Source organism: Pteropus medius, unplaced genomic scaffold (assembly GCF_902729225.1).
Source record: "Pteropus medius unplaced genomic scaffold, Ma_sr-lr_union100, whole genome shotgun sequence".
Classification (NCBI taxonomy): domain Eukaryota; kingdom Metazoa; phylum Chordata; class Mammalia; order Chiroptera; family Pteropodidae; genus Pteropus; species Pteropus medius.
Window position 1 is genome coordinate 4,367,528 of NW_024343732.1, and position 144,179 is coordinate 4,511,706.

General features: G+C 42.7%; 3 protein-coding genes and 1 pseudogene across 5 annotated transcripts in view; 2 read left to right on the forward strand and 2 right to left on the reverse strand.

Moving 5' to 3' along the window:
* Positions 1–31,146: 31,146 nt before the first annotated feature.
* Positions 31,147–36,620, reverse strand: DOK2 (docking protein 2). 2 transcript variants are annotated; one of them, XM_039868015.1, is made up of 5 exons: positions 36,352–36,620; positions 35,035–35,316; positions 34,724–34,791; positions 33,591–33,816; positions 31,147–33,040 (listed from the first exon to the last, which is right to left on the reverse strand). In XM_039868015.1, exons 1-5 carry the CDS (start codon positions 36,412–36,414, stop codon positions 32,420–32,422), a joined length of 1,260 nt encoding a protein of 419 aa, XP_039723949.1. In that variant the 5' UTR covers positions 36,415–36,620; the 3' UTR covers positions 31,147–32,419. The 2 variants fall into 2 exon arrangements, with proteins under 2 accessions (XP_039723949.1, XP_039723948.1); XM_039868014.1 differs by lacking the exon at positions 36,352–36,620 and having other exon boundaries at positions 31,153–33,040; positions 33,591–33,775; positions 34,705–34,791; positions 35,035–35,074.
* Positions 36,621–41,593: 4,973 nt separating this feature from the next.
* XPO7 (exportin 7) lies at positions 41,594–120,428 on the forward strand. 2 transcript variants are annotated; one of them, XM_039868012.1, is made up of 28 exons: positions 41,594–41,706; positions 85,897–86,043; positions 87,924–88,017; positions 88,573–88,739; positions 89,730–89,822; positions 92,160–92,264; positions 93,880–94,045; positions 94,639–94,712; positions 96,338–96,457; positions 97,698–97,844; positions 98,636–98,808; positions 101,043–101,236; positions 101,649–101,754; positions 103,811–103,946; positions 104,445–104,518; positions 105,666–105,746; positions 106,688–106,751; positions 107,162–107,270; positions 108,176–108,282; positions 110,259–110,347; positions 111,062–111,169; positions 113,385–113,467; positions 113,668–113,882; positions 114,096–114,234; positions 115,943–116,103; positions 117,044–117,142; positions 117,709–117,836; positions 118,832–120,428. In XM_039868012.1, exons 1-28 carry the CDS (start codon positions 41,689–41,691, stop codon positions 118,923–118,925), a joined length of 3,291 nt encoding a protein of 1,096 aa, XP_039723946.1. In that variant the 5' UTR covers positions 41,594–41,688; the 3' UTR covers positions 118,926–120,428. The 2 variants fall into 2 exon arrangements, with proteins under 2 accessions (XP_039723946.1, XP_039723947.1); XM_039868013.1 differs by having other exon boundaries at positions 89,730–89,795.
* On the reverse strand, positions 74,455–74,864 carry LOC120606455 (60S ribosomal protein L31-like; annotated as a pseudogene).
* An 8,440-nt stretch (positions 120,429–128,868) lies between the features above and the next one.
* The window catches only part of NPM2 (nucleophosmin/nucleoplasmin 2), a 15,427-nt gene continuing 116 nt past the window's right edge, over positions 128,869–144,179 (forward strand). Inside the window, exons 1-7 of the mRNA XM_039867633.1 lie at positions 128,869–128,924; positions 129,067–129,145; positions 129,239–129,324; positions 129,461–129,586; positions 142,036–142,126; positions 143,257–143,291; positions 144,092–144,122. Coding sequence (XP_039723567.1) covers positions 129,091–129,145; positions 129,239–129,324; positions 129,461–129,586; positions 142,036–142,126; positions 143,257–143,291; positions 144,092–144,100 — 402 coding nt within the window. The 5' untranslated portion in view covers positions 128,869–128,924; positions 129,067–129,090 and the 3' untranslated portion in view covers positions 144,101–144,122. The remainder of the gene's footprint in view (positions 128,925–129,066; positions 129,146–129,238; positions 129,325–129,460; positions 129,587–142,035; positions 142,127–143,256; positions 143,292–144,091; positions 144,123–144,179) is intronic.

Genomic DNA, 144,179 nt, shown 5'->3' on the forward strand with positions numbered 1-144,179 from the left:
TGGGGTCGGAGAAAAGCCTCCAGACGAGGAGACTGCAGGACGCGCGTGACACGCGGCAGCATGAAGAGCTTCTGGCTCTCACCAGCTTTGACGCAGTCCCAGCTCAGCCTTGCACAGACTGCTTTGCCTACAGCAAGTAACTTAATCTCCCTGCGCCTCAAGGTTCTTCCTCATAAAATGGAAGGAACAGGAGGTACCTATGTCGAAGGATTTTAGGATTAGACGAGATGACACGTGTAAAGCTTTGGCGGCACAGCGCCCAGCACACAGAAAGTCCTCAACAACTGCTTTATTCTTAGACAAACGCACCCCCACAGACATCCCAGCAGCGGCCCCCACGTTAGGAAACATCCCTACCACATAGCACCCAGGGAGCATCTGTGGGCCTCAGGGAGTGACCACGCCAGACATCTGCACCCCCAGAGCTCTCCTTGTACCTTCGGGGGCTCAGAGAGCAGACTCTTCCAGTGGATCTTCCAGGGGAAGGACCACCCCCAGAGCGTCCACTGCTCAGGCCCCATGGGAGATGTACAGGCTTGCGGGTGCTGTCCACGTCCCCTGGCATGTGAAGGTTTTTATTTTCATCCCTGAGCTGCGCATGTGCAAAGGTCGTGCAGCGTTTCCAGTTATGCTCGTCAGCAGTGTGGCTCCCAGGTGGCCATCAGCTCGGCTCAGGGCACCTGAATCAGCGAGATGCCCTCTCTCCCCAACCCTCCCCACTGCCCTTTGGCACAGATGTTGAGGGCCAGGGTGCTCCCTCAAGACCACAGCACCGAAGGTGCGTCCGTTGCCACAGCGACCTCAGAGACCGCAGGCCAAGCTTCTGAGAAAGGAATCGGAGGCCTAGGTTTGCCTTAGAACAACCCAGCCAAAGGCTAGTGCCAGCGGATTTCATCAAACAGCTTCAGAGAGGTGGGAATGTGTGAGAAAAGTCAGGGCCCAGGCGACTTTGCAAAAGGCACCCGCTTCCTCCCTTCCCTTCCTTTCCACAGTCTCCTCATGCTTCATTGTTGACAGTCTGTCTCCACTACTTGACTGTAAGCTCCACTGGGGAAGGACCATGACAGGCTTGTTCTCTGCTGTACTCCTGGCACCTACCTCCATGTCTGAGGAATAAATGAATAAATATCTTTGAGTACAGAATGCTACAGTGTCTCTGAAAAGACAAAGTACAGGATATCATGACATCAAGTGATTTGGAAACATTTCATGAACTCAGTGAATATTGTTGCTGCTAATTTGCTAAGACTGTGGAGGTCACAGTGTCCTGTGATCAAAGCATTTATTCTAGTAGGACATCTACACACCAGCCCAGCAGTGAGTCGAGTCCTCCTTCTTGCTGGACCTCACCCAAGCCCATAGAAATACTGCCAGGGACCCCCAAATAATTGCCACTCAGTGAGGAACATGGGAGCGAAGCACCTTAAAATGTAGGACAGTGCTGCCCACAGAACTTCCCCACGCATCAAGAAAGCAGGTGGAGAACCATATGTTGTTAGTGCCCTGATCTTGAAATCAACAGAAAATAAACCCCTAAGGGGTTTTCATGAAATCCCACACCCTCTGCACACGTCAGGTGTCCTCAGTGAAGAGAAAAGTGAAATGGGACCTCACTGCCACCCTCTTAGACCACACCTACGGTTGGCCACCCCACTGCGTTTCCCACCACAAGGCAGGGTCCATCCAATCTACGATGTGTTTGTTCTCAAAGCAAAACGATGGCTTCCAGCCTTCATGAGCCAACTTTATTTCTAAGATCTTTTTCTTCCTTGAAAAGCAACCATTGCAAAACCGATTTTGCTGCTGTTATGAAAATGTCCCATGGTGCTGGACTTACCATCATGAGAACACTTCCAGGAATGTCAAGCAATCATGAACCTCTAAGTCCACACCAGAGTATTATAACAAACATAATCCACCATTTCTGACCCGTGACACTTCACCTAACCCTACCCTGGCTGTGCTCAGCCACGAGATGCCAGGGAGAACTGATAAGCCAATTGCTTATAATGTGAAAGCAACATCATCTGGGCAAAAATTGATAGAGAAGCCCTAGAGATTATCACAAAAGTCAAGAAGCCTCAAAACCAATTCTATGTCCTTGCAATTATAAACCCTTTTTGCAAATCTTTTCCAAGGACGAGCCTTCCCTCTTAATTATGCCACAATGTATGCAGCCCTGAAATCAGAGGCTCTGCTCAGCATTTATGACGACACGCTTATCTCTCAGCCTAAAGATCCACTTCCACATGCTGATGTGCTGAACCACCTCCTTCCAGGGTCTGGAAAACTGCCCCTGAGGGCAGCCTGGAGATGGGAGGAAGCGGAGATGGGACGTGGTGAGGATGCAGTTAACACCAGTGCTGCAGAGAGAAATGAGGAAAACACTCTACTCCCCTAAAGCAAAAAGACCCCTCCCCCAACCTGAGCGGTGGAACAGGTTGGGGGACATCCAGTGGGGGGTCAGGTTTAAAGAATCGAGGCTCCACTCCCTCCGTGCCAGATTTAGAAAGGGCTCCCAAGGTCACATGGCTTAGCTCTGTCTTCTGGGATCTGGAAGCCACCCTATCAGAGTCCCAGCACCCTCCCAAGGCCCTGTGTGACTCCAGGGCAGGTCTCTGGGACCCACAGAGACCTACCACCCAACCCCACTGCGGGAAGCTGCCCCTAGGGTTGCGTGTCCCCAATGCCTGCCACCTCGTCAGCTTCCAAAACATCATGAGCTGGGAATAAAAGCCCCTTTAGATGCCGATCCTGACATTTTGTTGAGTTCGAGGGAACGAAACTATTATGGACTTCAGTCTATTCCTCAAAAAATATAAATGCTGAAGCCCTAACCCCCAGTGGAACTGCATTCGGAGAGAGGGCTGTTAAAGAAATGATTAAGGTTAAAGGAAATCACATGGGTGGGGCCCTAATCCAGTATGACTGGTGTCCTCGCAAGAAGAGGAAGAGACACCAGGGACGTGTGTGCACAGAGAAATAAACCATGTGAGGACACAGTCTGCAAACCAAGGAGAGAGGCCTCGGAAGAAACTGACCCCACCATCGCCTGGATCTTGGACAGCCGGCCTCCGGAACTACGAGACGACAAATGTCAGTTGTTTAAGCCGCCCAACCTACGGTGCCTCGTTATGGTGGCCTGGGCAGACTAACATGACAGCTAAGCGTGTGTGAGCTGGGAGCTGCGAGCCTGGAGTGCAGGCAAGGGACATCCCGGCAGCCTGTGCTATGGCCCTCTATTCCTGCTCCGCTTGGCTTTGGGGTCAGGTTGACCCCTTTAGACTGGTATACCCCCAGGGACAGGAGGCGCGGCAGGGCCCAGGGTGGAGTCACTGAGTTTACTAACATGAGAGGAAGGAGAACATGACCACATTTTTACCCCAAGCTGGAAAATTTCACCAGTGATTATCTGGCAGCAAGGGGATTATAAAAAGATTGTACTTTCTTTATTTGATTTATCTGTTTCCCCAACTCTCTAAAATGAACATGTAATTCTTTTGTAATAATAAAAAGAATAAGTGATTAACTTAAAATCTCTACCATTATTCTGGGCCCAGATCCAAAGCCACCTTCTCCATGTGCTGCTCCCCTACAGCCGAAGGTCCGCGGGAGTCAGACTTCCCTGCTGCTTCCTCCATCTGGGCTGCGGTGATTTATGTGTGTGATTTTGCTAGATCACTAGTCATCACCTCTCCGCGGCCCTCAGGTAGCGCCCTGCCCACCTTCGTAGTCACTGCAGAGCTCAGCAGGGCCCTATCCCATACTAAAATGAAGTATTTTGTTCAAACATAATTCTTTTGATTTTTACAACAAAACTGAACAATATCTCTTATCTTCTTTATTTTGTAGATCAGGAAAGTAAAGCACAAAAATTGACTAGAGGCCAAGTCTAGCTGACTGCAGGTCCTCGTGGCGTAACCACAGACACTGCTCGAGGTCTGACCCTGAGAGGGAGAGCCTCTGAACCTCGTCTTCCAGCGGGCCTTCGACTCTCACCTTCGGGGCCAGGCTACCCAGCTGCCACGTTAGGCAAAGAAGAGTTTACGAGCGTGGGGACAGAAACTCTCACGTGTGGCTCAAAGCGGCAAGCACTCTCTTCCTCTCTCTGCCCTGCCAGCCTCTGCACAGAGCCCTGTGTTTTCGAGGGAGATGAATAAAGTCGATGCAGACACGTAGAATTAGCGGCCCTCGGATGACGGACTAACGCCCTGTTCTCCAACAGTTTTCTCGGTAATGCCTTTCTGATGATCTCCTGCCTGATTCACGGTTCAGAACTCGGGCAGGAAAGAGATGTCACATGAAGATCCCCTCAAATGCCAAAGAGTCCTGCTGACCACCGGGAACCAGTTGTCCCTCCTTCAACTAAATGTGTGGGACAAACTCTAGGGCAAGGTGTCTCAGCCTTACACTATCACTATTTTGGGTGAGATAATCTTTGTCTTAGGGGGCTGTCCTGTGCATTGTAGTAGGATCCGGCAGGAGTGCTGGCCTGTCATTGGATTCTAGTGGTACCCCCTCAGTTGTGACAATCAAAAATGTCACCAGACATTGCTGAAAGCCTCCTGGAAGGCAAAGCTGCCACCAGCTGAGGACTCTGCTCTCAAGTTTTGTGCTCCCCGACTTTTCACCCCACGCCGTGTCAGTCTGTGAGCAGGAGTACCACACTGAGCCCTTCAGAACCAGACACAAATAATATAACACAGATAGGAGCTCTGACCCCGAGTCAGGACAAACCTCTGAGCAGTCACAGATACAAACGTTCTAGCAGAATTGGGACCCCATTCATTCAACATTCAGCAAATATGTACCTCTTTATTGATCAGTTATTGTATACTGGGTGCTGTGCTAGATGTTAGGAGCACACAGAACAAGAAGATAATCAGAGTCCTTGCCTTCATATAGCTTGCTCTCTAGCAGGAAAACAGATATTACACGATCAACTACGATAAAATATGTTAAGGTTTATGGTGAAAAAGTACAGAGGGTTCTGTGTGAATTTACAGAAGATGAACTTGGGGACCAGAAAAAGATCCTTTGTATAGTCTCAAACTATTAAATATTGATCTTTTCAACAAATCACTCTCTTCCCACCCCAGGCCCCTCCTCGCCAGGCTCAGAAGTCCCCCCTCAGATCTGGAAACACGATTGTGACAGCAGTCCCCTGGGACCAGGCGGGCCCCAGAGGACTGAGGGTGTACGAGGATCCAGTTGACTTTGCTCCCAGGTGTAAATTCTGATTCCATTTTGAGCCAGCTGAGGCCGTGGAGTAATCGAATTAGGCAAATATTATGGGGAAGAAAATGGGCCTGTAAGTAGCTTAAAGTGATGGAAATGACCTGAAGGTGGCCATGCAAATGGTCTGTATAATATCCTGTAATAACCCTGGCCAGGCAGCCCGAGGAGGCAGGCTTCCAATAATGAGGTGTCTGATTAGAATAATGTTCAGTGGGAGAATGTGTGAATGTCCGCATAAATCAGGCCTGGAGAGCCTCCCCAATTAGCCAGGAAGGAGACAGGCAAGGTAGGTGTCAGTGCCGCACAGGGAGGCTGCTGGGCAAGCTGAAGAGGTGGTGTGGGGGAGGGGTAACGAATCATGCTTCTAACAATCTCTGACATTTTATAGCACTTTACAGTTTATAAACTCTTGTCCTGTGCAATATTTCATCGGTCTTAGCACAGCTCTTCTAAAGATTAAGTGAGATAATAATGCTCTCTTGTGAGATAACTAATGGTCAGTTTGGGTCATGTTTCTACCCCCAGCACCCAGCATAGTGCCTGGCACATAGCGGTTGTTCAATAAACGGAAGCCATTGAGAACCATGTAGCAGAGAGATGACTGTTTTCCGCCCTCTGCTTTTCTTCCTACTGGCACTGGGGACACGAGCAGGCTCTCATAGCTCCTCAGAGAGCTTCCTTTCCCTTCCTCTGCTCCCCAAATGATGGTGGTAGATTAGCATTCTTCTCAGCGGATGCTACTAGAGAAATGTTAATTTTAACTTTATCCCCCCGTCTCCGCACCAGCTGACAACAAGCTAGGTAGAAGGCTCGAACAGGCCCCACAAGACACCTCGTTCCATTCGTAATTGATTATAGAGAGTCCAACCTGCCATTCATTCATTTACGTGTTTGAAAATAATTCTTGACTACCCATCATGGATCAGGGTCAGGCACATGGGAAAAGAAAAAATGAAGGAAACCAGCATTTCTGGGAGCCCAGGCCTGGGGAGGATACCCAGCCTGTGTCCCACCTCCTCCCTAGGTGCCAGAATCAACAAGCCACGGGGAGGAGGCCGTCAGAGAACAGGAGCAGGCCACACAGCCTCAGGGGAGAAGGGCATCTGGACTCTTCGCACCTGTGGGCAGCTGTGCAGTTAACAGGAGTTCCCACGCTCCTGTTCCCTGATACTAACACCTCACCTCTGAGCAAATGTCATTCCCTTGGTTTCACAGAAGGAGATACTGAGGCCCGAAGAAGTTAAGTATCTTGCCTAAGATAACGTAGCTGGTAAGCTTATTTCAACCCAAGGTTTCAGACTCCAAATCCAATTTTTTATATATAAACAAATGTGTGTGGTACTCAAAGTCCAGGGCACACCGTCAGCCTCACGTAGCAGATCTGCACGTGACCTCCCCCTGATAGGAATGGTTGGTGTCCTCGCACACAAGCCCTCACAGGTGCGCTCCCAAGCAACACCCCGGAATGGCATCTGATCTCTTGGGCTTATATCTTTTGATGCCGAAGAGTAGTCATTTGTGGAGGAGCAGTTAAAGGGCCGAAGCGGGTTTGCAATACTGCATTCTGTGCCCTGAAATGTTGGGCTGGATGTGAGACTTGAGGGGAAGTTTGGACCAAGATGAGAAAAATTTAACCCAAAGTGACCTTGTTGTGATCCCCTGAAGCCCAGATTAATTTGAAGTTTCCTTGTACGTAATCCATTATGTATAAATGTACTACCTGCTGGAATGAATGGATAAATGAGTGTTCCCTCATGTATCAGTCTGCTCGGGCTACTGTTGAAAAATATCATAGACGGAATAAATTAAACAACAGACATTTGTTTTCTCACAGGGCTGGAGGCTAGTAGTCTGAGATCAAGGTGTCAGCAGGGTTAGCTTCTGGTGAGAGCTCTCTTCCCGGCTTGAAGACAGCCACATTCTCCCTGCGTCCTCACCTGGCCTTTCCTGTAAGGAAAGGGAGAGAGAGAGAACATGCCCTCATGTCTCTTCCTTTTCTTATAATCCCGTAAGATTAGGGCCCCACCCTTATCACCTCATTTAATGTAAATTACTCTCTTAAAGGGGCTATCTCCAAATATAGTCACATTAGGGGTTAGAGATACGATAGAAATTTGGGGGAAACACAATCAGTCTACAACACCCCCATGCCATGAGCTGGAGACAAGCTCTGGGCTTAGGACCATAAAAACACATGAAGAACTGCATGTCACATTCACCCAGGAGCAGCTCTGCAGGGTCTTGGTTGCTGACCTTGTCAGATACAGCTTCCTGCTGCAGCAGAGGCAGGTACCACGTGCCCCTTGAGGAGGAAGTCTGTCAGAATGCAGGAAGGTCAAGATATAGATCCCCCTGGTACTCAGGAGCCTTCTCTCGTGGCCCTTCCCAAGCACCCGGAGACAAGACTAGGGCAATGTGTGGTCCAGAAAGAGCAAGAAGCACCCTCTGAACCCACAGGTGACCAGATGCAGGTGCACCATCTTCTGAGAAGTAGGCCTGAGCAGAGGAGAAATGGATGTCTACAACTAAAGAACACTCCAAGCAGAGGCAGAGCTATAGATTTCAATCTGCGGAGCTGGAAGAGAACCTAGAGCCCAGCTCGTCCAAAGCCCTCACATTGCAGAGAGGGAAATCGAGCAGAGGGACTTGCTCAAGCTGTAACTGGTCCCGTGCTGTGGGTTACTGGCTTTCTCTTATGAACCCATACTCCAGACTTATTTCAGCCAGTCTCCATAGTGGTATTTCCCAAAGTGCAAGCTAAGGACCCCCATGTCAGAGAACCTGCCCCATAGCTCGAGGGCCTGTTTCGTAATGTCTAAGATGGACCCAGTGTGTTCCTAAGTTCCCAGGTGAAACAGATGCACCCCAAAACTTGAGAACGATGCCCCCAAAGAAATGTGATCTGCTGTAGCAACTCGGAAATTACTAAGCAACACAGTGGAGGCAGCATGCAATGACGACATGGGCAGGGGAGGCAGTTCCCACCTGTAACCAGCGCGGAGCTTACAGAGAGTCTCACATGGAACAGTGAAGGTGGAGGGAGACCCCGCTCATTCATCCAGCAAAGCCAAGTCCACCCTTGTGGTCAGGACAGTACCAGTACCAAAGCCAAACTGTCCTTATATTGGAACTATAAACACCCTTTTCTTTGGACACCACAAGCTTTGGCTCAGAAAATCCTGATTCTTAACTTGGAGATCTTGTGTACGTAGAAGTCTACTGAACATTTGCACGCTGCCTCTCCCAGCCATCTAGAAGTCCCCTCATATAGCAACTGAGCTGTGCTGGGGCTGCGAGGCCAGCTGCTGGCCACGGAAAGAACTGTCTGACCTGAGCCCCTCTCACCCGCCCTCTGCCCGGTTTTTAATGATGATAATGACTCTCCTCCTTTTTCTTTCTTTTATTACCTCTTTCAGTTGACTTCCTCTCAGATCCTCTCTTTCATGCAATCACACTCATATTCTCTTTAATTCCCTTTCCCCTTATTAAATTGCATCACTTGAGGTTTCCAAACTCGAAGGCTTACAGGGGCCAACCAGAAAATATTTTCATTAAGTGGAAGAGGACCTGGTCGGGTAAGCACCGGCCTATAGTCACTCTGTGGAGGTTTAGTGCCATTGACTCAGGTCACTACGGAGCTTTTCATAGACAGAAATCTGGATATTTTTAATGGCATTTTAATAACCCAGTAAGTAACTTTTTAAAGTTTTAAAATGCTATGTGGATACTGTATTGTATACCTGAAGTTTGCTAAGAGGGTAGATCTTACGTGTTCTCCCCACACACATAAAGACACACATAACTATGCAAGGTCAGAGATATGTTTATGTATTAGCTTGATTGTGGCGATTATTGTACAATGTGTAATATATCAAAACATCAAGCCATAAACCTGACATATATACAATTTTCATTTATCAGTTATACCTCAGTAAAGATGGAAAATTAAAGTAAAACTTTTAAAAGTATAAAAATAATTGCTGTGTGGGCCAGCATGACACAGGCCCCACAAAACAGGCCTCAGAGTCGCCAGTCTGCGATGCTGGGATAAATCTCGCCTCTAGTCTCCTGGTTTCCTTCCTTCTCTCTCTCTCCACTTTCCATCGCTAAGCCCAGATAGTTCCAACGGCTGCTGGACATGAGAGAAGGACTTAGATCAATGCTATCTCAAGGAAGAGGTAAAGGGGTATAGGAGGAATCTTTGAATTTTTAACTGAAATCAGACATTGTGCCACCGGTCTCAGTCCGAATCCCTTGAGAGAGCCCAGAGCTGGTGCAGACTCCCCTCTACCCCCCCACCTCCCAACCCCCACCCTACCCCCACTCTCCACCCCCACACACACATTTCCACAGATCTCCTTGCCTTCTAAATTTACCTGCTTCCCTCAAACACCGGATCCTAGATAAATAAAAAAATGAGTTCTTATTCAATGAAATTGTTTTTCTGTTTTGTTTAATTACCAGTACTGTGACAGTATTGTTTTCTATCCTTTTTCAATGCAAATGTGCGGAGTTTCTGCTTCATTGTGGATTAAGCCGCGTTTTATGAGCTGGCCCTGGAAGCTAAGCACCATGTAAAAACTACTCCTGTGGGAAAATATGTGCCAAATTCCAAAGATCCGGATTTTACAGATCGGCCTGGGAAACGGTCTGACCATACACCTAGAGCTGCCTGGAGAAACGCTGTGTTTTGAGTACGTTTTGCTTTCACACCATTCTTCTGAGAATCGCAGACTGCGAGGGCGAGAAGATCCTTAGAAATCACTTAGCCCACCCTCTCATCTCACAGGTGAGGAAAATGTTTACATGTGAGAGTAGCGAGATGAAGTGACATGCCCCAATTCGCATAGCTAGACAGTGACCCAGGTCCCCAGGCACCCACTGCAGAGACAGCAGCCTTTTCAGATGATGGGAAAACCATGCCCATGGGCAGCCAAGGAATAAAACAATATTGTTTATATTGCAATAGCAGCCGGTATTCGTTGAATACCTGTTCTGTGCCAGGCACCATGCTAGGCACTTAAGTGCATTTAACCTCCTCAAAGCCTAATTGGTAATACAAATATCTCCCACCCTGCAGATGAGGCTTCAGAGCTTTAAACCATCAGCCCAAAGTCACACGAGTATCAAAGCTAACTGTTGCAGTTAGTAAGTGACAGGAAATTCAGGCAGCCGGGCTCTTAATCGAAGTGCTGTTCCAAGTTGCCCAATTTACCCCCTGCCCCACCGTACCCTCAGAGGAAGACCTTTGCCACCCAGCCATCTCGTGGATGTCGTGCTTCACAAACCCCAGATCTGCACCCTTCTTTCCCTGCTGTAAGAGAGGTGGCCTCGTGGTGTAGGATTTCTCTGTTGAGAAGCACCAGTCAGACCTTTCATTTCAGGTAATCGATGGTCTAGATATTCAGAAAATTCTTCCAGTAAAAAAAAAAAACAAAAATATGATGAATAAAAATAAATTAATTTCAATTTTTGTCTAGTCAGATAGATAGATGACAGATGATAAACAGATGATAGACAAATAACTTTGCCCAGAAATATACATACAAAATGTGTGCATGTGTATTAGTCAGGGTTCTGCAGAGAAACAGAACAATAAGGGATATATATCTATATATACACAGAGAAAGAGAGAGACAGAGAGAGACAGAGAGGCAGAGAATGAAAAATTGGCTCACCCAATACTAAAGGCTGAGAAGCCTCGAGAGGTGCTGTCCACATGCTGGAGATCCAGGAAAGCTGGTGGCGTAGTTTATTTCTGATCCAAAGGCCTGAGAACCAGGGAAGCCAACGGTGTGAATGCTAGTATGAGATCAGAAGAAGATGCGATGAAATGTCCAGGCTCAAACAGCGAGAAGAAAAATGGTAGATTTCTCTTTCCTCTGCTATTTGTTCTATTCAGGCCTTTGATGGATTGGGTGGTGCCCACATTGGGGAGGGCCATCTTCTGTACTGAGTCCACTTATTCAAATGCTAACCTCATGCAGAAACACCCTCACAGACACCCCCAGAAGTGATGTTTCATCTGGGCAACCCATGGCCAGTCAAGATGACACAGTATATATATCCATCCACATACACACATGCAATATAAATACATACACTGGGTCTCAATGGAGAGTATATTTCTTGCTGCAAATCAAGGTTAGGAAACAGAGCTATAGCCCCAAGCCACCATTTACTGTCATGGGAAGCTGAGGCCCAGAGACGGAGCACCCAAAGTTGCCAGGCGGCTAGAGCAGAGCCCAGAGGAGAGCCAGGTCTCTGTTGCTCTTCAGGGCAAGAAAGTGACGCCAGGAGCCTTCGCCAGCCCTAAGCTGAGCAGCAACCTCAGGGAGGGAAGCACAGAGCAAGTCCGGCTGTGCACTAAACGGAGCATGAGGTCGTCTGCCTTCAATGCCTCTAACTTCCGGTGATGCCTCCTCCTGCCACACCTCTTATGCAGAAACACCTGTGGCCTGTCTGCCATCTCTACTCTCTCACTGTCCAAACCCAATGTCAAAAAATGAGTTAGTAATCATCTTCATTCAAAGCTGTAAATTACTCCCATGCTGCCTTCTTTCTGGTTATTCGCTCTGGTACCGCAGGATTGAAAATTTAAGCCGAAGATGAGAATTTCTCATCCTGGAGTTTCTCCCTGGAGTCAGTAAACCTGCAGAGAAGCACCGAGGGCAGCAGTGGGGGAGGGGAGAACGCGTTCGGCCTCTTTGGTCCCTGGTGACCCACTGTGTCTAGTGCCAGGTAATGAGGTAGCACCAGGAGGCATGGGTGGTCCTAAGGGGTGACCAAGGCGTTGCTAGTATATGTCTCCCCGTGATCCCCTCCTGCTGCTCTTTTTTCTGATGTGGAGCCCTCCATCTCCCTATTTGCAAGGTTGATAAAGAGATTAACGGATAAAATTATAAAGTTATGAATCTGCTTTTTTTCACAGACTTAGCAAAATGTATCATTCTAGATAAAATCTGTCCCTTCAAAGCTGTCACCTTGGGGGACGAATCACATATTTCAATGATGCTTCTATTCATTTCAGGATCTCTGTTTTAGGAATATTAATCATACCAATTATGAAATGCCTGCTGTGGATCAAAAACTACACCAGGCACTTTACATACCCTACCTTATTAAATCCTGTAAAGGAAGTATTGTCTTTTAAACAAGACAAAGCAGGTTTAATTCTATCTGTATCAAACCTCATTGGTGGCCACAAAAAAAAAACTCTAATCCCAATTTTAGTCATCATACTTGGCTCTAAATGACTTTGGGCTGTTTTCAGAATATCAAATCTGCCCTTGAAATGCAAAGAGTGACCCCCACAGAGAACAGTCAGAGAGTGTGTCACAGGCTCAGTTGGATTTTTCTCAAAAAGGAGTTCCAGGAATATTTTATACCATGGCAACATCTTTGCAATAAGTTCATGGCGCAAGATGACGACTTTAAGGTTTGAACGTGTGTGTGTCCATTAGTAATGACCAATGCTTGGCGTGCATGTGTGCGTGTGTGTGTGTGTGTGTGAATTAGCCACGGTACTGTGGAGATACAGACTATCCTCTTAGAAACATCTGCCTAAATATCTGCCTGATATTTTGAGAGGAGAGAGAGCAAGAAGGTGTCGTGAATGTCCTTTCCTGATAGATGAGGGGGTGTGGCCACGATGTCACCTGGTGCCCTCCTCTCTTGTTCTGCACCTTCTTTCTCAGCCCAGTGGCTGCATTTCTGGTGATTTTACACAGCAAGTGACGGAGGGGGTGACTTGGTTCTCAGTTGCATGGCTTAAGCTGCCTAGAAGGCTCTACCTCCTCCTCCCCTACTTATGTAAGACCCACCCTTGGTAGGGGGTTGTCCTAAGAGGTTGTCCTTATTTTTCTTTCCCTTCAGCTCCTCTTCTCTTTGATATGGATGACTAAAGTTTCTCAGCCTTGTGTGGATGTTTTTCAGGTTCATTGTCAAGCTCCCCATCTGATCAAATCTACATCTCTACATCCTTCGAATACAGAAATTCTGGAGTTGCCACCGGTCAAGTGGGCTATAAGTGGTGTTCAGCCATGACCACAATTCCTGAGTCGACTTGTCCACTTTCTCTCCTCTCTTCAAGCTTCCAACACTTCCTCCCCACCCCTCACCCTCAGCCTGTGATTCTTACTTCACTGAGAAAAGAAGCAACCAGTTGAGACCACAGGCTCCCACCACGTGATCCGATGTCCCGCCTCTCTGCCTTTCCTCCTATGACAGTGACCTATCAATAACCTTTAATTAACAGGTTGGATCACCACCCTTAACCCTCAACCTCCTTCCAGCGGCTTCGAGAACAACCACTCACTCTCTCTCCTGGTTCTTCTCTTACGTCACAGCTGCCTCCTCTCTATTGTCTGTACTGATCTGTCTTTAGAAGCTTACTGATTGCTGTGCCCTAGGATCAATCTTTTGACTTCTTACCTTTTTTTACAAATGCGTGCTTTTGAAGTGGGCTTATTCTGTCTCACGGCTTTCATACGCCAGCTAAACTAGAATAACTAACTCATAAAGTTCTACTTCCAGCCCAGAGACTCTCCTAAATTTCAGGCTCGTATGTGCAACTGCCCACCACCACCTTCGCTTGAAAGTCACGTCCTAACCTTAACCTACCCTTCTCGGGGCTCTCAATCTTCCCTCCAGACCTGCCCCTCCTGCAGCCTTCCCCATCTCAGCAAACGGCAACTCCGTTCTAGCTGCTCAAGCTGATCCCTAACACCTTTCTCTCGCAGCTTGTCCAATCAGTAAATCTCATTGGACCTACTTTCGAAGAATATCCAGAATCCAGTCGCTTCTCACCACTACTGTCACCCTGGTCTCGGCCACCATCACCTTGTCTTCATTACTGCGAGAGCCTCTCTCTGCCTCCACTCTGGCCTCTCAAAGTCTGTTCTCAGCACAGCAGTGGTGATCTGTTTAAAAGTAAGTCAGATTACCCATGTCTCTGCCTGAAATCCTGCATTAGCACTTGGGATAAAGTACTGTATCTTTAACCACGTGGAATTCCCGGGTACCCTCTGCCTCTTTACCTCCCTTTCCTGCCTTTCTTCCCCTTGCTCTGCTCCAGCCCCACTGGCCTTTGCTCTTCCGCTGCCATCGTGATGCTGGCAGCTCCCTCTGCTAGGAATGTTCTTCCCTGTCTTCTTAGCCGGCTCTGCTTTTCTCCTTAGCGCTACCATCGCCTGGCCCATCCACTGTCTGCCTCCCCTCCCCCACCCCACAGGGCTTCAAGAGAGCAGGGGCTTTCTCCCCTTCCGGTTGAGGCAGTGCTCAATTAACATGCTCCCACTCACGCCTAAGAAACTCCTCCTGGAGCTGCAGCTGCCCCCCTCCTCCCTTCCTAGAAGCCACCATATCTACAGATTCTCCCCACCCCCACCCACCTCACCTAACTTCTGGCCCTTTCCCCTTGTCCTTCTGCCTAGCACCGCCCACGACATGCCTGTGAAACCAGACTCTCTGGAGCAACACCTGGGAAACACAGTGCTTTGCACCAGAGAGGATCTTGGGAAATGCCTGCTGCTTGGGAAGGAGTCTCTATGATACTGATTTCATGGTCCAAGGGAGCCTGAGTGTCCTCAGTGAGTGTCCCCACCCGACTCTGGGGCTGCCTACTGGCTCCAGAGCTGACTTACCAAAGGCCCATTCAGGCCTCAGGAAATGCCACCTGTTCCTGAGAGTTATGGGGAGCTCCATGCTCCTTGGCCCAGAAGGAAAGGCTGAGCAGGGGGACCTCACAGCCTTCCCACCCTCCCAGAGTCCCCTTAAGTTCTGCCACTGACCTTCAAACAGGCATTCAGTAGCATTGACCACACTACGAAAAAGTTTTCCCTTCTCGATTCTTTTTCAAAGACCCTCTTTGGGGATGAATTGTGCCCCCTCCCCCCACCAAAAAAGATACGTTAAAGTCCTAACCCCCAGGACCTCTGAATGCAGCTTACTTGGAAAGAGGGTTGCTGCAAAGGTCATTAGTTAAGATGAGATTCTACTGGAGTAGGGCGGGCCCCTGATCCAACAAGGCTATTGTTCTTATCAGAAGATGGCCATGCGAGACAGCGACACTGGGAGAAGACCATGTGACGATGAAAGCCAGGATTGGCGTGATGCAGCCACAAACTGAAGAACAGTAGGGGTCACCGGCCAAGCGCCAGAAGCTGTAAGAGGCAAGGAAGGACTCTCCCTCACAGTTTTCAGAGGGAGCGCGGCACTGCTGGCACCTTGACTTCTGACTTCTGGCCTCCAGAACCGTGAGACAAATTTCTGTTGCTTTAAGCCCCCAGTTCGTGGCAGCTTACTGTATTAGAAAACTAATATGAATTCTGATTACCTCAAAAAAGTCTCATTTGGGGGCTAGCAGGTTGTTAATGCCCTTCCAACACTTGCTAATTTTCCTTTTTACAAAGGAAAAAAAAAACAGTCTTCAGGCCAAGAGCTTTTGGCAAGAAAGGCAACTTACAATATTTTAATAACCTTGTTTTGATTTCATTATCTTTATTTTTACGATTACCATCTATTTCTGGCAAGTGATAACTGGTTTTCCTTGCACGATGGTAAAACCAAGTTTCATTTGTAAATAAATTAAGTTAAAAATTAGCTAAAGAAATATTCTGTGTTGTCTTAATAATAGTGGCATAAAAATATGGCAAAAATAGCAAAGCCAAGACCAGCTAGCCGGTATATAGCTGCCTTCTATGTCCTAAATTATAAATGCAAAATAGATAAAATGAAAACGACAACACATATAATTAGAAAATATACCACCCAGGCAAAATCTCTTCACATCAGTCCTACCTTTCTACACTTTTTCTCCATCACACCCCGACCCAACTCCCCTTGTTGACCTTCCATCCTTTGGGGGCTAGGACCTATATACAGTCAGGCTCTTTCTTGTCACCAAAGAAAACTGATCTGATAACTAGATCTCACTGAGCTTGGAGTCAGAGGATCAGGGTGACAGCCACATCCCTGTCACTGAGGTGATGAATGACCTTGGGCAAGTCCCTTGTCTTCCCAGACTTCAGTTTCCTCTCTACAAGAAAAAATAAAGCTATCTTCAGAATCTCTTCCAGCTCTGAATTCTACGCTTCTGGGATGTGAGTGATTTAATGCATTTCCCTTTTAGGGACTCATATTTCACTTTAAAAGAGACCCCAGAAAAAGGATGAATAAATTCATAGGACTGAGTCCCTAGCAGAGGAATTCCAGGCTCAGTGGCACATGGAGGAGAGAGAGATTTTCAGGGTGATGGGGTAAGGCACTTCTAAAAACACACAGCAGTCAACCTCCATCTCTGCATGAGGCTGGCTTCACCCCCAGGTTACAGGCTACTATCACCTCGGACCCCTGCCCCGAGGTTGCTGCCTTCCACTCGGTCAGGAATCAAGAAACAAGATCTCCAATAGGACTGAATGCTACATTTTTAATTTTTAAAAAACAAAACATAGATATTTATTTACATGCATGTCCACACATACACATGCATGCACACACATGCGCGCTCACACACACACACACACTGAGATGGGGGCAGGAAAGGGCCAGAAAGAAAAATCAACTTTGACAACCTAATAAATGTCAATTTCTGAGGGAGACCGAGTTAGAAGATGGATCCTCACAACTTTAATTGGAGACATGATGCTCGTACTTTGCCAGGCAGCCCGCCTCCCCGCAGATCCCTCCACAGATAGGGAGGCCCTTGCCTTGCTCTAATTGACAAGAGGCCTCTGTCTGCTAGGATTTGTTTCTGGGATGTCAGAGATGTAAGGGGAGGGGATGCCCTAAGGCCTCCAGCCCCACCCTAATTCCCCTACAGAAGATTCACAGAAGCAGCGGGACATGCGCTGAGCAGCCACCGAGCCTGCCAGCCTAGATAAGATCCAGGAGAATCAAAGGGGTCTCCCAGAGAGTGATGCTTATCCCCACCTAACAGAAAGCCAGGTCTTCCTCTGCTGACCAGTGATGGCTCTCTAATCCAGGCATGGCGGGAGACGGGGACAGAGAGATGGAGGGACAGCACTGGCAGGCGAGGGAGCCAAGGGCCTTCTCCTAGGGGCAGGGTCCCGGTGGTGGTTGGGAGGACCGATCTGGAGCCAGATGGCCTGGGATGGAGGCCCAGCTCCCTCACCGCTGCACCCCACATAAAGCACTTGATCTTTCTGAGTCTCAGAGGCATCCTCTATATAAGATGGAGACAATCACATGCCTACTCAAAGCCTCATGAAAGGGATGAGTGGGCTGTTACAGGTAGAACACTCACCCTCATGTCGGGCACAGGGTGAGACCTTGCAAGCAAGAGCCTTCTCCAGCACAGCACGGCTCTCTCTGCCAGCGCTCTGGAGCCAGCACTCCTGAGCAAACCGGGGACCCTCGGTGCCGTAACCCACACAACCCCACCCCCACGTCACGATGACCAACCACTTTCCAATAAAACACGGAGGAACACTCTTCCTTCAAGACCCCCCACTTCGACTGCTCTTGCCCTCTCCAGAACCCCAAGAATTCTCTTTTTGCCCCCCTTGACCTTGGTCCTAGCCATGCAATTTAGCTCATTTCTAGATTAGTAAGAGCCCAGGTAACTAGCATCTGCACATAGCGCTTTATAGTGCGCACGGCCATTTTTAATTTACATTTTTGAATTGTCAATACACTCACATGGTTCAACAAACAGAAAATATATATTAAGAGGCAAACAGTAAAGACTCTCCCTACACAAAACGGACCATACTGTACGTACCGTTCTGTACCTTGCTCTTCTTCCCTTGACAAGGTCTCACATATCAGGAGGACAAAGCTTCCTCTCCCTTTCCTTTTTCTTGTTGCATAATATTTCATCGCACGGTGAACCACGGGCTCTTAAAGACACATCTTGGTGGACATTTGCGTTGCTTCGAATCTCTTCCCATTGCAAACGCATTGCAACAAATAGCTGTAAACATAGACCCTTTGCACTTATGCGAACATATTTGTAGGATAAATTCCCAGAAATGGAATGGCTGGGTCAGAAGATACGAGTATTTAGAATGTTGATAACTATGCCAAATTGCCCTCCACGGAGGTTACACACATTTATCTTCCCATGAGAAACACAAAAGGGCCCGTGTCCTCACTACTTCACCATTATAGTGTGTTATGAAATTTCTGGACTCTTGCCAATCTGATAGGTGAAAAAATTATTTATCGGTGTAATTTTAATTTACACTTCTCTTATTTTGAATGAGACTGAACATTGTCGTATACGTTTAAGAGCGATTTGTATTTCCTTCCCTCGGATGTACTTTGCTACCCATCCATCTCCTTTGGTCTTCACTACAATGAGATACTGAAGGAGAGCATTAATAAGTCTGCATTTTAAAATAATCAAACTAAGACTCAAGGCATCTAAGATACTGGCTCTGAGCCACAGGCTGGTGTGTGGCAAAGCCAAATTCCAACCTGCCTTTTTCTCTTATCTGCTCAAATCATGCTGGCTGAATCAGGAACCGGGCTGAGATGCAGCAGTAGGAAGACCCAGGGACTAGAGTCTGACCTAGAGACCTGACTGTGCCTCCAGGCCAGAACCTCCACCCCTGGGGTGGACTTTCCTCATCTGAAAAACCGAGGCTCAAACTAAATCACCAAGGCCCCTTCCACAAAATGATTAGAGTGGGAAGCACTCCATGAATCTTTTATTAGTATTTCTTCTTGAGCAGAGGAAATAAAACAGTTTTCAAACCTCCCAAGTTGAGAACTTTCAAATCACACCCTTTTATGTGAATCTAGTTTCATCAGAGGTGGTGAAAGAGGCGGCAGAGGAAGGGAGAAGGGGGGCCTCGGGCAGTATCGGGGCGCGGGGGCCTGTGGTGGTGGTGCACACAGTGACAGTTGATGGTGAGATTTTCAGGGGTTTTGCAAACCAATCGCCATCTGATATCTTGAAAGCGGCCACAGTGGAAATATTTATACCATGGAAAGTGGCCAGGGGTACAAACAAATGAGAGCACCTCATCTCTCACCCCCAGAGCGAGCTGGTCCACATCTACTGCCATGTCTCTACTGGAGGGTCCACCAAAGCCATAAGCAATGGGGAGCCTGGGCGTCGAGACTTCCCCAAAGTATGGAGGGTTCCGGGACTGCGACGAGCTCACCAGTGCCAGTCCACTACCCACACAGGTATCAGTGAACCCCACCCTCCACTTCACCTCCAGGAGTAAGAGCATGGGCCTGGGAGCACGCTGTGGGGTTTGGATCTCTGCTCCCCAAATACCAGCTATGTAAGTTGCCTCAGGTACCCTATCTGAGAAATAAGGAGGTGATGACCGTGCACCTGCCTCAAGGGGGTTCTGTGAGGATGGACGAGTTAGTTCATAGACAGCCCTCCGGGCCTGGCACCAGGAAAGGCTCAGTGAGGGTGGCTGGCGTCGCTCTTTCACTATAGTACAAGGCGAACACGCCAGAGCGACATCCGGGGAGGAACACGTCCCTGGGTGTAGCTGTGGGACCCTAAACGGCTCTCGCGGCCCCTGGAGCCTCTTTCCATTTCTGTAAAGGAGAACCTTGGATCCACAATCACTAGGACCCCTCAGCCCCGCCCTGCGCCAGTGCCAGTGCCCCTTGATCCTGCTGGGGTCTGCAGAGCTCTCAGGACTGCCCGCTCCAGGCCTCCTGCCTGCCTTGCCCACCGCACCCACTATGTCCTTCCCCAGGTGCCCTCTTGACAGGGCAGCCTGTCAGGTTCTGACCAGCCCTTCCTTCCTTCCCTCACTGCACTCGCAGTGCATTCCATCTAGAGCAGGGGTCCCCAACCCCCGGCTGCGGACCAGAACCGGGCACTGTTAGGAACCAGGCCGCACAGCAGGAGGTGAGCCCCAGGCGAGGGAGAGAAGCTTCATCTGTATTTGCAGCCACTCCCCAGTGCTGGCATCACCGCCTCAGCTCCACCTCAGATCATCAGGCATTAGATTCTCATAGGAGCACTGGTCCCTGGTGCCAAAAATGTTAGGGACCACTGATGTAGAGTGACCAAGGCCTCCATCCCTCAGTTTTGGGTGCTGCACTGTGTCACCTTCCCTGAGAAGCCTTCCCTGAGGCCTAGGTAAAGTGGAGCCTCCTTCCTAGAGCTGGGCACCCACACTCCACGCTGTGTCTGCAGACCCCCAGCACTGAGCACACCACGCCTGGAGCATCTCCTGTCTCCCCAGTAGACTCCTTGAGGTGGGAATTTGTTGTTTTCTTCTCTACTTCCTTGTCTGGCCAGAGAAGACCCTATGGTGGAATGATGGAACGAGGAAGGGAGGGATGCAGGGAGGGAAAAATGGATGGAGAAATGAACAGAGAGAGGGAAGGAAGGAAGGAGGAAGGAAGGAAGGAAGGAAGGAAGGAAGGAAGGAAGGAAGGAAGGAAGGAAGGAAGGAAGGAAGGAAACCAAACACCTTCTGAAACAAGCCCTTGTTCACCACCCTATGCCTTCCCCACCCCTCACCTCCCTCTCACCCTCCTCTCTCTCCTCACACTCCTCCCCTCACACCCTCCTCTCCCCTCACACCCCCCTCTCTCTCCACAACACCATCCCAAGCCTTGACTTTTTGCTGCAGAGTGACCCCTGACACTCCACATGGCTGCACAGCTGCCTGCAAACCTTGGTGTAAAAAAAGAGAGAAATGGCCCAGATTAGGGCTGGGTAATGAGCCATGCGAGGTGAGCAAGCGCCAGGCTCCTCACTAATCTCGGCTGGTCCAGAGCTTGCCAGCTCCACTCACTCCCTCCTCCTGCTGCCCACGGAACATTTCCAGATGGCGGTCTGCCAGGGGGCTGGCTCCCCACATTTCCTCCACGGGACTCAAGGGTTCCCAGCTCAGGAGTGTTGGGTGGAGGAAGAGGCGGGGAAGGACAGAGGGCAAGTCCCAGGGCACTTACTCACTCCTAAGAGCGAGTGCCTTTTTCTAGTCTTTGTGCTTGCAAGAGGTCAAAGGTCATTCTTTACCTCAGAACCAAGGCCCCACCAAGAGGTCTGTCCCTCCTCCAGCCACTATTCCATCCCAGGCCCTGCTTCATTCTTTCCCGTTCCAGGGACTGCTATCTGACGTCCCAGAAATTGTATTTGTTTGTTTGTTTGTTTGTTTCTCTCTCTCTCTTCCCCACCCCCAACAAAATGTAAACTGCACAAGGGCAAAGATTTTTGTCTCTTTTGTTCACTCTGCATCCCCAGAACCAAAAACTCTGTCTGGCACTCCGTGGATGCTTGGTAAATGTTTGCCGAATGAATGGAAAAATGTACCCTCCCTCAACCCAAACACACAAACATCATACACTCGTGCACACCTCTTTCCAGACCAAAACTCTGGCTCTTCTATTTCCTGCTAAAATGATAATATGTGAAGTGTTAGCTGGTGATGAACTTAAGGCATGACCACTTTATGGAGGTATCTGCATTTTATGAGGGAAGCCTTTAGAAATGATAAAATCTTTCGTGAGCAAGTAGGGGGAAGCCATAATAAGCGAATGATATGGGAGAGATATTTGGGGGGCCCCTCCCTGCCCCACTCAAAGTGCCTCAAAGCAGATGAGCACATAGAGGAGAGTCGGGATCCCAAGTCACACAGCCACCAGCTGTGCCCCGCTCCGAAGCCTTCTCCCTGATTCCTGAGGAGGGTGCATCACCCTCCGACCTTGCCCCTTCTCCCACCAGCCCCTCCGTGTGAGGCCTCGTTTTGTCTGTGTCCAGCCCGCTGGGGCCCGGAGTTGGAGTAGAGGGCAACGGGCTCTCTAGGGCAGCATTTTCCAGCCAGGGCTGTGGGGTGATCCAGTCCACAGCTCCCGGAAGCTTCCTAGAATTTTAGGAGCCTCGGGTGCCAAGAGAGCCGGCACGCTGGCAGACCCCACAGCAAAGGCCACAGTGATACGAAGGAAGGGGAGACCACACAAAGTGGAAGGGTCAGTGAGTCGATCATTGAGCCTCCTGACTTTGCATCTCGTGTGTGTAAAGCGCGTGCTTGGGGCCCAGGGAGAGGACCGTCCCACGTTCCAGGTCACTGTCTCCACCCCAGGACCCCCGTCAGCCCTGATCTGGTCTGCCCTTGGGCTGCCTGAGAGGAGCCAACCCAGCACTGAGCCTTGGAGGACCCCCGAAAGTGGAGTGTCATTCCACTTAGGGAGACCGCCTGTGTGGGTGGTTTACGAGCTTTCCTGGCAGGGGACCCCAGCCTACTGAGCCAATTTTATCGCCCCTCCTGGGGCCACTCTGAATGGGGGCCCATCTTGGGTGCAGACCTCCTGGAAGATGAGCTGATAGCATAACAGGACGGCCCCACCCTCTGGAGGCAAGAGGAGGCCCTGAAGGTCCAAGTCAGCGTGACCTAACAGTTCTCACAGACACCGACAATGACAAGCCCGAGACGTTTAGAATGTGACTGCGTCCAGAGGCTGCAGTAGAAGAACACCCCTCACCCCACTTGCTCAGCGTTCTCAGGGCACCCCTCGAACCGCCAGCACACTCACTTAGATGGAGACCACACCTACACCCCCGCCCCCGCAAGACTTGGACAGAGGGGCGGGGTCAGCAGGGAGGGCTTCTGGGCTGTCCTAGAGTGGGGGTGGGCGGGAAAGGGCACTGGGGCTCCCGCCAGGACTGTGCCCTTCTCTGGGGTCGGAGCAGCACGTAACAGGTGCTCACTGCCAGGCCCCTAAGTGCAGCTTTCTCCCCAGATGGTCTCCAATGAGCTGCTCAAGATTTTGTCAGTTCTCCAACCCGGTTCTTCTTGAGGCTCTAAAACCACCCTCCTCAGGCCATCCATCATCTGGCTACCTGCCTGGATCAGCAGAAAGGGGCAGCCTCTATAAGGAACCAGGCCCAATCCCCACGTGCCCTGTCAGCTGCCCACAGGTACCAAAGGCTCCCTCTGCCCCTTTACACTGGTCTGACTCTTTGCACTGCCTCTGGGGAACTTCAAGGGAGCCAGCCAAGCCAAGGACAAGTAGATCTATGAGCTCTCTATCCCCACCCCTTCCCTGGGGCCATCCTGTGTCCTCTTCCCATTGCTCTCAGCCCCAATGCCCTGTGGAAGCTCGGCTGACCCCTGAGACATGAATTTAAGCATTCGTTTGCCATGGAGGGCTCTGGAAGGTGACTATGACTTATAATTGTAAAGAGGTGCACAACATCCATTCACCTTCCCATCATCTTATTTGAGCCACAAGACAAGCCCATGAGGTTGATGGGTGTTACTCACCCTACCTTACAGATGACAAGACCGGGGCCCAGGGAAGTACAGTGACCTGCCCAGGTAGCACAGCTGTCAGGGGCAAGTCCTGGAGCCAGTTCTTCTTCTGCTCTGTCACACCACCCCTTGGACATCTTCAAGCCGCAAAAGGATGACCCTCCTGTAAGGACCGTAATGGGCAGCATTGGCAGGCAGCTGCCTGGTGCTACCTCACTACACAGGTGCTCTGGATTGCTGGCAAGGGCTTGGCTGAGTCCAATATGGCCATTTAGGAGAATGGTGACTTTGAGCGAGCCATCCAATCTCTCTGAACTTCAGTTTCCTCGTCAGGAAAATACGAATAATACCCACTGTTCTGAAAGGAACAGGGAGAACATTCAGGATGCTCTGGATTCTAGAAAACCTGCGCCCAGTAGAGGGGCCATGGTTGGCACACCCAAGCGCTTAAGACAGTATGATCCACTGTGACAAATCAGCCTCCACAGCGGACTGTGACTTCGATAAACAAAAGCCGTCGTCTCCCTTTCATGACCTCCTTTGTGAAAGGAACAAGAGGACCGAGACTGTGGCTGCGGAGAAGCAAGGAAGGAAGCTACATGGAGCAGGGAGGGGGGCAGATCGAGGAAGATCCGGACCCGGAGACGGGCACTCCTCGCAGCTGAAAGAGGGTGCGCCCAGCCGGACCACGGCAGGGAGGAGAGGCAGCTGGGCTGAGCGAGGGACAGCTCTGAGACCAGTTTCGAGGAAGGCGAGGCAGAGTTTCATACCCCCTTGCAGGCCTCTGCTAATGAAGGACCTCGGTCCGTGAAAGTGCCTCTCAGGAGGTTACAGCTGTCCCCAGGTGCCCGTGTTCTGTCTTGGGGCCCTGATGCCATCTCCACCGAGACCGTCATCCTGTGTCTTCCACTTCTGCACTCCTTCGTCCACTGGGCAGCACAAACCCTTAAGGCACTGGGCCCTTAGATCTGCTGACAGTGCTTGGCAACCTGTAGCAAAGCAAGAAAACTCCTCCTTTCCCTTTTCTGTCTCGGCCTTCACCACGGGAATGCCCAAGTGTGCAGCCAGTGTTCTGAGAGAAAGGGCGGAGTCCTACAGATGGCACCCAGCCCCCCTGCGGTCTGTGCGAACAGCGCCCCTGGACTTGTGCAGTGCGCAGCATGTGCCACTGCACGTGATGGCGCTGTGGACACTACGCGGTCCTCACATCGCCCCATCCCTCTGACGTCTTGTGCTTTGTTCCTTGGTCAAGATTGCCATGCTCACCTGAGCCCTCAGTACGGATGGTCTCCTCTCGAGTTGTTCGTTGCTCAAACTGCACAACCAGGCACAGAGATGCCCAATGCCATCCCCGTCCTCTAAGGCAAGAAGCCCCTCTGTCCTTCACGGCATGGGACTCGCCTTTCCAGTTCTCCAGACATGTCCGAATCCCAGCGCTGGGCCCCGCTATGCGTTTAAATTAACATTTTGGCCCCATATTTTCTACATTCCTTCTCGTCAAAGTCATTTCTGCAGCCTTGCTGTCCTGGCAATTTCCCCCAAACAAGGAGCTGTAGAGTTAACAGGCACTTGGAAGGTCTTCTAATCCGGCTCCACCGTTTTGCAGATGGCAGAATGAGAGGTGCAGAGACTGCCCGACATCCCACGGTCAGGTAGTGGCCGAGCAGGGCTCAGAGCTCTTAGCCCAGTGCTCTGTCTGGTATCCCACATTGTCCGTCCTCAGAGACGCATGGAGGTTAAGGGCACAGAGCTGCCGAATGAGCAAAGATGCCCCAAGCACGAGCCTTCTGCACCGCTGCTGCCTCGCCACCTTCACCATCAAAGGAATTAAAAGGCCTCAGCAGTGGGGGCAGCTCTGTCATCCACTGGGGAGCAGGACCCTGTGCTGGGCCAGCTGAGTCAGATACAGGACCAGGAGAACACAGGGCGGCTGTCCGGATCTAATGGAGCCTGAAGGTCCGAATGCGCCTCAGAGAAGTGACCCGGTCTCTGCCTTAGGTTCAGGCTGGGTTTGGCTGGTCCACGAGGCCCAACCAGCCCTGCAGGCCCCAGACACTGGATGCCTGGCTCTGAGCACCGGTTCCTACTTCCTGTGGGCTCGTCTCCAATCTCCCAGGCCTTTGCTCACAAAAGCCTGCGAAGTGCTCCACGCCTATGCTCCACGCCTGTGTTCCACACCCAGCCAGGCCCAGCTGAGCCCACCCAAGTGGCCATGCTCCTTGACCCCTCAACCCCTCCCCCAGAGCCAGCCAGGTTCCCACCCCCTCTCAGCCAACAGTCCTGGAGAAAAGCAAGACTTTTCTCAACTGGTTCTCGGGCATAATCCAGGGTTTGGACAAACTCGCTCCCAGGCCACCTGGTAGCACTGGGGCCTGGCTTCCATGACCAGTTTGCTTCTCACAAGCCACAACCCCCTGAGGCTTCTCCTTCCTCTGCGACCAGGGAGGAGGTCTCATCCCAGTTGAGACGTCTGGAACCTCTGGCCGCTGGCCCAGTCACCATCTCCGGTTGTTCTTTCACGTGTCCACACTCTCCAGGTCAACCAGATCCATCCCGGTCGCCTCTTTACTGGCCCTTCGCCTGCCCCACCTCACACTCTCTCCTGGACCGATTCCTTCCTGTCTGCAGGTGGAAGCAGCTGCTGCATCCTGCCTTGGAGTTGCCTGCTGAGGTCAGCTACCCCAGCATTAGGGTCAAGGACTGGGGTCGGCATGGGGGTTCCTGGGGGGAAGACGGAAATGGAATAGGACGGCATGGTGGTGACCAGCAGAAAAAAAACAGCTCCTCGTAGGCTGCCTGGGCCTCTGCCTCACACCCCCGGGCATTTACTCAGGGGTTCGTGTGGTGACACTGGGGACAGGAAGAAAGTCTTGCTCAGAGATGGTAGAACCCTCCCTCTGTTCCTCCCTCATCCACATAAAAACTCAACAGTTATCTGCCTGTGGACATCACAAGTCTCAACATTAGTGATTTGTTCCTTTGCATTAAGCACAACGGTAAACAAATTCTAATAAAATGCAAATACATCTGAAAGGGATTAGAAATTAACTCGGCCTCAGTTTCCTTCAGTGGAAGATAAGGTCTCAGGCAAGAGCGTGGCTAAGGCCCCGGCTGGCTCAGAGACTCTGCTCCTTGAAAGTTCAGAGGAGAGGGTTTCTCAGCCACCGGGGCACCCAGAGGGCCCTGGCCCACCTAGGAGTGGGGCTGAGGTTCAGAGCTGGACTCAGGAGACAGGCAGCCACCAATAGGGAAACCTGCTAATTCGTAATTCTGTTCAGTTTGTCCTGCTAAGAGGTGTCTCCCATCCAAGTACTAACCAGGCCCGACTCTGCTTAGGTTCCGAGATCAGACGAGACTGGGCACGTTCGGGGTGGCTTGGCCGCACACTCAGAAGTACGCCCTGAGCCAAGGGCCTTGTCTGCACCTCCTGCACCTGCAGGCCTGGCTGCCAGGTTTCAGGATGCACTAGAGGCACAGCACCAGCCAACCTCCTTACCCCTGACCCAGGCCGGGGCCACTCTCACCTTCAGCTGCTCCTTCCTGGCACCTCAGGGACCTCCTGCCTCCAGCAGTTCCTTGACCTGCTTGTTTCACACTAGTTCCTTCCCAAGGATTGTTAGTTGTTCTGCTAAGGCCCTGCCAGGGGTATTCGAGTTTTCAGAGAGACCATGCTAAGGAAGGGATTTCTGGATGCGGGAGTCCTCCCAGGCTCCGCAAGTCATTACACATTGGGGAGCAACTGTGTCCCTCCCCACCTCGAGTAAAGGGGGCTTTGTTTATTCTTTTCACCAAGAGTTATCTGTGCCTACCGTGTGCCAGGCATTGCATTCGCTGCTGGGGGCACAAAAATGAATTATGTAAAGAATAAACCCCGTCCCTAGGATGTCTACAGTCTAGTAGGAGAGAAGGCAAACTGCCTTCAGAACCTCTCTGCTCCTTTCGGCCCCCTCCTTCAGCCTCCTTCTCCAGAGTCCCTCCCTGGCTGCAGGGCAATGGCCCCCGGCTGTGTACTGATCACACCAGTTGACAGGTAATGCCAACTGGACCACCAGGCACTCCTGCCCAGCAAGGAGCCTGCCCCGCCCACCCGGAGGACCAGCTGAGAGTGAGGAGGGGCAATGCAGCAGCTCAGATGAAAGACAAATCTCCCCTGTGGTTTTGGTTTTGCAGCTTTGCCTCAAGCCAAAGTCCTTCTAGTCTAAGGAAGCAGCTTTCCTGTCAAGCTCTCCCATTTCCGGGCGTCATGGGGCAGGTGAGCTGCTCTGCCCAGGTGTGCGGAGTCCCCCAGCCACGAGCCGCCCATCCACCAGCTGAAAGGCCTTTGATGCTGCTTCTCTCCCCTCTCCTGGGAGACTCTTCTCCATTTCTTTCTTCCTAGCAAAATCCTCCCTCCCTTTCCCAATCGGGTCCTTCTACTTTCACAAAGCCTAAGTTCACCCGAAGCCAAGAGACTCCACTTTTCTATGTTTCCATTCCCCTGCCGTTGAAATGGGGACACCTTGCCCTACTGACCTCAAGATAACACCGCAGCTCTGCGTGTGCCAGGCACGGTTCTAGAGGCTGAGTGTGTATTCGCTCAGTCTTCGCAACAGGCCTCTGAGAAACATATTATCTCCGAGTTACAGATGTGGAAACATGCACAGAGCAGATGCCCAAAGACACACAGCCAACAAGCAGCAGAGACGGAATTTGAATGCAGGTAGTCAGGCTACAGTCTGTGCCTAACCGACTGCGCTAACCTGCCCCGGCGCGGCCCATAGGTGAGAAAACGCTGGACAAACTCAAGACTATTGTTATTATCCCAAACGCTATTGCCCCCCAGGCACACTTTCACTCCACGCCCTCACCCCACCCTCTGATCAGACTCCTGAAAGCACAAGGCTGACCCTGCACCGGGGTGCTGGTCCCAGAATTACTTAACCAGCTCTGGGACTCCAGTGTCCCCACAAATCCCTCAGAACTCTGTGCTTCCCCCTGTACTCCTGCTCCCAAATGCACCGGCCACCTCTGGCCCAGGAATCTAGGAGCCAGTGTCAGGAAGAGGGCTCCGGAGTTGGGAGGAGGCAGAAGGAAAGAGGCAGGCCTGGCCAGGGCCTGGACATGGACGGGCCCTGCTCTGTGCTGGCTGGCATCGGGTGGGCCTGGTTGCTGAGGATGGGAGCGGGCAGTGATGTGCAGCCGCCTGCCAGGGGAAGCCAGCCTGATGGCTAATCGCATCAGATGTTCCTCCCAGGCCGCCCCATTCCTCTGCCTCCCCCACCCAGCTCACCAACTTTCTCCTCCCACACACACACCCCGCTTTCCAGCCTCACCCTCCCTGTGGTCTCCGGCTGCCCCAGCTGATTTTATAAATGGCCCTGGCAGGAGGTGGGCACCTTGGCTAATTGAATCAGCGCCCATGAGGCAAGAGGCGGAGGCTGGTTAGCATCACGGCTGAAAGGTGGTGGCAGCAACAGCTTGAGTGCAGCCATCAGGGAGGAGGCTGAGCACGCAGAGGCCCGGGCAATCTGGGTCTTGGTATATTCTGAAGCCCCAAGGAGGGAACTCACAAGGGGGCCCTGGCCGCCCCCACCGGAAGCCTGGGAGCAGTATTATGGGATGGACCACAGTCTAACGCACACGCACACCACTCACATGCTCTGGAAAAAGAAAAGACAAGGGGAGGCAAGAGAGAAGAAAAGGAGGAGGAAGAAGGATGTCGCACGTTAACGTGTGCACGTGCGCAGGTATGTGACTCTGCATAGCTCTGTGCTGGGCACCAGGCACAATGACATTCTCACCTGCCCCGATGTCACCTGATATCACCTCTCCATAATAATTAGCAAATGAAAGCAGTTTTTAAGTGTCCTGGTCACAGCAAAGCTTCTTGCGGTATCAGCAGCGGCTGGGCGGCAGAGCCTGGAGCCGAGGACCCTGTCTCGGCAGAACTACCCCTTGGCCTCACATTGCCCATCCCCCTAGAGACCAGTCTGTCTCATGAATTTGCCCCTTGACAGCCAGGGTGACACAGAAACACTTCAAGGAGGGTTTTACCTCTGTGTTTCTGTTTGAGGACATGGACCCCCTAAGGCTCACGCCTTCACGAATCCATCCAGCCAACACTTCTGCAGACCTACTCTGCCTGTGGGCTCCATGCGGGTGGGGACAAGTCTGCGTCCTTTCCCTCCGGCCCCCCAGCTCCGCGTGGAGCTCATACGAGGCTTGAACTAAGGAATGAGGCATGCGTCACAGGTGATGGTGCAGTTAAGGGCGGCTGCGCTGGTGCTGACACGTGCTACGGCTCCCTGCAGATGACCTACCTGCCGGTTGATGCCTTCTGAGGACCCTGACAGTACGGTCAGCATCCCAAGCAACCGTTTCAAGAACTTTCATTACCCCTCCCAAGTTCCCCAAATGCTCCACTTCCCCTGCCCCAGCAGCCCTCACCCCCCTTTCCCTAGGGCCCCAATCACCACTTCCCCTTTTGAGCAAAGCCAGCATCAGAACAAAGAACTTAGAAGTTCCAGGATCTCGAGGTAAAGGAGAGAAGGATAGAGGGGGGCAATTTTCAGCTCAGAGTCCCACACCTACACCTCCGGGAGGCAGGGTCCCCAGATCTCCAAGTAGGAATCTGAGGGTCTGAAGGAACAAGCTCTGAAATGCAGATTCCTCAAATTATCTCCTATTCTTTTGGGTCATAAATATTAAGGTCCCCTCCGGGGCCAAGCTGGAGCTCCTGGCAGCAGGTTAGCCCCCAGTGGCCTTTTCCACAGGCTAACACTGCCCCCTGCTGGGCTTAACTGGGATGTCCACCTTACGTGCAATTGACTGAAATTAGAAATTGGGAATCCTTGCCTAAGAACCCCCCAAGTCCCACCTCTGGCCTGGAGAGGGGAATAACTGAAACCCTTAGAGGCATTAGGCCCTCCTGCCTCCAATGTATTCTGGGCTAGGATTGGATGGTGGCAGCAAACAAAAGAAGCAGGGCTCCTGGAAGGCCTTCCCCTGTCTCTGCCAGCTCATCCATTGACTCAAATTCCTTTAATAAGGGCAAAAGTGCTGGGAGATACGACTTAGGTCACAACACACCTGGGAGGCTGCTGGCAACCAGTAGCAAAAGTGGCATTTAAATGGAACTCTCAAGGGTGTGCAGGGATTTGATGAAGATGGAGGCAGGGGGAGTGTGAAGACAGAGCCCTGGGTAGAAAAGCCAGCCTGAAGTGGAGGTGGAGGATACGTTTGGATACATCCACATATCCAAATGGTACAAGTAGGTCTCCATCTCTTTCCCCTTCCTGCTCGAGAGCCCCTTTCCAGCTGCTTTTAGGACGCCTCTGGCTGGATAGAGTAAAGCCAACTTCACCTGAACACATCAGAAACGAAGCTCTCCTTCTTGAACCTCTCTAGAAACCCTATTTCTCTGCATTCCACATCCAATACCACTCTGAGATCTGCAGGCCCTGTCTCTACAAAAGACTGAATCCACAGTCTTTTCTGAATTTCTCTTCCAAGTCATTCAGCCCCAGCCCACCCCTATTTCCACAGGGCTGTCAGGGTTATTGTCCTAACATGCAGCTCTTAGGGTTTCTGCTCAGAAGCTTTGTCATTGCTCCCTCTTACCTAAACAGGTACAAATTCCTCTACCTCCACTACATGCTGGCTTTTCTACCCAGTTCTCTCTTCACACTTCTCCCGCCCCCATCTTCATCGAATCCCTTCACACCCTTGAGAGTTCAACTAAAATGCCACTTTCGCTATGTAGCCTTTCTTGACCCTCCAATGAACAGGTATGTCCTCTGACCTCAGAGCGCTGAGTCACCTCTTGTGGCACTTATGTCCCCCTCTTGTGATAGACATCTGTGCCCTTTGCCTTAGCCCCATCTGGACTGTGAGTGTCTCGAGCCCAGGGAAGTCTAGAACCTACAAATGGGGCTCCACAATACTGGCTGATTGGCTGGCAGCAGCAACGTACTGACCCGCCTTTCTAGGAAAACAGGTTTGGATGAGGAGAGAGCACCGGGAAATGGTGCACAAGGGCCTGTGGAGAATCAAAGGGCAAGAAGGGTTCTCGAAGCCCACGTGGTAGAATCCCCTTGTTTTACGAAGAGAGCGAGTCTCAAGGAAGGCAAGAGATGGAATGGGATCGGTCCTATTTCAAGACTAGGCTCAAAACTGCCAACTCTTTCCTGTTTTCCAATCCAGTTCATCACACATACTCCCTGTTTCCTGGCTGTTTTTCTGGTGTTGGCCCCATGCTAGCAAACGATTAGAGATGCTCGAACATCTTTCCCCAGGTGCCCTGACTTCCACAGATCTCCGACTCTGTGACAGATGCTTAGGACCTGCCTAGGCCCAGAGAGGACCTTGCTGCTGGGAGAGGAGGTGTCAGTGGGGGCCAATTGGAGCATCATCCCCCACAGGGCTGTGGCTATCACATCCCCGCCCCACGACACTCATGCCAAACAAAAATATTTCAGAAAGGTTTAATGCCACAGAGCAGTCCAAAACCTGCAGAAAGCTGCAGCCACCCTCTAGAGTGCCTGGAGCCAGAGCTGTCCCCCGAAGGGGACAGCAGCAGGCATGAGACCCACACAAGCCAAAGAAGTGGGCGAGTTGCTGACATTGTTTTGTCCTTTGCCCTGAATGCCCGAGGTTCTGTTAGGGGAAGGGAAGAAGAGGAAGTGGGAAAAGAGTAGGCGGAGGGTGGGTCTCTTCAGGGCACTTTTCCTGCTTTGGGATGCTGACTCACGCAGCAGGCCCCAGGAGGGACAGTTGCTTGGACCAGACTAGGGCAGGCCAAGACTAGGGTTCTGGAAGGAGCAGAAGGAAGTTCCTAGGATGCAGTGGGCAGGAGGAGTCACCGGCAGAAACTGGACGGGAGGCGTGCCTTCCCCTCCCTCTCCGTGACTCCTGTGCACCAGCCTCCGAGCCCTTCCACCGCCACAGGCCCCGCCCAGGGCTGGCATTCACTGGGGTCTACATCTCCTCTGCCCACCGCCCCATCACTTTGGGCCTTTTTTAAGAACAACATTGTCATATTCAGTTCCCTGTGGCCAGCCAGAGGCAGGGAAGTCCTGCCCCGATGGGTAGACGTGCTGGAGGCCACTGGAGTCCCTGTCAGCTGCAGCCTGCCTCCTCCAGGCCTCGCCCTGGGGCTCCTGGGGGCTGTCATACAAGGACAAGGCAGCTACTCCCTCAGGCTCATCATATATGTGGTCGGGCCTCGAGGGCAGCTTCTCCTCAATGCTATCATACAGAGGGTCTACCGGAGGCTGTGGAGAGACCGCCAGAATGCTCCTCAAGCTCTTCTCCAGGTTACGGGCCACCGCATCAAAGGGCACCGCGTACTCCCCCTCCAGGCCCCTTGGCCGGGGGGTGGGCACCGAGGCAGTGGGTGAAGGTGGTGGCAGCGAGTCATGGGGCCGGGAGTAGGGGCTGTCTGGCCGGGGTAGCACAGTGGGGACTGTGGCTGGCTGGGTTTGGGGCCCAGGAGGCATCGAATTCTTCTGGGCGGAGATGGCCTCTCCCAGGGCCAAAAAGATCTCGTTGCCTTGACGAGTTTCAAACTCAAAGCTGCCCTCTCCAGAGACACAGCGCCGGCCCGCCTCGAAGGAAAAGGTTACCTGGGTCGAGGGGGAAAGGGCGGTGATTGGCCAGGCCACAGAGTGGGGCTGCTTCTCCTGGACCCAGCTCCCAAATGCAAACTCACCCCCTCCGGCTTCCCTCCAGGAGGACCTGACCGAGCATCCTCCCCACGGTGTTTCTTTCTCCCTTCCTTCATGTTTCTCCTCACAAACAAAAAGCCATCTCCCACCTCCCTCTCCTCTCCCTTCATCCTTCCTCCCGTCCATGCAGGTGCGGAGCTGGGTACATATTTCATCCCCAGTAATGCGGGCCACTACTTGCCCTCTGATCTCTCCACCTCTTTCTGGTCCCCTTTACTTCTCCGCCCTCCACTACCTTCTCTCTCACCCTCTCAGGCTCGAGCCTCCTCTTCGCTTTCACTCTCCCTCCCCTGGTTCTCTCCCCATCCCCCCTTTCGGGCCTTTATCTTCTCTGTCCTTCCTCCTCCCACTCTCGCTTCTTTTCAAAGCTCCTCGCCTTCTCTGAAAAATCACTTTTCTCCCATCGCTCATCCTTTCCCTCCACCCACCTGCCGTGGCCCCTGCTCACCTTGTCCCGCCCGAAGCGTCGCAGGAACCTGTAGGGCCAGCTGTACAGCTGGGTGCGTGGCTCAGGGCCACCCCACAGCTCCAAGGCACTCTTTCCAGTCCGGAGGGTATAGGATCCCCGGAGCTGGCACCTCTCACTGGCTTCTGTGGGTCTCATGGTCACAGCAAATTCCCTGCAGGGGGCCACTGGGGAGGAGAGGGGAGAGAAGGCAGTTAATGGGAAATAGCTGGCCTGCCTCAACTCTGCCCCACTCTAAATGAGTGGGCCAGAAAGTCTCTAGAGAAAAGTATCGTCCATGTATCCATAACCCCACAGCCTGTGTCTCGAAGGCTGAGCTGCTCTGTGCCGGGTCATAGTCTCCCACATGCCAGGTCCCCCCCCCACCTCACCCTAAGTAGGCATCATGCCCTAGCCACATGCACCCCAACCTTGTGCCCACATCCTTCCTGCCCTGTAGCCAGAGCCACAGCCTTGTCTTTTCCGTCTCATCTCTCCCCCCAATCCAGCTGCCTCCCCAATCCCTACTGTCTCGGGTACAGGTGTGGCCAGCTCTGCCCTCCCAGCTGACGGCCTCCCCATCCATTGCCGATGCCACCCGGCGCCCTCCGTGGGGTGGAGCTCGGATGTCTCATATCCTCCTCCTCCCCACACACACCCACCCAGAGGGCTAGACAGACTGCAAGAGGGTGATTGCCTTGTCAGCAAAACCTCCCTTGCCACAGGACACCTTCAATCCACGGAAAGAAAACCATTCTTTTTTCAGAAGTTGCTCAGATCCCAACGACAGAGGGTTCAAGAGCAGCACCTTCCCTGGACCCCTCAGCCCTGCCCTCTCCCATCAGCAGGGTCTGGGCAAAAGGGAGTGGGCCGAGGGCGAAGGGCTGACAATCAAGGCGGGCCAGGCTCCTTCAACTTGGGCCACACCCGGAAGCGATGCAGAGAGGCTGATAAGGGGCCTGGCCAGGGCTGGGGTCAACCACAAGGCAGGAAGAGTCAGCAGCCGGCCAGCCCACGCCTCCTCCCCACCACGCCCTGGGAAAGCAGCCCACACCTCCTCCCCACCACACCCTGGGGAAAGCAGCCAGGAGAGAAGCGGCACCCCAGACCCCCTCACCTGGTCGTGCTGCTGTGGCTACTCATTCTCTTCCATGCAGGGCCGGCTGCCCTTCCCCTCTGACCCCAACAGCTCCTTCCTCTGGTCCTAGGGAGGAAGCCGGGTTCTCACCGCTGTCACCAAGCCCAAGCCCCACCTCTGAACCAGGCTTTCCTTCAGGGCACACTCAGCCTGCTGCCCCTGTCTGCATCTGGATTGGGGTTACCCGCCAACCAAGGAATCGCCCCCAGCATCCTGACCTTGGCCCTTCTTACACTCGCCCACAGCAAGTATCGGCTGCCCCCACTCCTGCACACCCCCTTGCCTTTTCTGTGTCCCTGGACAACTCACAGGGAAAGCCAGGAGGCAGATGGCCTGCAGCCAGTCGCCACACTCTGCAGTGGGGGCTGCCAGCAGGTACAGGCGCTCCTTGGTCTCCACGAAGAAGGTGCTGGTGTCCCGGGGGCCGCTGGTCTCCCCGCTGGCCTCGGCCACCCGCAGACAGTCACTGAGGCGGATGACCCTCCGGGCGGCCTCTCCCCGGCGCGACTTCTCCGGGCCCTCATGGAGCTCCAGCCGAGCCAAGGCACAGCCCGACTGTTTATACAGCACAGCCACGAACCGGCGCCATTTCTGAACTCAGATGTGTGGTGGGGGGGCGGGAGCCAAGAGGGAGGCACCCAGAGATGGAGAGATGGTGACCAAAAGGGAGTAGAGGAATCATGGGTGAGGGACTGGGGCAGTGACACAGGAATGGGGAGAGAAACAAAGCTCCCGGGAGACCCAAGGAAGCAGAGAAAATAAGCAGAGCCTGAGGAATTAGAGGGCATTGGAGATCCACCACTAGCAATGAAGAAAGAGGCCTGCGGTGACAGCAGAGACAATGCCAAAGGCAGAAAAGGCACAGTGGAAGGTGGACTGCGAGGAGGCCCAGCCCACGAGATCTCTCTAGAGGTGAAAAGCCTGTGAGTCTCTGAAGCCCGGGGAAGGAATGAGGTGGGCAGCGTGAGGGCCCAGACTGGGGACCATCATTCTCGTTCCATCGAAGACCCTATCTCCGGGAACTTCGGTCTACCCTCCTGAATCTTCTCACCTCACACCTCGACAGGACAGGGAGAGAGACAGACAGACAGAGACAGAGACGCCCTGCTGCGGGTCAGCGGAGGGAAAGAGGACTTCCTCATTCAAGGAGTCCAAGGAAAGAGAAGGAGGTTGGACACGCTGGGCCCTGCCTGGCTCCCAGAGACCCCAGCTCAAGCTTAATACCAGCCAAATGCACCCCACTAGAGCAAGAAAGAGGGAAGAAACCTCCACTGGAACTCTGAATTATCCCCTCTGCTGTTCCTTCCACCCCCTTCCATTGTGTCCCCATGAGAACAAGTCACCACAGATCAAGAGAGGCAAGAGAGGTGTTAGAACTCTCCTCTGCCCCTGCCCCCACAGGGAGCGGCACCAGCAAAGGGCACGGTCTGGGGCCTCGTTGGGGGTTGGGGCAGCTGCTAAGGAAAGAGCCCTCCCAAGCTTGAGCTCTGGGTCTAACGTGGTGCATGGTACGGCCCCCACCAACCCATAAGTGTTTGGGGACTTTTAGGGGACCCCCCTCCTCCCCAGGAATTTCTAGAGGCCCAAGCCCCTCCGCCTAGCCCCAGGCAGCCTGGCCCCTCCTACCTTTCCAAAAGTCTGCTGCTGCTGAAGGTACAGGAAGCCCTGCTTCACGACCATGTCCTCCATCCTCCCACCATCGCTGTGCCCTGCGCTGCCGCTCACTCCCTCCACTCGCGCCCGCCTTCTCTCCTCTCAGCCCTACGTGTGTTCCCCCTTCTCTCAAGTTCATTTCCTCTCTGCCTAGAGTTTTCTGCACTATTCTAGTCTGCTCGATGACGACAGGCTGATAGGCTCTGTGGTTTCTTGCTCTGTGTGTGTGAGTGTGTGTGTGTTTTTTTTTTCTTTCTGATGAGCGAGTTTCACACTCCAGCTTCCTGCATTTGCAGGCGCCGAGGGATATTTTCCAAAAAGCCCAATTCCAGCTCTTCGGTGAGCAACAACTCAGGTACAGAAGCTGGTGTGGAGAGTCGCCAACGAAGCGCGGCCGACTCACGGGAACGAAGAGATCCAGAAACCAAATTCGACAGTAAAGGCGACATCCAAAGGCCCCGATGCTCAAGCTGGTGCTTGGTGTGACAGAGCTGGAAAAGAACTTAGAAATCGATGGCCCGGCTCCTTCGTTTAAAAATGAGGAGTCGCGCTCAGGAAGGTCTGAGGGTTGTGTTCGAGGGCTGTGTTCGAGGCCACCAAACCGGAACCCAGGCCTCTCCACTCAGTAAGAGCTGAGCCACACACACCACCAGCCCACCAGACACATGAGAGTTCACCACTTTCACACACAGCTCTGTTTCGCTCCACGGGGAGTGCTCCCTGCCCCCGGCAACAACACACACTTACACCGCCTCCTTAGATTCCAGACACACGAACATCCCCACACTGAGGCGTGTTCTCTGTCCTCCCAGAGCACATCCAAGCCGGTGGAGTTCACCATCTTTCCAGACTGTGAGCATCATAGATACTTGAGTTTCATCTAGAGATTATCTTTTTAACGCACAGTAGCAATCTCATATATTTTTTTAAAAATTCCTTCATAGTCACTGAAACGAAAGTGCTTCATAGTTACCGAAAGCTCCCAGCCACACTACCTGTCCCTGGAAGAAGGAAGGGCAGGTCTGAACGCACCTGTTTGCAACTCTCTTGAGGTCACAGGGCTGCTGGAGGCAGAGAGGAAGTACCAGGGCTCCTGATCTTTAACTCAAATATCTTTTTATTACTGGCCCCTAGGTGGCATCCAGACTCAATGCAAGAATATACACCATTTGGGGGAATCTAAGCTCTCCTGAGAATATTTAACTTAGAGCCAGATGGTTTAGAGAAGCAATCTGATGGAGGCATGGTGCAGAAATGTTGGGGGAACTGGAGAATTAGGCCACTACTCTTGGGGTAACCCCATAATGGGGGGCTTATGTAGCCATTTCCTCTACTTGGGGCTCAGCCCTGCTGCCTTCACTTGAACAGGTTGATCCAGAGACCAAGGAAGGACCAAGGATGCTGACGTGGGGAAAGCTCCTTGGGAAGTAGTTAGGAGTAGGGAAATGGGATGTGGCCTATTCCATCTCTCCGATCCCTAAGGAGAGACATTACTTGGGAGCTAGGTGGTCTTCGGCTCACATCAGCATCTCCTTGTAAAAGGAGAAGGGCTTTTAGGGCCAGCCCAGGGGCTGATGGAGCAGGGCCTTTCAAACGTAAAGGCACAGACCTTGTTACAGTGCAGATTCTGAAACAGTAGGTCTGGAGCGACACCTGAGTTGCTGATACTGCTCGTGGGTGGGCCAGACCTCACTTGGAGTCGCAAGACAATAGAGGGTGTTTCCTTACCACCACCACCCTGATCTCCTTCCCCTAAGGTAAACAGGGCACTTTCCACTCAGAACCACAGGGGGGCACCCGAGCTTCCCAGATGACTGGAAAGCTGTTTACACCTGGAGGCCTAAGCCCCAGGCATTCTAGCCACCTCCACACCCTTCCTTGACTGTGGTAACTGGAGAAGTTCTCCCTGGCTGTCTTCTGCAGAAGGTAGGGCAGCAGGAGTGTACTGAGTAATACCCCCTCAAGGCCCCTCCCACTTTCCCTGGAAGGACTTGTGGGTACTCTGCAGGGGAAATACTAACCCCAGTACCTTCTGTCTGGTCACAGGCAAGTCCTGTGATCAGGGACCCAGAAGACATATAGTTCCAAGACACAGCAGAGGGTAGAGAATTAGAGGCCCTTAGGTTACCCAGGCACCAGTGATGAGAAGAGAAAGCATCACAAAGGAAAGGGTCCCAGTGGTTTATACGGAGGCACAGGTGGGGTTCTTGGCTTCTTTGCTTTTATCGGAGAGGAAGGGACACCCCATATCTCACCTGTGCCTCCATATAAGCCACCAGGATCCTTTCCTTCACAATGGTTTCTCTCAGCAGGGATTAGGAACCATACTAACAAGAGACCTCAACTCAGAGGACTTTGCAACTCTTTGTTATTAATCTCACCAATAATTAGCAATAGAATCCTTAACACAAAAGGGCTGGTGAGCTTGCCTTTGGGGACAACCAGGAGCAGAAGAGACTGTGTCTGATTCCCTGGGCTGGCTTGGAGATTAGGTAACCCCCAAATGATGGACAGGTGGGGGTAGCTATTGAAGGGGTAGCTCTGGAAATAGGAAACAAGGTATAGAATGGGCAGGGAGCTGGCGTGGGCCTGAGGAGGATGGAGGGCTGAGCAAAGAAAGAAGTGAGCAAGGGCCATGAAAAGCCATCCCTGCTTTCCCCCACTCCCAGCATTTTCTGACTGTGGGAAAAGAAGGATAATACCAGTCTCCTGCGTTTCATTCCTAGTCCTCACCCTTTCTCCATTGAGTATATCCTTTCTCTCCCAACCAAGAGAGAAACTCTGAGAGAAAGGGCTTAGAACGTAACATGATAATTATGCCATTTAATACAGACATAACATTTTAAATGCTTTGTTTTCCTCTGAGCCCCACATGCCCCTAGAATGAGACTGGGCTATAAAGAAGTTCACTCAAAAATTATTTATCGAGCATGTGTTCTGTACAGAGGTACTAGGGACACAGCATAAACAGGACAGACAGAATCTCTGCTTTCATCATTGTTACTTTCTAGTTGAAGACTCTAGCGTAAATATGTAAGTAAACAGTTTTGGATGGACAGCGATCGATGCCATAAGTTTGACAGCGATGGGATCAGGAGGACAACTTTCAATAGAGTGGTGAGAAAAGCCACTCTATTGAAAATTGTTATCTGAGGAGATAACAATTGAACTAAGAAGTCAATGACAAGTGCAAAAATATTCCAGGCAGAAGTTACTTCAAGTTCCCTGAGGCCGGAACACCTAGATGTGAGGAACTGCAAGAAGACCAGACTGGCCAGAGCATTGTGAGCCAGACGGGCACAGTAGACATGAGGTCAGATCATGTGGTCTCTTGAAGGGCTACAACAAAGATCTGGAATGTATTCTAAATGTACCGTGGGCCACTTAAGGATTTTAAAGGAGGCATAAATAATCTTATTTATGATTTTAAAAGAATGTTTTGCAGCTCTACGGAAAATGGCTTATAGAAGGACAAGACAAGAAGCAGGGAAACTAGTTTGGAATCTAATACCAGAGCCCAGGAGGAATCTGATGGTGGTCTGGACCAAGGTGCTAGCGGTGGAGAGGAAGAGAAGTAGCCAAATTTGAATATGTGCTGGATATCAACTCAACAGGGCTTGCAAGTGGATTGGATTTAGGGGACTATTAAGACATTAGGGATCAAGATGACACCTTGTCCAGTTTGAGCAACTAGGTGAATGATGGTGCCATTTACTGAGAAGGGTGAGGGATGGATTTGGGCCTGACCCACAGAGAGCAGTTGCTCCTACCCAATCAGGCAGGTCGAGTATTGGAAGGTTGCCATTGCGATTATGACACCAAGAATATACCATTATAGCTGTGATGCCAAGGTCAGGTAGAACCTGACCCACCACTCCTGCTCTCTGTACTCAGGGAGCTTCCAACACTGGAAGGTCGTTGGAAAACGAAACAAAACAAACCAAAACAAAACAAAAAATCTACTACATCTCAGGGGCTGGGCTTGCCAGAAGCAGCAGTCAAAAGCTCTGCCTCTAAAAATCTTCTCTGAGTGAATCTAATTGGCAGAGCCAATCTTACATACAAGGAAGTCTGGGTAATGTAGTTTTTAGGTGCCCTACCTCCGCAAACCAGGAAGACACCACCAAAAGGAAGGCTGAAATGAACGCTGAGCACCAGTCTGCTCCGTCCACAGAGAATGTTATTCATTACCAGCATCGTTTCCATCGCACGTGGTAGCCCCCAGTCAACACAAACTTCAAACAATCAGTACTCTCAGAATGCAGCTAAAATCTAATCTGGGGGCCTTGATCGGAAGCCTGAGTGGAATCCAATGGAAAACAAGGACCCGCATTACCTAACACAGATAATTCCTAGTGGGAAAGACTGGAATTGGTCTCAGCAGGAAGGGACTACCCTGATCTGACCCAGGATAGCTTTCCCACTCAGACTGAGTCCAGGGGTCCTAAAAACCCCTTTATGCCCCCTCCCGTCCGGCACTTCCCAGCATCTGATCCCTCTCAGGAGGCAGCCTAGCATACTGGTTAAGTTAACGATCTATTTGGGAAGATTGGAGTTGTGCCTTCTGCATGTTTCTATCATCACCATTATTTGGAGGCTATTTCCAAGAATGTTTAGGGACAAGAGGACAGAAACGAAAACAAGGAGATCATCATTTGGGTTGCTGGTAAAATCCAGGATCAGAGAGCAATGGCCCTTGTCCACTGTTGCAGAAAGCTAGGAAGACGCGAACACAAACTCGGCCACCGGATTGGAAAGTCGAGAATAAGGCAGGCATCCTAAGTGGTGTTACGGGCGGCGGGCGCCGCGGCCGACCCCTCCGGGGTACGATGCTACCAGCCGTGGCCAGCGGCGGGGGACGTCCAGGGGCAAGTCGAGAGGAGTCACCAGGTGCGGGGTTCCGGGCGGGGACAGGTCCCGGCCTCCCAAGAAGCCCTGACCGCGCCGACCAGCTCGGGCAGCGCCAGCGCCCGCCGGCCCGAGCGCGCGGCCCCTTTAAACCCATGTAAACAAAGCTTTGTTCCCGGCCCCCTCCCTCCGCGCTCCCCGGCCCGCGCCACCGCCCCCACCCCCGGCGGCTCCGGCCGCTGACGTTGCCCGCGCCTTTACGGCGTCCCGGCGGCGCTGCGCATTCTCCAACCACGGGTCGGCCGCCGGGGCCTGCGCAGCCGGGCCGCGCTACGCCGCCAGCGCAGCGACGGGCCCCCAACGCGCAGGCGCAGCGGCGACGGCGGCGGCGGCGGCGGCGGCGGCCGGGCCGAGGTGCGCGCTGGGGGGGAGGGGGCCGGAGAGGAGCATGAATGGAGCAAAATGGCGGATCATGTGCAGGTGAGAGGAGCGGCGGGGGAGGGGGCGGCCGCGCAGAGTGGGGAGTGGGGCGTACGCGGCCCCCCGGGCTCGGCCGGCTCGGGACTCGCCGGGCCCACGCTGCCGCCGCTCGGGGCCCGAGCCGCCGCCCGTCCCGGAGCTCCCGGGCCTTTCCCGCCTCCCGGGCCGGGGGCCTCCTCCATCCCCTCCCACCGGGTCCCGTGCCTCTGGCGCGGGGCTGGGGGTGCGGGAATCAGCGTCCCGGCGCGCACAACCGACAGCGCTCCGCGGTCACTGTCTTCCCGCCCGAGGGAGGCCTCCCGTGAGTCCTCAGTGCCCCCCACGACGGGAGACGAAGGGAGACCCCCATGCCGATTCTGTCCTGAGGAGACTTCCCCATTACACCCGCCGGCCGTAAACGAATAACAAAAAGAGAACCGCGCACTGTTAAACCTCGCTCTCCCGAGTCTTTCCCGCCGCCTTCCTCCTCACACCCCCGAATACAAGAGGACCCCCCCGCCCCGACCTCCCCTCCCGTGGATGTGCCCTTCACTCCCAGACTCCTAATTGCACAACCTATAAGGCCGAGCTTCTCAGTCCTCCAAAATGGGTGCTCAGGCCTGGGCCCGCCCTCCCTCCAGTACCCCTATCAACAGTGAAGGAGTTGAGTGCCCACACCTCCTATGAAACGCGGGGTGGAGGGGGGTGTGTCTGACATGAGAGATGCAATGTTGGGTGCAGACGTTGCTCTGGAGGGGTTCGATCCGGCTCAAGAGCTGCCAGGGGCGAGCTCTGGGCCCAGGCCACTTTTCTTCAAAGACAGGGCACAGGCCCTAGGAAGGGACAGCCCGTATCAAAGCTAATAGTAGCCAGAGGAGTGCAAGGATATTTCTTACAATCTAGATAAAGTTTTTCTTCTCTGTGCCTTAGATTTTATATTTTTATGACCGTTATTGACACAAATCTATTATCAGAAACCTTCGGATTTTCTAGGTAACCGTAAAGGTGTTGAGTTCTGGGAAGCGAAGAGTAAAGAGCGTAACAAAATATTGCTTTATTTTGCGTATAATATAGTGTCATTCCTCAAATGAAAGGAATGGTTTTATTCCTTTCCTAATGTGATGTCCGCAAGAAGCGGGAGAGGTGTGTCTTCTACCAGTTTCTTTGATTGAGAGAGAGGGACTATATAAGAATTCAGACCAGGGATCAGTAGAGTAAATCCTTGGAGTGTGAGGGACAAGTTATTAGGACAGAGTTATATCAAAAATTGTACAGATGGAAGACCACAAGATTTGTGTTTTAAAGCTAGGATTATGGCTTATTCAGAAGTAGCAGTAAAACAAAGTGATAATAATAATAGTGTAGCACCTTGAATTTTATAGCAGCCATTTCTAAGAAGCGTGAAAGATTTTATGTGATTTAAAAAAAAATCTTCCATCCTAAAAGAGTAGGTAGTCAAGAATTACTTCTGTCATTTTAAAGGAACAAACCAAAGCACTGAACTGATAGGAGATTTACTAAAGGTGGCTTTCGACTTTGGGGCCAGTGCTCTTATCTACTGGGGGTGAGATGGGGGGGAGGGTGGAATAGTGTCCTTGAGCTCTCCAGAACATGATTTGAATAGATAGCCTTTCTGAATGATGCTTTGGAAAGCAGAAGTCCATGTACTTTTATGTATATACATCTCTTCTGTCTCCTGTAAAGAAGTTATCTACTAATGTGATCTCTCCCATATTTTGAACTAAAAAGGTCATTCTTCACCAAGGAAAGTCAAGATGCAATCAACACAATCTCCATAGCATTTTGATCTCAAAGGAGGGTCTACCTTATTTTTAGTAAGGTGATGTTTTTCTCCCACCCACCCCCAAATAAAAATCTACCGAAGTAAGTAAGAATTTATTAACTTTCAAAACGAAGAGGTTTGCTAGTCAGTATTGTATTTTACTTTTAAGAGCTGTAGTATGTTACTCTCTAAATGAGTGATCTTTATATCAACAGGATAAGTTTGAGAGAATTTTTTTCTCTTTAAATAAAATAGGGGTGTGTTGTTTTTTGTAGACCACTAATTACTATTATTGGATACTCCCACTTTAACATGGCACGTTAACATTGTAGCAGAAAACCTTCCCAAGAAAAAGATACACCTTTCCTGTATGGAATGAGTAAATAAATGAAAGGATTAAAGACAAATCTGAAGTGCATTGACGGGGCATACTTTTCTCAAAACACTGTTCAAACACAAAGTTTAAAAAGGAATCTGTTCCAAATTCAAGACAGTGTTTATTTGTAAGTTTCATATGTAGTATTAAATAGTTGAGTCATTATATATCTAGTACTTTCTCGAACCACCAGGGTGAGCAATTTTTTTTTAATTGACACTAAGCAAGTGTCATATGATTCTCAGGCTGAAGTCCTGAGCATCTCTTGATATGTGTTTTATGGAAGATTTAAGTATCACAAAATGTTAGTAATGGATTGTAATATTCGATTTGTCTTTTGGCTGTGTTGTCATATCAAGCATCTTTATAGGAGTGGCTGTAAGCAACTCCTTATTATGATGGGTTTCTTATTCTTGATTGTAGGTCTTATCTAACACCCACTAAGGAGGTAGTGGTTACAGAGCATTGACTATTTAAAAAAAAAAAAAATTGTATTTATCTTCATAAAATAAATGTCTCCTTTTAAAAAATATTTTATATCTAACATTAGATGAAGATAGTGAGGATTCAGTATCTTTGCTGGCTAGTTGCAGAAAGGTTAAGACAACAGTGGTAATGAAAAAGATGAAGGATTGGATGTGAGTTTTAATAGTGCTAGCTGGTGATCAGGATCTTAAGAGGAAAAAAGTATATAGTATTCTAATCATATTTAATATATTAATACATAAGTGTCTATAAATATATTAAATATATGTTAACTGTATTATAAATGAAGGATAATTCTGAGGTTTTGTTAGATTTAGTATGTTGTTATACTGGGCCTTACACAGAATCTTAAAGTATTTGCTGGGCTCTGCATTATGACTATGTAATAGAAAATGCTATTTTCAAATGGTCACATTTTGTTTTAAATTTAAAGTACAGTAATTAAATATTGACTACCAATGTAATTCTAGGGAGCTGTGAAGAATCGTTAAAACTAGCAGGTTAAAATTTAACAGAGTGCAAAAGTTTAGCCTGTTTATAGCAAAATTGATAGCTGTCTTTTCAGCTTTTAAAAATATGCAAGGAAATGATAGCTAGGGGTAGTCCATTTTGAGAAGAGGGTTCTGTACAACTTTTGAGAATTTTAAATGGGAAAAAAACTAACTTTTTTGATTTTTTTGACTTTTTTTTTTTCCAGTTAAGCTAATACCATAATGTTTAATGTGTGCAAGGCCCTTTGCTGTGCTGGGCACTGCAGCGCCAACTGACAGCTCGACTGCAAATGTAAGGATTCAGAGCTAAGACAGGCACTGGAGCCAGACTGCTGAAGTGTCAAATTCTGATGCTCTCTTTGAGCAGGCTTCAGAAGTACAAACAGACACAAGAACTAATACATTGATTTTGAAACATGCTGTATTTGTATTGGATGATAGGGGAATAGCTACGTCCCCTCACTCAACCTGTCTACCTCCTCTGTGGATTTATACAAATAATATGTCTGGAGAATATTTATATTTGCTTGTTAACTCGGTTTTTAGTATATTTCCTCTTGTGAGCAAAGCCTTCAGAAAAGTTAAGCAATGTGTATTGCATGTGGTATCATTCAAACACTTATGCAGTGAAACACAAAGCATATTACTCTAATGGAATCTCTAATTTAGATGGAAGTGGAATGAAGCATTGAGAAGCTCCCTGTCTGTATCTTACAGAGAAATTAACTTCCATTTGATCCAGAAATTAATATTCATAATCACCAGCTGTATTTTCTTTTTTCTCTTGTTGAATTTTGAAAGCAACGTTGCACCACAGCCTTTCAAGAAGGGAAAGTTGCCAATTTAAACCAATAAGCTAATGTCACTGCAGGTACAGCTACTGAGATTGCTCACTTCAATATATGTTAAGGAAGATAGTGTTTAGAAATTGCAACTTTTTTTTTTTTAACACCAAACATGTATTATCTCACAGATTTCTCAGTCAGGAATCTGGGAGTGGCTTATCTAGAGAGTTCTAGTTCAGGATCTTTCATTCGCAGTCAAGCTGTTGGCTGGGGCTTCAGTCAGTCTCAAGGCTTAACTGAAGAAGGGGAATCTCCAGTTTACATGGTCATTGGCAGGCCTCAGTTGGTTACTTGCAAACTGTTGGACTGAGGGCCTCAGTGTCTCACTGGCTGTTTCCCAAATGTTTCGGGTCTTCACCACATGGGCCTCTCCTAGTACATTATTTTTTAAGGATTTCTTTTTTACATCTCACAATGATGTCTTCATTGTATAGGTGATCCATCGTTACTGTTTAATCTCTTATTGAAATATACCTTCAAATGCAAAAATCTTAAGTGTTCAGCTTAATGAATTTGCACAAACTGAACACGCCTTTGTAACCACATCCAAAACCACAATATATTTTCAGTGCCTCACAAGTACCTCTGATGCCCCTCTCAAGAACTAACAATACACTCTTCCTCCTAAGGGTAACTACTGTCCTGTATTTGATTTTCAGTATGCTAGAAGTCAGGCTAAGTGAGACTTGAACATGAGAGCTTGAATTTCAAAGCCTGGAGAAGAAGCAGTATAGGGCAGTGGTTCTTCGGCTTTTGGGGGAATTTGGTTTGGTGTTTGTTTATTTGTTTGTTTAGAATGTGATAGAAGCTATATGCTCTCCCGGAAGGAATAATAGTGTACCTACACGAAAATTTGCCAAGAATTTCAGGCCATTCAGAGACTTTAGAACTAGAGTTTAAGGATTTATTCTTTTTAGATGAAAATGCTCACTACATTTTATTCAGAAACTGATTTACAAGTGTTTGTCTTTTGACCCATGTGAAAGGCTAGTTTAGGGTCACCCTGGAGAGTTATATGCAGACTGAATTTTTGAATATTGAATTCTTAAGGATGAATAATAGTGACTATTGAGCATCCACTAATCCTTTTCTTAATATTGTGCCGACACATGGAAGTACAAGATGTGATGTATTATTTTCAGGGGCCTTACCTTTTAATTGGGGAGATAATGACAAGCTTGGGTTATTGAGTTGTAAAGTTGTAATGAGACTACAGTTTAGTCAACATGTTCCTCCCATTGCCTTTTCCCCCTATTCCAGTACATCTGAGTTCATGCCTCACATTTATAGTGACTCATGGCAGCAGGGTATTCTCAGTGGAGTGAGATTGGTACCCGGGGGCATATCAAAATCTTGGGAGAAAGAGGGGAATTGTCAAAAACTGGGTCTTAAGTATGTCTGATATTTGCATCCTTGGCTTTTTACTTCTTCATACACATTCATGTGTGTACACACACGCGTGTGTACACACACTCCTGCTACCGTAAATGGAAAGAATGTGTTTGAGAGAAGGCAGAATTAGAAACCTCATGCTAGCATTTATGGAACTTTTGACTGCTTGCCACTTCACATGAGCTCATTTAATGCTCACAGCAACTCTAGAAGGTTGATATTATTGAGATAATAGTAATGAAATTTTCCGTGAAATAAGCTGATGAAAGGCCTTCATGTCTCTAGAGAACTGGAAGATTTAAGTGATGATTGTGGCGGTGGTTATTGTAAAACTTACTGGTATGGGGCATAGTTGGGACGTAGTTGGGAGTAGGGGAAAGGGAAATACCAACATTTATTGAGCAACTGTTAGCCAGACACTATGCTAAGCCATTTAATTAAGCAACTTACTTAGTCTCTGAAACTGAATTAGGTGATCTGTTGAGTCCCTTATACTTCTAGCATTCAGGTTGGCATTTCCAGTCATCATCCTTACCATTCCCAAATAAGCCTCTGTTCTCAATTCATATATATGTTATCATAAAATTTCCTAAAATATTTATGCTCATACTAATATTTCTATTTTATCTCTCCTAAATTCACCTTCCTCTACCTCACCTCCCAATTTCTTAAGCTCCCAGAGTTTGGGAGTTTTGGTTGGTTGGTTGGTTGGTTGGGGTTTTTTGTTTGTTTTTTTTAGGATTTAGTTATCTGTAGCACTTCTCGCAAATTGAGTTCTGTATACCCCCCAAAATAAGTAGAGGTCTCTTACTTGGACAATATGTAGTGAAAGACATTTCTTGTGGGACAAGAAATTGATGTTATTAGACAGATGTTGATGTGAGTAGACTGAAAAAAATGATTCTCACTTAAAAGTCCCTGGAAACCAAAAAAAGTTCTTTTCTTTAAATACCCACCCTGAAGACAGTTAAATTAATAAAATAACCCTTCTGCTTCTCAGGAAGTTGTGATCTTATAGCTGTGGTGGCCTTTTAATTTGTAAGTACTTGAACTTACGTTAGACACAAATGCTGATCTTGTCTGTATTTTGAATGATAAGAAATTATGATATTTAAAGCGTGTATAGTCTCAGAAAGAAGTTATGCTAGACATTTGCCGTAAAGTTTTAGTCAATTGCATGGTTAAAAGGCATATATTTAAGGTTAGAAAAGGAAAAGCAAGGTTTAAAAAAAAAGAAAGAAAGAAAGAAACCTCCCACTACCACCCAATTCTATTAAAAATTGCTTGCAGAGTTTTGAAAGCATGTGTCATAAGTTTGGCAAAAATCATTTCAAAGCTCAGTATTTTAACCTCATTTACCCCCACTGATTCCTGAATTTTAGTGTTTTATTTCTCTCTTCCAAAAGGACATTGCCTGAAGTCAAGCATGATATTTAATTGGACTCCAGGAACTTGTAACATATAGTTTGCTCTAAAAAGAATCTGGGAAGCCAGATGTGTATTTCATATAACTGTAGCTGGTGGAAAAAAAATCATCATCCTTTTGCCCAATGTATAGCCACAAATTATTTAGACTTACTTGTTTCGTGTTAGTAGGTGATTTTTATCACCAGCTTGTCATTGACCCATCTGAGAAATTCTGTAAGATTTTTGTCAGAAATTCTTGCACATACCCAAGATTTAGAAGAATAATTAAAACTGTCTGGAAAATGGGACCTTGTTTTCCTTACTCTTAATATTTTGAACTGATGATGTTATTCCAGAACTGAGCAACTTTCTCCAAGCGTTCATAAGACCTATAATCAAACATTTTAAAGAAATTGAACCTGAGCAACAGGGTGTGTTTAAAATAATGACATTATCCCAAAGGTGTTACAAATGAAAACTTACTGTAATGTGAAGGATTATTTACTAATTCTTGGAATTCTGCATTGAAGTCTAACTTAAAATCTACATTCCAAACCGGGAGATCACGATGTTGTGAACAGGAAGGCTTTCAGTTCACAGAATTCCTACAACCTGTCTACTCCAAGCTCTGTGATTTGGTCCTAGAGGTCCCAGAGGCACACTTCCTATCAGCAATGATAGTGTGAGACTTCAAACCAACTTCTTTTCTATCCCTCCTTACCCAGCTCCTCAAATTTGAACACCACTTGTAAAAGTAAATTCATAGGAATTGCCGTGGGTAAATCTGATGCCAGCGGAATCATCTTTGAGTGTACAGTAAACTGCATCCATTTAAAGTGTACAGTTGGACAATTGTATACATCTGTGACTCCTTCACGACTATCAGAATACAGAATATTTCCTCCTAACTCTGCAGTCTGTCCCTCCCTCTGCCCCAGGCAACCCCAGCGTACTTTATGTCACCTTGTATTAGTTTGCTTTTCCTGGCATTTTATATAAAGGACTTACTGTGTACTTTTTTGTTTTTGACTTCTTTCATGCAACACAGTGATTTTGAGATTCATTCAGTATTTATTCATAGAGATTCATTCTCTATAACTTGGGGACTTGAGGAAGGTATTAAAACCATGAAATCAGTTAAGGTGCTAAGTCTCTAATTCATATGAGATTCATTCATAGTATCCATAGTTGGTTATTTTTTACTGCTGAGTAGTATTCCATTGTATGAACGTGCCACATTTTTTATGTTTCCATTCACCGCTTGGGGGTATCTGAGTCATTTCTAGTTTTTAGTCATTTTAAATAAAGGGGCTGTAGATACTCATATGCAACTCTTTGTGTGGACATAAATTTTAATTTTTCTTGCGTTAAGGGCCTAGAAATAGAATGGTTGGGTCCTGCAGTATGTTTAACTTTTTAAAGAAACTGTCAATTTTCCAAAGTGATTTTACCATTTTACTTTCTCACTAGCAGTGTATAAGAGTTCCAGGTGTCCAGTCTTCACCAGCCTTTGATATGGCCATTGTTATGGGATCTTATTGTGGTTTTAGATTGTATTTTCTTTACGACTAGTGGTGTTAAGTATCTGCATGTGTTCACTGACCTTTTATGTATTTCAGAGGTTTGCAAACCAGGCTGATAGTTTGGCTCTACAGTCTGTTTTTGTATGGCTTGAGAGCTAAGAACAGTTTTCACATTTTTAAATGGTTGAAAAAAATTAAAGGAGTAATATTCCATGACACATGATACTTATACGAAATTCTAATTTCATTGTTCGTAAATAAAAGTTTTATTAGAACACAGCCACACGAGTTCCCTTTACAGATCATCTCTGGCTACTTTTATGCTACAATGGCAGTGTCGAATAGTTAGAACAGAGACCTTTTGGCCTACTGGCCCGCAAAGCCTAAAATACTATCTGACCCTTTACAGAAGAAGAGTTTGCAGGCTCTTGTGGGTATGTCCCTTCAGATCTTGCCTAGCTTTTGCGTAGGGAAAGGGCTAGCCCAGTATGTCTCTAACTCAAGCCCAGTTGAGCAGGAACCAGGTCAGACTTGATATATTTTGTCGATTGTGGTTTTCTGGGATCTCTCCTGCCCCTGTCCACAATGGTTACCACTAGCCGCATGCCACTATTTAAATTTAATATAAATTAAATTAAAAATTAAGTTCTTCAGACACACTGACAGCATTTAAAGTGTTCAGTAGTGACGTGTGGCTAGTGACCACCATATTGCACAGTGCAAATATAAAATATTTCCATTAACATGGAAATTTCTAATGGACAGTGCTACTCTAGAATAAGAAAAACTTGCCACCAAACCAAAGGGATTGGAAGCAGAAGTGGAACGCAGGTTATAGAATTGCTTTCCTGTGTGCCTAGAAAAATATGCTAGATCCTCACTCTCCCAGGTGTGTGAATGCAAATGAATATATTAAGATTACTTACTGTTCACTCTGAGCCTGTGATATGTTCTGTCCTCTTAGCTAAGTGAGTGAGAAGAAGCAGTTAACTCCTAAAAGAAATTCAGAATTGAACTGATAGGAAGTAGTGTTCTAAAGACTTTTTAAAAATACCCTAAGTGTTTTTTTCCCCAAAGCATTTTGTAAAAACTTTCTAAAATCCCCAAGTATTGGTAATCATTTTAGGGATTTAAGATGGGGACTTGAGGAAGGTATTAAAACCATGAAATCAGTTAAGGTGCTAAGTCTTGATATATGAGCAGCCTGGTTCCCTTCAGCTACTAATTTAAAAATATTGCTTTTAAAGTTTTTCATAATGATAGCATTGGTTTTGAAAATAACCCAGAAATATTCTAAGTTAAACTGGCTTATTTTAAGATTGAATTTAAAGACTTTCTTTCACATCACAGAAAATCGTTTTATGTTATTCTACTTTAGGGGAACAGGCATAGCTGTTTCTAAATCCAGTCGTGTATCACGTAATGATGCTTCTTCAGTCAGTGACCACATATACGACAGTGGTCCCATAAGATTACAGTGGAGCTGAAAAATTCCTATTGCCAAGTGGCATCATAGCCATCATCCCTTCATAGCACAGCGCATTGCTCACTGGTGGTGATGCTTGCGTAAACAAGCCTACTGTGCTGCCAGTCATATAAAAGTATCGCACATACAGTTATGCACAGTACAGAATACACGGTAATAAACGACTGCGTTGTTTATGTATTTACCATTTACCATCATTTTAGAGCGTACTCTTTCTACTTATTTTTTTTAAGGCGCTGTAAAACAATGTGCTGTGTTACACTGGCAGCTTTATACATCTCGTGTTTACCGCATCTCTTAACTACATTTTCTCATAGTTGATTTAATCTCATGTTGTTTTGTTCATCATGGCCCCTAAGTGTATAAAATCCATTGCTAATGTTGCCAGTAAAAGGCCACCTTGAGTGATTGACCTGGAAACAAAATTGAAAGTGATTAAGGACTACAGCAGTGGAAAATCAGTGATGGTTATTGCTCGCCAGTCTGGCACGGCCCATTCCACCGTAGCTACGGTCTTGAAGAACAAGAACAAAATGACAGAAGCTGTTAAAGGATCTGTTCCACTGAAGGCAACAAGACTTAACAAAAATTCAAGAAGGGCCTGTATCAGATGGGGAGAAACATCTAATGACCTGGACTGAAACCCAGGCACAGAAGCATGTCCCTCTCAGCACCATGATAATCATAGCCAAGACAAAAAGTTTGTTTGCAATTTCGAAAGTAAAAGGCTGGACCCTGACTATGATGTTGGATTTACTGCTAGCTCTGGGAGGTGTAAATGATTCAAGATTGTTATTCATTATATAATGTGAAAGTGAGTGGTGAGTTTAAGAGTACTGATGTGTAGGCAGTTGAAGAATTTTTGGAAGCTCTAGATAAGCTGATTGTGGAGGAAAATTACTTGCCAGAGCGAATATCCAATATGGATGAAACCTCTTTATTTGGAAATGGATGCCTCAAAGGACTCTTATCCGTAGGGAGACCAAGTCAGTGCTGGTTTTCAAGACTTTTAAGGACAAGATAGCAGTCTTGGTTGAGGGCTGTAAATTGAAACCCTTTGTGATCTGGCACAGTGAGAGCACAAGAGCATTCAAGCATATCAATAAGTACATGCAGCCAGTGCGCTACAAAAGCAATAAGAAGTCTTGGATGACACAGGTCCTCTTCCAAGGTCCTCCCAAATTGCTATGTCAGTGAAACAGAGAAGTACAGTTTGAAGAATAGCACACCTTTCAAGATTTTGCTTATTGATAATGCTCCTGGACATCTTTCTTTTATTGGTCATCTTCATCACAGCATCAAAGTGGTGTTTCTCCCTCCAAACACCAACTCTTTATTCCAACTATTGGGTCAGAGAGTTACAGCAGCTTTTAAGGCCTACTACCCGAAGAGGACTTTTGCCCAGGCTATTGCTGCAACTGAGAAGACACTGGTGCAGTTCTGGGAGGATGATAACATCTGTGACTGCATCAAGGACCTTGTCTGGGTTTAGGGTGATGTCATCAAGGAATGAGTGTGGGAATGGCATCTGAAAAAAGGCATCCAGGAGGTTCATCCATGACTTCAAAGGATTTTCCAAGGATGAGGAGGCTGCCATACTTAACAAGGCTGTGGTTGAGGTGGCAAACAACTTTAAACAGGGTGTGGGTGAGGATGACATTGAGGAGAGGTGGTTCCTGAGGAACTGAATAATGAGTTGTTGGAACTAGAACAGGAACACATAGCTGAAGAAGAGGCAAGAGAAAAGGAAACTGCAAAAGACAAAGAACCCCCAAGAAAATTCACAGTGGAAGGTTTAGCAGAAACTTTTGGAGACCTCAACAAGCTCCCTGACACTGAAAGGTTTTCATTAATAGGAATCCTCATGATGCATTATCTGCTTACAAGCAAATCTAAGATGAGAAAAACCAAGCAAACCACCATGGGCATATTTCTAAAAAAAGTGAGACCTCTTCAGAAGAGCCTCAGGCTGGTCCTTCAGGAGGTGTTCCAGAAGAAGTCATTGTTATCCTAGGAGGTGACAGCTCCGTGTGCATCGTTGCCCCTGAACACCTTCCAATGGGACGAGATGTGGAGGTGGAAGACAGTGATGCTGATGACCCTGACCCTTTTTATGCGTAGGCTAATGTGTGTGTTTGTGTTTTAGTTTTTAACAAAAAAGCTTAAAAACTATGGGGGAAAAGTTATATAATGCCATAGAGAAAAAATGTTTTTGTACAGCTGTACAGCGTGTTTGTGTTTTAAGCTAAATGTTATTACAGAAGAGTCAAAAAGTTTTTTAAAAATTAGAAAATTTATAAAGTTACAGTAAATATGTTATTGGAGAGAGAAATATTTTTATAACTCTAGTGTAGCCTAAGTGTACAATATGTATAAAGTCTACAGTAATGTACAGTAATGTCCTAGGCCTTCGCATTCACTCTCCACTCGTTCGCTGATTCACGCAGAGCAACTTCCGGTCCTGCAAGCTCCATTCATGGTAAATGTCTTATACAGGTGAATGATTTTTTATCTTTTATTATAGTATTCTTACTGTAGCTTTTTTATATTTTAAATACACAAATACCATTGTGCTACAGTCGCCCACAGTATTCAGTACAGTACCATGTTTGTCACCTAGGAGCAGCAGGCCATACCGTATAACTAAGATGTGTAGTAGGCTGTACCATCTAGGTTTGTGTAAGTCTACTCTGAAGTTTGCACAACAATAAAATTGTCTTACGACCCAGACTACAGTGAAGTGGAGGACAATAAATGTTATAAAATAGTTGTCCTCTTTGGCCAAAAAAATAAACGCAATTATTATACGTCATGAATTATCTTGTTCTCATGTAAAGCTGTTTGTAAGTTTTTCATAATTGATTAGCCATGTCAATATAATCCATGCCAGAAAGAAATGTTTTGCCGAAATAGGAATCTAAATGCACCACCTAACACTGAGAAAGTGGAATATGAGTGTTCTATTGATGTTCTTGTACATGGATATAAAGAAATGTATAATAAATGAGTATTTTAGAGACTTTCAGAAAAGTACATCTTTAAACAACTTCTGTATTTCTGGTTTCACACATAGTCTTGTCACATTCTTGATTTGACCTGATGTACTTCAAATGCACCCTGAATTTGTCACCTATTTGCTTATTTGACAGGATAGTATTGTTTAGTATCATTCTCTTGATGATTTGGTAAGATAGGAGAATGACAACTAAATACACGTATTAGTAAATACCCTTTTATCCAGCTGATAGTTTTTCATTGTGTACTGTGTGCCAGATTGGTATGCAGTGGAAATATAAAGGTGAATAGGTACAGCATCTGTGCTGAAGGACTTTAATAGCTAGAAGTGTACACTAATATGGGATATAGAGATATACCTGATAATGACACATGTATGTATGAACGTAGTAAGACATAAATGCCAGTTTTCCCTTGGAGAGCAGCAAAGATGTCTTAAAGTGGTAAATGCATAAGCCAGACCTTAAGAGATGTGGTGGTGGTCTCCAGGTCAATAAGAGCATACCTGGCAAAGAGAGCACCATAAGCAAAACTGTTTATGTTTATGGAACATTCCAGGAAAGTAAAAGTAATTAAACATCACTGTGTAAGAGCAAGATGAGAAATGAGATTGTAGTAGTAGGAAGGGACCAGAACATGAAGAAGAGCCTATTAAATCTTAATAAAGAATTTGTACTGTAGATGTGTTGTTGAAGGTTTTTAAGTAGAAGTGACAGAATAATCACATCACTGTGGTGATGGTACAGAAAATTGATTAGATGTGGACAAATGTAAGATGAAGCAGTAGTCTGGACAAGAACTAATTGGTACTTGAACCAAAGTAATAGCTGCGAGGATAGAGAACAGGAGAGTGCTGTTGAGGTTACAGTTGGTGGGATTTGGTTGACGATTGAATGTGTAAAGTGAGAAGGTAGGCTCCCATGTTTCTGGGCAGCTAAGTGGAGAGTGAACAATTGACCAGGATGTTGAAAAAACGATAGTAAGGTTGGTCTTGAATATACAGATTTTGAGGTGCTTGTATACATTTGAGTGGAGGTAGCCAGTAGGCAATTATTTACCTGTTATTGGCCTGGGTTAGAACTCACATTTTCATAGTGAAAGCCTAGTTCAGTAGGCTTCAGATGTTGTAAATATGTAAAATGTAAGCTGCTCACAATATATGCCTATCCTATGTCTTAAGTCTTATAACAGCTGCAAAACTTGAGAGAAAATCTGATACTGTATTCTAGTTTGTTTGCTGGAACAACCTCAGATTCTTTTACCAGCAGCAGGAGTAAAATAATGCTCTTGACAATCAGCAATGAAATAGTCATGCATTTGATGCAAAAAAGAAGACGTTCTATTCTCAGGAGTTTGAGTAAACCTTACAATGTTGACTACTGTTGCCACCAATACCTCTTAAAGGTTGTTTTTTATTTTTAAGGCATTTAAAACTAAATCTGTACTTGATGTGCCTTTGGTCTTTTCTGTCTCCCCATTCTACTTTTAACTTTTGGAAAACCAGATTAATTTTTCTTTATCCCCATCATAACTTGTGTTTGAGGGGGTATCCAGAAAATATTTCTTTTTTAAAACTTCCCATTTCCTCTATTAGAATATTCTTCTCAGTCTTCTATTTCGCCACTTGCCTGGTCCTCCTTATTTGCTGACTTGATGAGTTCCTGGAAAGCATTTTCCATAGATCGTATAGTAGTATAAATTTGTAAGGCCAAGTGATATTTTCCAAAACTGTTAAGGGAAAAATTATTCAGAATTCCAGAGAATCAGAAAACCAGCATGAATGGGGCATGTATGCCAAAACTTCTTAAACATTTACTTAATACTCTTTTTTACTTGTTTTGTCAGAGGGTAAATATGGAATTCTGAATTCTTTGCTTCTCTGAATCAAAGTTCAAGGTTCCAAGATTTAGTATTTGTGATTGCTTTTCTCTTTTTTCCTTTAATGTTCTCTTTTGAGTTTCGTGTGCTTTTTGTTGAATCTTCTAAAGGAGTACATACAGTGTTTGGAGTTTTCTCGTGGGAAAAGATAAGGAGAGCTGAGAAGCTTTTTTCTGAATTTTCAGGCCAGTAAAAATCTCACTGTCCTCCTTATGCCTTTATTTCTTAAATTTTCTTTCATTCTTACTAACAGACTTCTAAACGTTTATTATCAATAGACTGTAAGTCAATAGGCCAGAGGATATGCTAGCTTTATATCTCAGAATATTAAATCTAAGCTGGACTCATTCTTGATACCTGTGATATACAGGTGTATACAGACATAAAGAACATACAAAATGGGAATATTCAGAAAGTTGGCTATAATGAGTATTTAATAAACACATTGACTTCTTTCAGAGAATCGAGAATGCATTTCAGTAGGGCAAGAGAATATTGATCGGCCTGAGGTATACTCTGCTACTTTACTGTCATGTTGTAGGTGCACATCACATTCCGATGTTTTAGAAAACAACTGCAGTATCTTCCCCTTTTTGCTGGATTTTATGGTGTTACCATTATCACTGTTATTTAATAGATGAGGTACTACCACATTTCGAAAACTCTAATTCAAGGCTTTGGGGTATATTATAGTTCTTGATCAATCACATATACATGTTCGTTTAAAATTGTAATACTGCCCTGACCCCTGTTTTTAAATAGACAGCTATTCTAATGATGTACAACAGTAGCTTCTTCCTGTTCAATGTTACATTTTATTTATGTGGGTGTATTAAGAAAACATTTAAAGCCGGTTAACATTTCTTCACCAAATGTACTGTTTTTGTTTACCCACAACTGTATATGTAGAATGTTCATTTATGAATGCAATAATAGTATTACATGTCCATGGTAACCAAAATAGTACTATTTTCAGGTTAATGAAATAGCATTAAAATCACGTAATTTTTAAACTAGAAAGAATTTTAGAGTGTGATGATACAATTTAAAAAATTAATACGCCCTCTTTTTGGAGGATAGCTAGCTGTATATAATTGTTTTTTAGAGATAATGTAAGAATTTTAACTTCTCCAACCATTAAAGTCTTAATTTTATTACACAGTCAGCACAATCAAAGAAAAATACAAGTAAACATGCTTACAGAAAGTTAGACAAGAAGAGGTTTAGACAAGAAAATGGTTTTTTGAATTGTATATTTCACTTCTGTGGGGCAGACTGCTAAATACTAGAGATAAGGCAGAGAACAAAATATGCATGGTCCTCGCTTACAGGTATACAGGAAATTGTACCAATAAATATATATTTACAAGTTGTGATAAGTGATATGAATAAAAGGGGTGGGGTGTATTGAAATATTTTGAGAGTGCCAGTTTTTTATCTTTGTTACTGAGTGGGCATATGGAGGGAAGGAAGGGGACTGTGTACCAGACAGAAAGAAATGGCATGTTGAAAGGCCCAGGAGTGAGGAAGACCTCTCCTCACAGAACTGGAAGAGACCGTCTTGGCTGAAGCTTAGTGAGCCAAGGGAGGAGATGAGACTAGAGATTAGCAAGTACTAGAATACGATGAGTGGCTCTGCAGGCATTCAAACCAGATTTTCCGAGATTTGCATAATTTATTAAAATTCTTATTCCTCAAATTAAACAGAAAAAACTAGGAGTGAAACTGTAGTATCAGTCGTAGCGGCAGAGGCTGTGATACCGAAAAGATAGAAGTGCCACAGAATAGATCGTGATTATCTGTGTGGTTTTCTGTTTTTTGTATTTTGTTTTAATTTCCTATGCTTTCAGTTTGGCTATTTGGTAGAATTATGTCACGAGAAATGATATGACTAAAATAAGGATATTTGTATTAATAAGTGGAGACTGTCTTTTGAATGAAATAACCTTTTCCCCAAGGTAATTTATTATCAGTAAGGACAGAATACTTCTATATACATTTAATTTGTGTTTGGTCTATCGTGTACGTGTGTATAGATAGATATACCTTATCGTATTATACATAAGCTTGTAACTTTAGTTCCACCTAGCTGAAACATTAATCTAATATTTATAGAAAATCTATTTTCTGAAAGAATATTTACTGTCTTTTGGTTAAATCATTCTATTCTAAATATGTTGCTATTTATGTGGAAAAGTAAATGCTTAGATTTTATCATACTTTCATCTACTGAAATTCATTTTTGAGTACAGATCTAATATCACTTTCCCACATGGATTCTCCTAACCCTGTTGATTGTGTAGTCCACTCAGCCTTTCTCCACTCATCTGTATTGTCATATCTGTGGTATAAAAGTTTCCTTGTGGGTGCTCTCTCTGTTCCATTGCTCTATTTCTCTATCCCTGTGCCTATATCATACTGTCTTAATTGATGGAGCTTTATAAGCTTTAGTCTCTTGTAAGGCACGTGCTCCCAAATTGTTCTTCTTCAAAATGGTCTCCATTATTCTTGGCCCTTTTTCTCTTCCATATGAATTTTAGGATCAGCTCATCAAATTTATTGTAATGGATTTGGGTTGCTAATATTTTATTTGGAAATTTTTTTAACAGTTCATAAACAAATATTGGCCTATAATTTTCCTTTGTCATTATGTGTTTTCCCCTTGTCTCGTTTTGGTATGAGATTATACTAGCCTCAGACTCGGGTAAGGAGCTTTCCTAATTTTTCTTCTTTCCTTCCTTCCTTTCTTTTCTGGAATAATTAGATGTTTGTGTCAGGGAGGTTTAAAGCTAACTAGTTTGCCATATTGCTGGAACCAGAAGTCTAAGTCTAGTTTACATATAGGTTCAAACATCTTATTTTCAAATACAGTATTTCTTTTGATTATTATTTAAAGGTGCAAGCTTCTTCCAGATGAACAGACTAATTGGAAATTAAGCTTTTCGCCCAAAGTCACACAGTCAGTGAGAGGCAGGATTAAAATTCTAGTGTTAAGCTCTTAAACAGGTCTCTTGCCAATATTCCCTCTTTTCCGCTAAATAGACTTAACTCATATATTTGTTGGTATGTACTTTTATTTTCACTAAGTAGCTTGGCCTTTTCCTAATAGATAGGACTTTAAGAAAATTTTGTTTTTTCAGACAGTATGGTTTAGTGGAAGGTGCATTGGATTTGAAGCAAAATCTAAATTTTAAGCCATTTAGTAGCGATGTGACCTTGGGCAAATAACTTTAACTGCCAAAGCTTTAGTTTTCTTATATGTAAAATGTTGTCTGGGTTATTGGGACTTCCTCCTAATTAAATCATGGCTTCTGTCATGCCCATGCAGAGACCCTGTGAGGACTGTGTATGGGCAAGATCTTTCTTTCTCTCCAATTTCTGCAGATCCCAGGAGCTCAGTCTGCTTTCCTTATTTTTGTTGTCCCATTTCTCCTGTCCCTTGAGGTTTTCTTTTCCAAAACATTTTTACGGACTGTTTCCCCGTGAAACAAGGTCATAAGGCCTTTTTTTCTCCTTGACAGTTTAACTTCTAACCCCTCCTAGAAGACTGACCAGGAATAGCAATAGCGTATATTGAGCTCTAATCACATATCAGGCACTTTGCTAAGTACTCTATATGCATTATCTAATTTAAATCTCACAACAACATAATCAAGTATATGTTATTATTTTCCTGTCATAGATGAGGAAATTGAAGCACAGAGAGGTCAAATAATTTGCCCAATTTCACACAGATAGTAAGTTATGGAGTAGGAATTTAAACCCAAATCTGACCTATTCCAATCATACAATCCTGCATTATACACCAAAAATCCACAGGTTACCAAATTTTAAGGTCGTGGTTCATGACTTATTGTTTCTTGACTTGCTTCTGAGATGGCATCTGGAGGCATCTGCCCTGCTGTTTAGCCTCTTGAAAGCCAAATTCCCAGGCTCTTCCCTCTGTTTTCTAACCCCTCCCTCTGTTAGAATCACCTGGGACCACACCTCGACCTACTGAATCAGAATCTTGTTTGAGGCAATTTGACTATTTTTAAAGAGCACCCTCAGATGAGCAGTCATTTAGGGATCACTGGTAATTATTTCTTTAACCTGACCTTTCTTTATGTCCAGAAGGTGTAATCAACAGAATAATTTTGTCCTTTGTTTCACAGAGGCCATTTGAATCTCAGACCCTGCAGTCCTTCATAACATTCAAGTCTCGAGATTTCTGCCCTGTAGAGAATGATTATGTGCGATGCCTGCCCTAACCAGTGGCCTGTTGTGATTAAATCACATTTATTCTGTGATGGTCACAAAGATTAATCCCAAACTTCCATGAATCTTCAAATTTTGTAAGACTACAATGGCAGCATTTCCTAAGTATTTCATGGCTCATTGGTCTGTCAGCTGTTCCATATACACAAAAGAATTATTTGTTGTTAGAAATTGGGAAACTACTTATTGTATCTCTCTCTTAGAAATTAATGGTGTGTGTTAGCATATTGAAAGACTCTGACAAGTTCTTCCGTATAAAAATGATTTTTGCTTTGTTTAAATTGGCAGTTCCCAATCTGGAATGTCTTTTATTCATGTAATTCTGTTAGTAGCCAATGTGAAACACTCACTGCTCTATAGATAGAATTTTTTTTTTCATTTGAAAAAAAGGATTAAAATCTACTTTATATTGGATGCTTTTGAGGATGAAATGAGAGTTGAGAAGTCAATATTGAGTATATAACTAGGCTAATCACTGCCTATATAAATGCCTTGCCAGCCTCAGCAAAATAATAACTTATTTTGTCATTAACCTTGGAGTCACTGTTGACAGACTCAAGACTTTGACTAACCAAATCCCTGAGTTCCAGAATTGTCCTATATTTTCAGATGTCTATCACAATAACAGTTCAAAAAATTTCAAATCAGCACTTCTTCTAGAATTTTCAACATGGCTAAAAAAAAATTTTAGAGTAACATCTATAATTTACATAATCATTGATAAATTATAAAATACCACCATAACGTATACACAGAACGAATGAGTGAATGAATGAATGAATCTTATTTGGGCTTATTAAACATATTTTCAAAACATGTTTGAGTTCAATCATTAAACTATTTATTTGCTTTTTTTACTTTGTAGATATATTTGCTTTTTAAAACATCTTGATATTTGATGTTTCAGACAGAAGCACTTTTGATCTCTCCACTATCAAGATTAAACCTCTTAGTACTGAAATGTAAAGAAAGACTTGTAGCTGGTTTTTTGCCGGTGGACTCCACAGGAGCTGAGCTTGGTATTCTTTCCAAATTGTGCTTGTCTAGTTCCTTAAAGTTCCGAAGTGGCTCTTAGCTGTTTCCTGCCTGTTCCCATCACTGTTCCTGTCAATAACCAATTATCAGATCAGGAAGGTATTCCTTTTTTGAGGTTATTAATTGCTAAAGGGCTCACTAAAATCACTAGAAGTTATTGACTGGTAACTTTGTTTAACTGTAGAGGATCAAGCAGAAACTGAAGTATCCTGGACCAACATGGAAACCTTCATTTCTGTGTCTTAGCGCCTGATTCTTGGTATCTTTGTTCATCTTTTTTAAAGCAGTGTATATTTGTTGAGCGGCTATGTTCAAATTGGTATACAGTTTTAGCAGGTAGAAATGTTTATGGGTAAATGAGAATCTTCAGAGGTCTTGGAGTAATTTATAAAGATATAAAATTTCTATTAAGTTCTCATTTTTTACTAAACTCTTATTACTGTAGCTTCAGAGAAATAAGATGTGGGTAGTGTTTATGAGTCTTTCATATCAGTTTTTCTCAAGTTTAATGTATAGCCCTTTTTAAAGGGGCAAATGTTGTCTCAGAGATCCCCAGTATTGATTTAAATTATTTTGATTTTAATGGAACAGATATTAACAAACAGAAAACTTGGCATAAATTCCACAGAGTTGTCTCTCTCATGCAACTATAAACAAATTTATAAATTTAAAACAAACCACAAAGCTAATTACATTCAAATTGGCAACATCCATTTACTATCCTAGGTGATGATATCTGTAATACTGACTGCTACGCTCCAGGTTCTTTTCTTTCTTTTTTATTGAGGTAAAATTCACATAACATAAAATTCACTATTTTAAAGTATTTAATTCAGTGGCTTTCAGTATATTTACAGTGTTGCGCAACCATTAGCAGTATCTAATTCTGCAATACTTTCATCACCCCAAAAAGAACCCCTGTACCCATTAAGAAGTTTCTGTAAGCTCTTTTTTGAGTTCAGCATGCCAGTACTACTTTGTGCCATGTGATGACCCAATTCTCCCACCACTATTCTGCATTTAAAGGATTGAGAAACACTCATTCACACTGTAACTTGGCCTTCACTTAATAGAATGCATCATTTACATATTAAGTCCACCTCTGCTCCTTTTTTTATTAGCCTTCAATTATTAAAGTATACATGGCACTAGTATATCCCTAAACAAGTATGTGAGCACCAAAATCATGAGACAGTACTTGATATTAGACAATCAACCAAAGTATGATGTATGATTTTTTTTAAAGTCATTAAATGAAAATGTATCATTATACAATTCTCAAAGAGAACTCATAGAACATTGAGACTATATCTGAGGATCCCAGATTGAGAAGCACCGTTATTTATAATTGTTGAGATCTTGTGTGTACTTAATGAGGACGAGGAGCATGAGCATTTGAATCTCTTATTATACTGTAAAAATTTTAGGATAATTGCCCTGCAGTGTAGAAAATACCTTCTTGAGAAAATCTTATTCCTATCTCAATTTGGTAGAAACAAGATTTTTATCTACATAATTTTTTCCAGTAGGAGCATGAAAAATAATTCTGTTTTAGAAACTTGAAATTGATAATAAAATGAAATTTCATTTTTAGCCTTTTTATTTTCATTTTTATTTTCTTTATATATTCTTTGTAACTTAAAAAGAGGTAGATATAGGCTTTACCTATAGAACATGCCTGTGATTTTCAAGCAATAACTTATTCTGGGATTTTTTTTAAGTTACTTTAGCATAATTATTTCCAACAAATATGTCATTTTTATTTATGCCAAAGTTGAGTCAAATTCTTATAAAATAATAATTGTAGTATGAACTATCTAGATTTTTATGGATAATTTTTTAACATTGTATCAGGAAAACAGCATCACCAAAATAGACAGCTTTTTAAAAAAAATTTTATTGGCACTTATCTTAACATAGATGTTAAGAAAATCACATTTTTTAATCTACCCTGAATTTTATCATACATTTAAGAACTAATTAGTTATCCACCTTTTCCAAAACTAAAATATCTTTGCGTATGGAGATGTACCTTTTCAGGTATATAGGTGATCTTTACACACCTAAATATGAAGTAGTTAAATCTAGCCCTTGGTGGCCAAAATGTGCTGTTTGAAAATTTCGCAGAGAGGTTAATCAGATGTTTAAATCAATTAATTTTTAATAATATTTGAAAAATAATAAGAAGAATGTTTGGTAGGAAGCCAGTGGATGGTAGAAAGCCAGTTAATTATCTTGAAAACTAGTAAAGGAAAAGAATCAATTATTTCCCTGCCCCTTCTGTGTGAATTGAACCAATAGATAACCAGATAGCACATGAGAGGTGGAATCGCTTTATTTATTCCAACAAATAAATGAAAAAGAAATTATAGAATTAAAGTATCACCATTTTACAATCTCCACTGACTTAATAGATTCTAGCAATGAGCATTAGTGGCTCCTAAGATCACAAAAAGAGACAACTGGGTATTTTGTGCCTTGTATAGTCTTGCCAAAGCAGGGGAGACAGAACCTGAGTCTAACCCAGTCTGGATCCATCTGTCAAGGAAATACCAAAAGCAGGAACATGCTGAACCGGTAACAAGAATATGCGGTCCATAAACCCTAAACCTGGGGAACTCTATAGTCAAACACCCTGGGTTCCTCAGTGGATAAATTATAAATTATAGGGAAATGAAAGGGATTCTGGAGAATCCCATTAAAATAGACCTAAAAGACACCAGTTTTTTTTTCAAATAGGCAAAACTAAACTGTAATGTCTAGGGAGGCACAACATAAAAAGAAAATGGCGAGGAAGTAATGTAAAAGTCAGGATAATGGTTGCAGCACGAGAGGAAAGGTGTTATGATTAGGATGGGGCACCTAGAAAGGGCATCTGGGGGAGTTGGCAAAGGTCTGTTTCTGGACTTCTGTTCACCTTATAATTTGTTACATTGCAATATTGGAGAAGATGTACAGAGAGCAAATTCAATTCTTGAATATTTGTTGCTAAATAAGATGAATTACGTAGTTTGTAAGTCCTGTTGTGTGTAAAGTAGAGCAGGGCTCCCCAAAGTGATGTTTTTAATCAACTACAGCAGCAGTTGTCAAACTTTCTGATCTCAGGACCCTTTATAGTCTTTAATATTATTGAGGATACCAAAGAACTTTTATTTATGTGACTTATATCTACAGTATTTACTATTACCAATTAAAGCAAAATTTTTAGAATGTGTTTAATACATTCAAAATAACAATTGTAACCCATTTTAAACATTTTTATGAAAAAGCGTTCCAAGACAAAACACAAAATTTTAGTAAAGTAGCATTGTTTTATATTTTTTTGTAATCTCTTTAATGTTTGGCTTAGTAGAGTACAGCTGGATTCTTTAGTATTTGTGAGGGATTGGTTCTAGGACACACCCCCACCCCCACGAATACCAAAATTTGTGGATGTTCAAGTTTCTTTTATAAAATGGCATAGTATTGGCATGTAACCTATGCACATCCTGCGGAATGTTTTAAATTATTTCTAGATTACTTAATACAATGTAAATGCTAAATAATAATTGTTATACTATATTGTTTAGGGAATAATGGCAAGAGAAAAATATATGTGTTCAGTACAGACACAACTATCATAGGCTTACAAAACATTTGTTCTCTGAATATTTTTGATCCTCTGTAGTAGTTTCCTGAAGGTTAGTTGCAACATGGAATCTGAAACCACATCTGAACTCTCCTTACTCTATTACATGAAAACCCATCGGCATGCAACAGAAGTGTTTTGTGCATACTTCCCATTTGTCACATAGAATATTAAAAAGATGTGTCCTCAAGGTTGAGATTTAACAATAATTTTCATTTCCTTTAGCAAAGACATTAAGTGACACTAGTTCTGTTTCTTTTCTTATATTTGAAAGTCTTTAAAATTTTTATTTTAGTTTATATTAGTTTCAGGTGGACTACACAATGGTTAGACATTTTTTTAACTAAGTGTATGGCAGTGAAGACTGTAATGACTGCTAGTACATTTTAGATGCCACTGCCTTGGTTGTGCTAAGGCACCGGCAGTTCTCTTCACCGTGGCCTTTGTGCCATCGATGCACCGTTTGTGCTAACATCAATACAGTGAAAAAGATAAATAATATCCTGTTATTATCATGAAAAATAGCTTGGATTTTATAGACCTCCTTGAAAGAGTCTCAGTAACACCTAAGGGTCCATTGACCATCCTTTGTGAACCACTGAACTAGAGCTTTTTGGAGTCTCACTGGCTGTTACATTCAGCACTCATCTTGATTACTGTTAATTTATGGAAGTTCCACTTGGATGTCATCGATTATAACATTTAGGACTGTATTGTTAGTATGCCCACAGTGATTGACAGTAAAATACTGTTTCACATCATCTGAGAAGTGAATAGACCTCTTCACTCCTTGGATTGCTGTAACAGTACATTTCTCTCACAAGTATTTGTTGCTCTATTTTGTTTGAAGAAATAATATTTAAGGATATGAAAGCAGATTTTGGTAATATTAAAGGGTGAATAATTTTATTAAACACAACATTCTTTATTTCCTTCCCTTAAGTTTAACTAAATACAGAATCCTATTTCTTTTCCCCATTTTCCCTCCAGTGGAGGTGAGATTAGAGATGAGAGTTCTCATTTTCTTTCCAATTATCCCACATCGAAAGGTATTCTGCTATAATAAAGCAGGCATTTATTGATGAATTACTGTATGGTCAACACTATGTTAAATGTCATGGGAAGATAAGTTATAAGCTCATTCAGAAAGGCAGTATATAGTTAAAGTATAAAAGTGTGTATTTCTGAGTTCAAAGTTGTGCTAAAGAAATCACTATGATCTGAATGTTCAGGAAGATTTCTTGAAGGGTTTAAGATAGCCAACAAGGCCAGTGAAAAAGAGAAGTGCTGTAGATAGATTTCAGCAAAGCATTTGATAACATCTCTCAGAATATCCTCATAGACTTTAGGTAATGGGCTGAAATGTAAAATTTATTACAGTCTCAAATATGTGTTGAATCATTGAATAGTTGAATGGCCATACCCAAGAGTACTAATCAATAGATCTTTGACGGCTAGGAACAAGGTCTCTATTATGGCCCAGGGCCCTGACTGTGGACTTATCCTAGTCAATATTTTTATCAGCAGCTTAGATAAGGGCATTTATTCAATATTATTCCTACATGCCCTCAAAAACCAAAAGTAAGATATATCGTGTCCTCTAATTTCAAAGGGTAATAAGAAACACGATCATATAAACAAGTAACTGCTAGAATGTAAGTTTAATATGCTGCTCATATGCAGGGTAGGAGTGATTTGTGCGTTTGATAATAGGAGCTAAAAAGATCTTAATAGACTAGGAAGGTTCTCTAAATCTGACAAGTAAAATTTATACAGATAAATGCAAGGTCCTACCTGTAGGTATAGAAAAACTACATAGGTATAAAAAGGGAGAGATCTAATTTAACAACATGCTTTAAAAAAAGAGAACGTCTCAGATTTCAAGCAGTATGGCAGAGTACATAACTTGAAAATCCTTCTCTACAACACTCAGAAATGCTTAGTAAAGTGTTAAAATAATTCCTTTTAAATGCATCATCAACCTTACCCAGAAAAAGTAAGGAAAATCTCTTGAGAGAAAAATGAGTAGGAAGATAGTTCTTTTCCTACTGTATGGCAAACTATTTTTCTGAAGTACCCTGTCACTAGAATAAGTAGATCCTGTTAAAATTTGAATAAGCATTGACAAGCTTGCAAGAAATAAGGGAAATCTCCAAGCCTTCCACCCCCATTAATTAATACAAACGAACCCACTCAAACTGGAGTATGGGGATTGAGTAGTGAAGCAAAAGTCACTCTAGGGTCAAATGCCAAGACTGAACTTATGCCTGCTGCAAAGTGAGGAAATTAAAGCTGGAATTTCTACATTAATCCAGGATCCTAGAAAGCATTGAAGTTCTTAGCACTTTCTGGCCACTAGCAGAAACAGGAAAAATACAGGTATTATGAATTTCCACAGATTTATATCAACCAATTATGAGTTTATATTATCCCACACAGAAAAAGGCCCCCATAAATGATATTGAGCAGAAACTATAAGCAGCAGGTGTAGATTACCTCATTCTCCGTGCCACCCCCTTGCCCCCCCTCCCCCACACACATCCCGGATAATTCAGATCCAGGAACATCATTAGGTACAGAATAAAAAATTAAAGTATGTATGAAAGGCTTAACAAAGGAATACATTTTTGAAAGAAAAGGAGCAAGCAAAAAGCAGTTGTCAAAAATGACAAGTCACATTTGAAATAAATGAAATAGAATACATTTAAGATATTGAAATTTTAAACCCAATAAATAGATTAGCATATTAGACACTGAGGAAGAGGGAGAAGTATAGAAGATATGAAGATATTGTTCAGAATACCACACAGGGAGACAAAAACTGGAAAAGTATGCAAGGTTAAGAGACATAGAGTATAGAATATATAACATACCTAGAAAGAGTGGAGGAGAGACAAATGTTTGAAGAATATCGGCTGAGAATTTTCTAGGACTGAAAAAATGTGAATATAAATTAAAGGTGCAAAATTAGATAAATTTTTAAAAATCATATCTAGACACATTGTAGTAAAGCAAAATATAAAGAGAAGGTCTTAAAATCAGAAAGAAAATCATTACCTTCAAATAAAACAGGCTAGTACAGACAACAGAAATCTGGAAGCCAAAAGACAGTACAGAAAAAAATGTCAGCTTAGAGTAGTGTACCCAACAAAAATCTTTCAAGAAGGAAGACACTGTTAGTCACATTATTAGATGTTTTTAGATAAAAACTGATTTTACCTTCTGCAAATCTTAAGAAACTTTTGTAAAGGATATTCTTAAAGAAGAAGAAAAGTACTCTAGAAGAAGGATTTGGTTATGTGAGAAGTAAAGGTGAGCAAAGAACTTGGTACACATAAGTAAACCTAAATATTATATTAAATAATAGTAATGAATAATTTTTAGAGCTAAAAAGATAAAACCAAAATAATGGACAATAACATTGTAACACAGGAGAGAACTGATCATTTACGTTCTAAGGCCATTGTGTTATTTAGGAGGGGAGATAAAATATTGCCTAATTTTGGACTTATTAAGACTGGTGAATAGTATTGGAGAGAAAAATGGAATTCAAAAACTAGCAAACAAAAGTTTTTAAAAATAAGGAGAGAAAAAGAAGAATGAAAAGTAGAACACATATAGCACAAAGGAGTAAGGGCGAATAAGACCAGGGTATAGTAGTAATTACAGATGCTAAGTAACCTCAAAGTTAAAAAACCAATTTGAATGGATTAAAAATAATAATATAGAGGAAAGCTGGACCATTCCCACCCCCACATATACACACACACCATACAAAGTTGTCCATTTTAACTGGCTTTTAGATCTAAAGGTGAAAGTAAAAGAAAACTTTTAAAAGATAATACAGAAGAAATATGACCTTAGGAAAAGATTTCTTAAACAGGACAAGCAAAAAACTAATCATAAAGGAAAATAATGATGTATTGCACTATATTAAAATCAGGAACTTCATCAAAAGACACCATTAACAGAAAGGGTATCTACAAAGTGAGAGGAGAAATTTATAACATAATTGGCGGAAGCTTTTAGAGGCCAAGAGTCACTAAAAAACAGGACTTACTCCAATCTTGGGTGTATTTCATGAAATAGCTTGAGAATATATAAAGTAAAGACTGATAAAAGTATAGGACAAAACTGCAACTCCAGTGTCATAGTAAAAACTCAGTCATGGACAGGGCAAGGAGCCAAAAAGATGAAACTACAGAAGATTTGAACACAATAGGTTGAATTTGATAGACATACACAATTTTGTCAAGCACACATGGACCATCTACAGAAATGAACAAGAAACCAAAAACTAGAGTGGCAAGCAGAGCTTGTAACAAGTCCAGAAGAATGAGTCTGATGGATCTGAAAGCCAGAGACCAGAGGTTTTGTACTGAGGAGGAATGAAAAGTACATTTAGAATAGGTAGATTTGAATTCAGATTGTTTACCTAACTTGTAATGGGTCTCACTGTAATATATTGATCTAAAAATGAAATCTTAATTAGAAGCAGGACACGAATTTCAAAGTACTTTGAAGGAGTTTTAAAGTGTCATTTTTATATACTGGGTTGAACCACATCAAATTTCCATTTTTATAGAACAAGAATGATTGGATATTTGGCACTTTCATATGGCTCAACCTCATACAAAGTGAGGTATTGAGCTTTTCTGGTTTCATCGGAGGTTTTTTGGGTTTTGTTTTTTATTCACCTCCTCCAGAAAAACAAGTATTAGTAGGCCAGACTTTAACATCCTACCAAAAGCATCTGTGCCAGAATCTTCCTGAATTCATTTAATATTTTAGACACCAGAAGACATTGCAAGATTTGGTAATGACACGTTCTCAGACTAGAAGTAGACATGGAATTATTTGAAAGAAACCGTTTGGCTCCTTCAAGGATCCTTAAGAAGCCAGTTAGTACTCTATAAAGAGTACAGGTATTGAATGTGTGGCTTTATCCATAGGTATTTAAGTCATTACTAGGAAATACTTCCCTGGGCCTGGGGACTCCTGGCAGCATACGGGTCCTGAGATAGGAACAGATGCAAGTTCCCACAACTCAGTTTCCTAAAGCTTTGCTAATCTCTGTTCAAAGCTCTAGATGCCCTCTGCTTCTGGTTTCTATTTCACTGTTGAATTGCACTTTTTAGAAAATCTCATAAACTGACACAGTTCCAGAAATTAATATTATAGGCAAAATTAGTTTATTATTTTCACCCTGCGAAGTTTAATTAAGTGACTCTTGTTCCTTGTGTAGCACAGATCTTCCTGACTTCACCAACTTTTGCTCTTTGGGATTTAGTTGTTTCTCCAGCAACCAGCAAAGGCTGACCCAGACGTCATGGTTAGCTTGGTGCCTGCCCAGAGCTAACTACTGGCATAGCGGCCTTTCTCCAGAGCCTACGTGTTAAATAATATGAAACTGACAAGTAACTACTGCCATCATTACCACTCAAATAAAAGTTACTTTTATGCATTGATTATGCCATAATTGGTTAAAAGCAATACGATGAGGTGGGAGTGGGCGAGAAAGTAGTGTGGTGGAAAAGGTAGTGATAACCAGCTTTAAAGACTAAGTGCTTCCTTCATGACTTTCCCCCTTGTAACGACTGAGGTGTTGGCAGCTGCTGCTCATAACTCCGCCAGGAGTCAGGTAGAGCTTAATCATGTCAAGGGCATCGTTTATAAAAGCATTCTCCCTCAGTCTTCAAGCCTCACTTTCATTGATTGTTCAGTTCTAAACTTTACTGAACACTGTTGATTATTTTTGGTAGGGAGATTCAGATAGAACTTAAGTTTATTGCAGTTTGAGAGGTACATTTCTGAATAAAATGTAGATAGTTATGAGCACTCTGCTTTAAACCTAATCACCAAAGTAGGAACAAAGATTTAACTTCCAGAATGTTTTTTAAGGTCATTCTTACTGGGATCTAGGTTTGGTTTGTGGTTTTAAAACAAAATAGCATACATATTAGGTGGGTTTCTTTTTGACTTTACTGATGGCCATACCCTGAAATATATCACTATCCAGTTGGGCGGAGTGGATCTTAAGTTATTTTGTGTCCTTAGAAGTAGTTTCTTTAATCTCATTTGTTTCACAGGCTTTTAAGGACATTTTCAGAGAAACACTTGCCTAAAAACTTACTTGTCATTAGTATCATTCGTTGAAAGACTATTTTTTGTTCCTAAGCTACAGGAGCTGTTTTTTGTGCCCTTAAAGAGAAAACTAAATTCTCCCCATCAAATAAGATTTGTTAGGTTATGTTGAGAGGTGTAGGTCACATGTCTGTTTCTGGAATTATTCCTGTTTTCAGCTGCTAGATTGTCAATAATAGTTTCAAGTTATCTTTATCAGCTTGCAAATGTTACTGGATTCTTTGGATGAATTCAAATTGAAGTATCTTGCAATAAACCACCATTGATTTCAAAAAACAGCATTAGTTCAATGAATTAAACATATTATGTATGTTTATATATGTTTAATATATATACTATATATTACATGTATAGTATATATACATATATTTCTCTTTCTTTTTCAATAGCCTTTAAATAAACTCACGTAAAATTTTTATTTGCCTTTTACATTTTAAAAATGAGAATAACTACCAATGGGATTTTAATATTCTGTCTTAAGTGTGTAGCACATGATTAACACACAGTTGGTTCCCAGCAAAGTGGTAGTCTTTCCCTTGTGAGGACCGCATGTGTGTTGTCTTAGCCATAGAGAGTCCGTGTTAGGAGTCATAAGTAGATGTGCTTAGCTCTTTAGTTAACTCCCTCACTTTCTAAACCTTTTGGCTCATTTTTTTTTTCAGCTCTCTATGAAGCCCACCTTAACTACCCTGTTGAATACTGCACCTCTTCCTACCCCTATCGCCACATGCACTCTTAATCCTTCTCACCTTGCTCTATTATTTCCATAGTATTTATCACCTTCTAACATACCTTATAATTCATTTATGTTTATTATGATGTGTCTTCCCTCACTACAATGTCAGCTCCAAGATGTATCACTGATATATCTCAAGCATTTAGAATGGTGCTTGGCACATAGTAGGCACTCAGATATGTGTTAAATGAATGATTCCCGTTTCCTATGTGATAGAGACGTCTCATTCAAGAATTGAAACTTCCAGTGTCACATAAATAATCTAAAGTAGATCTGCACATAAAAACCACCAGTTAAAAACCCTTCTTTCCTAACTTTCAAATTCATTGTTTTATTTTTCATTAGTCTGCCATTCTGCCCACTGATGCAGCCTGTCACAGTCGGTCGTACTTGGAGAAGCCCATAGCCATAAAAGTGTATCAACTGTTTTGTTATTGAGAGTCTCCAAATGCTGCTGTTTTTTCAGAGCCTCATGTCAGCCCAGTATTTTCAGAAAACTACTTTTGAAGAGTATATGTGTTATTTATGGTACTGGAACTTAAATTAAGATCCTATGTGAATTATGAGTATATAAAGTGTATGTTAATTGAGTCTTATGGCTATGTTGACTGTGAAAGAGAAGATCCTGATACTGTTTGAACAATGAGAATCCCTTGAGGTGATGGAGACACAGCAGTTAATCAAGATAGAGGAGCGATGGCGATAACAGAGCCCAGTCTCGGGAAATTTAAATAAAAATCATCCAGTACCAGTCCCACATTGTTGAAAAGTTCCTCCCTAGCATCAGCTACCTGTTGAGCAGTGTCACTATTCTTTTCTAAAATATCTGTTGGGTTTGCCCTATTTCTTTTGTGAGAACTTGGCTCAAAAAAACACCAGTTTAGGATGTGAGAAATGGTAAAACACCTATAGTCATTTCCTGCAACACGTTTGTAAATGAAAACATTAAAGTTGTTCAAAAATCAGTTTTACTGGTATGTGGTACACATTTTTTTAGTTGTGCTTTTTGTTGCATATGTGGCAACAAATCTGCTAAAATTTACTATAAACTCTGTTCTTTAGGTGATGTGTCGTGCTTTTTTTCCAAGAGAGACATACATCATTAAGATGCAGGAACTTATAGAGTATTTTCAGTTTTCAAAGTGTACCAGAATTATATCATAATTTTGAAAGGAGGGCAGAACATCAGAGATGTTATATAAAAGACCAGTAAGGGAAATAAGTCAGGCCAGTTTTTCTGTAGACGTAAGACTTCAACTCATTTGGATAAATACCAAGGGATTTATCCAGTCCCCTGCTGGACACATGGTAAGGGCACGTTTAGTTTTGTAAACTGCCAAACTGTCTTCCAGTTTGTCCCTCCTGTTTTTCATTTCCACCAGCAATGAATGAGAGAGAGTTCCTATTGCTCCACATCCTTGCCAGCATTTGGTGTTTTCAGTATTTTGGATTTTAACCATTCTAATAGGTATGTAGTAGTATCTTACTGTTGTTTTAATATGCATTCCGCTGATAACGTACAACGTTAAGCATCTTTTCATAAGCTTATCTGCCATCTGTACATCATCTTTGGTGAGATATCTGTCCGGATCTTTTGCCAACTTTTTAATTGGGTCATTATCGTTGAGTTTTAAGAGTTTTTTTTATGTTTTGGATACCAGTCTTTTCTCAGATATATGTTTTGCAAAGATTCCTCTCCCAGTCTGTGGCTGTTCTTTTCATTCTCGTAAGCAAATTAGTTGCTTTTTGTAAATGCAATTTCTATCAGCAGTGGAAATTGTAAGAACTAGTAACATAAAAAGAAGTGGGGAACCCTAAGATTCCTGAAGTTTCTTGAATACTCACCAGGCCAGTTGCATTTATTTGGCTAGCCTATTAATAAAACTATAAGTACATGAATCTGAGATCTTTCTTAGTCGTTGTAAAACATAATAAAGAAGCTTGTGTAATGATTGGTGGCCTCATATAATTGGTGCTGTGTGTTTGAGAACTTCCTTCACTCTCATATACAAATCAGTATTTAAATGGTACTTTTAATATTTTAATATAATTCTGCACAGAATACCTCCAGTATTCTAAAGTTTGAATCTTGTCCCAAATCGATATTAAGAATATAAAATTAAGATGATAAATGCACACTGGCCCAACAGTATGGTATAATTTAAATAATAAAGAACTCAAAAACAAATAGTTCTTGGAAACTGGGACTAAATTAAGTGAAAGTCTGTACAACTCACACATTTTCTTTCCTTTAATACTTAACCAATGGGCTATCACTTTCTGACCTTTATTTTATTTGCAGTTTTATAACTTTATTCAACAGGCAGCAGTTCTCATCCACATTAACTATTTGTAGATTTTTGAAAGTGGTAACCAGTATGTAGGTAACCAGTGTGTAGAGCTTGTTGGATGAATCTTCATCCTCCTTATGTTTTCTGGACAACTGCACCCAATACAGTATGGGATACTCCTTATCCCTTTGGGCCAGACAACTTTGTTGAGTCTGATGTCAGTGCCCATCTGGAGTGCCCATCTCCTTCATGGCAGATTTCCAGATCTCTCTGAGTGCCTGAGGGGGGCATGCTTCTTGAAGCCCACTCCATGGATGTGCTTGTGAATGTCGATGGTGTATTCTCTGGTTGTTGCCTTGTTGATGGCAGAATGGCCCTTCTTCGCACCACCCTTTGAGGGAGCCATTCTGCCAGACCCAGGTTGGAAAGGAAGCACTTTCTGACCTTTAGAAGTCACTTGTTTGACCACAATTGCTATGTGGTAAAAATCATTAGATTTGTAAGGAAAAAATCTAGTTAATATCAATAGACAGTATATTCCAATTTAAATTGTTAGAGATGTGGTTTAACACTTTCAACAGGAGTATTGAACAATTTATAGGATTGTTCTCCCTGTATAGACCTGCTTTTAAAGACAAGGTTATTAGGGAAGTGGTAATATGGCAGAAAAGTTCATGTGATTGTTTCAGACTGCAAATTTGGATTCCCAAATGTCTGGGTGTTGGCTTCCTTTCTTAAGGTGATCTGCTTGGCCTACATAATCTACTCCCTGACTCAGCCATTTTTGTCTTGGTCTTTTAATACTGTCAGCATGGCAGAATCAAGTTTCATAAAAGGCATTTGAGAGGCAACCTTTCTTATAAAGAAAGTGAAGTGGCAAAAACCAAGTGTATTGTTCTTTTTTTTCTTCTTATCGGCACTCCATTTATAAATCATAGAGTACAAAATTTGTATACCTGAAGCCTATTATAGCTTTTAAGTGCTGTAAGTAACTATACCATACGGTATTAAGTTCAAAGCCATCCTTTAATGTTGTACAACTGCCTTTGTCCTTGGAATGTTAGTTTAAAATGATTACACAACTCTGTAGTAAAACTTTCTAAAGTTTAATAGAGAGTGGTTATTTTGTCAGTTGAGGGCTTGTCTGTGAACTAAAATTCAACACAGGTTAAGATGAAATCTTAACATAAGAACTCTCACTCAGGTATTCCGTCCTGGATCTCGATGATGACTTCCTGAACATGACTGTTCCCTCGAGCTGCTTTGCTTAGATAAGGCCTGGTTGCTCTGGGTGGGTAGCACACAGTTGTCATGCTAGGATCTCCCTTCACTCCAAGGGAAAGCTGAAGTGACCCACACTTGGCTCCTTCTCCATCACGGTTTTCCGTCCTTCACTCAGCTTTAGTCACACACAAGCCCCCTCCCGTCGTTGGTCTTTGCACTGGCTGTTCCCTCTGCATGGAATGCTCTTCCCCCAGATAATGACATGGCAACAATTTAATTTGCTTCAAGTGTCAAATGCCACTTTCTCAATGAGAGTTGCCCCTCCCACTCCAAATCTTCCTTACATTGCTTCATTTGTTTATTTTTTTTTCCTTACAGCACTTACCACCTACTATTCTACTATATTAGGTATTTGTTTATCACAAATATGGCTCATTATCTGTCTCTCTGTTATAATGTAATCCCAGGGATCCCTTGATGTCCCCGTTCTGTGTTACAGTTCTGGTTTCCTGCATTCCATGTTTACCTTTTCATAGGATTGCTCCTATTTTGGCGTGAAGCACATTCTTTAATAGAAGCATTCTTGTGGTTTTCTATGCCTGCAGAAGCTTTTTTCTACCCTCACACTTGATTACTTGTTGGACTGTGTATAGCTTTCTATGTTGATCATTTTCTTTCAGAACCTTGCAGGCATCTTTCTGTTGGCTTGTTTCCAGTTTTGCTTTTGTGATGTCCAGAGCCATCTGATACATGCTCGTTCATGCGTTACCTGGGTTGGGTTTTGTTTTTGTTCTTTGTCCCCGACCTCAGAGCAGCTTATAGAACTTCTTGTTGTCCCTCAGGTTTCTGAGGTTTCACAGTAAGGAGCCTTGGGTATGACTTGATTTTCATCTCTAATGCTGGGCATTTGGTAGACCCTTTCATTCTGGTAACCGATCATCTTCAGTTCTAGGAAATTTTCTTGAGTTATTTTGTTGATAATTTCTCTCCTTCACTATTCTCCGTTCTGTCTGGAACTCCTGTTAATTAGATGTTGGACCTCTGGAACTAGGTCTCTGACTTTATCTTTGCTCTCTCATTTCTAGTCTCTGTCCTTTTTCTCTGCTTTCTGAGAGACTTGTTTTCCAATCCTCTGATAGAATATTTGGTCCCTGCTAATGTAGTTTTAATTTCTAAGATCTCTTTTTATGTTTCTGGAATGTTTCTTTTTTTGGAGCACCTTGTTTTTAATCCACAGTTGCAATATATTTTCTTATTTCTTTGATACGCTTAATATGTTCCCCCTCCCCACCTTGATTTCGTTATTAATTTTTTTTAAGTTTCTTCCTGCACAATTTCTGTTTGTTCCAGGTTGTTCTTTATGTGTTGGTTTAGATCGATATTGTTAAAAGGTAAACTGAGGCATGTTAAACAAATTTTTAAGAGTATTTGAGCAAAAATCTATTTGAATTGGGCAGCATCCAACCAAGCAGACAGAAAGGAGCTCCAAAGAGCTGTTCAAAATGAAAGACTTTTAAAGGGAACAGGAACAAGAAATTTAAACTAGGCACACCAGGTTGGTTATTGCAAAGTTACTATCCTTTAGAGAATGACAGGGGTCTGTGCGGTAGATTACCTAACTAGTGCTGATCGGGCAATTCCTGATTGACTGGGTTAAGATTCCATTTCTGGGAGAGCTGAAACTAATTAAACCTCAGTTTGGTGACATGGGGCTTAGCATAAGCGACTCCATTTTGGGTCTTTTGTCTTCCATGTTAAAGGTTTTCTTCACATTTCTGGTAATCCTTAATGATTTGCTCAAAATCAAGGTTAAGAGTCTACAAAGCCAATTGGAAGCTCTTAGTGTGGAGGTAAGGGTTGTCTGCTTGAGACATCGCAGTATGGTAATCTGTGCCTTTTATTGGGTGACCCCTGTATCAGTGCATCTTTAGGTATTTCCTTTGTGACTAACAAGATTTCTGGGGGAAATCTTTCAACTCCTGCCTACAGAGTATGGTCCGGACACTGGCATATCTGGGTAGAAGGAACCCAATAAGGGAAGACACAGAAGCATTAATGTGCATTTGGCCACTTAATCAACCTGTTAACTATATGATACCCACATCTTCAAATGTGCTTTTGACTGGCACGTGACTCCCAGTTCAGAGAAAGAGGGACAGTCATTCAGAGGTATAGAGCAGGGGAAGACATCTGGGAATCTGACTTCTCACAAACACTTTCCCCTTGTTCTTCCTTGCTTTGGCCAGTCCACTCCACCCTAATATCTGAGCACGGAGCGAAAATCAGGCTGGTGTGCAGCTTTTTGCAACCCTGGCAAGGGATTTGACTTTCCTCCGTCAAGTCAGCTGTCACCGATTTTTCTGGATTCCAAAATTTTCTTGATATTGTCCCCTCTCATCATAATTTTTGTGGGATTATGACTTTTTATTTTTAAAAAATCCCTTTAGTGTTGTTTCAGTTAGATTTGGGGAGGGAACAAAATTAGATGTGTGGTCAATCTGCCATTTTAACACAAAGTCCTTTCAGAAGCTTTGAAAAAATTAGACTTGTTCATGTAAGGCAACTTTATGAAGCTCCTACTGTGTACCAGACACTGAGGCACACTCTTGTCCTTTCCATGAAGTGTGTGCATTAGTACTCATTAACTAAAATCGCAATACTTAATTATTATAAATGGCAGTTTAAGCAAACGTTTGAGTCAGTGTGCAAGAATTTGAGTATTATAGACATTAATATGGAAGTTACATAAATTAATAAATACCTCTGAACAAATGCCTGTAACAGTGGCAATATAATCATTTCTGTGGGGAAATAAGTGCTGAACACCACCCAGTGATGCCAGAGATACAATCAGTCCTCATTATTCCTGGTAGTTATATTCTATAAAGTTGCCAAGAACACTGATTTAGCAAATGCTAAACCATCGCTCTTAGAGGAAATACAGGCTGAGGTTCCTGCCATCCCCTGGTCACAGTATTTTCATCAGCCAGTCAGCCTACAACCTTGTTTTATTTGTGTTTCTGTGTAAGAACACCTTGTTTAATAGGCCTCAATGCAGCTTATCTAACACATATTTTCACACAGCCTTCTTGCACTTAGGAACACTGGACAGCACTTCAGCACTATGCTTGGGGGTCATTTTAAACAGCAAAATCATCAGCAAAAAGCACAAAACTGTAAGAAACCTGGCGCTGAATAAAACACAAGCCATATACACTAGTTTATGGTATGAGAGCTGAAACAAGAAGGCGCAGCGTCACTGTGCTCTGCCTCAGCTGGGAATTTGTATGTCAGGCTTCTCACATTTTTCGCCATTCCAAGCATATCCACAAATGACCACAAAATTGCTGTGAGTGCTGATTTGGGGGTTACAAATAAGTTTTAGCAAGTAGGTAAATTTACATATATGGAATTCACAAAGTATGAAGATCACTTGTATGTTGTGTCCCCAGTCCCTTTAGCCCTATAGGGAAAGGCATTTATAACCCCTCTAGAAGAAACATTTCAGTTTTTATATGTATTTATGCATGTGCTTATAAAAGCTCTTCTCCAGAGTTTTTAGTAGCCAACGTAATCGATACTAGCTAGTAATAAACTCTGTAATTAACAATTTACATAGATTATATTACCTCATTGAGTTTTACAACCTTGTGAAGAGGATGTTATTTCTATTTAAAAGAAATGAAAACTAGTTCGAAAGATTTGAGTTACTTATTCATACTCCCACAGTTAGTAATAGAGGAACAAGGATTTGTCTGACATCCTAGGTCTTAACTGTTACTGACCCTGTACTCCAAAAGCATCCTCATTCCTGCTGCTGGGTCACTGAGTTGTTAGTAAGCTCCTATGCTACAGTGAGCAGGATGTGTGGGAGTGTTACCTGATTTATTTTTTAAGTATAATTCTCTCGTAAAAATTTGCCATGACTATTGTTTTCATGATCATTTTAATTTTAATATTTGCTTACTTTTAAAGCTGATTTAGTTATATAATTAAAATAGGAAAACCAGCATATGACAGTCATAGAATTTTAGAATTCTATGGCAGTGTTTTAAAAACAATATAGTAAAATCACTTATTTTACATATTAGAAAATTAAAACTACAGGAGATTAACTTACCCAAAGTCACATAGTTAGTTACTAAAACAAGTATCCAAATTTTGCTTACCTCTCAATCTAACTCTTTTAATTCTCTTTCTGCCTAAGTTTTATTTAGCCCCTTATACTTAGAAGATTGTTTTAACCAAATTTGGCAAAAAGTTAGTACCCAAAGTTAAGCCAAAGTTAGTACCCAAAGTTAAACCATTGCTCTCTACTTTTTAACTTTGACATCCTGGAATGAACCACTGATAGGAGACAAAATTGCATTAAAGCTGGGGGAGAAAACTCAGATGTCTACAGGGGCCAGGTGCCTAGGAACTGCGGTGGCCTAAAGAGTCCCTGCCCAGAGCACCCTCTTGGTGTCATCTGATTACTGACACTTAAAAATGCAGGTCCAGTGTTATCAGATCTTCTAATTTTTAATAGGAAGCTAGAAAAGCAGATATTATTATGAAATATTGGCAACTATGTCAGACTTTAAAACCAAAGTTTTAAAAACCAGACAAAAAACAAAAATGTCTGTGGGCCGGTTTAAGGCTACCAGTGAGAAACCTCGTACTTTGGAAGATTCAGCTTACACTGCAGTTTTCATTCCTCTGCACTATGAGTGACTATGAGAAGGAACCAAAACCAGTTTCTAGTGACGTGTTAAATAAAAACTCTTGAGTTAAATTTTTAAGTCAGTAAACCATTTAGTAACCAGGCATAGTTAGTCTGGCTGTTTATGTCATGAAGTAATTTGTTTACATGTGTTTAGGCTGCATATTACCCACAATGCAAAATCATACGTGTTTATTACGAGTTAGAATTGATTAATATTTTGAAGTTCAGTGTAGCATTTTGCAGTCTCACATCACATGTTAGCAGACTTGCCATCCTTATCTAATGCATGCAAGGCTCTGGCGTAGAGTTATCACTTGCCGAAAATACGTATTTTATCTTGTTTTATGGCAATAGACATTACACAGCATCTGCAACCAGAAAGTTTTACCTACCCTCTTAGTATTGTCAGAAATGAAATGTCCCTAAATGCATCCAAAAGTCTTTATTTATTTACTGAGAAAATAATGCGAGTTATGGTTTTAAAAACATGAATTGATGTAAAACTAAAACATTCTAAATCTAAAGTGCAGTTTGCTGGTTATCGATGAACTTGTTTTCCATTACTATCAGAAAAAGATGAAAGTAAACACCTGAAGAATTTGGGGAGAACTGGCATTCATCCATCTTTTTGAAAAGCTTGTTGCATAACATACAGAAAAATACACAAATTATAAATGTACAATTAAGTGGATTTTCTTAAAATGAATGTGCCTGTGTAACTGGGACGCAGGTTAAAAAAATGAAACATTTATTTATATACTACTATTGATGGATATTTGGCTTTCGTTTTAGGAACTATACATTTATTGCTACCATGAAAATTCTTGTACATGCGTTTTTGGTGAGTTTAGTACACATCTTTGCTGGGTATGTCCTTAGGAGTGGAATAGCTAGGCCGTAGGGTATCATATGTTTAGCTTTCATGGATACTGCCAGGTTTCCAGTGTGTTTGAACCAACTCAGACTGCATGTGTTTCACGTCCGTACCAATGCCTGATCTTTTTAGTCATTCTAATGGATATCTCATTGTTGTCGAGATGAAGCACCTTTCATTTGCTTGTTTACCATTTTGATGTCCTCATATAAAGTACAGATTCAATTTGCCCTGACTTTGTAAACTTTTTCTTGAACTTTTAAAAATAAAGTTTGCATATGTTTGCATATGTAAACATTCTCACCTGGAGACCCAGCTACTTTCCCCCTATTGACTCCACTGCAGTAAGTACCATAATATATGTATAAAACCAAAATGGCTTTGGCCTACAGGAATGCCTTCTACATAACTTTATAAACAAGAAACCTTGCATGTAATGTTCTTTTCAGGCCATTTAAAATACCAACATTCATTACTAGTAAGAAAGAACAAATAAAAGTGATAGATACAGACATACTTTTTTAAAGTTTAGCCTTTGAAATAAATAGCCTTTTGCCTTTTTGGTTTTTGAATTTGTTTATGAATTCTGATTGGAAACAGAATCAGCTGTTAATAGTAATATGTTACTAATTAGAAGAGTTAATTTAGAAAAGAATGTGGCTTAAATTCGCCTTATCTGTACAGTTGTTGGGGTTTATTTTCCTGTTTACAAGTAATATATGATTGCGGTTATAGAAATATGTATAACATAGAAATTCAAAGTCTCCCATAATCTCACCTCCAGAGGTAATTGGTTTGTATTCATCCAGATTTTCTTATATGAATTTTCTAACATACAGCACAAATGATATACTCTACATACTGTTTTGCCGCTTGTTTTTTTAAATCTCACAGTAATTATTGTCACTAAATTTTTAGTTAAAAAAAAAATCTATGATAATTGGATATCCACTGACAATAAGAATGCTTATTGAATACATAAGAAATTAGTGTATCAATTTTATTAACCTTATAGGTCTTTAAAATTGTTCGTTTTCTAGCAGGTTTAGTATGCCTCTTTCAATTTATTTAACAAATGTTTTCCTAGTACACAGAAAAATTCCAACTAAGAAAGATCTAAATTAATGGAGTGTATGAACAGCTTGAAAGTGGCTTGATTTTTTAGCAATTCTTTTTATATTTAAGTCATCCTAAGCATGAAAATTCAGCTACTAAGTTGATATTTCTACTCTGTACTCTTCATGAGAACTTCTCTGGGTTGAGCCAGCCTTTACACCTGTAATAGGATGGTGGCTTCTGATCATGTCGTGGTTCAGTGGCTGTCGGATTAAGGATGTGCTCTTCAGAGCACCTGCAGATCTGACTAGTCATCCAAGGGGTCTGCTTGTTTTCTGGTTCAGTACTTGGCATTTATTGGAAATGTCATCGAACCTTCCCTAAAAGCGAGTCTCAGTCTGTGGTTGGGAAACTCCAGGTGGATTTTGTTTTAAAACAGTGAGTCTATTTTAAAACTCTGTACTGTTAGTTTTTTTTTTAAACATATTTTACAAATTAATGAAAATAAATTTCAAGGTATTCTGCTTTGTGGAGTAGTATAACATCTAATATACAAACAAAATCTTCACTTCCCTCTAAACCAGAGGCATCTCTTCAGATAGATTGTTATCTCCTGAGGTCCATAGTCTCAACTGATGGCACCTTATATTGAAAAGAAAATAATTGAGCTGCATTTTTCTCTATCTAAACATTAAAGAAGATACATTCTTGTAATACCTTCATTGTAACTGTTGATGAAATCAGTGTGGTCTAGATGTGGGGGTTTGATTGCTTTGAGTTTCTTGTCTTAAAGCAGTACTTCATTAGTTGAAGATCACCCTCCAGTTTTGTGAAGTATTTCACCCAGATGCGCTTTTCTGTTGCAGTGGGACCAGGTGGAAGCTCCTATGTGGATTGTGGGTTTAGCAATCTTAGGAATAGAAAATAGACATTCTTCTCTGGAGGCTTCTGTGTGACTCACCTGGCATCACATGATAGATATCCTGAAGGAGAACTGGTGAATAGGAGGAGGTTTCATACAGGTGTGACCGAGCAATGGGGAAAGATGCTGGGATGTGTCGTTGCTACTAACAACAATGTGAAGTACTGTTTTAAATAGGTAATTATAATTGTAGGATAAAAATATTTTATTCTGGGCCCAAAAGTGATTCAAATTAATCTCACTATTAGATTTGCTTTGGGAACATGAGGATCCAAAAGAAAGTAGTGTAAATGTCTCCGCCTCTCTCCCTCCATGGGAGGGCATGGGCAGCCCAAGTGAAATGACTCTTTTAACTCCGTGGTTTTCAGATGCTTCTACTAATTGTTTGGGAAAACAAAATTGTTTCCCATTTGTTCTTCTAGAAACAAAGAAATAGAGCTCTAGTTGTTAAAACTGTTTGTGTAAATGGTCAAATTACTTTTTTTTTTTTTTAACAATCTTGTTTCCTGAGCTGAGAACTCATTACTATGCTTACCCTGCAGTATGTTTTTGTCTGCTAAATTAAAGCAAATCAGAACAAAACAACAACGAAAAAAAGCTTACCATAACCTGCTTATTGGTTTTTAGCAGTAAGGAGCTACTGGTGACAGATGCTTAGCCATTGTCATGTGAACAACTTTGTTGTAATAAACATAAACAAGAGTTGCACTAGAGGTGCTACGGGGAACTGACTGATCAGATTTTAAGGAGAGTCATTATAACTTAAACAGAGTGACTGTTTAGGGAGTGTCTGTTCAGGATATTGGAAAGCTCAAAAGTGCGTGGTGGCTGTGAGGTTATGAGGCTGCTGCTGCTCCTCAGTACCCAACACCAGGTTTTACAGCTGTCTTTCCACTTTAGTTAGGGTGTCTTTCTGTTGATGTCTTCTGTGTTACCTATTTTTAAAATAATTTATATTCTTTTAAGTGAATCAGGAGGGGGGAAAAAAACTTGCCTGCTAGGTTGAAACAAAACCTTGTGAAAGAGATTTAATCTCTTGCTTAAGAATGTGGGGATTTATAATTAAGTTGATTCATTTGTCAGAAGTGTCTTGGGCCAGTATTGGCAAGCAAATCACTGACTTTCACATGCATTTTATGGAATATATGTAAGTAATTAGCCTTACTCTGTATTCTTTATGTTTATAAGCTATGTGAGAAAATCCAGGTACAGCTTATAGAAAACTTCATTACTTGAGATCAGCTTTGCAAGTGCAGTTTTCTCTATGCTTTTGAACTGAAGGTCTTAAGTGGAAGTCAGAGAGGAACCAATTAAACATAAGCCTCATCAGACTCTAAGATGTTGTGAAGGGTGGCTTGTTTGTTTGTTTTGGAGTGGGAGGTTGTGTTTGTTCTTGGGGGGCTCTCTGAAGTGAGACTGATGATGTTAGAGTGTCAGTATTTGTCTTTCTTGTTTCCTTTGGGTTAATATTTGAAATTTATTAATCATGTTGAGTAAAATAGGTATCCTGCCTTAAGGGCTTACCTGCTTAGTGGAAAAGCTGTGATTTATAAAGTCACAGCATAAGGAAATAAAGCGATAATAAAAGCTTTGGGCAGACTAGCTGTGTAATATATTTTAGGCTGTTTACCCAGGTTGGTTTGTTTATTATTTTTTTCGTTGTCAGAATTCTCGTTTCTAAAAGTAGGAACTCTCAAACTATTTAAACCAAATCTTGCTTGCTACTGTAGAAAATAGGCGCAGATTCCTTCTTAAAGTCCAAACCATTCCTTTAAAGACTAACCGATATTTGCCCTCCTCTCCAGTCAGTGAAAGGTGATAGTTAAGTCAACTCTTACTAGTTCTTTCCTCTTTGGTGTTAAGCATCACATTAAGTGGAAGTAGATTTGCAGCCCTTTAGGTTTTTGACCAAAGCACACGCCCATCCCCTTCCTGCCTGCCTGGAACTGGTTCAAGATTTGGAGAGAAGGGTTTGTTTGGGGGTGTTTCCCTTGTCTTATCTCTGTGTGAGCATATGCTAGGGTTGAATTTATTTTGACCCTTCCATTTTAAATTTGGGACCAAAGCAAGAGTTTAAAGTACAACAGGAGAGTCTGCTGAACTTTAGCCATGAGGGACCCAGGGAGGAAGGTGCGTACATGCATTTTGAAGCTTTCTCATAGAGGTTGGCCATCTTCATGCATACACATACTTGTAAGCTAATAACTACTAGGCAAAGGGAAAATATTTAAAACTGTGTAAAGATGTCTGTGATACCTATAGCGTGTGTTTATGTGCTTAGTTTTACAGCAGTGCCTCTAGTATTTATAATTTTGAGGAATAAATAAGTTCTGAATTTTTATTTGAAAACCTTTTGGAAAAGCTTGGGAAGATGGATATTTTCAAGGGAAAAAAATGTATCATTTGTGATTGATCCTTAAGGGAGTGACTGAAAAAGTATATAGATACTTTAGGCATTCTATCATTTTGTCTTCTAAAGCATAAATAAAGAGAGCTATAAATGGAATTTATTATCTAAGGTCACCCAGCTTCTCCTCAGAGTTGAGAAACAAGTCTCTCTTCATTGATTATTTTTATCTTTGTCTAGTAATTTCAAGCATAGTATCTTGTTCATAAACTAGGCTGGACTGATTTCTTTCTTGACTGATCTTTTCCAGAGCCTGGCTCAGCTAGAGAATCTGTGCAAACAGCTGTATGAAACCACAGATACAACCACTCGACTCCAGGCAGAAAAAGCCTTGGTTGAATTCACCAACAGCCCTGATTGCCTGAGCAAGTGCCAGCTACTCCTTGAAAGAGGAAGTGTACGTAAGATTTGAAAGGATAAAGGATGACAGAGGTTTAAGAAACTGTTCTGAGGGGTGGATTGGGATAGCTTCCATTCCTTGATTTTTCTAAGTGCTTCTGCCTTCTTAATTTTACTTTGAAAAAGCACCATACCTGCCACATTGGCAAAAAACAGGCTATACAGCCTCATCAAGAAAATCTCATTGAATATATATATTTTGTTCTGTCCTTTTTCATCTTGAATCAAATTTCTGGGACTCCTTTTCTGTTGTTTACTTTTAAGAACTGCCTCATATCGTCTACCAAGAAGTCAAGGCTGTACATAAATGACCTTTCTTAATTTATCAAGAGGGTAGAATTCTGGATGACTACGTTTTTTAATTTTCATTAGTAGTGTTACAGTATTATGCAGTAAATACAACAAATTACAGTTGTCTAAATAAAAATTATCCTTTAGTAGCTGGGGAAGCTAACTCTTTTTCCAAGTATCTGAAGGTTACAGAGTCATGGTCAGAGATTACGTAGTACTCTGTTCTGTTTTCACACGTAGTATTTTGTATATTTCTTTTCAATCACTCCATCTCAGGATTGATGCGCCTAGATGTGCACTATGGGAGAGATGCACAGCTATTCTTTCCAGCTGACTCCCGCTGGAGCCCCACAGTATCATCTCTAACGCTATTTTAACTCCAGATCCTCATGTTGACAGTCAGCAGGCTGGCATAAGATAGGATTTGTGCAATACTAAAAACAATTATAGTGGATTCTTCCTTTTTAATCTCTACTGACTTCTTAGTGACTTAGCAGATTTATTGGAATTATGTGTAAAGACCATTTACGTGTTATGTATTGTACAGTTATAGTTACACACTGTATTCTATAGTGACAGTAGCCCCTCTTGCATTATTAGTGATTTGACATACCCACTCTAATCAGTTTAACCCATGTTCAGGGGTGTTGAATAGAAAACACATGTCAAAGTCACCTTTATAGATTTTTTGTCTTAAGCTTAAAATTTTTATAACTGTTGTAATACCTGCGGATAGCCTGTTGTCTTAAGGACTTTTAGTTTCATAGAAAATTATCCTTGACCTTTGACTAAATTATTTTAATGGTTGAGTCTGTCCTTGTTATATGGCATTATAAATATACACATGGAGGAATTTGTATATGGCTCCTTCTTATATATTATGATCAGATAAATAATTCTAATTCTCCATAAGGTTAAAATGTATTAAAATCCACATTTAAGAATATAATGCTTTTCTATTGCTACGGGTATCATTTTTTTTCTCATAATTGTTATTAAATTACTTTAAAACATATACATTTCCCAAAGCTGTAGCTGATTGATATAAAGATATAATTTGGGAATTAACAGCATAATGTGGTCTAATACTTTTTTACTAATAAGTATTTTTCTCATACTTTTTTCTTTCTTTCTAATACCATACTATAAGAATATTTCGAAGTGACTTTGGGAATATTTTGAGGTGAAACTTTGAAACATCACTGTAACCAGGCTATTGATGGGAGAATATTTCTGGGTTTAAAAGAAAGAAGAGATTTGTCTTTAAAAGATCCTAATATTTTTCTGAAAAGATCCCTTCGAGCGTGTGCCCTTTTGAAGTGAGGCAGATATCCATATCAGATTCAGTTTGATCAGGCCATTCACATACCCTGCTCCTTGTCCATGATTGAAGTCAGCTAAATGTACATATATGCTATACGAGTCTCTTTTCCTTAGAGTGATAGACCCTCTAAAATCTGGAGGATCGAATGTAGCAAAACTAATTTTTTTTTAATCTAAGCAGAGATCTCCAAATAAAAAACTTTATGACTGATTAACTCAATAAAATTGACTTCTGAGTCCTTTCCCCTCCCCCTCTTTTCACAGTCATCGTATTCCCAGTTACTGGCAGCTACATGCCTTACAAAGCTTGTATCACGCACAAACAACCCTCTACCATTGGAACAACGAATAGATATTCGTAAGTAAAGAATTATCTGTTCTCTTAAAGAAATTAGTTTGTTTAATGATGTGCTAATGACAGTTATGTTTATGGTGTTTGTTTAATAATGTTCTGAAATTGCTAAGCATACAGAATATCTGGAATTCAGGGTTTTTCCAGAATTTGGGCTTATTATGAAAGTGAAAAGGGCCCAAAATAATTACTGCTAGATAAAGCCTAAGTAACCCCTTTAATTGTCAGGTTTCTTTCATTCAGTCTTTACAGCCAGTAATAACTAAGAAAATATTTTTTAAGGGTTTTGAATTCTGTGCAGACCGTGTTATTCAACCATCTAGGTAGGAGTAGATTCAAGGCTGCCATACTTCAGATTCTACATTTTGACAAGTGTAAAATTCACAATGGGAAAGCCTAGTCATCTTAAATTCAAAGTCCCATTTCTTAGTAGTATGAAGAATTAAGGGAGGTTAGGGTTAACAGTGTAAATTTACCATTTCTTGGACATTTGGTACATTTAAAGGTATGCACCCTTCTTTGGCAGAACTTTCTGTTATGTGTATTGTTTTTGTTTTATAGGAAACTATGTGCTCAACTACCTTGCCACTCGGCCAAAGTTGGCTACTTTTGTGACACAAGCACTAATTCAGTTATATGCCAGAATCACAAAACTGGGCTGGTTTGACTGTCAGAAGGATGACTATGTCTTCAGAAATGCAATCACAGATGTCACAAGGTTTTTACAGGTATATATATATTTGATGTAATAGGAATGGGAGAAGCAGCATGTTCATACTTCCTTATATATACTGTTCTACTTTCTGAAAATTACACAAAATAGAATTATTTGGTACATTCTCCTCTGTGTCTTTTTCACCCTTAATATGTCTTGGCTTTGCATGTTTACGTGTCAGCACAAACAAACCCTACTTCATTCTTTCTAATGCCTACGCACTATCCCAATCTAAAACACCATAATTTAACAAATCTCTTATAGGTGGGCATTTAGTTTATTTCTGTATTTTGACCTTTAAATAAATACTTAAGTGAATATCCTAGTCTATATATCTTGTCATACTTTGAATAAGTGTGTTTGTAGGGATTTTGGAATTATTCAAAGGGATATGTGTATTTTAGCTTTCAAAGAGATTTCCAAATCACCCTCAAAATAAGTTGCTTCTTCCAACAATTAAGAGTGCCTCCTTCCCTGTGCCATCACCCCGGGAGTGAAACTTATTTTGTTTTTCCAATTTAATAGGTAAAAAGAATTGATATCTCAGCGTAATGAATGAGACAAAACAAATTTTCATGTTTTCTACTTAATTATTGTTTTTCTGTGAATTTCCTATTTATATCTTATGTACATTTTTTGTAGGATACTTTGCCTTTTTCTTGTATACATTTTTTTTTGTAAATTATGTTATATATTCATTTGCTTTTATCTTAAATGTGTTTTGTCACTTTTTTTAATAATGTGTATGGTATAATGCTTATGGGTATTTTTAAAATACTAAATGTTTCAATTTTGATGTAGTCAGATTTAGCAGTCTTCCTTTATGGCAGTTAGGTTTTATGTCCTGCAAAGCAGCAGTTTTAAACTATAATTTCTTGCTACCTTGTCTAGGCAGTTTTAATAGAAACACATGATTCTGTCATTTCAAAAGTATGACTGCATTCCCAGTGCTGAAATTAAGCTGCACACACCACCTCTTTCTTCCTTACTTTTTTTTTACCAGGATAGTGTTGAATACTGCATCATTGGCGTCACAATTTTATCTCAGCTAACCAATGAAATTAATCAAGTAAGTGCTACAGCCTTCCTCATTGAAGTAAGTGCCATATTTTTTCTTAGTATTGGTGTTTTCTGCTCTGTGTGGGATGATCTTTTTTGGCAGTTGTGTGCTTTTGCGGTAAGTGATTAATGCCTTTTTGAAACAAAACAGTTCCATTGAGCTTTCCTCTGTAAGTGCAGCCTACCTCACTCTTTTTGTCCTTGTTCCCGTCTGTCTCCAGAATATTTCATCCTCCCATCTCAGCTTTCCTTATTGGTATTAAGGTTCATTATTAGAGATGAGAGCAGTGGTCCTAAGTCAAAACCTTAATAAAGTAATTGCTTTGCTAACGAAAAAGAATGAGTCCCAAAAAAAGGATCACAAGGGCGAAACCAGCATCATTAGTGTGCCCCTTCTGCTGTATATACTACTATGTATTTATAACCACTTAAAAATCAATTTCCGTATCCTGTTTAGTTAAAGATTTTGCTGGTAATCTTTTCAGAATGCATGAAACATTCTGATAAATTCCAAATAATTTTTTAAATAGTCATTGATGATACAGATCACTACAGAGGAAACACCAGTGGCTTTCTTTTGCTCTGGCTATTATTTTCTCAGTCATTTACTTTTGTATCCAGCTCAAATTTTATAATTATTGAACAGGCCAGTATATTAGTTGTAACATCTCACCCTTCAGTTGTCAGCTAATAATTACATTGTTATTGCTATTGCTCATATTTATGCAGATATTTTTATTAACCCTTAGAAATTTTAACTGAATTAGTACTATTTTAAATGCACTTGCTTATAGCCTGTTAAAATCTAGAGTCCATACTGTGTTCTCTATCAAATGCAGTCCCCATTGTGGTTGGTAATTATCACAATATTTTGAGTTATTACTTTGTAACAGGCACTTTATTTGAATTAACTAATTTTATTTTCACAATAGTTCTACATAGGTACTGTGGTTATGCCATTTTCTAGATAAGGACACTGAGGCGCATAAAGGTTAAATAATTTGTCTAAGGTGTCACAGTTAGCAAACAACAGTATCTGAGTTGAAACCCACATAGCCTTACTCCAGAGCCTGTGCTCTTAATAACTAACTTCTTACTTAGCTACTATTACCTTTGTAGTAGGAGGGCATGCATTAACTAAGTACAGAGATTGTGGGGTTCATGTTCTCCCCTTTGAAGTTTGGCCCCACAAAATACATCAGTGTTGGTATAAAAAAAAAAACTTCAAAATTTTACTCATCTTTCTTAAGAAAACAATAGAAATGTGTGTAACATAGTTAAATGTAATTCTTCTCTGTATTATGATCAGCAGAACAAATTTATGCGGTATATGATATATAATCTAGCAGTGGCTAATTTACCTAAGACATTTATGATAACACAGTGACACTGAAGCTAGAATAGAGGAATATTTGAACTTCTATATAATTCAATTTTCAAGGGGTTAGGAGATGAGAGTGTCAGATTTAAATCAGAAAGTGTATTTCTGTTACCATTCCTATCTGAATTTAGAAATAAAATCAAAGAAGGTCCATAACTTCATTGTCAGAAATCTTGCTGCATTATTCTTTAATGTGCCAAAAGCAAAATGAGCTTCCTCTTGGATGAATTAGTCAGTATATAGAAGAAGAGATTTAAGCTTTCATTTGGACCAAAAATATTCTTGGGAACCTTGAAATTCCTTTATTCCACTTATTGAGAACCTACTATGTGTCAGAAATAGAGACATACTTAAAGAAGTAAAAAATTTAGTCCTTAACCACAAAAACCCTTAAAATGTGGCCGAAAAGACAAGAAGAGAGGAAGCATTTAATTGAAGTGTTCACTTCTATGGTATAGACTCCATGTGGAAATAGGTTAGAGAAGGGAGAGAGAGTATTACAGGCTGTTGTCATTTATCTTAAGTTCTTGGCGGTTGGTTAAGGAGTGTTTTGGAAATTCTTCAGTAGCCCTGAGGGGATTGTTTACCAAAACCCAAGGCTTGCTACTATCTGTTTTTGAAACTAAGCCACAATGCAAGATAATGTGGTAATTATTGGCAGATATTGCTAAGAATTACTTAACTTTAACAATTTGTTAAATTTTACCTAAATGCAAAAGAAATTAAAACTTTGCAGGGGAGCTATTCATTCATCCCTTTTTTCTGTTTTCCCTCTGTAAGCTCTAGAGGCCTGATATCCTGGCTAGCTGTTAACAGCTTATTGTCCTTTGCATTATCTCAGTTTATATGATTTAACAATTTAAATATTAAATATGTATTTTGTATTTCTGTTGCTTTTATTGGAAATCTTTCTAGTTTATTTGAAATCTACATGAAAAATTTTTCCTTTGAAGGTTAATTCTAAAACTTGCTTTGGTTTATTTTTCTGCACAGGCAGACACCACCCATCCTTTAACCAAGCACAGAAAAATAGCCTCTTCTTTCCGAGATTCATCATTATTTGACATCTTCACACTTTCCTGCAATTTACTAAAACAGGTGAGATTGTAAGTTGGGTCCTGCTTCTCAGTTCCTTTTGAAAGGATGAGAATGAGTGGACACTTGCTAGGTGTCCTCTCTTAACGGACCCCACGAGCAATTATGCATCTCTTTAATCGTCATCATCTCTTACATAATACCTGTCTCCAAGATGTTGAAGAAACTTGCCAGACTGACCACTGACATTACAGAAAAGATTGTGATTTCCCTATTTCAGATCTGTTCCCCTAGGTAACAGCAGTAAGTGAGTATTTATGCCATGCTCCTTTCTTAAAGAATCTAGTTTACCACACAGTTTGAGATTTTGTTGTTTGCTCTTTTAATACTCACATAAAATCTTCCTATACAGAGTAAAAGCATGTTAGCTTTATGGCATTTGGATTCATAGTGCTCTGAATGCTGGCTCCGACAACACTGTTAGCACACTAAAACTAGGCTGAGCCCCGCGTCCCCTGCCGAGCTAAAAGCAGCAAATAAACAAGCAGCATCTGTAAGGAAGAGCAGATTTTGAATTTTTAACATCCATTTGGATTTCATAACCTGAAGGGGTAGATGGTATCACATAAGGAAATTACCTATTTTAAAATAGAAAAGTTGGTGTTTCAGTTCATTTATTGGTAGAGTTGGACTAAGAAAGAAGTGTTGACTAAGAAAGAAGTGTTAACCAAGGGGCGCTGCGCACTTAGGGCTGTGTGGGGCCGCCTTGTCCCTGTGGAGAGCGAAATGGGATTGGCCTCTGGCTCCTCGTTCATTTGGGGAATTTGGGGTTTTTTGTTCTTGTTCTCATTTTCCAGTATGTCCCAGTTTTAGTTTTAGAAACAAGTTCGGATTCTTTCTGTCGTCCCACTTAATGATGTCCATCTTTTTCCTCAGTTACCTAGTCCTGTCTCAGAACTCCCAGGTAGTCTTTAGGTCAGCCACCTGCCTGGGAAAAGCTGTTTTACCCCCTGGGTGGGAGAAGCATTTGAGAAAATAAGAATTGAATCCTCCTCACTGTACTGTCAAAAACAATTAGCCAGCGAGTCACCAAGGTCATAGCTGGTATGAACTTTGCAGTCTGAGAGTCCTGGTAGCTGTGGATCAGTACTGAGCTACAGGCAGGGAAACTGCCAGTGAATACATAAAATTCAGTGCTGATTTTGTTTTACTTTTGGTTTGAAAGATTTTGTTGATGCCGGTGACGGTAATGTTGAAAGAGGAAGGACAGTAGGTCAGCACATAAAACTTCCTAGAACTCCCTCCCAGAGTTAAATCCTCTCCCTGTCTAGGAACAGCTAGGATCTCACATGCAAATGAAGTAACCGCTCACACTGCTTCAGGATTCCTTGTGGCCACTATGTCTACGTGGAAAGAATAAGTGTCAAAAAGGGGGGTTTCTTGAAAGACCAGCTTCACGTTCTATGGGAAATATGTTGTAATAGTAAATAAGGAGCTAGGAGTTTCATAATGACATTAAGGTAATAGAAGTGCAGCATCTTGTAGCAGCGCAAACATCTCTTTGCAGTGTTGAAATGTAGCCTTCCTTTTCTGACTCAACAGCCTGCTCTTGAGACTGGTAGCAAGCTTGGAAGAAAAGAGTGATTGTTTGGGGCTCATTATGTGGTAATTTTTACAGGCTTCGGGAAAGAATCTAAACTTGAATGATGAAAGCCAGCATGGTTTACTCATGCAACTGCTCAAACTCACTCATAACTGCCTAAACTTTGATTTCATCGGCACTTCTACTGATGAGTCCTCAGATGACCTGTGCACAGTACAGATCCCCACCAGCTGGAGATCAGGTAACAGAGTCATACCACCTGAAATACGCTGCTACTCAACTCTACATAGTGTCTATAGGGTGATCTAAAGGACTTCTGGCAATCCGTTGCTTGCTGTTAGAGAACATTTAGAATTTCAGCATCTATCTTTATAAAGTGAGGGAGAGGTTCTTGAAAGATATTATAGATCCCCCCATCCTGGGAGAACTTTTAATTATTGACTGATGTGACTTTGACCTTCTTGCATTCACCACCTAGAGATATCTGTTATCTTACTCATTTGAGGTAATGTCTAGCTCTAAAAAAACAAAATCAAACAAAAGAACATGTGCGTATGTTTTTGTGTTCCTAAGGATAAAAATTCCTGCAATGAACAGAGCCCTGATTGTCTTAAGTTCTCTGAGATTCAAAAACAAATCCGTTTCTTAGAGGAGCTAAACACTAGTGCTTAAAAAGCAGGGGGGACAAAAAGTCCCTATTAGTTTATCACTTTCAAAGGAAATAAGCATTCTGTAAGATAAGGGGAAAGATGTGCTCCCTAATGTAGTGCCAGCAGTCTGCCAGTAGCAATGTGCAAACATACTCAGTAAAGTGCTCTTTTGTCTTTCTTCCAGCATTCTTAGATTCTTCAACTCTGCAGCTGTTTTTTGACCTGTATCATTCCATCCCACCTTCATTTTCACCCCTGGTAAGTCAGTTTCCAAAGCAAACCTACTTCTGCAAAGTGGCAATAGTGGATGTGTCTTACATTCATTTTGTTACACAAAATCATAGAAGTAAAGCATAGAAATACAAAGGTTAGTTAGTTATCTAGTCTTTTGAGATTAGGCTTCTAGCTTTAAAGTTCTTACGATAAAGTCTTAACTTAATTCTTTTTAATTTATTCCTGTCTAGTGACAGGTCGCTACAGATATCAAGCTTTTGGTGTCATTTCGACTTTATACTAAACCTGAGATTGTCACAGGCTAGAGTGTGGGGATTCACCTTGTATTGTCAAGCTGGTGATTGTCCTGACTGAGAAAAGTTTTGACAATCCCTCAGGGATATGTTACATTAGTGATAAATTGGGAGCTGTAATGGGAAGGCATGTTTGCATAGTTATTTCCAAATAACATTTGAAAGCTCTTGGGAATGATGCATTTCTCCTTGTAAACAATAATTAACCTCAAATCTCAGATCCTAAAAGACACTGGTCTGGTATTTCAGATTATCGTAAAATGCTATTATACAAAACATACTAAGAAAACACAGGAAAGTAATGGGTGTCTTGCATCGTGTTTCTGCAGTGGACTACTTTCCTGGTCATTGCAATACTTTTCCAAATCAATACAGACCTTTGCTTTAGCAGAAACATGCATTCCGGGTTGTCGTATCAAGTTTACTGTAGGAAAAGATAATGTGCTCAAGAAAGGTAATTAACGAAAAGACTATTTATAAAGGTGTGGGCAAAATTAAGGGAATCCAACAAAAGGTGGTGACGGTACCCCATGAGGCTAGCTATTGTGGGGCGCTTCAAGGGGCAAGGGAGGGAGCCCTGCAGAGAGCCGAAGCTACGGCCTAGGGAAGGGCTGTAGCGCTGGGAGGGACTGCCAACCGTGGCCCAGCCGGGGGTGGCACCTCTTTCCTCCTGCCCTGATCTCCTGCTGGTACTTTCCAGTGTTCGAAGCCAACTAGAATCAAGAGGGCAAGGGAGTTTGGCTGTGGTTAGTCAGCAGAGGTCAGCCTCCCAGGGAAAGCAGGGTGGAGAAGGGTAGAAAATAGATCTGGTCGGGGAGAGAATATAAATATCTAGCACAGTGGGGATAGGGTAAAATGTTTTCAGCATAAAAACTGTTTTTTTCACAACTCACATCTGACTTGGTTTTTTTATTATAGCACTACCTAGCAAAGCCTGATTAGCCAAAAGGCCTTAATAAAACAGGGAAGAAAAAAAACTAAATCTAAAGCTTTATTTAAACTATGAACTGCTTGGTATTTTTAAGCCTTAAATATATATTTTAACAAGAATCAAAGAAGCCTTTGGGTGGTCAAAGAATAATACCTAAGTGAATTTCCAAAGTGTGTATTTAACTAGTTTTTATGATCAACTTGAATGTGATGCTCTCTTTTTTCTCTTAATAAAGCTGTTTCAGATACCCTACGCTGTGCCCTCCTCGATCTTTCTCTGTCATTGTCATGTAGCAGGGGCTGAAAGAACAGAATTAGTGGCATATGTAAAGAAGGCTTTTAGAGGAGGGGAAAGGATCATGAAAAGAAAATCGCTGTACAACCTTTTTTTTACATCAGTTCTGTTTGGGTCGTGCCCTTTTTTAGGTATTATCCTGCTTAGTACAGATTGCCTCAGTTAGAAGATCCCTGTTTAACAATGCAGAGAGAGCCAAGTTTCTCTCTCATCTTGTTGATGGTGTTAAACGAATACTGGAAAATCCACAGGTAAGATTTGAGGACTTGTTTTTATTTGTATATATATATGCAATATACATTTATATGAGATATATATATAATTGTGTGTATGCCTGTCTGATATGAGTCAGAAGGACATCCATCTAGAAGCCACACAGCAGAAATCTCAGAAAAACAGCTCATTCTCTTATTCTTCAGAAGATTTAAGTGAATCTGTATTTGTAGAAAATTCTCGAGAATGTTTACCCAAAAGAGGAGCTTGTATCCTCAGGAACGCAATAGTTGTGGGAAGGATCGCTTTATACAGAAAAATAAGGATAGAGCCATAGTCATTTTTCCCTAAGAAAGTAAGAATTTAAATTTGTTTTTTTTGTTCTTGTTTCCATCTTTTTGAATGTACACTATTTACCTAAGTGTAAAGGGCTGCTTTTAGGTGGGTAGGAGAGATTTCTCATTATTCGTTCCATAAACTTGATTGCCCTTTTTGTCTTTTTCAGTCTCAAAGATTCAGCAACACCTACCTTTTTTTAAAGTTAACTTCACTACACTAGGAAATAGAAAATCAGTTCATTTTAAAATATACTCAGCTCTGTTCCTCTTTTGAAAATTCATTTATTCAACCAGTTTTATGAAACACCTACCATGTGCCAGGGACACGGTAGTGAACAAAACAAAGTCTGCCCCCCTATGCTAATAGAGGAAGATATATATGAGGAAACAGTCAAATATGCTGGTATAATATACAAACAAATCAAAAGCATGATAAGTATATAATATATAAACAATATAGAAATAGATAAACTTATAGCAATGATGGTATAAATATATAAAACATTTGCATAACTTTGCCAACTTAGTTGTGCCTAATAAATTTGATAGATGTAAAAATGAAAATTTCATTATCTTTCCTTTAATTTATGGGAAGCACAAGACCGGTCACGTCTTAAGATCATGCCCCTTTTCTGCCATCATTCAACTTTAGAACCTGAGTCATGTTTTGTGATCCTTTGCACATCTGTTTTAGACTCTTTCAATTGAGGCTAATAATCCCATCTCACAGAATGGTTATTTCGAACAGACAAGATAATAGATGTGACCATCTTTTTTAAAAAACTATTTTTAAACATTATACAGATGTATCATTCTGACTGATGATCTGCATCTCAGAAGTTAGAGTAGATTTCCCTCTTCCCCCGTGCCATCCCAAATGTCACTCAGAGGTATAGTGAATCACATTTTACATTTTATTTTCCTCCCGTGTTGTCACCAGAGTTTATCAGACCCAAACAATTACCATGAGTTTTGCAGACTACTGGCCCGACTGAAGAGTAACTATCAACTGGGAGAGTTAGTAAAGGTGGAAAACTACCCTGAGGTCATCCGATTGATAGCTAACTTCACAGTGACCAGTCTACAGGTTTGTCCTTGATTGCTTGGTTCTTTCCTCCTAAACACTGGGACCTCTTCTCTTGCTCATTGGTTTTAACCCTATAAGAATATTCTTTTTTTTCTTTTTTTTCTTTTTTTTTGACAAAGGCAAATATAAGTACATATAGGGTCACCCTGCAGAGTAGTTTCTATTGTAGCCCACTTGTGTGTATTACAGAAGTGCAAGGAGTATTGTGAGAGGAACGTGTGGGAAGTGCAAGGATAATTACATTCAAAGCAGAGAGAATCCCCTCAGAATCACCCCCCAAAAAGGCAAGATTGGAACAGAATGCTAGACAGAAGAGTAAAGAGTTAATACCCTCTCTTTCTTAGTCATATAATTTAAGGCTGTGGTTCTCAAATTTTATGGCTTGCATCAAAATCATCTTGGGAGCTTGATGAAAAAGACAGGTGCTTGGGTCTTACCCCCATAAATTCTGGTTTGCTGGGTCCAGGGTGGAGCCCTGGCGTCTCTATCTCTAAAAAGTTCTCTAGGTGATGCTCATGCATACTGTTTGAGAACCACTTACACAAGGTTTTCCCTGCGAGAAGGTTTACTCATCGAGCATAGAACAGCTCTTTTCATTAGGTGCTTGATCTGTGAAATACTAATACATACATTAGGCCAGTTGCCATACACAGAACAAAGCCCATAAAAATTTATCATCTTTTTGGGGTGAGGGGGGTGGGATTCGTTATCCTTTGTGTCGAGTGACATGGGACTAGTATATTGTATACAAAAATGAGAAATATGCCTCATGCTCTTTTGGTTTTCCTTAGCACTGGGAATTTGCCCCAAATAGTGTGCACTATCTCCTGAGCCTATGGCAGCGGCTGGCAGCCTCTGTGCCATACGTGAAAGCCACAGAGCCCCACATGCTGGAAACTTATACTCCTGAAGTCACCAAAGCCTACATCACATCCCGTTTAGAATCTGTGCATATCATATTGAGGTAAGGACACTGGGACAGCCTCCATCATTCACCCACTAGTAGCCTGGTGTCAGACTTGCCAGAGATCAGACACCCAGTGGGCAAAAATGTACTTGATAGGAGTCTTACTGGAGCTAATACTATGAATGATCATTTTTTTTTTTCACGACAGCAGATAGGTAGTATAGTCTGAAAGCAGAGTCTTTCTCTTTAATATCCTGTTCACATCCCCCTCTCACCATACCGCCATCAGTAGCAATATCTTTAAATACAAAGTATGTCAGTATAATGTTTGTCCTTGCCACTGACTTTCTTTAAACAACAAACCTTTATAGGCTGTAGAATTGTACTGCGTGAGCTATAGGTGCTTAATGTGAACTCCTAAGTAGTAAGTAGATGAATAAGATTACACAATCCAGAGCTTACTAGAAGCTGTGAGAATTCTAGGCAGCTGATCGCTGATTGTATCACATTAACACGTGGTTTCTGTCTACCCTAGTTATTAACTGGACCAGAAACCTATAGCTAAAGAAATGTCAGACCCTTTCAAAAATGACGTGTAAAGTTTATTTGTTGGTTTGTTTGTTTGTTTTAGAGACCTTTCTTATTTGTGTTATTTAGAGGGTGGAGGGCTTGACTTAAACCACAGACATTTATTTTCTCACAGTTTTGGAGGCTTTTAAGGCTAAGATCAAGGTGCAAACAGGGTTGCTTTCTAGTGAGGTCTTTTTCCTTGGCTTGCAGATGGCCACGTTCTCGCTGTGTCCTCACATGGCCTTTCCTGTGTGTGCACACAGAGATATATATCTCTGTTGTTTTTTCTCCTTATAAGGACACCAGTCTTATTGGATTAGGGCCCACTGTTGAGACCGTATTGAATCTTTTTTTGAGATATAATTGACATATGACCTTACATTAGTTTCAGATGTACAACTTAATGATTCAATATTCGTATATATTGCAAGGTAATCACCAAAATAAGTCTGGTTAACATCCATCACCATACATGGTTACAGATTTTTTTTTCTTGTATGAGAATTTTTAAGACTACTCTTATATATTTTTTTATTGGCTGTTTTTCAGGAGAATTTACATGAACTCTGAAGGTTGGGGGTTTTTTTAAGCCGGATTCTTAATTTGCTCAGAGTCAAGTGCATTTAATTGTTATAAGAATTATAATCTCAACTGTTTCTGACTTGCATCATTTCAAAATCTGTACTCACGAAGCCCACTAGAAGGAATTGTTTTGTTAGCTGCACAGTTTCTGTTGCTGAGGATTCAGCTGGTTTCAGTGAGACTGTGTTGGGTGGGGAGTGGTTACATGCATGGGCTCTGGGCCCAGATAGTCGGCTTATAGCTGTGTACTCTTCAGCAAGGTTGTCGTGGGGATTAAATTACTGTATCCCAGCCCAGCATGTGGATCATGGTAAACACACACACACAACTATGAACTGCTGGTTGCATTGGTGTTGGTGGTGGCTGCTGCTGGATTGTCATGCTGTGATATAATAATAGCTTGTAATATGACAAGATTTTTAAATGTAGGAACCAGTAGGCAAGACAAGACCTGGTATAGATGCACAGTGCCTCATCGACAGCTCTGAAATCCATGATATGAAAACTAAATTTTCTTACCAATTTGGCACCAAAACTCATTTGGTGGCAAAACTTGACATGCACTGGTATGAGACCATTTATAGCCTTTTAAAAAATTCTACTTGGTATGACTTCATAATTTTTATACATTTCGCCATAGGAATATTATATTTGACATACCACAGAGCCCATTAAGGATTCATATTACATGGCAAAAGCATCGTATTGCCTCCCTAAAATCTGAATATTTCTGAATTGCAAAACACATCTGATCACAGTCGCCTTACTCAAGAAATGGGATACCTGTCTTTCTAAAGTTTAGTATAGTCGAGAATAAGCGAGAAGCTTAGAGCCCAGAACTCCTAGGAGTGAGAAGCATAGGGATGAAGGGATCAAGGCAGACAAATGTTAAGGACTGGAAATTCAAACTGAAAGATTAAAGACCAAAAGCAGAATATTCTTAAGGAAGACTGATGCTAGGGTGAAGTCATCTGCCTTCTAACTTTTTTGACATTCTTTCCTTGGTTAAAAATAGTGTTGGGATATAGGCCTCTACTCTTAGAAATAGTGGCTAAATGAAGAAGAAAGCAAGCTGCTGCAGTGGTGAAATTAATAGGCATATTTTAAGAGAGGTGCCCTCTTTCTTCCCTTGGGAGTAGAGATGGACTGGAAGATCCTCTGGAGGATACAGGTCTGGTCCAGCAGCAGTTGGACCAGCTGTCTACAATTGGACGTTGTGAATACGAGAAGACGTGTGCGCTCCTCGTGCAGTTGTTTGACCAGTCGGCCCAGTCCTATCAGGAGCTGCTACAGAGTGCCAGCGCAAGCCCAATGGATATTGCAGTGCAGGAAGGTAAGTGGACAGTGGACCAGGCGTGCAGGGAGGTGCTCTCAGTACCCTTCCACTCATTGCCACCTCCAAAAGGAGTCTTCCATTATCAGTTACCTCCATATACACAAAATATTATTTGTTAAATGCCACAGAGGACTAGGGAAGAGTAACTGCAATAGGCATGTTTAACTTTAAGAAAGTACTACACTCTAAAAATAATGGCCTTGTCTGATAGGGGAACCTTGGTTAGCTAATGAATTTCCCCCTTGGCATCACAGAAAGGTAACTATACTCCGTAGGAGAAGTAAGACTTTATGGCTTCTCCATAGTGAAGATTAAAGAAGCGCATAGTAAGAAATGAACCTCACAGTGAGGGATTTCTTCATGAAATTATCACTGGAGATGACACTAACGGGTCTTCTTCCTGTTGCAGGGAGGCTGACATGGCTGGTTTACATCATTGGCGCAGTGATAGGTGGCCGGGTCTCTTTTGCCAGCACTGATGAGCAAGATGCTATGGATGGCGAGCTTGTCTGTCGGTAAGTGTTCCCACAGAGCCTTCCCATTTCACTGCTGCAACCCTGCCCCCATCTCCACTGCCTTTTGGTTTCTGGGACCACAGGAACTTGACGTGCTTCTGCTAATGCTTCCCTCCCCATTTATAGAATGTAATCTCATGAAGCCGATTGCCCATGAAAATGAAGGACTGTTACAGGTCCAACTTCAGACCTTTTATAAGTACAGTGAGAATTCTGCCTACAGTCCTTACTAAAAAACAAAAAACATTCGCAGTAATTTAACAAGGAATTGATGGATACAGAATTAGAAAAACCAAAGTGGGGAGTAGCTTTTAGTTCTGTTTAAGAACAGTACCTCAGAGTTAATGAAAGATGGACTGCTTTTGCCAGATCAGAGTAAATCTAATAGGAAGCTGTGGTTCTTCAAATGTCCCCCAAAGACAGAATTATAGTTTCAACAGCCTTTCAAATCTCTTGACCATGCACGCTTTTCCACCTACAGGATTTCAAGTTTTTTGTATCTGTGTGATTCTCATATTATTAAAAACCTATAAATGCACATTCAGTGATTTCTAAAAATATTTACCTAACATACAAATAAAAAGGTGGGATTTTTTTTAATGACCTACAGCAGAAGTTCTCAAACCTTTTCATCAGGACTATTTACTCTCTCAAAAAGTATTGAGGATCTCAAAGAGCCTCTGTTTAATGCAAGACACAGTGCTTATGGTATTAGAAAGTAAAACTGAGAAATTTTAAACATTTATTAATTCATCTTAAAATAACAGTAAGCCCCATTACATGTCAACATAATTTTTTTTAAATAACTATTTTCCAAAAAATGAGAAAAGTGGGTTTGTTCTAATGTCTGGGATAGTAGAAGTCACCTGAATTCTCATACCTGCTTCTTCATTCAGTCTGTCGTGATATCACATACCTTGTAGCCTCTGGAAAACCCCACTGCACCCTCATGTGAGAATGCGAGTGACAGGGTAAATAATGTTTTAGTATTTTTATGAAAAAATGGTTTTGTGGCCTTTCAGAGACCTGCTACCTTGAAGGGTTCTAAACTTGCCGATGCTCTCTTCAGAAATGAACATAGAATTTATGGGTCCCCAGACATTTCAATCCATAGTCCTTATTCTGAAAATCCCTGTTTGTCTCTTTCCACCTCCATTTTGTTTATCAGATGCCTGTCTGCCCTTACGTGCCTTAATCCTGACAAAAGTTTGCACAGCACGTTACACTGGCATTTTTGAAGAGTCAAGCGAAGATTTACTAAGGATGACATCTCATACCTCTTTGATTCTGCAGCCTGGTGTGATACTGTGTGTGTCACAATATAAATTGAGTTTAGACAGTGTCTTGTGTACCAGCTCTCAACTTGAGTGTTGCAGCACAATTACTGAGTTTAATTCGCTCATGATATGTCACAAATAGTTTGTTACCTATTCTCACGATATCAAAATGTCAGATGACTCACTTGTTATAACATTATTCTTATTCATCCAGCATTCACTCACTCGCATTCCAGTGTTTTCTTTTGGAGGGATGGGTGCAGGGAAAAAGGATGAAGTCACAGGTAGCATATCTGCTCTTGGTCCCTGGAAGCGTTACCACCTGTGAACATCGTCCTGCATGTGTCTCCATTCCTTTCATGGCTCTGTGAGAAAGAAGATTGAGAATCACTGGTTTAGTTTAGTCTCCTTCATTTTACAGATGAGGAACTGGGATTCAGAAAATAAATTGCTTTACTCAGGGTTTCACAGAAATATCAAGGATGACCATTATTGTTGTACCTGTATTTTTTCCACTATTTTTAAGCAAATTACAAGTTCTTCTTCAGTGTACAATCTCATTGAATGGAAGTTTTAAACACCTAACTAGTCATTCATATGTATTCCTCAGCTGTGGTTCCTGTGGGGCAGAAGGGGAGAATTTTGTTTTCTCCACAGAGCTTAGAGCCTGCAGAGGATGCCTTTCAGATAGGATAGGAGGGAGAAGAGACATGTACGACTATTTCTAGAGTGACCGGGATATCCTGCTGTTGAGAGAATCATTGCTCTTCTCCCTCTAGGGTGCTCCAGCTGATGAACCTAACAGATTCTCGCTTGGCTCAGGCAGGCAACGAGAAGCTAGAACTGGCCATGCTGAGCTTTTTTGAACAGTTTCGTAAGATCTACATTGGGGACCAGGTGCAAAAATCCTCTAAGGTAACAGACTCTCATTTGGCTCCGTTGGTTCTCCCTTCTGCTTGTGGAATTGCTGATTGAGGGAAATGGCTGGTAACAGTTCACATGCAGCCTCCAGGTTTTATGTATCAGGATCTTAGTCTGTAGAATCTGGGGAGACTCATCAGAGAATTGGGTCCCTGTCTGTAGTGTGCCATATATTTAACAAACGGCCAGTCAGAACATCTGTTGGTGTCCTCAGAATTGGCACTTCTCAGTCTCTGTACCCGAATTGATGTTCAGAACAGCAGAAGGTTTTGACAGCCTTTTTGTAAATTCCGGGTTGGAGGGCACTGGTAAGATGGGTCAGCATCTATCCACTGTTTAGCAACACTTAGAAACTAGCTCATGGCTCCACCAGCATTGTTATCCATTTTCTTCCCACATCTTACCCCTAAATGAAGACAAAAACAGTACCAGGATGTGATTTTTCTAATGTATATTTTCTGGTTACTTTCTCTTCCCTTAACACAACACCAGCTGTACCGCCGACTCTCAGAAGTTCTGGGCTTAAATGATGAGACCATGGTCCTGAGTGTCTTCATTGGAAAAATGTAAGTGTTTTGGCTTGCCATCAGCAAGAGTCCCTTGCAATCCTGTTGCAACTGTAAAATGTGATCTTGGCATTTTGCTGCCAGTGCCTTGGTATTCCAGCATTGATCGTTTGCGTCAGAAAATTGTGCATTTGAGTGTGTGACAAGCTGTGCTTAGAGATATGGCCCGGCCCCAGAGCATTCCAGGCTTCTACAGGCAAGGATTTAATTTTGTTCACGTGAAATCTCATCCATAGCCTCTGGAATCATGGGTGAAATCCTGTCATGGCATTAGTGAAATGGCCCTTCCGCCCCAGTGATTGGTGCTCAGCCTATCACCCAATCAGTCACCCTGCTGCCAGGGTGCCCAGAGTGGGCATTCACTTTCTGCTGATTTCCTCTAGGTGTGCCTCCCAGGAGGAAAGCCCCACTTTAAAACAGGCTTACTCCTTTCAAGTAGCATCACGCTCTTTGAGAGTCTTTAATCTCCAAAATGTAGTGCTATTGTTTGACCTGTCTTCAAAGTTGGAGCTCCTAATTGGCTCTTTTTTCTGTTGTTGTTTTTTTTTTTTAAGTTGTGCCCCTTTGTTTACATTTTTCCCTTTTTAGGAGTTCAATTTATCAAAGCGCACACTAGGAGCCAAATTACCCAGGGCTGTGTGCAAAGTGACATTTTGCCTCCTTCCAGCCATCTCAATCCTAAACACTCATATCCATGAGCTGGTTAATAATTTAATATGAAAAAAAGCAAAGGGGGTCTAAAGGACTCTGCCAGCCAAGAACCCAGAAGCAAGGGCTACTAGAATTCTGCAGCTGACAGTGGATGGTGCAGGTGCAGAATTGCATACGTCTGCATGTTATCACTGCCGCAGAAATCTCTTACCCTTGCTGCAGAAATCAGCCCTGGAGTGCCCCAGAATTCCAAGGGCCTGGGTATGGGCCAGTGTAGCTTTGGAACCAAGTAGTGAAGATTATCTGAAGGCTAATTTTTCTAGTCAACCAAATGTAAGTACGGAGATTTTATACCCATTTTTTGTGGTTGTGATGTCTGTGAATTGGTGATGCAGATGTGTGGTGATTCTTGATGGATGATTTTCTTCTCCCAACCCTCAAGGAAACCAGGCAAATCAAAAGTGTCTTTTCCCTTTTTTTTTTTTTTGTCCTCCAGCATCACCAACCTGAAGTACTGGGGCCGCTGCGAGCCAATCACCTCCAAGACGCTACAGCTTCTCAATGACCTCTCCATTGGATATCCTTTTCTAAGCCAGCTTCTGTGCACGACAGGGACTGTGATGTGCCACCCACCAGCTTAGAAATCATGGCCGCCTGCTGTTTCCACTTTAATTTAGTTTATATGTACTTAAGTATCTTCCTTTCTCCTAAGAGCCAAAGGCAGTGCCCACACAGAATTCAGGAATAATGCCAGACCCCAAAATTGAGCCAGCCCACAAGCTATTAATTTACTACAGATTTGTCCCTGGTTATCTCTAAGACCCAGAAATACCCACTAGATCTGTCCGATATGTACACACTTTTTATGGCCAAGATTTTAGCATCCTCAGTGGTGGCAAAATCCATCTTGATTGGCTATCGGCCTGTTGGCAACAGCACCCTAATTACAAACTTTGCAGTAAAAGTGGCTCTATACTTCCTCTTGGCTTGGACTAGATCTGCTCTAAAGTTTGAATTGCTGTAAGACAGCTTTTCACAACTAGTGGTTTGTAAGAGAAGTAAACCCTAAAAATATTATTTAAGTGACTTTTCTCAGTTCTCCCAAAGACTGTACATAGCTAGTACTATTCTAAATGCATAGGCGAGAAAGTTAATTCCACAAACAGTGGATGCCTTAGGCAGGGCTTTAGGGCTTAGTTTTCTCTTAGAAGTCTTGTTGAGAAAAGTTACTCTAGGATATTCATCATTCTTGGAGGAAACAGCTGGGTTTTTATTTATTTTCTTACAGATAGGAGTTTGGTCTGGATAGTCTTGCATTGATCAGTTAAATACTGCTTAGAAGAGAACACATTTTTTCCTTTTCGGCAGTGTTAATACTCAGGTGGTTAAGAAAAATAAGATTATCTGAGTATGGAATTCATAGTTAAGAAACTATACTTTATCCTAGAAGGTTTCATGCTGCGTTAAAGATTCCTGGTTTGCATCACGCTTTCCTTGACCACCTTCCTTTGCCTTTACATACAGTAGTGTAAGGAAACTAGTGAAGCTTAGTGCGGTACAGTTCATGCTGAACAATCACACGGTGAGTGGTTTTAGCAGCTCTTCCTGCTTCTCCTGTCTAGCCACCCACACACTTTCTCAGCATGCAAAGAAGGTTAAGTTGAGGTCCATGGTGCTGCTACAGCCAAAGACTGTTCCCTGACTCCCATCATACTGCCAGATTACACTGCCTGTCATCAGAGCTGCTCCTAAGGGATCCGGATGGTCTGAGTTATGGCGAAGTCACGTACTGTCATTCATACTAAGATCAATTAGTTGTACATAACAATAACAGTAATCCAAAAAAAATTTTTTGAATACCCCTTATACCCTTTAAGAATGACGATGTAGCCATTCGCTTGAAAGGGCTCAGAAATTCTAAAATTACTGGCTTTCATTCTGCCTCTAACCCATATTTTTATCATTTTAACTTGTGTTCTTTTTTTTCTATAGAGCGAGCACTTTTCATTTTTGGGTATTAACAATCAGTCCAACCTGACAGACATGCGGTGTCGGACGACCTTCTACACAGCACTTGGGCGTCTCCTCATGGTGGATTTAGGTACTGCATCAAATCCTAGAGGCTCATGAAGTAACCTGGTGCTGTTCTAGATTTTTACTTGAGGACAGAAAATTAGATGTGGGGGAGGTCTTTTCTGTTGTTTCAACAGTAACAAAACTATCTAAAATAACAGTCTGATTTCACCCAAGAATAGGTAACACTATTGTGGTCCCTGTAACTGGAAGAGAATTAAATATGTGCCTAAAGTTTTCAGCTAATGTGCCGTGGTTTTAAAATTCTATTCATATTTCTCATCTGTAAAATAAGATAATTGGAAATTGAGTTTCCTAAATGCATCTTGTTGGCCAGATAACCCCTCCACCCTACAGAGGTGCAACCCACCTGAGACAGCCAACACAACTTTTTATTTCCCAGTTCGGTAGCACTATGAACCGGAGGGCGTAGCACCCACTGTGTAGCTCTAGTTGTGATATTAGCAGTTTGGAGTGAACTAATAAATGAAGCAGAATGGCTTCATCATAACTTTGAGCTATTTAAATTTAATCCTAAAATGACTTTATGAAAAAGTATGAATAAAGCCTCCACACACACCTGATTCAAGTTCAGGTCTCACCTAGTTTGCATATACAGTCCTTTCTCAGCTGACTGTAGTTCTCACCTAAGGAAAAATAAATACATAACATAGTACCTTATACACATATCAATCGCTAATATTTTAGCTCGGTATCGAAAAAATTTGAACATTTCCAGAGGAGATGTTATCTAGTTTAAAAATTGTTTCTATATAGACATTTTATTCTGAAATTACTAATACCTATTTGGGTGATAAAGAGCCCTTTGAGTTACCCTTGGATCTGCTCATCTTTCAAACCATCTTGTTTTCCATGCACACACAACTTTTAACTTGGTATATTGGGGTCACACCCTGGTTGTTTCCTTTACAGGAGAGGATGAAGATCAGTATGAACAATTCATGCTTCCACTCACAGCAGCGTTTGAGGCTGTAGCCCAGATGTTTAGCACGAATAGTTTCAATGAGCAAGAGGCGAAGGTGAGTCCTTCACCCGCTGATTGATCAGCTTCTGGTTGAGGGCAGTTCCTGATAGAGACTGGCTTAGCTAGCAGTACAGAAAACAGTGCTTACCCAGAAATTTTCCGCTGATTTAGCTTTTTCTGTAATCTCCTAGACTCTTGGGATTTTGAAATAGAAGAGCTAGTATAGATTTGTAAACTCTGTTTTTATGATAAAGTGTGTTCTTAAGCAGCCCCTAGAATTTTTTTTGCCCGAGTTTCCAAATGTAGTAACAAAGTTATTTTAAGTTTTTGCATTGCTCTTTTAATCTCTGTTGTATCTTTATTCTATGTCCTCTCTTCATTTTTAATACTCCTTATTAGTGTCTCCTCTTTTTTCTAGATGTCTTGCCAGAGATTTCTTAGTTTTATTAGTCTTTACAAAAGGAAAAAAATTTTTTTTTACTTTATTTTAGCCCTGTTTTATCTATATTTTCTATTTTGTTAATCTTTGCTCTTAATCTTTATTTTCAGTATATTTTCCTTGGGGTTATTCTGTTGTTCTAACTTAACTTTTCAGCCCTTCTTCTTTCTTAATGTAATCATTTAAAACTATAAATGTCCCTTTAGGTATATTATTCCAGAAGTTGGGTTTTTTAAATTGTGATTTAAAAAAAAATTTACCATCTTAACCATATTTAAGTGTTCAGTTCAGTAGCGTTAAGTATATTCACATTGTTGTGAAACAGGTCTCCAAAATCCATAAGTTTTGATATGTAACATTTTTATTATCATTCAGTTCTTTATATTTTCTAATTTCCATTTAGATTTCTTCTTTGACACATGAGTCATTTGGAAGAGCTTATGAATTTCCATATATATGGAATTTTAAAGTTACCTTTAGTTATTGATTTCTGGCTCTCAGAATTGTCATTTTTAGATTTTTGCTTTCCTCATCTTTTTACTTCATGCATACCTGCTCTCCTTACCTCTAGCTCTCTGTCCCAAAACCAGAAGACACTATGCTGTTAATATTTATAGGACATTTTTGCAGTGTTCATAATGACACAGGCTGAATTCTTAGAGCCACCAAATAGTTAGGGATATCGCCCCTCCAAAATGCAAGATTTTATCTGACATTCTAAAATTCTTTTTCATCTTTAGAAAGCCTCTTAGTTTTCTGTCTCCAAGTCAGCAGGGAAGTCAGAACTATTTACTTAAAGCAGGCTGTTAGCAGAAGTGTGGTCATTTTTGACAAATGAGTCAGGATCCCAAATGTGATATCTCCTTGAGCCCCCTAGTGATTATTAGCTTGTAAGAGCAGTCTTATACTGTTCAGGGCCCACAAGTAAAAGTTCTGCTGAGAAAGACAGCATTGGATTTGGAGTCTTCGTTCTGTTAGTACTAACCCTGGCCCTCCTGCCACCCAGCGGCATGACCGAAGGCACATTATTTGACCTCTCTTGGCTTCAGTCTCTTTTTCCGTACAAGCATAGTGTAGACTTTATAACTCCGAGATTGAACACATCCATCTTATTCCAGGCACTACGTGGTCTCCATTGCCTTCCTCTGGCAGGGTCTGCATCTGAGGTCCTGTAGTGCTGCTGGCACCTTCCTGTCATTAGATGTGTTACTAGACCTTCAGGATATGTGGCTCTTCTACCTCTTCTTGTATGGACTTTTTTTTCTTTTTTTCTACCTCTTAAAAAGGTTTTTTGCTTTTCCACTTTTTACGTATGATTTCTCACAATGTCTTAAAAGTTTATCAGCCTCTATTTTTGCTGAGATGAGCCAGGAAACATCCCTTTTTCTTAGTATAGCAACATTCCAAAACTAACTTTCCAAATGAAAAGATTTCGTTCTAGTATGGAAGAGATCGATTCCGAATATTTGGGAAGGAGCATTTGTAGAACGATAGGAGGAAGAATTTTATTACAGATATGTGATAAGTCCCCATCGGGTGGTTATAGGTTTGCTTTTTCTTCTATTTTAACATACTTTTGCCTTCTACTACAGCGAACTCTAGTTGGCCTAGTAAGAGACCTGAGAGGAATAGCTTTCGCCTTCAATGCCAAGACCAGCTTCATGATGCTGTTTGAATGGATGTATCCTAACACGGGTCACAGCAAGCCTTAACTGAAGTGTGAATAGGTGATGGAGTCATCAGGAAGGAGGGGTTGGGCGGCAGGGAGAAGTGAAGCTTCAAAGGAGATGAAGGGTTACCCAGAATGCCTACTGCATATCTTATAAGCTGCCATTCCAGGGTGGTCTGACGACATAATGCTGTCTACTCTGGTCATTAAGATCAGAAAATGAATGAGGTGGTTTCCCAGCTTCTCTTTGTGTCCCAGACATAAATGCCTGTGGAACTATTGCACGTAAATTTTGCTACATTTGGAAAATAGAGGCATTTCAATCCACTAAAAAAAAAGACAGCTCTACTAGGAATTAGAAAGTCTGTCCTTACTGACTTTATAACCCTGAACAGATCATTTCAAATCTGAGTGCTTCTGTTTCTCCAGTCATTATGTAACAAATAGCTGATTCCCTGTCATATCATAGAAGTGATAAGAGGATAAATAACTATATGAAATGCATTGTCATGTAAATTACAATGTATTATTAGACATCTATTACACGTTAAAGGACACACAGTCACTATAGCACCACCTGGTAGAAAGACTCCACGATCAGCAAGCAAGAGACAGGAATTAGAAAACATTGTAATTTGGCAGTTTGTGCCTGGCCAGTGCTGAGAAATTATTTTAAATTCTGTACCTCTGTGGATTTAGAATTCGTCCTTAGCTTTTCATTTACAGATACCCATCCTACATGCCAATTCTCCAGCGTGCAATTGAGCTATGGTACCATGATCCAGCCTGTACCACACCCGTGCTCAAGCTGATGGCTGAATTAGTTCATAATAGGTAAGCAGGAGGATGATTTTCAAAGGGCATAATTGCCCTTTTATTTGAGACAGCCCTGAGAGAATTTGCTTTCTAGTGTTTTAGGTAGATTGCGGAAGATAGATAATAAGGTTCACTGCTATCAAAATTTGAAAAACTCTAAAAGTTTGCTTTTGTTTATTTGAAAGAAAAGTGTCCTAGCCATACAAAGCCATAGCTGCTTACAGGAAATAAGAGTCTCAAGGTATACATTCCTCAGAGGAGTGAATTTGGTAACCAAGATTCTGATTTCCCTGTCCACACACATAAAAGTCAACGTTTGGTAATGGTGCCATGTCCATCAGATTTCATAGAGACAATTGAAAGGATACAGTATGCATTAGAATACCCTTTATTAAGCAGGGTATTTGTTAGGCAAATTACAGCAGGATCAGTAAAGATTTACTTAAAAAGAAAGAGAACACTTTCCAAAATACCAAATTTTAGATTTGCCCAACAATTTAGGGATGGAGAAAAAGAAAACTAATTTAGGATGTAGGAAAAGAAAAGTTCAGCACTTTGACTTCATTAGAATTTCAGGTCTGTGTATCTGCCTCTCGTGGCACTCCTAAGAGGAATAATTTTTAAAACTACCTCAGTGAGGGAGTAGGTAACATTCAAAGAGTCTATTGTGTCCCATGAGGCTTATAGTCAAGAGTTACTCATTTATGAAATAGATGTCTGAGAGCCTCTACTCTTTGTCGGGCAGTTTCTTAGCTATTGTGCCAGACAAACCTCTGCCCTCTTAGATGTTTGTTACATTCTGGGGGGACGACAGTAAAACAAGTATGGACGATCACTTTAGAAAGTAGTAAGGGCTATGAAAAAAATAAGGTAAGAAGAGGGGAATTGAAGGAGAAGAGGGTCAGAGAAGGCCTCTCAGAGAATGTGATATTTAAGCTGGGATATGAATGACAGGAGAGAGTGTGGTGGCCCTGCAGAGAGAAGGGGAAAGAGCTTTCTAAACAGAAAACAGTTGCAAAAGTCCTAATATGGGATGCGCTTGCTGGGACTTGAGACAGAAAAATGCCACTGCTGGGAGCGTGGTGATGAGGGGAGGCCATGGCAGGCGGAGTCGAGAAGGTGAGCAGAGGCCTGATGGACCAGTGACATGGTACTGCAATAGTGGAGGATGGGCGCTTGTTCTTATTACACTGGGAAGCTGCTGAAGTGTTCTAAGCAAGGGGTTAAAGTGATCTCATTTATATTATTTAAAGGTATCGTTTTAGGGCGTGGTTCCATAGTGTAGCAGTTAACACTTCTGCTTTACACACAGAAGTCCTGGGTTCACATCCCAGTGGAGCCACGGTCCATGATCTATGGCCATGTCTGATCTTGGAAGCTAATCCCGATTCTGATCTTGGAAGCTAAGCAGGGTCGGGCCTGGTTAGTACTTGGATGGGAGACAACCTAGGAAGACCAGGTGCTGTAGGCATAAATAATAAATAATTTTTTTTTTTTTGAAGTATCATTTTGGCTACTACATGAAAAATAGGACTGTAAGGGGGCAAGAGTAGACCACAGAGGAAGTAGATGGATTCAGGGCATATTGCAGAGCTAGATCTTGATGGAATCAGCATGGAGAGGGAAGGAAAGAAGAATCAAGGACTCTTGGGTGTGAGGCCTCACAACTAGAGCCAGTAAAGCTCATTAAAAGGTACAGCCAACCAAAGAAGAGTTGCTCTGGTCTAGGGAAATCAGGAACTCAAAACTCAGGTCGTTTAAAATGTCTGCCGTCCCTGCCTGACGTGTGTTGTAGCACGCCCATGCCCTTTACATCGTCTCTTCTGATAAAGTGGTATCCTTCCCTCAGTTGCCACTGAAGCTGTAAAGGTTAATGTACATTAATGTCTAAAGGCTACATGTTAGTACTACCAAGAAGTGATGGTGATAGAAGCTCTGTCTTCATCAAATAAAATTGAGAATTTTAGAATAATTTTATCCGCTGCCTCATTTTTTGTTTCCTTTAAATATATTCAATTTGAGCAGCAGAACTTGAATCTAGCATGTTGGGTCTTCAGGATAAAAGCTGTTTCACTATTTCTATGTTTTTGATTAACCTGGTTATTTCACATTAGGACAGGTAATCTGCACATTAGTGCAAAAAGAATCACCCAAGGTACCCAGATGAGAGCCTGAAGTACCACGGTCTCAGCAATGTACTTCTGACTTCTCTCCTTCTGTGTTTTCTGCTCAGATCCCAGCGGCTCCAGTTTGATGTCTCTTCCCCCAATGGCATCTTACTCTTTAGAGAAACCAGCAAGATGATAACAATGTATGGTAAGTGCCTTAGGAGAACATGCCCCTTGAAGTGAATTCTAGCTCTGTCACTACACTCTACGCAGTGTGGGCTTCATGCAGAAGCCAGGACGGCACTGCCAGGGTGCTGGCACCAAGGACCTTTGGAGGAGGAGGGTTGAATTGGTATATAAACTACCACTTATAGTGTGATTGAATGTATATATCACATGTCTTCTCAGGCAATCGCATCCTGACACTAGGAGAGGTCCCAAAGGATCAGGTCTATGCACTGAAGCTCAAGGGCATCTCCATCTGCTTCTCTATGCTGAAGGCTGCTCTCAGTGGGAGTTATGTCAACTTTGGAGTCTTCCGTCTCTATGGAGACGATGCCCTGGACAACGCTCTCCAGACCTTCATCAAGCTGCTCCTCTCCATTCCCCACAGCGACCTCCTGGTAAACCTTAAGCTTCATTGACGGGCTCCTCATCATGTCATCTTTACTTGGCCTGAGACCATGATTGAATGTTTCTCTGGAGAACTATAAGCTAGCTCCAACTGAGTCTTTTGTTTTCCCACCTGCTGGGACTGAGCCATTTTATTTAAGACCTTGCTCACTTCGTGCTGGGTAGACAGTGCCAAAGCTGACTTTCGCCCTCTTGTCCCACAGGACTACCCCAAGCTCAGCCAGTCTTACTACTCACTGCTGGAAGTCCTGACCCAGGACCACATGAACTTTATTGCAAGCCTGGAACCTCACGTCATCATGTATATTCTCTCTTCCATATCTGAAGGACTCACTGCACTTGGTAAGCACCTGGGTTGGTTGGTTGGTTAGTTTTTACCACATAACTAAACAGAAAGAGAGAATCCTGCCCCAGTATCTGCTTTGAGGAGCTGGTCCCACCAACAGAGTGTATAATTCATGGGTACATTCTCATCCAGCAAATACTGACCCCCTCCTAAGGACCAGGCACGTGCTAGGCACTGAGTATACAGCAATTAATAACGCACAGTCCTGTCCATTAGGGGCTTTCTCTCTGGTGGATGAAACAAGACGTGTAAATAGACAACTACCTGTTTACCTACCCAATACAGTTGGGGGGTATGAAGGGCTCTTAGGAAGCAGCCCTAAACTGGTTTTGAGGAGAGGTAGGGTCAAGGAAGGCTGGCCGAGAACTGATATCAACACGTAAACATAAAAGCTGAACAGGCTTTACCAGGTTAGTGGGGGAGGCTCCCTAACATCAGGAACAGCAAGTTCTAGCACCTAGAGGCAAGAAAGAGCTGGAAATCCAGATGGCTGCACACCCGCGCAGAAGAGGAATGAAGCTGGACAGAGAGGCGAGCGGACCTGGAGATCACAGGGGGGCCCTTCAGCCATACCTGCTTGCTTGGGTTCTATCCTAAGGTAGTAGAAGCTGTGGAAGAGGTCTCTAGCTCCATAAGTTTTTTCATCCTTCCCCAGCTGGTTCCTGTCAACCATTTTGTCCCCAGGCTGCCTTCCAGAATCTTAGTAGGTGTGTATGTGTTCAGAGAATAAAATACATCTATACATTAGGCTAAGCAAAACATAAAATAGGAAGATGAAGTAAACTGCAAAGTATTCACGATACGTTGCAAACGCATAGAACGACATGGGTTGTCTGCTGTGGCGAGTTCCCCACACATCTGCGTTTACCTCCAGCTGGATGCACAGCCATGTCAGGGGCAGCCCAGCCGGGGTAGCAGACCCTGCTTTGGAAGGCTCTTTTATAGCTTGAAATTGGATGACTTCTGCACAAATAGTGACAGAATGGTTTACTCTCTTAAGGGTTGGTTCATCCATTAGTCTTCTGGCCAGAGCCTCCCTTGGTGAGAGCTCTGTCCACAGGCTGTGTTGTAATGTCACCTTTATGAAATGCATTGAGTCTGCAGCCCCACTGCCATACTCCAAGATGTTTCAGAGAGAAAGAATACAGTAACCCACTCTAACAAACTGTAGATGTTGACAGGCTATACTAAGCTGGGTTTAATAACATCTCCCACCTTAGACTTCTTGAATTTTAATCATAGCCCTTCCGATTACTAGCAGTGTGATCTTGAGGCAAGTCAGATAACTTGTCCAAAATTTGTTTTACTCATTTGTAAAATGGAACACTGTCTCCTGGAGTTTTCAAGAGGATAAATTAGATATAATATCTATATTGTCCTTAGCACAATATCTGGCACAAAAGTACTTGCTATATGTGAACTATTATTTTTTTATGAAGCAGACATACATCCACAGCACTATGAGTCAATAATTTCAATAATATCTATTTATATTATCACCACACACTCACTTTCAAACTTAGACTTTGACTTATGATGAAGGTGAGAAGTTAACAGGAAGGATCCTGAGCAGTGGCTCAACAGGCCACAGTTCCCAGTCCGACTGGCTGTGGGATCTTAGCCGAGGGCAGTCCGTGTTTGCTCGGGTCACCATCAGCAGCTCAGTATCCCTGCTTTGTTCCACCCTTGCCCTCTTGCTTCCAGACACCATGGTTTGTACAGGCTGCTGCTCCTGCCTGGACCACATCGTGACATACCTCTTCAAGCAGCTGTCACGTAGCACCAAGAAGAGGACGACACCCCTGAACCAAGAGAGTGACCGCTTTCTGCATATCATGCAGCAGCATCCAGAGATGATCCAGCAGGTAAGGAGTGTGAGGGTTGGGAAGCAGTGCGGGCTGTCCCACAGCAGAGGAACCACTCCAGGAAAGAGAGGAAGCCAAACAAATAATAATTCTGACTAGTACCTCACCATATTAATGCTGCCTGTGTGAAATTTGTACCTTAAAATTGCAATAGATTTTGAGTGTGCTGAGTAATCATTAGATGTAGGAAATCTGAAAAAATCAGATTCTGAATGCTTGTGAGTGTCACACCAACCCCTGTGCTTTGGGCCTATCCCATGAGCGCTATCCTCCTTCCATGACAGTGACTTTCCTCCCTCACAGCTGTAAATGGAGCGTGAGTTGGCAGTATTCAGCCGTGAAGCTTGTATTCCCACTTGCAAAATAGGAACAAAAATGCAGGACAAAAGGAAATAACCACACAGAGATCAAACCGCATGCTTGCCATCATTTCATTTGCATGCAGTACCTTTTCAAAAATAAGCTGTACAGAAATATACTAGATAAAAATAGATAAGGAAATGGAATCAATGGAATTACTTAGATTTCAACCAATCTCATCTTTGCCTACATTGTTCTCTAAGGAAGCAGTGAAATAATTTACATCCCCGTCACATTCTCAAAATGTTATAAAGCTGGGTCCTCTGAGAAAAGCGCAAGGAGCTATAGTGCAAGGTGATTTTGTACCGTAATCATTTGCTTGACCCATCCCATTCCTCACAAATCTGGGTGAACTGGGGAAGTATGAATTGTCAAACCAATTTAAAGAATAGGAAAGGAAACGTCTTAGAAAAAGACTTACCTTGTAATAGAAAATTAAAATGAAGCTGCATAAAATATTTGTCAGGTTTACCCTAGACAGAAAAGGCCCTTCACCCCAGTAAACTCCTCTATTGAGAATCTGGAATTCTATCTTGGGTAGCCACACACTAGGTCACTGCCTCAGATTCTCCATTTCCAGATGCTGTCAACGGTGCTGAACATCATCATCTTCGAAGACTGCAGGAACCAGTGGTCTATGTCCCGACCGCTATTGGGCTTGATACTACTTAATGAAAAGGTGAGAGAGCCAGCTCCCTGGTGGCCAGAGCCAGAAGCAGGGGTAGGTGTGCATTTTTCAGGGCACTATGAGAAGCACTTCTAGAAACACCCCACGATGGTGAAAGAGAGGGAACATGTACCATTTTTCTAAGCAAATCTTATTCACACTTTAACACATAATCACTTAGCTGTTAGACGTCAGCATGCGTGGCAGTTCAGAGGAAAAGGATGAGGAAGTGTCACAAGGGGAGAACATACCTGGAGATCAGAGCGCCTGCGACCTAGGTCTGAGTCCAGCGCTGTCATAAAAAACACGTCAGTCTAGAGATTCCTAGGAAAGAATCTGGATCAGGTGGTCATGATAGTGTTTACAGAATTTAAATTCTTGACATTTAAGTAAAATAAAGATACATTATCCTACAAATGCTTGCTTGAATTAAAAGGCCATCCAATTTTAGTAGGAGTCCATTTTTTTCTTGGAGAAGAATGCTCCTTTAACCCTACAGATGACCGAAGGCTAATCTGGAGGGTTAATCTGCCTTTCCCGTCTTCTCTCCTTACCCTGTCTCACTCCCGGCCCCACAGTATTTTTCTGACCTAAGGAACAGTATCGTGAACAGCCAGCCACCAGAGAAGCAGCAGGCTATGCATCTGTGTTTTGAAAACCTGATGGAAGGCATAGAGCGAAATCTTCTCACAAAAAACAGAGACAGGTGAGTATAGATGGCCCTGCGAAGAAATCCTATGCAGTTATTTTTCAAATCATTGAAACAGGAGATTCCTTGTCTTTTAGAGGCCATTTAAGCAGTGCTGTCCAATAGAAAAGTAAGTCACAGAAGTAATTTTCAATTTTTGAGTAGCCACACTAAGAAAAGTAAAAAGAAACAGACAAAATTCATTTTAATATGTTTTATTTAACATATTAGGTCCAAAATATCATGCCCATGTGTAGTTAATAATTAAAATTAAGAATTAACATTCTTGTTATTATGGTTAAGCCTTCAACATCCTACGTATTTTATACTTGTCAATTCAGATGCTAAATTTTCATCAGAAATACTTGACTTCTATTTAAATTTCATAAAATTTACAGCTGACAAAGTAGACTCCCATACCGAAGTTGTTCCAAACATACTTAGAAGTCTTCGATAACTGAACTGAATGTCACATTTTCTAAATTAATTTATTAATTTTAATTAATTTACAATTTGGCGATTTGTAATTAATTAAGGTGCAATTGGGGAACTGCATTTTAAATTTCATCTAGTTTGATTTAGTTCCTTGATTGCACTGGGCACAGTTCAAGTGCTCGATGCCACATACGGCTAGGAGCTACCACACTGGAGGGCACAGCTCTGTAGTACCAATCTCCTGGCATCAAGAAATGAGATAGCTTCATCCTCTTTCTTTGTGCGGATTACTTCCTGCCTCTGTCCATGAGATTCCTTCTGTGCTGCCGTGAACCCAAGGTGGCCCTTAGACCTCCAGATGTGACCAGATCTCAAGGCCCACCACAGAGCTGTCAAGTAGAAAGGGGCACAAAACTAGCCAAACTGTCCCTTAAAGACTGACATTTACTGACCTTATAACCAGAACCCATCAATTCATACATTCCGTCTCTCAGTGGCCACTTATCTGCTAGAAACGTTTTAGGCAAAGACCTTTCCCTTCTGCCAAACTCCCCCAACCTACATGCATCCTCTCTTAGGTTCACCCAGAACCTGTCAGCATTCCGTCGAGAAGTCAACGACTCGATGAAGAACTCCACTTACGGCGTGAATAGCAATGACATGATGAGCTGACACCTCCTTGGAATCTACCTGTACAGAGCAGCGTCCCTTCGGTCTGGCCCAGAGGGGCGAACAATTACAAGGGAGAGGGCCTGGCTGATCCTGGCGCCCTTCTCCAGGGGTGTGGAGAAAATGGCAAAGGTCAACTAGCTGTTTCCCCAGGGAATAGGGGTGTGAGTGCACTCACTAGGGGGCAGGGCGCTGCTGGTTCTTGGGGGATGGGGTGGGAAGGGTGGTGGGAGGAGATAGAGACACAAATATGTGAGACTCCAGCCCCCTCTCCTGGGGCCACCCAAAGGGGGAGAACCCCCAGTGTCCTGCCACAACCTGCCTTGTATAAACATGTACATTTTTTCATAACATTTTGAACAAGGTTTATATTGACTCAAGTTTAAAAACAAAGTGTGACTGAAAAATTTTTACAGAGTCTAGTGCACCAATGCTGATGTAAGGGGTTGTGTATGCAAGTGAGGAAAAAATGTGTATTCTGGTGGCCTGAAGCTTTACTGGACGAGGATGTGTGAACGTGCAGAGATATATTTAGTGACACAGTGTAGAGAGGCAAAAAAAAAAAGTAAAAATTCCAAATGTATATTTTTTCTTATTGCCCTTTCCTTGCCCCCAAAATTATCACTTCCTGTTACTGTATTACCCTTGTTATTAGGAACTCTAAGCCATGCGGAGCACCATCCCTCCCCTTCAACCATAGATGCTGCCCAGGGTCCCTCGGCCTCTTACGGTGACAGACAACTCCAGCTAAAAGTGTTTGTTTGGTGTTCTTAGCTTCATCCTTTTTCCCACTTTGCTCACCCTCATCCTCAGACAGATGCCTCTTGCTTTTAAAAGTCGGATATAACTCTATGACTTAGGGTTCTTGGTCTCTGTAACGGTAGAGACGAGAGAAGGGATTGAGCCAGTTGCTCTCCTGTGGAGTGATTTGGATGAGTCCAGCAGAGGCCCAGCTGCGTGTGGCCAATAACTTTTAGTCTTCCCCAGCCCTTGAGGCAGTGCGTGTGGATGCGTGCGTGTGGATATTTATATATGTACCCTGCACTCATGAATGTATGAACTGGAGGAAGTTACTACAGCGGAGGGGTTCTTAATAACAAGGTCTGCCTAGCATGAAGTATTTAACATTCTCCCACCCCCTTAAAAATATACATTTTTATAAAATGAAAACCATAATAAATGTTTTGAATATTTAAAAAAAATAACCTACAGAGGAAAATTAATGGAGAAAGCTATTTGCCTTGTACTTTTTCCACAATCGTTGCTGCTAGTTGTACGCATCTCTAGTTCAGCTCTTGCCCATGGGACACTCATCAATTAGGTTTTATTTTTATTTCTCTCCTCTACCCCCAGAAACAAGCCTGTTAATTTTTTCTTCCTTCTCCTCTGGCGACTGTGTGGTGAATCCTTTCTTGCGTGATCAGGTTGCGGATAGACTTGTAAGGGTGTTTGCTGCATACAGTGTAAGCATTGTGACCGCCAATAAACTTCAATGGTTTCTACTGACCCGGTTTCAGCAATCAAGTCTAGTGTGTCTGGAAGGACATGTCTCATTCAAAACACGTGAAGATATTTGAAACATGCATTCTTAAAAGCCAGTGGATGACAGGGACCTTGAAAAATTATCTTGTTTCTCATTGGACTCAGTCTGACTCGGTTTCTTTTAAATGTATGACTGATTAGTTAATACGCAGTCTTTAATAATCTGCAGTAAAGACTTCATGTACATTTTTCATAATATTCGGAACAAACTTTATATTGACTCAAGTTTTAAAAACAAAAAGCACTGAAAAATGTTTACAGAGTCTGGTGCACCGATACTGATGTGAGGGGTTGTGTATGTAAGGAAACTGTGTGTATATTTACACATATATGCTGCTGTCCACAGCTACAAAAGTGAAGCCACTCTACCTCTTTACTAGCTTCCAGGTGATAACACAGCAGCCAGCAGAGAAGTATTAATGGCACAAAGCCCAGTTTTGTTCATGTTCTGACATCTGCTCCTCTAAGGTGGATTAGACCCTGACACATTCAAGGGTAAAATGCTAGCTCCTAAATACTTTGCAGACCTCATGGGCCATAATTATCAAATGAAGAACGCTACAGATAACGGACTACTTCTCATCCCCATACTACATAGTACCTAGGTATGCGGGACCATATTTGCCGGAAACACTGAAAAGTATTAGGATACAGATAGGAATTGTACCGTGATACAATGAATAACGGGCTCTAGAGGGCAGATTTTGTCCACCTTGTCTAGATGTACTGGTACCTTTGCTCTCTGTCTTCTGGGTACCTTCTGGGTCCTAAATTCTTTCAAAGGGAAAAAATTGTATCCTAATGGCTGGAGGGCACATGGGAGTGATTCACCTTAGCCAAGTCTTTCTCTAAGCCTAACAAACATAAAATGGTCAGGCTTCATTAATAAACAAAACACTCCAGCCACGTTACCCATCACACTCCTCAGAGGTACGTGAAGACCACCCCACTTCCCCAACTATCCTGACATGCTGACTGACCAGCAAACCAGAGCCTGCCCTTCCTTTCCACAAAAACTTTCAGAAGCAAGAACCCCCTCCACCCCCCGAGGTGGTGGTCTCCTAAGCGCAGCCCAGTCTTGACAAAGTGCCTTGTTAAAATCTCCCACAACAAGTTTTTTAAACAGTGAAGCCATTTCTTCCTTGACAAATGGGGGCACCCCAAAAAGTAGCCTTTTTTTCTGGTCAGAGATTGGGTTCACATGATTCAACCTAATGTGAAAGCCAGTTATCTTTAAGCTAGTTTATCCAAGAAATTAATGTGGTTTTATTCTATTAAAACAGGAATTTATTAGTTTCTAGGCTGTCCTGGGCACCGTGGTCACCTCGTCAAGTCCTTCAGACAGTGCTGACACAAATTGTACCTTTTAATGACAAAACACCTAACATCTTTACTGCAGATTATTATAGTATGTATGTATTTGTTTCGTTGGCTCTACCCAAATAAGGCAGTGGTCCCCAACCTTTTTGGCACCAGGGACTGGTGCACCTATGAGAATCTAATGCCTGATGATCTGAGGTGGAGCTGAGGCGGTGATGCTAGCGCTGGGGACCGGCTGCAAATACAGATGAAGCTTCGCTCACTCACCCACTGCTCACCTGCTGTGTGACCCGGCTCCTAACAGAAGTTCGGAACCCCTGAAATAAGGGTTATCTGCTTCCACTAAAGTAAATCAGACAAAGGAAGAGGACAGTTAGTTCATGGTCAGATATGATGAGTGACAACGTCCTAAAAAATAATAGTTTTATATTCTGCAAACATGAGCTTATTCTTAAGAATTTGGGTTTGTTTTTCCTCCCCAAGTGGAAAAATGTTCTAACTGTATGAAATGTCAACCAAGTGCAGAAACAGACCACCTTGCAAAATAATTTGTAGTTACTGGGAATATAAACTGAATCAAGAATGCCAAAACACCTCTCTATCCTATTTGCCACCAGCCAATCCTCCCCCCACCCAAGATTTTTTGGCTAGATCTTTAAACCTATGTTGCCATCTAATAGTGCCCAAATGGCAAAGCAAAAAAGGAAAGCAAAGATAAGCAAACAAGCAAAAATCATACATCTGATAACAAGGTCTTGAAAATGTAAATTTTTATCACTATTTAAAAGGATAAAAATGTATTCACCAACCATAATACAACTGCCAGTTAGGTGCTAAATAATGTCTACGGGGATTCTTGCCCCTGTAGCTTATTTTTGAGCTTGTTACATCTAGGTTAGGCTGCTTAGATACCCTGGAATTCACTGGTCAGCCACTTTGCTGTATTTCAGAGCAGTGGGTCAACTAAAGAAATCAGCTGCCAGACAGTGGGACATTAGATGATCAGAATGGAGGACAGAATCAAGCTTGCAGTATTCTCCCCCTTCCTCAGAAAACCCTTATGGTTTTCAGGACAGGCTGACTGCTGCTGTCTGTTCATTCATCAAATACCTGGCATCCACTCTAGGCCAAATGTTTTTTGACAATAAGTAACAAAAAAATGCAAAACAAAAGCAAAAAAAAGACATTTGCAAGGCAGATTCATTGCTATTGTGTTAAGATCCTTCACCAGTATAATCTTACTCCAAAACAGAATGAACAGAACTTAACAAGCACCATATACAATTATATTTTAAATTCTGCTTTATAACCATGAAAACAAACATAGTAGACAAGCATATCACCTATATGGCCCAAACCATCCATTTTTAGGTTGCAGAGAAATAGTGACAAGTGGGGAATCAATCCCTGCTAGCTAATGGACAACAAAACGTCTGGATTCAAGGTCTGGAGGACACCCAAACTCAGAATAAGAACTGATTAACTGGACAACAAATCTGGCCTTACGTAAAGCTCAGGCCACTGTACAGAGTCTGATAGTAAAAGCGTAGGCAAATGTAAAAGCAGTATAATTTCAAAGTCAGAAAACCCAAGCCATGTCCCCTCTGCTCTTAAAGACTGAATGATTATACTGTGCAATAAAGGTAAAGCATCCTCTGTTTAGGAATATAGCAAGACATTATTTATCAGAAAACCAATTCCCCAGCCTTTAACAGTTTGCAGTCTGGGACTCTCGTCAAAAAGCAAATCAAGTTATAAACTACCAACCAAGCTACAAATCTTGCAGCGGAACCCTTCCATTCAACTAGACAGGTGCCACTGCCATCTCTGCCTCCACATCCTTCCTCGTGCCTTTTCTCAATCTGCAAAACCATCTCTTCTCAGTCTAGACTTCAATGCCTTTTGCCCACTTACCCTTTTCAAGACTCAGGGTGGAGCCCCACTCCCTCTGGTCTACCCCCTACTGACCCGTCCCTCGGTCTTCCTGCCTACTCTATTTGAGGTAGTCCTTACCCCACTCTCCCCGTGTCTCAGCAACCAAAATGTGCTCCTTACAAGCTGGGACCTGACGAAGAAGATAATGATGAATGAAAAGGATGTGCATCTGGGACGTGGGTAGAGTGTGCAGAAGATGGTTGCTGGAAGGTGAAGAGTGGTTGGACCTAATTTGGGTGAAGCACCTGCAGAGAGAACCCCAGCGGCCTGATGTGGGCAGGTTAAATTCACAACGTGGCCATAGCCTTCTACCGAAAGGAAAAGAGAGGAAGCCTCCGACCCTGGCCCCTCGACCCCACGCAGGAAGGAGGGCAGGAGTCCACCCCTGCGCCAGCACGACTTTCCGACGAGCCGTGGCGCCCCGGAAGTAGTTCCGCGCCTTCCTGCGGTCCCCGCGGCGTCTGTGTACACGGGCCCTACCCCAGGCGCGTCCTCCCCGCGCGTCGTGCGCCCCGCCTCCGCTGCCATGCGCAGGCGCAGTTCTCACTCCCTGCGCAGACCGGTTGCTGGTATTGCACCTGGGAAGAGGGTTTGACTGCTAGGTGGCTATGGGAGCGCCCTTCTTGGGGAGGGCCCGCGTTGGGCTCCCGCGGCCGTCGGACCCCCACAGAGCCGTGTGCCCAGTAGAGGTTCGAGTTCACACTCGCCGTGGCCTCACAGCCAGTTTCCGCGGTGGTTAGAGAGGCACTGCCCCTGGCTGCGAAGAACCCAGTGAACAAGCTGGAAAGGATCATCGATGCGCGGTTCAGTGTGCTCCGGGAGAACGACGCAGAAGCTCCCAAGCGGAGTCCTAGCAGAACGGAGTCATGTGAAAGTAGGCAGCAGAGAACACTCTGGCAGTGCAAAAACACTGAAGCATGAAACGTCTTGTATCTCTCTAGGAGACGGGGGGGGGGGGGGGAGGGGGGGGAAACCATGCCTAGAGGGGAGAGTGCTTTTCACGTGTCTGGCTGAGGAATGGGGTACAAAAGAGGTTGGGATTTGAACCTAAAAGCCATAAGTTTCCACCAAAGGCCATTTTGCAAAGCAGTCTAGTGACGAATCTTTGTTAATCTTCCAGCTACTGAGTAATAAGGATTTGGACCTGTAGGGAGGGGGAGAGTTGAGAAATATTGGGGGATAGGGTTGGAATCAACAGGACTTTGTGACTAATTAATTGCATGTGGAGAGTAAAGGAATCACAGGACAGTATGGAGATGAGGGCAGAGCAGTCTGCTCCAAGGAGATACCCCTGCTCCTGCAGGCAGAGCACCTGAAATCTCACGCAAAAATCAGAAAAGAGGAGGGAACACTTTCCAGTCGTCTTATGAAACAAGCATTTCCCTGATACCAAAACACTGATAGACAAAGATATTAAAAGAAAAAAAAGAACTATCCTAATATCCCTCGTGAACATAAATGCAAAAATCCTTAACGAAATACAGGCAAATGAGACTATCATGACTAAGTGAGATTGATCCTAGGAATGCAAGTTTGGTTTAACATTTGAAAAATCAACAAATGCAATTCAACACATAAAAGAGAAAAAGCTGGTCCTCTCAAGATATAGCACATGACAAAATTCAATACTCATTTATGATGAAAATTCTCAGCAAACTAGGAATACAAAGAAATATTCTTAACCTATTAAAACACATCTACAAAAGGCTATCAAAAACATACAGAACGGTGAAAGACTGAATGTTTCCCCTTAGATCAAGAACAAAGAAACGATGCCCTCTCTTACTTACTTCTGTTCAACATTGTGCCCGAGGTCCTTACCAGAGCAAATAGGCACAAAAAACAAAGAAAAGACACAGATCGAAAAGGAAGAAATAAAACTGCCTTTATTCCCAGAGATCATGATTTGGGATACCAAAATAAATAAAAACTAAAAAGCTACTGGAACTAATTGAAGTTAGAAAAATCGGAGAATAGAACAATATACAAAAACTATTTCTAGATAATAAAAATAAACTATTAGAAGATGAAATTTTAAAACATACTATTTGCTATAGCATCCAAACATGAAATACATAGGAATAAATTTAACAAGATATGTACACTAAAATCTGTAAAACATTGCTGGGGAAAATAAAGAAGATCTAAATAAATAGATTATAGCATGTTCTTGGATCAAATGACTCAAAATTGTGATGTCAGTTCTCCCCAGATTGAACCAGGTATTCAACAAAATCCCAATAAAAGTTCCAAAAAGCTTATTTGTAAAAATTGACAAGCTGACTCTAAAATTTATATTAAAAATGTAAAGATTCTGGAATAGCAAAACATTTTTTTAAAGAATACAGTTGGAGGACTCAACTACCTGATTTCAAGATTTACTACAACACTACAATAATCAAGACAGCATGGGATTGACACTAGGGTAAGACAGATAGATCAATGGGATAGTATAAAGTCCAGAAATAGACTGACATATATGGTTAATTGATGTTTGACAAAAGTGCCAAGATAATTCAATAGAAAAAGGATAGTCTTTTTCTATTGGTACTAGAGAAACTGGATATCCACTTGGAGGCGGGGGGATGAACCCTGACTCTTAACTAACACCATCACAAAAATTAACTTCAAATGGATTACTGATGTAAAAGTATAAGTTAAAATTACAAGACTACTAGAAGAAAACTTGGGTCAAAACTTTCACCACCTTAGGTTAAGCAAAAAGTTCTTAGAACATCAAAAGCATGAGCCATAAAGGAAAAAATTTATTGGACTTGATCAAAAATTTAAATTTCTGTTCTTCAAAAAAATATCATTTTTAAAAATTGAAAAGATAAGCTATAGCAGGAGTGAAAAATCTTTGGAATACATATATTCGACACAAAACAGGTATCCAAGATATATAAAGAGTCCCTACAACTCAATAGAAAGAATAACCCAAAATGACCCAATTTAAAAATGGACAAACTGTTTGAACAGGTATTTTGCAAAAGAAGATATGCAAATGACAAACGCACTTGAAAAGATGCTCAACATAACTTGTCATCAATACAAATAAAAACCACAAGAGATGTCACCATATACATCCACCAGAACAACTAAAATTAGGAACACTGACAGCTCCAAGTGTTGTTGAAGATGTAGAGCAATGAGAATTCCATATATTTTCCATCTCTACACTGCTGGTAGAGATGGAAAATATATAGGAATTTGGAAAATAGTTTCATAATTTCACATAAAGTTTAATATATGTTTACCGAATGATCCAGCAATTGCACTCCTAGATATTTATCCAAGTAAAACTAAAATATATGTCCATGCAAAGACTTGCTCTCAAATATTTATAGCATTCGTATTTATAGTAGTCTAAAACTGGAAACTATCCAAATGCCCACCAATGGGCATATCAGTCAGGGATATATTACAAGGAATTGGCTTATGCAGTTATGGGGAATGGCTAGGCAAGTCTGGACTGTAGGGCAGGTTGTCAGGAAGAGCAGGATGGAAGCTTTATGGCAGGAGCTGAAGCTGTAGTCCAGAGACAGGACTTCTTCAGGGAAGTCTCAGCCTGCTCTTAAGGCTTTTGAACTGATTGGAGGGAGCCCACCCACATTATTGTTGGTAATCTTACATAAAGGGAATTGGTTGTAGATGTTAACCACATCTACGAAATACCTTCGCAGGCACACCTACATTAGTGTTTGAATAACTGGGTACAAGAGGCTAGTCAAGTTGATACAAGTTGACAACTAACCAGCAGGTGAGTGGATATATAAATCGTGAAATACTACTCAACAATAAACAGAAACAAACTACTGATACAAGCAATGAACTGGATAAATAAATCCCAAACACATTTTGTTCAGCAAAAGAGGGTAGACAAAAAGACCTTGTATGGTTCTAATTATAATGTAAAATTCTAGAATAATCAATAATCTATAGTGTCAGAAAGCAGGTAGGTATTTGCCTATTGCCACTTGGGCATTAAGGGGAGGAGATTGACAGCAAAGAGAAACAAGAAAATTTGGGAGAGTGATGGAAATTATAACTTGACCATGGTGATGGCTACACAGGTGTATATATTTGTCAAAATTCATCAAATGGTACACTTTAAATAAGTGCATTTTTGTATATAAATTATTTTTCAGTAAGGTTGATATTTAAAAAAAAAAAAAAAAAAGTTAATTCCTGGACAGCAGAAGCTGCAGTCAGGGTTCCAGAGAGAGACATACCCAGTTCTGTTCTGCAACGCCATTTTTGGAAAAGATTCCTTTCTCTACTGAATCGCCTTGGCGCCCTCGTGGAAACTCAGTGAGCCTTATACGGAGGTGAGAAGTTTCTGGGATGGGAGCGAAGGACGAGAATGCAATGGTAGAGATCCCTGGTTATTTCTGACTCCCAAACAGAGGTGCTTCAGGAGTTGGAGGTGGGGGAGGCGGGGGCAAGGGGTAAGCTGAAAATCCTCCTCCTACGACCCTTACGCAAACAAACATTTCAGTTATTACCGTGCCCTGTGAACTGCTGTTCGTTAAATGACGGGCACTAGTAAACTCATTGTGGATTCCTCACCAGTTACTGACAGCTGCCTCTTGGGTCACCTTCCTCATGCTCACCCCTTCCCAGCCATGGAACAAATCGTCCTTCCGGAAAGAGGGCTCTGGGGACCACAGTCCTGGGAGCCCACACTCAGAGGGAGGGAAAGGCCAAGAACAAAGGTGGTGGGCACAAAGTCGCGCGACGGCTGCTGCTTCATCCTGGCGGCAAAGCCTGTCCGAGCTGGGCGGCCAGCGGCAGTAGACCCTGGTAAATGCCAGGTCACGGTGTGGTCCCCGACCCGCAGCACCCACTTCAGCTGGGAACGGTTAGAAATGCAAATGCTCTTGGCACCACCCAGACCCGCTGGGTGGGAAACCGGCAGTGGGCCTGTGGCCCGTGCGTTTTAACAGGCCCCCCAGGTGCTTCCGAGGCGCCGCGGAAAGGAAGGTGGAACCGGGCGGGAGAGAAGGGCCTCTCGGTGAGGGTTGATTAGACACCACCCGTGCCCCTTGCAGGCCTCATAACAGCTGCGGCGGGCGGCCGCGGTGAGGCCGGGTGGGGCCGGCGTGAGAGCCCAGAGGGAGCGCTCCGAGGACGGGCCCCGGGCGCGACGCGCGCCCGCCGAGCAGCCACGGTGAGCGCCGCGGGGACCGAGGGCTGGGACCCGGGGTGAGTGGAACCCGGACGGACACCGACGCGCACTTCCCCCGGGTGCGGGGCGGGCAGCGGGCGGCCGGGCCTGGTGTCTCCCCGGGTCCCAGCCGGCTCTGGGCCGCCGTGTCCGGCCTCGCCTCACCCGGCCCTTCCGCAGCGCGCGGTCGGCTCCCGCGACGCCATGAACCGCAGCCGCGCCAGCAGCACCGCCAAGGCCGCGACAGCCACGCTCTGGGGTGAGTGAGCACCGGGGTGCTGGGGGCGCTTCCCCCGGGGTGAGGACTACCTGGAAGAAGGGACGTCTCCCCTGAGCCCGCCCGCCCTTCCAGGCTGTGAGCTGAACCAGGAGAAGCGGACCTGGACCTTCAAACCGCAGAAGGAGGGGAAGCAGGACTGTAAAGTGTTGCTCAGTACGGTGGGTGTCCCCGCACGGCAGGGAGGAGGGACCACTACAGAGGAGCAGGGGGAATCTCTGGTCCCAACGCCGGCAACACGGGTCCCTCCACTGCCCTCGGATGATGCGGCGCCCTGCCTGTTGTCCGCCCTCTCAGATTTGCTTGGGGGAGAAAGCCAAAGAGGAGATGAACCTCGTGGAGATCCTGCCCCCCGCAAACCAGGAGGACAAGAGGACAAAGCCCATCACCATCGCCTCGCTGCAGGCCTCCGCCCTGCCCATGGTAAGCCTTTCCCTGCGGGCTTAGGAGCACTGCGCGGTCGGACCTAGGAGCCCCTGCTGGCCTCACCTCCTGGGTGGGCGTGGAACAGCGGAGATACAGCTATCCTGCAGCAGTGTAGCCATTGCCAGACAGGAGGTACAGCCCGTGACTAAAAGCCTGGCCTCAGCAGGCAGAGAGCCCCGCTTCCATCCCAGCCCACCCTCTACTAGCTGTGTGACCTTGGGCGAGTTAAATAACCTCTCTTCAAGATCACGGTTTTAAACCATTTACTGTTAGTGACAGCAGACTGCTGATGACTTACATATTGATTGTGGATCCAGAAATTCTCTTATTTCTAATAATTTATCTTGAGTGTTCTAAGCAAATCATCGTTGTTTGTGAAAAATGGCAGTTTCATGTTTTTGGTGTGTTTGTTTTAATCCTACGACACAGTCTAGGACGTCCAGTATACTATTGGATAAAATGATAATGATAGATGTCCTTGTTTCATCCTTGATTGTTTTTCAAAAAGTATGCTTCTAATGCTTCTCCATGAAGTATGATGGGTTGGTAGATACCCTTTGTCTGCTTAAGAAAATCCCCATCTAGTCCTACTCTGCTTTTAAAATTGGATTTTCTTTTTAATCATGAATAATCATCAAGTGCTTCTTTACTCAAATCATCTTGGGTTCTTTTCTTCTTTCATCTGTTAATATGGTAAGTTAACAGAATAATACTCAACCAACTTTGCACTCCTAAAATAAACACTCCTTCATCATAGCTTTGTTAATATATTAAGACTTGTTTTTAAACTTAAATACTCATCAGTTTCTGGGCCTATATGTTTCTCTTATTTGGATATCAAAGTATACTAGCCTCATGAACTGAGGGATGGAGCCTTCTTTCTTTCCGTGTGCTGGAACAGGGAATATAAGACTAGGATTAGCTGTCCTTGAAGACCTGGGAAACAGATCTTGTCAAACTTGCCCTCAAACCCATGTTTTTCTCTGTCTATGAGATCTCCTTAGATCTCATTCATTCCCATGGTTTTAAAGATCATCTATACAAATATTCTGAAATTTATTTCTGTATATGCACCCTCTTTCTTGTGCTCCAGACCCTCTATCCAAATTAATATATTTAATAGGTAACCCAAACTTAACAAATCTAAGTCCAAATTCTTGATTTATATCTATAATCTCTTCTACCCCCAAACCTCATCCTTTCCCAGTAGTTTCTTTTCCAATTAGGCAAAAAAAGACCCGCTCTAACACCCTATATCTGAAACACCAGTAAATCCCGTTGGCTCTACCTTCACGATACACCCCAATCTGACCACATCTCACCGCCTCCCTGCTACACCCCGGTGCAGGTGACCATCACTTCTTGCTCAGTTTTATTGCAGGGCCTCCGACCTGGTCTACCTGCCTTCACTCTTGGTCCCCTGTAGAATACTTCAAGGATCTTCCCCTGGCAGAATTAAATCCAGCCCACTGCCTATTTTTTGTAAATAAAGTTTTATTGAAACACAGCTATACTCCTGCATTTCTATATTACCCATGGCTGCTTTCACTCTGTAACAGCAGAGTTGAGTCGTCTCCAGAGACCACATGGTTTACAAGCCATCTGGACCTTTACAGAAAAAGTGTTCAAACCTCCGGTCTATTCTATACACAGCTGCCAGAAAGATTCTTTTGAACAAAATTTGGTGTTGCTTCTCTGCTAGAATACTTAGCTAAGTCAGTGGCTTCCCACTTGATTGAGAATGAGATCCCAGATCTTTTATGTACTGACCCTCGGCACCTTCTTTGACCTCAGCCTTTGCTACTTTCCCCCTTGACCCTGCTCAAACCACACTGGCTTCCCTGAATGTACTTTGAAAACTCCCAACATAACCCTCAGAGTCCTTGCATTTACTGTTCCCCATGCCAGGGACACACCTGTCCCTTACTTTCATCCATTGTGTTCAAATGTCAACTCATTGAAGTGGTCTTCCCTGACCACAGACAGCATCCCCTCTTCCTTCTGCACCCATAATCACTTTTCCCCCGTCGGACCCATCGCTGGCATCAGTTTTCATTTGTGCATTCTTTCTCCCCAGCCAGAATATAAGCTCCAAGAGAGCAAGGACTTGGCCTGCTTTGTTTGCTGCATTGTCCACACTGCCTGTATAATAGTGCCTGGTATACTGTAAGAACTCAATATCTAATGAAGAAGTGAGTAAATAAGCAAATAAACTATGTGGGACCGGTTTGATTTTAAGTTATTGTAATTTATTTCATAGTTTTTGATCTACTCAGATATTTCTATTTCTCTGAGTCAGTTTCTTTTACTAGATTTATTGAGATATAATTTAGAACAATGAGATTCATCAATGTTAAGTATACAATTTGATGCATTTGACAAATGTATATAATTATGTAACTATCACCACAATCCAGCCTCTTTGCAGTCAATCCCTTCCACCTACCACTGCCTCTGGCATCCATTGGTCTACTTTCTGTCACTATAATTTTGCTTTTTCTAGTATTTCATTAAATGGAATCATGCAATGCGTAGTCTTTTGTGCCCAACTTTTTTCACTTAGCATACGCTTTTGAGATTTATTCATCTTGTTGGTGAGACAGTAACGGGCTCCTTTTCTGTCTAAGTAATGTTCCATTCTACAAATATATATATATATGTGTATATGTGTGTGTGTGTGTGTGTGTGTGTGTGTGTGTGTATACACACACACACACACATATATATATAAAGTTTTGTTTATTCATTCACCTGTTAATGGAGATCATTGGGGTCGTTTCCAGTTTCACACTATTATGGATAAAGCTGCTGTGAACATTTGAGTGTGAATATTTGTTCGGACATCTGTTCTCTTTCCTCTTGCATAAATACCTAGGAGTGAACTTGCCAAGTCATAAAGTAAGTATGTGTTAAACTATAGACAAAACTGTCAAACTGCTTTACCATTTTGCATTCATACCAGCAATTATGAGGATTCCAGTTTCTCCACATCCTCCCCAACAGTTGTTATTGTCTAATTTTGAGCAGGCATCTTAGTGGATGTGAACTGAAAGCTCAATGTGGTTTCGATTTGCATTTCCCTAATGACTAATGATGTTGAGCATCTCTTCATGTGCTTATTGGGCATTTTTGGAGAACTATCTGTTCAAGTCTTTATTCATCCCACAAATTTTGATAAGTACTGTTTTCACGTATTTATACTCAGTTCAAATCGTTTTATAGTTTCTTTGGCCACTGGGATATTTCAAAGCGATTTTCTAAGATTCTTTAATTCATTTCTAGTTTGATTCTATTGTGGTCGAAGAAGATGCTCTATATTATTTTACTCTAAACTGTGTTGTGACTTGTTTTATGATCCATAACTTGTTCTTGCTGGATGACTATTTCATTTACAATTGAGGAAAGTGTGTTCTCCTGTTGTTGGGTGTATTTCTCTCTAAATGTCAATTATATCAAGTTGGTAGTTTTGTTCAAGTCTTTTGTATCTTTACTGATTTTCTGTCTACTGGATCTATTAATTACTGAGAGATGAATGTTGAAGTCTCCAACAATAATTGTGGCTTTGTCTATTTCTCCTTTTAATTCTTGGTTTTTACTTCATGTATTTTTTATTAGGCACATACACTTCTAGGATGGCTCTATCCTCTTTATTAATTGATTCCTTTATCATTACGAAACGTCCCTGTTTATCCTGGTAAATATTCTGAAGTCTACTTAGTCTGATTAAGATAGTCAATCTAGCTCTCTTTTGACTAGTGTTTGTGTGGTATGTTTTTCCAGTTCCTTTATTATCATTTTATGTTTAATCTCTGTATCTTTATATATAAAGTGGATTTCTTTTAGTTACAGTGTAATCGAGTCTTTTATCCAATCTGATAATCTCTGCCTTTTAATTAAGAGTATCTAAACTGTTAATATTTAATGTAATTATCAACAAGATGGGGCTTAAATAGACCATCTTGCTATTTGTTTTCCTATTTGCCCCATCCCTGTTTCTTTTCTGATTTTCTTTTGGTTAACGAAGTGGTTTTTATGATTATGTTTTCATCTCCACTATCAACTTCTTAGCTGGACTTCACTCTGTTATTATTTAGTAGTTGCTCTGGAATTTATAATGTACACCTTTAACTTACAACTGTCTATATTCAAACACTATTATGCCACTTTACGATATGAGAACTTTACTACAGCATATTTTATTTCTCACTTCTTATCCTTTGTGCTATTGTAGTAATTTTTGCCTCTACATATGTTATAAATCCCACACCACATTGTTATTGTCTTTGTTTTTAAATGGTCTATATTTTAAAGAGATTAGGAATTAGAATAAAACATTTTTATATTTACCATTTCTGGTACTCTTCATTCCTTTGGGTAGATTCAGGTTTTCACTTGGTGTCATTTTCCTTCTGCTTGAAGGACTTAAACATTTTTGTAATGCAGGTCTGTACTTGCGATTAATTCTTTCAACTTTCGTATGTGTGAAAGTCCTTATTTCACTTCAGTTTTAAAAGGTATTTCCACTGGATTAAAAAAACTATTTTTTTAAATTTCAACACTTATTGCTAGTAGATTTCTCCAAACATAGCTTGCATAATTTGGAGAAATCTACGAGCATCTTTATCTTTACTCCTCTGTATATAATGTCTTCTTTCCTCTGGCTGCTTTTAAGATTTTCTCCTTACTGCTGATTTTGAGCAAATTGATTACGAAATGCCTTGAGGTTCATTGAACTTCTCAGATGTGCGGGCTTATTATTTTCAACAAATTTGAAAGTTTTTTAGCCATTATTCAGATATTTTTTTCTGCTCCCCCCTTCTCTCTCCTCTCCATTGAGGAATCCAATTACATACATACTCAGCTCCTTAAAGTTGTCCCAAAGTTCGTTGATGCTCCGTTCATTTTCTTAAAGTATTTTTCCTCTGTGTATTTCATTTTGGATAGTGTTTATTTATTCAATATCGTTATTTCTTTCTTCTGCAGTATCTGATTTGCTGTTAATTTCATCAGTGTATTTTCATCTCAGATATTGTAGTCTTCATCTCTGGAAATTTTGAGTCTTCCATGTCTCAGATATTTTCAATCATTCCTCTAGTTTCTTGAACATATGGACTATAGTCTTAACTACTAATTCTATAATTCCTATTAGTTTTGATTGAATTTTTCTCGTCATTATGAATTGTAGCTTCCCACTTCTTTGGTAATTTTTAAATGGGCGCTAGGCAGTCAAGCTACTTAAATACCATCTCATACTTGTGGATCTGGTAGGACAAAACCTGAATTTCATCTAGTTACCACCCCCACCCCTGCCATTACTGTGTTGAGACCCTTCTTAGCTCTCCAACAGGTGCCCCATAAATTATGAGATTTTCTACTCTAGCTGTTAGAAACAGGCACTATCCCTGACTCTAGATGAGCTCCAGACACCCTCAGAGTGATTCCCCAGTCTCAGGTCGGTTCCTCACATGCATATGCTAATCACTATTTGACGGAAAATACTCAAAGGGGGGAGGCGGGGTTCCTCGGCATTCTGTCTGCAGCTCTCTCCTGTCCTCTGCTCTGTGAACGCTAAGCGCCTTGGCTTCCCTGGTTCCCAGTTCCACTTCCTCAACTCACGGAGATCACTGGGCTCTGCCCAAGTTCCGCCTCGCTGCATTGTCCAGGAAGGAAGCTTGGACAACCATTGGGCTCGTTTCATGTGTGTCCCATCTCTCGAGGCTTCCAGTTCTTCCCTGATTGATGTCCAGTGTTTTGAGAGCCATTATTTCCTATATTATGTTTGGGTTTTTTAAGTTATTTCGCATTGGAAGATAAATTCAGTCCCTGTTACTTTCTTGGCTCGAACCAAATGTCTCCCGAGTAAGTTCTGATCATTTATATCTTTCTAAATATTGTTCATGCTATTTGCTGATAATATTTTTAATTACGACTAGATCTGTTTTTAGATCTGATTTTTAAATTCTTAATAATATTTATCATCCTTCATTTTTTCCCTTCATTTCAATCACTAGAGATGCGTCTTTTTTTATTTTCAGAGAACCAGCTTTTGGTTACGTTGATGTTTTTATGTCCCTACTTTCTATTAATTTCTCTGGTTTTCTGATATCTGCTTTCTCTGTTCTTTTATTTATTTCCTGAGTTAGTATTTATCCCATTTATATTCTAGCTTATTTTTTCTGAATAAGTTTTATGTATTCATTTTGAATGCTATAAATTTCTTTTTAAGGATTTTTTAGCTGCATCCCTCAATATGTTTTACAGTAATTTCACTTTATTTTATTTTAAATATTTTCTAATTTCATTATGATTTCTTATTTGATTATGAGTTACTTAGAATTTTTTAATTCCCAAAGGTATGAATGGGTTGGGTTATCACACTTTTTCTCAGTGTAATTGCAGAAGAAAATGTGGTCCACATACATATCAATTCTTTGGTATATGTCGAAAATTGACTTGTGGCCTAATACATAGTAGTATATAGGAATCTATATGTGTCCATTAAATCAAGCTTATTAATTGTATTCAAATCTACATATTTTTTTGTCTCCCTGATCCATCAATTGCCATAAGAAATGTATTAAAATTTCCCCTTATGATTGTGGATTTTCAGTGGATTCATAATTTTATTGTTTGCTTTACATATGTTTATTTTTAATGGAAATTTTTTAGATAATTATAGATTCACATTCAGCTATAAGAAATAATACAGAGCGATCCCCGTACGTTTTGCTCAGTTTTCTCCAATGGCAACATTTTGTAAAACTATAATATGGAAACCAGGACATTGGCACTGCTGCAGTCTAGGGGTTTTGTTCTGTACAGTTTTATCACCTATGTTCACGTATCCACCACCACAGCAAAATACCGAACAGTTCAAACAACACAGGGATCCCTCCTGTTGCCTTTTCATACACACCCACCTCCCTCCTATTCTCTCCCCTACCCCGAACCCCTGGCAGCCACCAATCTGTTCTCAATTTCTAAAATTTGGTCTTAGACATAGACTCATGTATATGTAACCTTCTTGGAACTGGCTTTCTCCTACCCACTCAGCGTAATTCCCTGGAGATTCATTCAAGTCGGGTGTTTTTATCGCTGAGTAGTAGTCTGTGATATAGATGTACCGCAGTTCAAGCATTCGTCTGTGGGAAAATCGGACTGATTCCCGTTTGGAGCTATTAAGAATAAAGCTGCTGTGCGCATTCGTGTAAAGATTTCTGTGTAAGCATGAGTTTTCATTTCTCTGGGATAAATGCCCAGGAGCGCAGTTGCTGGGTCACATGGTGGTTGCATGTTAATTTCCTAAACCGCCACGCCATTTTTTAAAGTGGTTGTGCCATTTTACGTTTCCACCAGCTATGCATGAGTGATCAAGTTTCTCTGCATCCTCAGACATCTCACGTTGTCATCGTTTCTTATTTTAGCCATTCTGATATGTATGTAGTGATATGTCATTGTACTTTTAAGTTGCATTTTCTAATGGCTAATGAGGTTGAACATCTTTTTATGTGTTTATTTGCCATCTGTATATTCAGTAAAATGTCTGTTCATGGCTTTTGCCCATTTTCTAATAGATCGTTTGTTTTGCTACTTCTTTATATGTTCTAGACACTAGCCTTTTGTCAAAAATGTGGTTTGTGAATATTCTCATTCTAAAACTTGTCTTTTCATTCTCTTCACATGAGCTTTTGCAGAGCAAAAGTTTTTAATTTCGATGAGGTCTATCCTATCAGTGTCTCCTTTTATGACTTTTGGTGTTAAGTCTAAGAACTCTTTGCCTAGTCCATGATCGCAAAAATTTTCTGTTTTTGTTTTTTGGGGTTTGTTGTTGTCATCTGAAAGTCTTACAATTTTACGTTTTACATTTAAGTCCAGGATCCATTTTGAATTCATTGTTGTATAAGGTGCGAGGCTTAGGTTAAGGTTCATTTCTTTGCCTACAGATGTGCAATTGCTCCAGCACTGTTTGTTGAAAAAGCTATCTTTCCTCCATTTAGCTGATTTTGCAGCTTTGTCAAAAATCAGTTGCACGTCTGTGTGGGTCCATTTCTAGGTCTTCTGTCCCATTGATCTATGTGTCTATCTCTCCAATACCACAGTGTCTTGATTACTGAAGCCAGAGTTTTATTTATGTTTATACTATGTTGTTGGTGCATATAATTTACAGAATTATCTTCCTTGTAAATTAACTTTTTTATCTGTGGTGACTTTCTTTTTACCTAAAATGCTTATTGAATTAAAGCCTATATCATCTGATGTTTTTTTTTCCCCTCTTGTCCCTCCGTATTATTCCTATTATTCCTTTATTCTTTAGTAGTAGAATTCACAACTTTAACTGGCCACGAGGCCTCTGAGAATAACGACTATAGTCCCTCTGAATTAGGCATGGCCTTGAAGTTCTGGCCAATGGAAAGTACACAGAAATGGTATCTACAACATGTTCAGTGTCCTTAAAGAAAGATCTTTCTGACCTCTTTCCTGCTGGTTGGAATGTGGATGCGATGGCTAGAATCTGAGCAGCCATCCTGGGCCAGAAGGTAGAAGCCACATATTGAGGATGGTGAAGCAACACGTTACAAAGAACCTGAATCCCTGGTGATTGCAGATCAGTATACCTGCAGCCGACTGCTTATATCCGGACTTAGTTTATGTGACAAACAAGCTTCTATCTTGTGTAAGCCACCATTATGAGCTTACATGTCACTTGTTACCAAACTTAATTCTAACAAATACAACTAGCTTCATTTTTTAAGGACTTTATTTTTTATTTTTAGAGCGGTTTTAGGTTTACAGTAATATTGAGAGGAAGATACAGAGGTTTCCTATATACCGCCTTACCCCCACCCCATGTGCATGCGTGCACACACACACACAGAGTCACAGCCACATTATTAACATCACTCACCAGATGGTACAACGAGCTTCATTTTCATTTTAATTAGGTAGGGTAGCAGTAACAGAGACCCAACCACAGAGGCTTAAACACATTTGAGATTTATTTCTGTCTTGCATAGAAGTCCAGAGATGGGCAGTCGAGGGCTGGTGAGGTGGCTCTGTGGTCACCAAAGAAAGACCAAGTCTCCTGTTATTTTGCTCCAGTTCTTAGTGCAGAGCTGCCCTCCTTAAGATCACCTTACAGTCCAGAAGACAGCTCCAGCCCTCACTTCTGCATTTAAGATAATAGGAAAGAAGAAGCAAGGGAAGAGCTTTCCTCAGTTCTCTGTCTACCTTCTAAGGAGTCATCACACAAGTACCACCCACTAAAGTCCTCTTACAACTCACTGGTCCAGAAATTAGTAACATGGTCACAGCTAACTGCAAAGGAAACTGGAGAATGCAGTCTTCAGCCGAGTACAATATCTGAGTAATATCAGGGCCCCGTCACTATAAAACAAGGGAAGGATGGATATTACGTAAGCAGCTGGAAGCCTCTGCGACATCTGGATATATGCTTCCATCGCTTTACCTCAGTGTTTCCGTCCTTATGTTTTGGTGTATATCTTATAAGGAGTGTGTAGCTAGACGTTGTTTTAATCTACCTACTCGGTATAGTCTGTTTATATTCATTGTGATCGCTAGTATATTTGGATTTCTTTGTAACGTGTACTTTGTGCTTCTACCTTCCTTGCTCTTTTATTTTTTATTTTTTTCTCCTTTTCTTGTCTTTTATTAGATTGATTAAAGTTTCTTTTCCCTTTTTCCACTGGTTTGGAAGCCCTAGAATCTCCTTCTAATTTTTATTGGTTATCTTTAATTTTTTTTTTTTAACAATCATGCATGATCAAAGTCTAAAATTAATGTTTTTATTTCTCCTAGACGATCCAGGGAACTCCTGTAATTACTCTCTTCTTAACTTATATGTTGTTGTTATCATGTAGTGTTTTAGCATCAACTTGTTTTAAACCCACTCAACACTAGTCATTACTGGTGCTATCTTATTTTACAGTAATGCTTACAAGTTTTTCCTTGTTTACCAATTTGCTCGTTCACCACTGTTCCTTATATCCACGTCTTCCTTCTCAATTTAATTGCCATCTTCTTGAAACATTCTTTAGTAGGTCTGGGAGTAGCAAACTTGCTTGAGCTTTGCCTGGAAATACCTGTCTTTTCCCCTTATCCCTTTATGATAGTTTGACTGTATAATTCTAGATACAGAGGCAGTTTCCCTCAGAACTTCGGAGATGTTATCGTGTTCTTCTGGTTTCTGATGTCGCTGTAGAAATCCTCAGTCTGTCTGGTTCCCGTGCCTTTTTCGGGAAATCTGTCTTTCCTCCTGGTTTATCTTAAGATAAACTCTTTGTTTTTGTTATCTACTATTTTACCTTGCATGTTCTAGTGTAGAATTATTTTTATTTATCTGTTCAAGATTTAGGTTTCCTGAATATGAGGATATGGGTCTTTGATCATTTCTGGAAAACTCTTGGTTTTTCTCACTTTGAATGTTGGCTCCATTCTTTCCAGTCCCTTAGGCTGACTAGATGCGTGATGGGACTTCTCATCCTGTCTTCAGCATCTCCGCTTCTCTTTCACATTCTGTTTATCTCTCTGCGATGCCTGCTGTGTGATGTCTTCACAGCGCTATTTCAGTTTACCGAGTCTCGCGTCAGCTGGCTTATTCTGCTTTTCAACCATTTGTTCCATTTATTTCAAGGCTAATATTTTTCATTTCTAGGATCTGCATTCGGTTCTTTTTATTTGTCATAGTATCATCTTCTTAGGGTTCTGACTCCTACTTTTATAGAGATTTGGTTTTCATCGACCTTAGTTCCTAGTAGTCCAAATTGTTATTCTCTGACTTCAGGTGTTGGTCGTGCTAGTCTGCAGTCATTTTGTTCCCTCTGCTGACTCTGCAGGATTGTTTCGAGTATGTTTTATAATTTTAGATGGCGAGTTAACTTCAGGGTTTTGTTTTACCCGAAAGAGTTTCATGTAAAAAGAATGGAGAGTATCCTAGGAGAGTGGTTTTGTGTTTGCGTCTGCCATTTGCCCCAGGAATATCACAAGCCTGGGATTTTACACAGGTTCCTTGGCATGGCAGTCCCCACCAGGTAAATTCAGACGTCATGCAAGTGACAGGTACGGCGTGGGAGTTCAGATTCTCACGGGAGACTCCCATCCCCCTCCCTTTTCCTCGTTGCCTTTCCGTGGTGGCGAGCAGTTTCTAGTTGTTGGTTTGAGGCTCTTTAGTCTCCTCTCCTCAACCCTCACCTTGGGGCTTCTAACTGAGCTGCGGTCCTTTGAGGCTCCTGGCCTGTAATGAAGTGGGCTTCATTACAACCCTCCTCTTCTGGTCCAAGGCCTCGTCTCCTGTCGGCGGGTGCGTGCGTGTGAAAACCCAAAGCCCTCGCTCTTTTCAAGTGCATTTCCCTTTAGTGGCTGCAGCAGCAGCTCTTGCACCTGCTACTCTTCACGTCTGATGTTTGGAGACGCTCCCTTTTCTCTTACTATTCAGCCATGAGTAAAAACAGCGGATTACATTTTATCCACACTTTCTAAGTCTTTGCGGCTGCAGTTTGTTTTCACTTATTTGCTTCCTGTCTAAACTAGAAACTCTGAGTTAATCTCTCTAAGCCCCAGTTTCCTCTTCTGTAAAGTAATAGCACCTCCTTCGTGAGCAAGGTGTTAAATGAGACAAAGCAGACAAAACGCTTAGCACATGGCCTGGCACACGGTAGGAACTCGATAAATATGAGTATCATTATTGTTACTCTAAAAAATTTGGAAAGTCTGGAAAAATATAAAGTGAATAAATGCAGTACTATCCACTGAAAATTATGGTTAGCACTTTAATATAGTTCTAACCTTTATTCATATGCATTTTCGCCCATTACTTATAAGACAGAAATGGCGCTGTACGTACAACTTCGCGTCTGCTTTTCTCATCTGATCTGAGATCAGTGAGCGGCATGTCCAGGTTTCGGTACGGGTCCTCTTCCTGGCTCGCTGATGGCCACCTCCTCACTGTGTCTTCACATGGAGAGAGACAGACAGACAGACAAAGAGCTCCCTGGTCTCATTTTATACGGACACCAATCCCATCGTGAGGGCCTGACTCCCATGACCTCATCTTATTCTAATCACCTCCCAAACGCCTCATCTCCAGATACCATCCCATTGGGGGTTAGGGCTTCAACATGAAATTTGGGGGACATAATTTAGTCTGTAGCAATCAGACTTCCCTATTTAACAGCTGCCCCTCAGCTTGGAAGCTTGCCTGTGACCGTAGCAAGAATGAGATTTACATTCTTCTCTGACAAAGTCCACCTTGGCGGGAAAGTCCGGGGGGCTGAGAGTACAGTGAGGTCCAGAGAACCCATGAAATGCGTGTGGTTGGGGTTTGGGGAATGAACTCTGAGTGTGTCTGCAGGACGCCAGCATCCAGCCAGGTGACAGGCCTGAGTGACCCCGTCTTCTCTGCTCCCGCCCTCGCATCCTTCCCCCTGCAGATCGTGATGGGATTGGAGCTTTCTCCTCCAGTCACTTTTCAGCTCCGGGCTGGCTCTGGACCCGTGTTCCTCAGTGGCCAGGAATGTTACGGTGAGTCCGAGCTTGGGCCTGGGGAAGGTCTGAGAGCGCAGTGCCCAGCACAGAGCCAAGGGCATAATAGGTACTTGAACACTTGAGGGATTCTTGAATTATTAGAGAAAATCCCCAAAGGCAACATGGTTGCCAGTAGCCTGGACGGGAAGGCCATGGGCTCCGTTCCTAAGCCCAGTTCTCATCTTCTGGCCACGCCCTCTGTGGGCCGCAGCCCCCTCACCTGTAACACGAGGCTCGGTGTATACCTGGTCTCATCTTCAAAGAGCAGTTATGAGGAATAAATGGGATATTCAGAAAGAGCAGTGAGCACAATGACTAGTGCTGGTCCGCACTGACAGTGTTGTCTGCTGTGGAGTACGCAGCCGTAGGGTAGCATGGGCCCTAGCACGTCACTGTGCTGTTGACCCTCCTCACATCCCGTTAATTGGCCCTCTTCTGTGTCTGGTCGTGCTGCTTTCATCGGGATGCTCGCCTGCCCCAAACCCCGGCAGGGTCCACCTCCCTTAGGAGAAGGTCCGAATCCCTACTCTGGGTCCCTCTGCACCCACCCCGTCCCTCCCAGAGTGAATCCCCCTCCTACCCAGCCAGGCCAGCCTGCCCCTTCCCCTGCTTCCTCCTACGGCCCCACCCTCTGGAGCTGTCTCAAATCTCTCCCTTTGTCAGGGAGGCCAGGGGGGCTGCAGGCGAGCAGGTGGACAATTCCAGCTCCTGCTGGGGCGCCTCCAGGGCGACTCTCAAGCCAGGTAGAGACCCTGTGCTCAGAGGCCCCGCCCCACCCCCCATGCCCTGCAGAGAGTGCAGACCTCTCCTGGGAGGAAGAGGAGGAGGAAGAGGAAGAGGAGGAAGAAGAAGAGGAGGAGGAAGAACAGGAGGAAGAGCAGCAGCCAGAGGAGGAGGAGGACCAGGACGAAGACGAGATCAGTTTGTCCCTGGAGGAGACGCCCGTCAAACAAGGCAAGAGGCCGGCGCCCCCGAAGCGCACCAGCGTTGCCAAGGTGAGGCGGGGCCCCGGAGCCGAGTGCTCGGGGAGGCCTCGGAGCGCTGCCAGGGGCGGGTGCGGGGGGTGGGGGGGGTCTGCTCAGGCCCTCACCCCAACTCTCCCAATAACACCTGCGTTTGGTCCCCAGAAAAAAAAGATGGAAAAAGAAGAGGAGGCAGCGAGGTAACTCTCTCCATCTATTAACTTGGCCAGACCCTTGCAGCTGAGGCATATAGTGCTAGAAAGAGTGGGGTGTGCCCGGTGTGTGCTTGCGTGTGCACATGTGCCGCTACCGCAGGTTGGCATGGCCTTTATGAAAAGCGTTAAGCTGTTATCTCATGGTAACTCCCTCCAAAGGACCCCATTCGACGTATGGGGGAAATGATATCCACTAAGAAACTCATCACTGCGTTATTCAAATAACAGTGAAAAATGGAAACATTCTAAATCTCTACCAATATAATAGTCGATTAATGCATGTCCCATTCTCTCAGTGGATGTTACAGATGCCTATGAAGAATATAGCAACCTGAAAAGTGTTTATAGAATTAAAAAGAACACGATATTAAATCGTTTTCATTTTATCTCACAATTTTAGAAGAAAACAAAGTCCTGAAAGGAAATACGCCAAAATGTTAATAACATTAAGTGGGAGGTAAATAACATTAAGTAATTTATTCTGCTCTCTATTCACTCTATTTGGTGCAACGTGATTAACATTATTTTGGTAATGAAAAATACATACTTGTGAAAAAAGCAGATGGAAGCCTAAAAAGAAAAAAAAAAAAGATCTTGTTTAATGAGAGAGAGTCAGAGTGGTCCCTGGCAGGCGACAGGTGAATTCTGCGGCTTCCCCGCACAGCCCCTGCTTCCCGGAAGTGTCCAGGGCCCTGCTTGCCAGCGTGGGCACTGGGAGGGCCAGGGTGTCAGGCTGAGCTCTCTCTCCCCTCCACCCCCCAATTCTCTGCCCATCCCTGTTCCAGACCCAGTAAAGACAAGAGCCCTGTGAGGAAGGTGAGTGCTGATGAGAAGGGGCTGGTCCTTCTGGGGGCGGGGGTGCCAGGACCCGGC

Coding starts and splice junctions, on each gene's coding strand:
- XPO7 (XM_039868012.1), top strand. Junction 94,713..96,337: donor CACCTTCATTTTCACCCCTG/GTAAGTCAGTTT, acceptor GCCCTTTTTTAG/GTATTATCCTGCTTAGTACA. Junction 96,458..97,697: donor GAATACTGGAAAATCCACAG/GTAAGATTTGAG, acceptor TGTTGTCACCAG/AGTTTATCAGACCCAAACAA.
- DOK2 (XM_039868015.1), bottom strand. CDS start 36,414: ATGGAGGACATGGTCGTGAAGCAGGGCTTCCTGTACCTTCAGCAGCAG. Junction 34,792..35,034: donor TCTGCCTCCTGGCTTTCCCT/GTGAGTTGTCCA, acceptor CTTCCTCCCTAG/GACCAGAGGAAGGAGCTGTT. Junction 33,817..34,723: donor TGCATGGAAGAGAATGAGTA/GCCACAGCAGCA, acceptor GAGGCAGGCCAG/CTATTTCCCATTAACTGCCT.